General features: G+C 53.5%; 2 protein-coding genes, 2 long non-coding RNA genes and 1 pseudogene across 8 annotated transcripts; 1 reads left to right on the top strand and 4 right to left on the bottom strand.

Moving 5' to 3' along the window:
• Positions 1-798: 798 nt before the first annotated feature.
• LOC144381310 (uncharacterized) lies at positions 799-8,487 on the bottom strand. The gene is made up of 3 exons (XR_013446222.1): positions 7,944-8,487; positions 5,996-6,095; positions 799-2,009 (listed from the first exon to the last, which is right to left on the bottom strand). It is a non-coding gene; the product is annotated as an uncharacterized LOC144381310 (long non-coding RNA).
• Positions 8,488-8,630: 143 nt separating this feature from the next.
• Positions 8,631-61,765, top strand: PCGF3 (polycomb group ring finger 3). Of its 5 annotated transcripts, none has more exons than XM_036094311.2 (12): positions 8,631-8,853; positions 25,352-25,392; positions 25,722-25,874; positions 26,504-26,603; positions 30,249-30,366; positions 31,528-31,624; positions 34,889-34,944; positions 43,855-43,965; positions 44,848-44,936; positions 50,307-50,444; positions 57,322-57,402; positions 57,770-61,765. In XM_036094311.2, the coding sequence occupies exons 5-12, from the start codon at positions 30,258-30,260 to the stop codon at positions 57,815-57,817; spliced, it is 729 nt and encodes a 242-aa protein (XP_035950204.1). In that variant the 5' UTR covers positions 8,631-8,853; positions 25,352-25,392; positions 25,722-25,874; positions 26,504-26,603; positions 30,249-30,257; the 3' UTR covers positions 57,818-61,765. The 5 variants fall into 5 exon arrangements, with proteins under 5 accessions (XP_035950204.1, XP_035950205.1, XP_035950203.1 ...); XM_036094312.2 differs by having other exon boundaries at positions 26,507-26,603; XM_036094310.2 differs by lacking the exon at positions 26,504-26,603 and having other exon boundaries at positions 8,632-8,853.
• Positions 27,255-27,348, bottom strand: LOC118537033 (U6 spliceosomal RNA; annotated as a pseudogene).
• A 608-nt stretch (positions 61,766-62,373) lies between the features above and the next one.
• LOC144381311 (uncharacterized) lies at positions 62,374-75,057 on the bottom strand. Its single transcript, XR_013446223.1, has 3 exons — positions 69,637-75,057; positions 69,200-69,382; positions 62,374-62,729 (listed from the first exon to the last, which is right to left on the bottom strand). It is a non-coding gene; the product is annotated as an uncharacterized LOC144381311 (long non-coding RNA).
• A 4,025-nt stretch (positions 75,058-79,082) lies between these two features.
• On the bottom strand, positions 79,083-115,953 carry CPLX1 (complexin 1). Its single transcript, XM_036094318.2, has 4 exons — positions 115,835-115,953; positions 114,344-114,449; positions 87,940-88,115; positions 79,083-81,010 (listed from the first exon to the last, which is right to left on the bottom strand). Exons 2-4 carry the CDS (start codon positions 114,372-114,374, stop codon positions 80,813-80,815), a joined length of 405 nt encoding a protein of 134 aa, XP_035950211.1. The 5' UTR covers positions 114,375-114,449; positions 115,835-115,953; the 3' UTR covers positions 79,083-80,812.
• Positions 115,954-127,344: the final 11,391 nt, after the last annotated feature.

The raw sequence follows: 127,344 nt of genomic DNA on the forward strand, positions 1-127,344 counted from the left end.
ACTCTGAGGCATTTATCCCAGAAAACTAAAAACATATTTTCAACAAAAATCTATACCCAAATGTGTACAACAGCCTGATTTGTGATACCCCAAAACTGAAAACAACCTATTTGCCTTTTAGTGAGCAAATGGTTAAGCCAACCACAGTGCATCCACACCATGGAATGGGGCTCAGTGGGAATGGACTGTTCATACACGAAGCAGTTGGGGGAATCACAGGGTAATCATGCTGAGTGGGGGCAGTCTCTCATTGGCTGGGCTGTTGCTGGGGGAGAAGGAAACTTTCCTCCTCTGGGATAAAGTAGTAACTACAGGGGCACTGACTTACTTTTGCGGTCCCTCTGTTCTTTTGGGGTCTGCAATTCAGAGCTTCACCTGTGGAACCTCCCTATTCCATTTTAGTGAGGTTTCCCTTTATTAATATTCACAAGTTCCATTTGTTTGTATTTTTGAAAAGATACAATTTTAGAAGTGGAGAGCAGATTAGTGGTTTGAAGAGGGAGCGGAAGGGAGATGGGATCCTCCTGGTGATGGAAATACTCTGTCTTGACTGTGGCAGTGGGTACAGGACTCTACGTATGACACAGCCATGTGACGTCAGTGCAAGCAAAACTGGAGAAATCTAAGATCATGATTCATCAATGTTGGTATCATGGCTGTGATATCATACAGTTGTGTTTTGAAGATGTCATCTTTGGGGGAAACTGGGCAAAGCGTACAAGGAATCTCTGTATTATATCTTACAACTGCATTTGAATCTATAATTATCTCAAAACTCACACAACATGGAAAGCACACTCATTTGGAAACAACTTTTTCCACTCTCACATTTTATTTAAATTTGGGCAAGTATCTTCAACATAAGCATCTAAGCTGTTCAAGTTTTGAATCGAGATACAACACCATCCACAAAGGGTCATTCTGCACCCAGATTCCAACTGCACACTGTTGGGACCACCACATCTTGAAGAAACCCTTCAGTGATCTCCACCTGTGTCTTCCTTCAACAACGATCTTTATGGGGTGCCTGCGTGGCTCAGTTGGTTGAGTGGCTGCCTTCGGCTCAGGTCGTGATCCCAAGGTCCTGGGATCGAGTCCCGCATCGGGCTCCCTGCTCAGCGGGGAGCCTGCTTCTCCCTCTCCCACCCCTCCTGCTTGTGTTCCCTCTCCCTCTGTGTCTCTCTCTGTCAAATAAATAAATAAAATCTTTAAAAAAAAAATGATCTTTAAAGGTTTAAAATAACACCTGACACACAATTATGACTAAACCTTTGTTCCAATTCTTTATCTCCTTTTTCCTTAACCAAACACAGACTCCCATCAGCATCCCAAACTAGCATTAATCAAGGCTTTTTCAGGCCACCCTGTCTTCCCTAAACAGTATCTTGTTCAAAATTAAGCAACTGAGCGCAGTCCCTTTGCCAAGGATGGAGCAAAGCCAACACCTTCTTCGCTGAGGGTATTGGGGAAAAAATCTCACCTTAGATGATGAGATGGCCACAGCCCATTCTGTTTGTGTGGCTTTTACTTGGCTTTTATCTGCTCCTCTCAAGAGAATGTCAGCTATTTGAGGGCAGGAGCCAGTCTGTCCACACCCAAATCCCTGGAACAGGCTGGGGCCAGCACACAGCTGCGGAGGAAGAGACAAGTGTGCAGGGTGGGCGACCTCTCTGCCTTGCCCCTGGCCTGTCCAGCAGGTTCCCCACAGTGCGGCCCACTCCCCCAACCCTGCCCTACAGTGTGCATCTTGGACAGGAGCCTCTGAGCCTTCTGATTGCAGACGCACACCCTCCCTTCCCAGCACCCACATCTTTACTCGTGTCCACCTCCATTCTGCTTTCCCCAAGTTCATGGCTGCTGAAAACCCACATGCACCGATGCTGCACCACAGCAGGGGGCTGAGTAAGCAAATCAGAATCTGGATTCTCAGGCTGTCTCAAAAAGGACGGTGTGACTTCATTCTTATCCATACAGGAGGCCAATCAGGGAATCCGCACTGGTATGTGAACCTGTTTAGTTAAAGGAAGAAAGTCTCTGGTCACTGTGGTCTGTGCTTCAGTTGGTCCCCACCAGAGAGAAGCCCTTGGGGTTGCCTCCTCCTAATCTGTTCTTCTGTCTCTCCCGTAGTCTAGGAAGCCAGCCCCGGAGGCTCATTACATATCAAAGTCAGGACGAGTATCTGCAACCCCAGCTGGCTAGCCCGTTTCACGGAGGACTCTGGGGTCCAATCTTTTTCTTGTTGCTCAGACCTGTTCAGCCTGCTAAAAAAGAGGAAGGATCTGAGTTCTCACGTTTCTGTATGCACATGTGAGGTGGGCAGCCTTCTGTATGTGCATGGTGTAAAGTAGTATCTAGTATGTATATGAGAGAGAGAGAGAGGTGGGTATCTAGTGTTGCTGTGCATGGCCTGATGTTTACCTGCTTTGTGTGTGTGTGTCGAATACGAGATGGTATCTAGTGTGTGTTCATGATGTGTTATGTAAGACTGTATGGTTTTTGGTATGTGTGGTGCAAGATGGGTCTCTGTCTTTTGTGTATGTGTAGTGGGGTGAAACGGGAAAACAGGCAGCTAATACTTTGGTGGGTAGTGTGCAAAGTGTGTCTACTTTGTGTGTGTGGTGTAAAACAAGTGTGTGTTACATCAGAAGCTGTGCTGGGTCTGAGATTTTGCTCTACTTGTAAGCTCACAAGCCGCCCACAGGTCCCATATATGTGTGTGCAGGAACCATGGGACCCAGGTCCGAGGTGAAGAGCGCCCGCCCCTCGCAGCTACGGCAATGCCTTGTGTCGGTCCCTCACCTCTCGTTTCCATGGGCAGGCAGGTGGCGTGCACACGCCAGGGGGTGCGCTTCCGAAGAAGAACCCCGAAATAGGAAACTCTTATCTCATACAGGACTGCTGTGAACCTCCCCATCCTGCCTTCCAGAGACAGAAACCTTCTCTTTATGCTGGAATGTGAGCAAATCTCCTCCGGGAAGGGGAAGGGTTGGGCATTTTTCCTGACTTTCCCGGAATGTCTCTGAGACAAACATTCTTAACTAGGCTGTAAATTATTTTGCTCTGAGGACCTGGACCAGGCAGGAACAGAAACCTGAGAAATTCATGGAGAACCCCCTCCCAACAGGATCTACTTTTTTAAAAATACCTCCACAGGGGCCACAAGATCAAGTCCACGTTGGGCTCCCTGTGCACGGTATCTGCCCCTCCCCCATGCACGCGCGCGCTCTCTCGCGCTCTCTCTCTCTCTCTCAAATCAATCAGTCTATCTTAAAAACAAAAAACACCTTGACAGGTATCTAACTTTTTGTTTGTGGATATGGCATGGTGAATCTTTTAGCACGGCGTTCTGAGGTGGAAAGTGGTGTGTGTGTGTGTGAGAGCGAGAGAGAGAGAGACATGAGTGTCTAATTTGTGTAAAATATGAGATGTCTCACTTTTCTCCGTATGGTTGAAATTAGTATCTAATCTTTCTGTGTACCGTGTGGCTGACATCTCGTGTGTGGTATGAGACACTTAACAAGTTTTTCTGGTGTCCATTTGTTTGTGTAGAGAGACGTGTATTTACGTGTGCGCGCGTTGAGGTGATGCCACCCAGCTGAGGCTGTTTTGCTGTGTTTACCCTGTCTGTGTTATGACACAGATGTCCTGCACTACCACCAGCCTGCTGCAATCCACAAGGGTCCTCACACAGGCAAGCCCACAGAACACACGATGATCCGCATTTACGGGGTGAGTGGCAGCACTCCACACACCCTGCTCTCCACCCCGCTTATCCTTTTTTTTTTTAAGATTTTATTTATTTATTTGAGACAGAGAGAGTGAGAGAGCACGAGTGGGGCGGAGGGAGAAGCAGACTCCCCACTAAAGCAGGAAGCCTGACCCGGGGCTCCATCCCAGGACCCTGAGATCATGACCCCAGTGGAAGGCAGATGCCTCACCGACATGGCCACCCCGCACCCTGCACGTCGTAGCAGTACCTCCTGGCGCGCACCCCTGGCGGTGGCCCCGTGATGGCACGCACGGGCATCTGCCCGTCCTGCCGCAGCTACCAGGACCCACAGTGTGCAGACTCACACGTGATGCCTTGCGGACTGGCTCCAGTTTTTCCTGTTACAAATTATGCTTCAATTGGGCGCCTGGGTGGCTCAGTTGGTTAAGCGACTGCCTTTGGCTCGGGTCATGGTCCCGGAGTCCTGGGATCGAGTCCCACGTCGGGCTCCCGGCTCAGCAGGGAGCCTGCTTCTCCCTCTGACCCTCTCCCCTCTCATGCTGTTTCTCTCTCTCTCTCAAATAAATAAATAAATAAAATCTTTAAAAAAAAAAAAACAAATTATGCTTCAATTAGCAGCCTTGTCCGTGCTTTTTTTTTTTTTTTTTTTGGCATTTTGCCAGTGTTTTGCCAGTTTTCCCAATTTATCTTTGGGATAAATTACTACTTAGGGATAGCTGGGCCAAAGGATAAATGTCTATGTAGTTTCACTGGATGTTATCAATCTCCATTAGCAATATATGAGGGTCTTGCCAACAAGATAAGTTATCAAATGGTGAGGTTTTGTCACCAGACTGATCAGGAGAGGCCTCAGGGGATACCTGACCATAGGCCTGAGGGAGGGAAGAGCCACATGGGCAGCAAGGATGGGCCACCCAGGTCCAGGAGCGGCTCTGCCAGGCCTTGAGATGTGAGAGCCGGCATGTCCAGGAGAGCCATACAGTTGGAAGAAGTGAGTTGGGGAGAGCAACCAGGCCAGGCCAGAGTCAAGGCAGGGCTTGGCCCTGAGGCAGGACCTTGGAGACTCAGAGCAACCACTGGGCTGCTAAGCAGAGGCCTGGCACCCTCTGACTTAGGTACGGAAGGGTCAGCTCCTGGGCTGTTCTGTTCAGCGTAGACTGGGGGCAGGGCAGAGGCTGTGGTAACAGCCCAGACAGAACAGGTGGGCTCAGGCCAGGGCAGCAGCTGTGCAGTCCCAGAGCCATGGTTGGGTTAAGGCATATTTGAAGACAGAGTCCCCAGGACTTCCCCAGGAATTGGATGTGAGAAAACAGAGAAAGAGAAGAATCAGGAATGAGTCCAAATGTTTGTGCCCCCGTAACAGAAAAGATGGAGTGGCTATTGGTTGAGATGAGGAAGGTGGAAGGAAGCAGGCCACCTGTGTAGCCCCGACTTGTGTCCTGACCCTGGTGGGAATGATGTCTGCTGTCCACTGGAGGGACAAATCATGCATAAACACAGGAGCGTAGCCACATCTGGACTGGGCTTGAAACCATGGGCGGAGTGAGCACTGGCCAGGAGAGGAGCCTCAGGGAGAGGGGCGGAGGCCTGGCAGGAAGAGCCCAGGAGGAGAGAGGGTGGCAGAGGGGCCAAGAAGGTGCCAGGAATGGGGCAGAGCACGATGGAGAACGGGCTATGGGGAAAGTATTTCAGGAGAGAAGCAGCACAGGGGGTCATGGAGATGACAATGGCCACTGGACAGAGCCCCACAAAGCCTTGGGTGCCTGGACCAGAGCATTTTGTTCGAGTTGGGGCAGGGCAGAAGCCCAAGGGTTTAAGAGAGATCATGGAAAGAGAAACTGGAGAGGCCGAGTACAGACAGCTCTTTGGAGGAGTCATGCTGTGAAGACAAGCACAGAAGTACACCATCAGGAGAGAATAAGTCCTGTTCTGTGCTGTTAAGACGGGTGGCCTCACCCTGAGTTTGTAAGTGAATGGAGTGATCCAACACAGAGAATGGTCCGGGAGAGGTGAGGTGGAGCAGCTGGGTGGGTGCCAAGGACAGGCCAGTGCCCCGGGATGGCTGGGTGGCACAGGAGTGAGGAGAGCTCACCCTCCTGGGAGGAGGGAGCAGTGGGCTGGGGGGTGGGGAGGCAGTGTCCTCTCACTGCTTGTACCATGTTTCTGGTTTCTTCTTTCTTTCCTGCTCTATTGAGGTATAAACCACATATATGTAACCAGTACACTTCAGTGAGTTTTGCCCCATGTATACACCCATGAACTTACCACCGCCACACACAGCACACAGTTCCATCATCTTAGGTTTCCTTGGGGCCCTGCAATCACGCTGCTCTTAGGCTTTTGCTCTGAGTGAAGCTCCTAGAGGCTTTTGAGCAGAGGAGAAACATGGCTCGACTAATGTGTTATGGAAGTCACTACTCTGTGTTGAGAATAGATGTTGGGGGAGAGACCAGTCTGGAGGCTACGCACTAATCCAGAGGCAATCAATGACCTTGGACCAGAGCGGGGTGGGAAGCTACAGCCATATTCTGAGGGGTCTGCTGACAGCAGGTATGGGCTTGGAAGAAAGGACCCCAGTGTCTTGGCTTAGCAGGCAGGATGGAGCCCTCTCCTCTGCAATGGGGGCTGGGGTGAGTAGCAGGCTCGGGGGAAGATCAGGAGTTGATATCCTGATATCAGAGCCTGAGCTCCCTAAAGATAGCCCAGCAGAGATATGGCCAGACAGTTGGATATAGGAGCCCAGAGTTCAAGGTCAAGGTTGTTGCTGATGAGGTCCCCGGGGAGAGCAGGCAGGACAGATGTCCTGTCTGCACTCTTTGAGAGAGACTTGTGGCCATGCCTCATGCACACACTCTGGCTCTCCCCCATTTGCAGACAGACAGCTACAGTGTCAGGAGGCCATTGCATGACTTCCTGGGATCACTGCTCTGTGCCCAGGGCTGTTCCTGGCCTATTATCCCCACTTCTTTTTTTTTTTTTTTTAAGATTTTATTTATTTATTTGACAGAGAGAGAGACACAGCGAGAGAGGGAACACAAGCAGGGGGAGTGGGAGAGGGAGAAGCAGGGAGCCTGATGTGGGACTCGATCCAAGGACCCTGGGATCATGACCTGAGCTGAAGGCAGTCGCCTAACCGACTGAGCCACCCAGGCACCCTATCCCCACTTCTGACACCCAGGCCTCCACTCCAGACTGGTTCAACTTAGCTGCCATTTCCCTGGAAAATAGAAACAGCTGGATGAGACGCTGCCCAGGCCCCACTCCCTGCATCTGGGTCTTCCTCCCCCAGTGTGAAAGGCTGCCACAGCCCCCTGCCCCGGATCCAGTCCCCAGTCCTGGGTAAGGACTTGGGCTCAGGCAGCCTTCCCTCTCTCCAGTGTGCTCATCTCTCCCTGTACCCCATCAGTGCCACTGAGGCTCTGACCCAAACAGAAAACAGCCCTCTAGTCCCAGAAACCCTCCAAAGAAAAACCCCTGGAAAGGTTGTCTCTATTTACCCTCCTCCCTTGAGCCCACCACAATTTACCCTGGCAATGCAACCACACTGCACTGGACAAGGTCCCAGAAGGGTCCCACTCCCCACACCCCTCTCAGCAGCTGACAAGACATCACTCACCCCTGGGGATCCTTCTCCCCAGTCTGCTCAATCTGGGTCTTTCTTGCTGGATCCTCCTGGACTCTCTGATTTCTCCACGTGGGCAGGGGGCTCAGCCCCCCCCATCCCTCACTCCAAACACTGCAAACTCAGACTCCACTCCCAAAGCCCACAGACTCACAGAAGGGCCACAGGGAGTCTAATGGCTATTACAGCTGCACTCCTGACCCCACTCTCCTGTGCTCCATCACCATCCCCAGATTGTCAGAGGCTGTCCACTCTTCCAGTTGTTCCTCACCCATCCCTGCCTGTTCTCAGGCTGAGCCCCAGCAGTCCACACTTCCTCCCTTCCCCGGCACCACCCAGTGCAGCACCGCAGCTTCTTCCCTGCACTGTCTCCCTCGCTGCTCTGCCAGACAAACACAAGACAGCCAGAGGGAGGCTTTACCATGCCGGCACCATGCCATCAACCCTCTGCTCCGAACGCCCAGGGACCTCTCCATCTGACCTCCTCTCCTCCCTCTCCATGCCCCATGCCCCCGGGGTTCCACGCTGGCCCCTGGCAAGCATCCTTCAACACCCCCCACTTTGTACCTTGGTGCTGGCAGGACAACTTACCTGTGAACCCCACCTCCAGATATTTGCAGGGCTCCTTCCCTCTATGTTCCGACTCTGTGCCTCTGTGGCTGGCTCCCTCTGTGTCCTTTACATGCCCATCCACCCTATTGTAACTAACACTCCAGACATCCACTGCCTCCCCCACCCAGTTTATCCGGCTCCCATATGACACCAGATTTGTTTTTTCCTTTGTTATTGCCCCCCCCCCCGGCCCAGGTGTGGACCCCAGGAAGGGATGGACGTCACGGTCACTACTTACGCTCCAGGGCAGAGCCTGTGCAAGGGTGGACACACAGAGTTGCGGGGTCAGCCCTGCTGCCCACTCTCCCGCCTGGTGCACGGAGAGCGCTCTGTGCTAGGTCCCAGAAAGGACTGGATCGCAAGAACGAGACCGACTCCGCCACAAGAATGCCCCGGTCCGGGAGCCGGGCTCAGCGCCAGCTGCCTACTAGATCCTGTGTCCGGCAGGACTCTCCCCGCAACCCCGGCGCAGCACCCGCCGACCACTGCCCCTCTGCCCACTCCCCCTCCGGCCACGCCCCCGCAATCCCATGCCTCCTCTGCGGGCCCCGCCCCTGGCACCCTCCCAGCTCCAGATCCCTCGGCCAAGCCCTGCCCGAACGCGCCTGCGCCTTCTGACCACGCCCCGCCCCCGCCCTTCAGTCCCCGCCCCCTGGCCCCGCCCCCTCCCCGGCTGCGGGGTGGGAGCCGGGCCGCGCAACGCGCATGCTCCATGCGCGGCGCCCCCGACTCGGCGCTCGGCTCCGTTCGGGCATTTCCGCCTCTTTGTTTTAAACTCCGGACGGGTTTTTTTCTCCTGCTCTTGGGGGGGACCCGGAGGGAGCGGCGCCCCCCCCACTCCCGGCGCTGCCCCCGCGTGCGCCCTGCTCGCCCGCAGCCGAGACGGCAGGTCAGTGAGTCCGCGCCCCGCCTGGCCTGGCCCGCGGCGCCCGTTCCTCAGGCCGCGGCCTCGGCCGGTGTGCGGGCCCGGAAGGCTCGGAACCCCTGCCCGCGCCCCTGCGCCCCTCGTCGGCCCGGCCCGCGGAGTCCCCACACGGCTCGGCAGGCTCCGGGCGCTGGCCGGACCCACGGGGTCGGGACCCCGGAACAGGTCACGGGGAAGGGCCGGACCCCGGGACGGGTCATCGGGGAGGGACCAGGGAGGACCGGACCCCGGGACGGGCCAGCGGGGAAGGCCAGACCCTGAAACGGTTCACGGAGGAGGGCTAGACCCCAGACCCACCAGACAGGGACCAGGAAGCGCCGGACCGACCCAGAGAGAGGTCACCGAGGAGTGTCCAACCCTGGCATGGGTCATCAAGAGGGTCCAACCCCAGCACGGGTCACCAAGGAGGATTGGGACCCTGAGACTGGACAGGAGCCAGAGAGGGCTGGACTCTGAGACAGGTCACTGAGGAGGGCCGGACCCCAGGATCTGGCAGGACCCAGGGAGGGCTGGAACAACTGGGCTGGGTCACTAAGGAGGGCCAGGACACCAAGACTGGCCCCAAAGAGGGCTGGGATCCTAGAACAGTCCTGTGAGCACTTCCGAGACCCTGAGACAGTCCCTTCTGAGTGAGAGGCCACGGTGCCATGAGGAGGGTTCATCCCATGCGACAGACTCTGGGGATGATCAGGGCCCCAGGTAGGTCATTTGGGAGCATCTGGATGCTGGGGCAGGACCATGAAGAAGCTAGGCTTTCAGGGAGGGCCAGGACCCAGACAGGAGCTGGAACTTGGAGACAGGTCCCTCAGAAGGCCAGAACTCCTGAACAAGTCGATGGGAATCACCCAGACCCCAAGAGTGGACTCTAAGGAATGCTGGAACCCCAAGCCAGCCCTCCAGGGGGTTGGACCCCTGAGGCAGGATCCAGAGGGGCCTTTAATATGTCCAGTCTGCTCAACTGGATCCACCTGCTGTGAAGGCTTGGGGGCATCAGGGATCCTGGTCACCTGAGCCCCACAGTGCAAATCCCTGTGAGGCCCTTGAGCACCCTGATGTTATGAGCACCTGGGCCAGCCCTACAGACCTTCTGACCTTCAGCAGATGCCTGGCTGGGCCCTAGGGACACATGTGAGGCAGGGTTGGGACCATCCTCATGTCTCCGGGGGTTCAAGTGGAGCTCCTAGTCCACACTGGCTCCATGCCTCAAGCCAGCACTGTGCTCACTCCCCAGATCCCCTACCTTATTTTTCCAGCCCCTACTCCAGGCCTACTGTCTTTTGCCTTGGCCTTGTGGTCAGTGTTCATCACCTTCAACCACTCCTGCCCTCTTCTCTCTCCATGTGTGGGTGTGCCCTCCATCCTGAGACTGGAGGTGTTTTCAGTGTCCAGGAAGTTCCAGGAGGGTGGGGTCCAACCAGGAGTATTGGAAGCCTAGGGAAGTGTTTTGGGGGCACTGGCCTGGGGCAGGAAAGTTGGAGCAGGTGAGCATACATATCAGGTGAGTGGATCAGGCACCTTCTCCACTCCCGGAAAGGAAAATATTAAAGGACCTAGCAATTGGGGGTCTTTGCTTCTCTGAAACCTTTGAATGAGACTCATCTAGAACCCGTGTTCTCCTTTAATTTGAAAGTGCTAATGAAAAAATAGGGTGTGTTATGTGCTGCTCTTTGATTGGGAAATGGCTCCAGAGTGTGTCCAGTAAGATAATGCTGGAGGAGTTTGAGAGAATGAAAAGCCCAAGAGGGCAAGGGCCTTGTCCAGCTCAGCTCCCAGACCTGGCTGCCTGGTGTGAGGCCAGCAGGCAGCACACAACTGTTAAATGAAGAAGTGAGTACGTGAATGAATGAGTGAACAGCAGGAATACTTTTAGAAAGATCAATGTGTGTTAGGCTTGCAAACTTATCCAGAGATTGGGCAGTAGGACAAGATACAAATCTAAAACTCTGAGCTCTATGGACTCCCAGGAGAGACACTTGAACTGGTCAGTTCAGTATTTCACTTTGTGCCACAACTTCATTGCTTGGTTACTTGGGAGAAAACCCGTTTAGATTTTCAGATTGACATTTCATAGGACCAAATCTTAACCAAATGGAGTCCCCACATAGTCCAGCTTAGGAACTTTTATTTGCCAAATGTAACCACACTTGGGACCTTCTTACTCAACACTTAGTTCTGATTTTTTCTTTTTTTGTACTTTTGTTCCTTTTTTAAAACTTAATTTGTTTTGTGAAGTTTTGGAAAAGACTTGCCAAATTGGGCACTCAGGTTTGGTTAGGCTCTTTATTTTCCTATTCTTGGATTTTTAAAGGTGTGATAGTGCTGCATGGTTGCATTATTTATATATTGCTGTCCAACAAATTACCCCAAAACTTAGTGCCTTAAAACATCAGTTATTATTTTACAGTGTCTGTGGGTCAGGAATCCAGGCACTGCTTAGCTGGATCCTCGCTCAGAGTCTCACAAGGCTGCCTTCAGAGTGCTGGCTGGAGCTGTGGTCTCATCTGAAGGTTTGACTGTGTGTCTGACTGTGCTTCCAGGCCCGCTCACTCAGCCCCTGGGGCTCTTCATCGGGCGAGTCAGGGGGAGCCAGTGATAGACCACGACAGCAAGCGAGAAGGCCACAGTCTTCATGACCTAATCTTGGCAGGGACATCCCATTCCTTTTGCCATGTTCTCTTTGTTAGAACCTAGTCACTGGGCCCAGCCCTCATTCGAGAGGAAGGGTGTGTGTACTGGGAGTGGGGGTGAGGGTCACTGTGGCCATCTTAACACCTGTCGTTTATCAGGTTTCAGCTAATATAGGGCCTGTACCTGAGAAATATATTCCCTGTAAGTAAATTAGCAGAATTGTATATAGAGCAGTGTGTTAAGTATAAGGTTGCAACAATTCAGCTATCTCTTTAAATGTATAGGTTTCTCTGATGTCAACATAATGACTAAAACCGCTGGAACTTAAACGTGAGGGAAAATAAATTATAAATAGGGAAGATTCTTGGGAATTGCACTTGTAGCAAATCATAACCAACTCCCCCGCCAACCCTGCAAATTAAATTGAGTGCTGTAGAATTCTTTGGTAGCTTCAAGTTCAATGATTTCAGTGTTTCCAGAGCATCCTTTTATTCCTGCCCAAGATTTTGCTCCAGGAATTATAAACTGGCCTTTGTAAGAAGTTTTTCAGAGGTAAGATCCTGAGACGTTTTGGATATTTGACCCTTGTAAGGAAGTCATGTTCCAGGATCCTGAATGTAAGGGCCTTAGTGCTCAGGGCTTGGGGCTCCCTGGTGTGCCTAGACTCCAGTACCATGGCTCTCTGGCACTCTGGGCTGGGGCTGTAGCATGGAGCTGTAAAGCATACCCATCCGGGGGGGGACTTGTCCCAGGAGCTCTCTGTGGAAGGAAGTGTCCCCTCCTGCTGCCCAATTCTCTCTGGACCTGCCAAGGTTCCACCCTGCTAGTGTGAGGCAGGGCCCTTTGCCAGTGACTGGAATGACTTATTTGAGTTGTTAGATTTGAATTATAAAGCAAGGTTTGTTTTGGTTTATACTGTTACCCTTTATTAAATGCCAGGATTTATTATTTCATTTGAAGCTATTTGCTTAGTGGTCGGAATCGAATTTGAAATTGAAAATTAATTTTACTATTGAAGTATGTTGAGGTTTGGGGACAGTTTCTTACTACCCTTCTAATATTTGCCGTTAACAGTGCAAAAATGCTACCCAATTCATTGTGCTTCAAAAAACAGAACTATACTGTTCTATAAGTTGATAGTTTATCATTAAATTTTAAGAAGTAAGACCTCTAAAAATAATAAGACTATCTTTTCTGATCTGCCATGTTCCTCCCTACAGAACTGAATTCTCTGAAGGCCAAATGACAACAATAATGAAACACTTAACACATAATGAGAGGGTTAAGGTGTGATCCTTGCTTAGACACATTTTTCAGAATTGTCTATTAAATTAAGCAAAACACATTGATAAGAAATAAAACTCGCTAGAAAATATAGTCCTTAAAAACTGATTGTTGGGTTGATTGCTTTTTTGAAGAGAACTGCTAATATTTAGGTGAATTTGGAGAGTGGAAGTTAATTGGATTATTTTGCAAATGAATCAGTATTCTCTGGACTTTGCTGCAATAACAGCAAATTCCAGATGTTTAGCAAGAAATATGCAAACAGTAGAAAGCTGTCTGCATTCCTCTTTGAAACCCCTGCTAACTGGATTTTATGGAGGCAGAAAGTGTGGTGATGCTCAGCAGGGCCTGGCCGGTGTGGGGTGCTCAACAAAAAACTAAAAACTGATCTTTACTCACACCTGTGTAGCCCTGTCCCGGAGGTACTGTGTGTATCACCTTGTCTGGGTCTTAAAGCCACCCCAGGTCTGCCCTCTGGTCACCCCTGTGTGCCTGGGAGCAAACAGACACAGGCCACAGCTGGGACTTGAGGAGCAGAGAAGGGTCAGCCTTCCCCATTTTTATTTCAGAAAAAAACACAATGGAGAAAAACAAAGAATTCTGTACCCCCACCCCGATCTAGCAGTTATTTGCTAATTATATGCTAAAACATATTTGCTTTATCTCTTTTTTCTAAATACATATTTATTGTCATTGAATCATCTGAAAGTAGCTACAATCTACCAAGTTCCTTAAGTAATTCAAGAGCACACAAGTCACAGGATTAGGATGGTCTCCACACAACCGCAATGTCATTATCACACCTGAGAAATGGGCACTTGGTTCACATACCAGCTAATAATTTCCTGTTCATTTTCAAATCTCTCCACTTGTCTCAAGAATGTCTTCTATGGCATTTTTCCCTTAACCAGATCCAGGCAGGTTCCGGGCATGGCACTGGGGGTCATGCCCCTCCTGAACCAGACACACCTGGGTTCCTAGAGTGGCACTGGGGGTCATGTCCTTTCTGAACCAGACACACCTGCATTCCCAGAGTGGCACTGGGGGTCATGGCCCCTTAGTGTCTTTTGAGGTTTCCCCCTTGCCCTCCGCAGGGTTGACTTTTCTAGGTGACATGTCACACCTGGATTTTTCTGATTCTTCACTTATGGTGTTGTCCACCTTTGTTGTCCCTGTGTACTCTATAAACTGAAGGAATGAGAGAGAGGCAGAGTCAGGCTTGAGATTTGGGAGATCCCTTCATAGGAGCCAGTGAGGGCTTCATGTCGCGCCATCGGGGACACACGGTCAGGTTGTGGTGGTACTTGGGTCAGTCCCGCTGGCTGCACTTCTGGTGCCGCAGTTCCCAGTGTCCTCCCAGGGGACAAGTCAGTCGGGCCCTCCCTGTTCTGTTTCTGATGGGGAGGCATCCTCCGGCCATTTCATCCTTCCTCACAGGCACATGGGCAAGCCCTACTCATCAGTTTCGATGCTTTTGGCAGAAGGTTCAGTGGGTGGAAGGGTTTGAAATCGTTAATGGAAATAGGACTTTTGCTGACAAATAACATTTATTTTCCATAAAGTAAGTGCCTTTCTTACTGTAGAGACAGGAATGGCTAGAGGCATTTCGTTTTCCCCAGCCTTTCATTAAAGGCAGCCTCTTGAAAAAGATGGACATCAGAAATCACAAGAGGGGTGTCTTAGCCGCCACAACAGAATGTCGTGGATGGAGTGGTTTAAGCAGCAGGCATTTATTTCTCGCTGTCCTGGGGACTGAAGTCCAAGAACAAGGTGCTAGTTGTGGTTCGTGGTGCAGACCGGCTGCCTCCTGGCTGTGGAAGCCCTCTGCGGGCTCTTCTTGCAAGGACACTAATCTCATCTGGGCCCACCCGTACACATCTAACCCTCTCGCCCCCAGAGGCTCCATCTTTGGAGATGGGTTAGGGCTCCAACACAGGAATTTGAGTAGGCACAGTTCAGTCCAGACCAAGAGGCTGTAGCTTCTGCCCCTTGCTTATTAACCTGTTCCTTGTCTCTAGAATTGGGAGAATAGTTGCCTAATGAAAATGGTCCCAGGGCTGGTGGTCACTCTATTTTACATGCTTGGGAAACTGGCCCTTTCTTCTGCTATTAACTCCATTTCTTTAAATACCATTACATTAATTTTCTAATGCTGCATAACAACTTGCCACAAAATTAGTGGCTTAAAGGACACCGACTTACTAGTCCCAGTTCCGTGGGTTGGAAGTCTAGCACAGTGTGGCTGCTCTTCCTGCTCAGGGCCTCAGAGGCTGAAATCAGCATGCTGGGCTGAGGCTCTTGTCTGGGACTTGGGTCATCTTCTGAGCTCACTAGCCCATCTCCGGTGGTTGTTGGATTGGGGTCCTGCTTTGTTGCTGGCTGTCCGTTGGGGGTGCCCTCAGCTCCTAGAGGCCCCACAGTTCTTGTCCCAGGATGGTGGGTACTTGACAGCAAGTTGTTTTCTGCCAGGCCGGTAGGACTCACCCCTCTGACCTGCTCTTCTGCTACCAGCTGGAGAAAACTCTGCTTTGAAAGACCATGTTATTTGGCTTGCCCTGTTTTAAGGTCAGCTGATTTGAGACCGTAATTACATCCTCAGAAATGCCTTTGCAGCAGTACCTAGGCTAATAAGGTGGGAGATACGTGTATGCCAGAATCTCGTGGCCATCTCAGGATTCTGCCTGCCACAGTCCTGGCACCCCAAAATTCGTATCCTCCCAAATGCCAAATACACCTCTCCCTCTCCTGAGGTTCCCCAGGGTCTCGTCCCAGTGTAGCACCAGCTCAAAGTCCCAGACCTTGCCTGAACCACAGAGCTCTGGAGTCTCCTCCCCTGGATCATCCGCTTGGTGCAATCCACTGGGTGCTGGTCCTGGACACTTGTGAACCAAGTGAGACAGATTGCCTTCTCAGGGCACCCCCCACAGCAGGACAGGTGTAGGTTTACCAGTTGAGAATGGGGAAGTGGACATAGCAGGGAGTCACAGGCCCAACGCAGTTCTGAAACCCAGTGGGGATCCCCAGTCAGGATTCTTGATTGGGTTTTAAGCTCAGGGTGAGCCTGCTGGTTATCTGCTTTGCCCTCTGGGCTCTTGTTTCTACCCTGAGTCAGCCTTTTTCATGAAGGGGGGTGCATGTCTGTAGCTGACAGCCTCATCAGCTGGCCCCTGCTGGAAGAATCCTGGGGTCCAACAGCCCCTTTTCACGGCATGTTTTTCATCTTCTCCAGGGGTTGGATCTGGGAGTTAAAATGGGTGTGATTATGTAATGATCTATTATACGGTTGAGTTCTAATCTCACCTTCCCTTTTTCCTGACATTGTCTGACATTACTGTCTCCTGTTCCAAATTCTCAAGGATCGTGTCTGAGTCCGTGCCCTCCTTGGCCCTCTGTCCTCGTCCCCCTGTCCTGTGTGGATGCCTCGTCCTCCAGGCCAGCCTACCGCAAAGTGGTCCTATTGCGCTTCGGGGGTCCCTTGCCCCGCCGGTGGGGTGCCTGCTGCTCTGGCCCTTCCCTCCAGGTCCAAGGTCAGACGTCCCTGCGCACCGGCTCTCCTCTGGCCACTGTCTAAAGCAGCCCCTCCACCTGTTTCCTCTGCTTCGCTGCCTTCATCTACTCTCTTCACGGTGCTCATCACTCTTTGCTGATGGGTTTGTCATGTCTCGTCACCAGCTGGAACTGGAGCTCCCTGAGCACAAGGCCTGTGATAACTTGTGAGCACACTTGTTGTCTCCATAGGCATGCCTTGGACGAGTATGTGAGCACCTTCCCTGAGACGTCTGAAAACGCCATGGCTTCCATCCATACTTGGCTAATAGTTTGGCTGGTGTAGAATTCCACATTAAAGTCTCTTTTCCTCAGAACTTTGAAAGAATTGCTTCTTTTACTGGTAGGATTCACTGTTGCTGGTGAAAAGTCCGGTGCTATCTGATTCCCACTCCATTGTGAACTCCTTTCCTCCCAGAACCTGTAGGACCCTTTCTTGTACCCTCGATGTCTTCAGATTCCAGGACTTGGTTAGACATGTGCATTTTCACTCACTGTGCCAGGCACTCAGGCCTTTGTGGCCTGATGGTTCTTCCAGCTGGGGAAATACTTGAATAATTTTTTCCAAATCATGAAATATTGCCTACAAATGAGCATAGAGAAAGATAATAATGAACACCTGTGTACTCATTACCCAGCTTAAGAAATAAAATATTAAAGTATATTTGAAAGCTCCTTATCTCAGTTTTCTGTTTTTTCTAAAACACCTGTTGTTTGGATGTTGGATCTTTTCTATTTCCTATCTTTATCTACTCTTTGAGAAGATTTTCTTAACTTTATCATATAACCCTTTTAGTGAATTTTTAATACTTCCAGTCACATGGCTGGCCTTGTAGTATAGGGAGATGGGTAGTAACAAAATAAATAGGTAAATTATAAATTCAAGGGTAATATCTTAGATCTGTGGTGTGTGCGCATGAGTGTACACAGGGCATGTAATTGTCCACAAGATGGTCCCTAAAGGTGTTGCTGGGGAGATGACATTTGAGGAAAGGCTTGATGGGGGTGAGGTAGGTCCCAGGTATCCGCATGAGAGAGAATGTTCCAGCTTTAGTAGGTGCAAGGGCCACGAGGTGGGAGAACACCTAGAATGTTCTAGAACTAGCAGGGAGTCCACCACGGCCAGAGTGGAGTGAGAGAGCTGGCTTGGGGCCTCAGTGGCCACTGGAAGGCTTTGGCTTTCCCTGAGCCTTTGGAGAGATTCATGCCACGGAGCCACCTGCTCAGACTCGTGTTTTCATGGGATTCCCGGGAGCTGTGTCGGGGTGTGGTTAGCCCGGTGCGCCTGAACAGCACAGTCAAGTGGGGTAGGTGTGAGGGCCATGGCTGCCCCCATCTCTTGTACGTGGGTGGGAGGTGAGCGAGAAGCCGCAGGTGGGGTGAGCCGGTGTTGGCGGGAAATCCAGATTACACTTGGCGATGCCGGCCTTCCAAGTGGAGCACAGGTAGTTGAGGTCTGAATTTGGGGTCGGGGGTACTGAGCTGCATAAACGTGGAGGTGGGAGGCCAGTGGGACGTGACAGGAAGTGAGGGGGCTGGGCCGCAGGGACGGGTGCCTGGGAGCCTTTCAGTCTGATGAAGGTGGACGTCTCTGATGTGGGTGGGCCTCAGTGCTGCTCAGGACATGTGCCTGGGAGCCCGCCCTGGAGACTGTACCTCAGGTCACTAAGTTACACCCAGATGTATATAAACCCTTAATTTAAGAAGTAAAAATTGGGAGTAAACGCAGCAATGGACATGGGCATCAGTCTGCCATATCAGTGAGTTGTAGTCACTCATTTAGCACGTTAGGCATCCTACTGCGTGCTCCTCAGAACACCCAGGGATGCAGGGAGAATAGCTGTGGGTGGCGGCCCGTGGCGTCCCTGAGTGGGGAGGCGAGGACAAGGCCTGGGGAGGTAGCCCTTCGCAGCTTTCTGCAGGGCTGAGACTATGGTGACCTGGGGGTGGGCGTGGGGGCAGCAGGGGTGCAGCTGGGCCCATGGGCTGGGGTGGGGGTGGGGCGTCAGGTCCAAGTTAGGGGAGAAGGTGGAGCAGGGACTTCACTGTCCTTTTGAGAGTCTAAATTCAAAGCACTTTTTATGTTATCTCATTATTTTTTTAAAAAAGCTTTTGTGGCAGTTTGTAGCCACATAGAAATACATTTAAAGTTTCCCTTTTTCTCGTCATCTTGACCTGATTTCAGTGTCCCAGCAAGGAACATTCATGATATGCTTCTGTTCATCTTGAGATGGCGATGAATTCTGGGTGTTTGGCCTGCATGCGGAGCCCTGGCAGAGCCGTCCTTTCTTCCAGGCCTTGCCTGAGGACCTAGTGTGGCTGTCATAGAGTGCGCGAGCCTGACAACTACCTATTGAGCCCTGCCGTGTGCCAGGCCCCATGGGGGAGCAGGACCACACAGGGAACGGGGTCAGTGGGTGCCACGGGGAGACTAGTGAGGAGCCGGGGCTCTGGGAGGCAGGGTCATGGGGTCAGGTAGGCCGTAGAGGAGAGGTTACAGTGGAACAGACAACAAAAAGTAGGGTTCTTTCTTAAGCACCTGCCGCGTGCCGACACGGGTCCTGCGGTTGGGGGGAGAGAGAGAGGCGCATCAGATGGAGCAGCAGGTGCGGATCCAAGATCATAGCAGACTGGTTTGGGAGGACAGGGCATTGGGCATGGAGCAGAGTTCAGCAGTTTGGTGATTTTCATGTGGAAATAGGAATGGGTCTTCTCGAGTACTTGGGTGAAGACAGAAATCTCTCTGGTTGATTGGGCAGCTCAGGGGTGAGTGCTCAGTTAGACATGATGGCCAGCGGTGAGGATGCAGCCTCAGCCCTCCTGTGGGGGTTCACAGTGCCATGGGGGAGCAGGCTGGGCACCGCACCCTGAAGATGCTGACAGTGTGAGGGACGGGACAGGGGCTGGCGTTAGACCTGGGGCTGTGGTAGCCTGACCAGGGGGCTCAGGGAGCCAGCCTGCTGCCCTGAGGATGGAGGGCCAGGCTGCTGGGGAAGGGTGCACAGACAGCTCAGAGGTAGGCGAGGCGAAGGGGCACGGAGCTAGCATGGATGCGCCCTGACGTGGACAGACACTGATCATGGATGGAGCCCTGACGTGGATAGGGCTGATGGGGCTGGAGCATGGCAGGAGGGCATGGCTCATCAGGAGTCTGGATCCTTTCAAGGGTTTCATGCGGGAAGGACATGTCTGATTTGCTTTTCTACGTGTTGCTCAGACTTGTCCACGAGATTGAATTAGTGGTGAGAGTGGACATAGGGAGGCCTGTCCTGGGTGCATCTGCCATCCAGATGGGAGCCATGGTGTGTCCAGGGGATGGCCGTGGGCACAGAAGGCTGACAGAGGGCATGGTGTTCAGGGCAGAAGGAGCAGGACTGGGGTGAGGGTGGTGTCGGGAGGGAGGAGAGGAAAGCATGCCCCCCACAGGGCAGCTGGTGCTTGGACATCGCGGGGATGGGGGGGGGAGAGCAGGTTGACAGTTTCTTAAAAAGTTGTCAAGCAGCCACATGTGGTCTGCTGGTCGGCATTTACTCCAGAGCATCTGTCCACACGAAGATGTGGCCATGAGTTCCTAACAGCCCCACACGAAACAGCCCAGATATCCATCGACTGGTGAGCGGGCCAACAACATTGCAGTGGACGCTGCTCAGAACGAGAATGAGCTGTTGGTGCCCCAACATGAGTGAGCCTCAAAACAGGATGAGTGAGAGGAGCCGCAAACACAGCACCCAGAGCACGCCACCCCAGTGCAGTTACCGGGTGGATCGGGGGTCTCTGGGGAGAGGGGCCGTATCTCCACTATGGTGGTCCTTTCCCAGGCGAATGTCAAAACTGAGTTGTCTCTTTAAAATACGTGCAGTTTATGTTTTGACAAATATTTCTCAGTAAAGCTGTTTGATAAAGGTTATGGGGTATTATGATCAACTCTGTGCTGGTGATTTTGATGAAGATTTTCCTAGAAACATACCACTTAGCAAAACTAATTAAAAAGTAAGTGGAAAACTTGAAGGTTCTTGTAGGAATTGGTTAACGGGAAGAAGCACAACCCCTGGGTGTGGATTTGCGTGAGGAGGCGGGTGCAGGTTCTCCTGGGGGGTCCCCGGGCAGGCGGGCCTGAGGAGGGTCCAGGCTGGCCCTGGAACTGAGGGGAGGGAGGTTGGCTCTGGCCCTGAGGAGGGTGCTCCCAGGAGGGGCCCACTGGTGGTGGGGCTGCCCTCAAGCGCTGCGTCTCTGGGTCCAGGTGCACAGCTGCAGCGGTGACCCGGGAGCCTGACGTGCAGAGACACCGGCGTAGTGTATGCCTTATAAAAGCCCTATTGCATTGCATCATATGTGGTCTGAGGACGGCTTTCTAGTAAAAATTAGGGTATGTGTGTATGTTCAAAGTATTTGAGGATATACCCACAGAGGGAAACCCACCATTACGTTAAGGACAGCAGTTAGTTCGGGGCGACTAGGATTGTAGGGTTTTTTCCTTAGTGTTATTCTTTACTTTCCAAATCATGTTGAATAAAGGTGCATATTACTTCCACCCTGCAAAACAAACCTGGTGTATTTACCTAAAGGACAGTCACGGTGATGGAGGTGCAACGCGGTGATGGAGGGGTGGGGAAGCATCCACTGAAGGGCACTCGCGGGAGTTGGGGGGGGCGTGACCCAGACGGTGCGGTGGGTGCGCGGTGTGCGGTGCGCGGTGGGTGCGCGGTGGGTGCGCGGTGTGCGGTGCGCGGTGGGTGCGCGGTGGGTGCGCGGTGTGCGGTGCGCGGTGTGCGGTGCGCGGTGGGTGCGCGGTGGGTGCGCGGTGTGCGGTGCGCGGTGCGCACGGAGGGGCCCGGGTAGAGGCGCCGGTGAACAGCTGTTGGTGGTGGAGGCCGATTGGAGGGGTGGCCCACGGTGAGTGGACGGGGAGGCTGGGCCTCTTCACCCAGGATGACTGCCTGTGGGCCTGGGGTGGCCTGAAAGTTGTGGTGGAGAGACACGCCACCCATGCCCTTCTGGAAGGCTCGGCACCTGTGCAGAGTGCGTGATAGAACCAGCCTGCGTGAACCACGGCAGGGAGCCACGTGGAAGAGATTCAGGAGTCAGATGTGGAGGGTGACCAGGGGTCTGGGAGGTGGGTTATCTTGGTAATGTCCTTGTCACTGGGGTCTTGAGAGCAGTCTCACGGAGTTGGGGGCTAGCAGGCGCAAGGGAGAAGGTGTTCACCAGCGTGGTGGACCTATAGCAGACCCTCGTGGGGATTTTAGCTTGCATTTCCGGTTATGAAGCTGAATGTTTAAAAATATGCTTATTTGGATTTTCTCTTTTGTGAAGTGAAACTCCTCCATCCCAAAGCAGGGACTGACAGGACACAGGTGGGTCCCGCTCAAGCTTAGTTTACGGAGCAGCCTTGTGGAGCCTTGTCTGGACTGTAGTCTCAGGTGTGGGGTGTTCTCTGCTGCTGTGGCTGTTTCCACTCTTGGGTTCTTTGATTATCTGATGCACTTATTTTTAACGAAGTTGATTTTATTAGTCATTCCCTTTGTGGTTAGTGCTTTTTGATTCTGTTTTGTTATCTTTTCCTCACCTGACGTCAGGAAGATGTTCTCCCTAGTATCTTCCAAAGGTTTAAAATTGTATTTTCACATTTGGTCTTCATCCACCTGGAATTGATTATTTGGGGATGAGGGTGGGGGAGACGCCTGGTATAAAACAGGAGTTTGTTTTTGTTTTGTTTTTCTAATTTCACCACCAGGAATGATGTTTGTTGTAGTTTTTTTAAATTTTAAAATGCACTTTTAACAGAGGTACAGTCTACCCACGCTAAAGCTCACCGCAGCTTTCTGGTGTGGTTGGTGTCTTTTGGTGCATCTGTCCCACACCCCAGTCCTGACCCAGAACCCTGCCATCTCCTCAGACTTCCAGCCACCAGTCCCCGCCACTGGCCGGCCCACAGGCACCCAGATCTGCCTTTTCTAGAACTGTGTGTCCGGTGGGACATGCACTGCGAGGTCCTTGTGTCCGGCTTCTTTCCTGCAGCACAGAGTTCTGTCCTTTGTTCATTTTGGTTGCTGAGCAGTATCCGCTGAGTGGATGGACCACTTTCTGTTCCCCACCACCCGTTGACGGGCACTGTGGCTCTTTCCATTGTGGGACTATTATGTGGGACTATTATGAAGAAAGCTGCCTTGAACATTCAGGCATAAACCTTTGAGTGCATATTTGTGTTTGTGTCTTATTTATTTATTTATTTTTAGGGTGGGGGAAGGGCAGAGGCAGAGGGAGAGAGAATCTTAAGCAGGCTCCATGCCCAGCGTGGAGCCCGGCACGGGGCCCGATCTCACGACACTGAGATCATGACCTGAGCCGATATCAAGAGTCAGACACTTAACTGACGGAGCCACCCAGGCGCCCCTGTGTTTCTTTTAAACAGAGAACTTTTATTAGCTTCTAAATTTGCTAAGAGTTTTTTAAATGGATAATGAATGGATAATGAATTTTATCAAATGATTTCTGTGCATCTTTGGGAAGATCTTCTCATTTTTCTCCTTTTGTCTTTTGTCAAATTACTTTTTTCCCTCATAGTAAGCCCCCTTGTATAGTAGGGATAAAGCTAGTTTGTCAAGCATGACCCTGCTGCTCAGACACTCCTGGATCAGGTGACTCCGTGTGCTTGCAATTTTGACACTGATGGCCACCAGTGAGTTCAGTCTGTGATTTTCCTTCAGTTCTGATCTGATGTGTGTGTATGTTACCTCCATAAAATGAGTTGGGAAATACTGTCTTTTTGATTGTCTGAGTGGATTTGTTTGAGGAGGTTTGTTTGGGTTCCTTGAACACTTGGTAGAACCGCCCTTGAGATGGTAGGCCTGGGGTGTTCCTGACGACTGAGTCCACTTCCTTAATAGTTACAGAACTTCTGGGTTTTTTCTGCTTGCCTCAATTGTGGTGAGTTATTTTTCTGGGAATTTATCCATTTTTTTTAAATTTTTTATTGTTATGTTAATCACCACACATTACATCATTAGTTTTAGGTGTAGTGTTCCACGATTCATTGTTGGTGCATAACACCCAGTGCTCCATGCAGAACGTGCCCTCTTTAATACCCATCACCAGGCTAACCCATCCTCCCTCCCCCCTCCCCTCTAGAACCCTCAGTTTGTTTCTCAGAGTCCATCATCTCTCATGGTTCGTCTCCCCCTCCGATTTCCCCCCCTTCATTCTTCCCCTCCTGCAATCTTCTTCTTCTTCTTTTTTTTTTTTTCTTAACATATATTGCATTATTTGTTTCAGAGGTACAGATCTGTGATTCAACAGTCTTGTACAATTCACAGCGCGGAATTTATCAATTTCATATAAATTTTCAACTTTGTCAGCATAAAGTTCTTCATAATTCATACCAATAGCATAGTTCTATTATTGCTCGAATGTAACTTTCTCAAAGAGAGACTCATTGACCCCCTTCCCCCCCACCAGTGCCCTGACTCCCCTTCTCTGCTCCTGTTGATAGCATTTATCACCTTTTAACATACTAAGTAATTTACCCGTGTGTTGCATTTATTATTTATTGTCTGTCTTCCTCCAGTAGGATGTAGGCTCTAGGGAGCCTTTTTTTGTGTCTTTTTTGTTCACTGAGGTTTAGTGTTCTAGCCACAATACAACTTAAATAAAATTCAGTACACTGAAAGGTTCCTCATTCACAGTAGCCAGATCTCAAGGGCTCACCAGCCACCCTGTTGGGCAGAGGGGATTCCTGGAGTCCCATCAGCCCAGAGCATCCTGGCCAGCCCTGGTCTAGAACTAGGTCCCGTGTTTCCTCGTCTTGCTCCTCCTGTCAGTGCCTTAGACACACCTGGTGGTCTTCCTAACCAGCCAAGTAACTCTCTTCCTCCTTCCCTCCCTCCCTCTCTTCCTTTTTCTGTAGAAGTTAATTGAGCTTCAAAGATTAATTAATAATGCAGTGTGGAAAGCTTGAAGAGTAAAAATAACCTAAACTGGATATAACGTGAACATGATTTAAGTATTACTAGACCCACCGTTCCAAGGTTGTATTTAACCACTATTGTAAAACCACCAGGGCCCTGGTGCTTTCTCAGGTGTGTCCCTGCTTCAGAAGGGAGCAGGGACAGCACCTGCAGCCCTGCCTGTCCACCTTCCCACCTGGAGGGTGGGGAGACCTCAGGGCTTCCCACAGAGGAGGCAGAGTGTGGGCAGGCAGGAGGGAAAGGTCCATGGAGGTTCTGGAGGAGTCTCAGACTGAGCCCCCACATGGCACCGTGGCCACCAGCCTGACCACCCCGGGGCCTACAGGCTGGGGTGCAGACCACCCCCACCCCCCTGGAGCTTTGAGAGCAACCTGTTGGCTCCCTGTCACCCAGAGTGGGAGCCCAGGTCTTCCCGGAGGCCTCACAATCACCCTCTCCCCTCAGCTGTGTTCACCAGGCTCCAGTCAGTGAGGCCCCTCACACGGCCCTCCCTGGGCCCCGACCCTAGCCCTGTGCTGGTTGGTGTCTGTGCCCGTCTCCCCCCAGAACTCCGTGACCCCTGCCGTGGCCTGGAACCCAGCTTGGAGCCTGTGTGCTCACCTTACAGGATGTGAGGAGGGATGTGAGGGTGCAAAAAACACAGAAATCACAGCAATTAAATACTACTATTCCCTGTCCCTCCCCGAGGTCCCAGCCTCCCATCGGGTCACCCCTGAGATTTGCCCCCTCCTCTGGAGCTGTGATGGAGCCCCCTGCCGCCACACCTCCCATAGGGCCTCCCAGCCCAGCAGCCCTTGGGCCTTGGTGACACTGGCGCTTGCGGGCAGGTGCGGGGTGCGGAGGCTCAGGACTGCCCCCGAGATCTGTCCACGTCTCTGCGGTCGGTTCTGCTTCTTCACTAGTGTCATTAATTCCTGTTTTCCTCTTGGTTGTTTTAAACAAGTACATGGGCAGAGCCAAGGCTGCTGGTGTGGCGGGGGACATGGGCTCCGTGTGGACAGCGTGTGTGGGTGATGCCCCTGTGTTGTGTGTCTCCACAGGCCTCAAAATGTAGCAGAGGGTTCCAGGCTGCCATGTACAGGTAAATGCAGTTTGAACTTTGATTTTTCTCTTCTTTCAGTGCATGTGAATTGCTTAAATGTACCCTGGATTTTACTGAGTACACTGTCGCCACGGAAGTCGTTTCCTTGCAACTCCTTTAAAACGTAATGTCCGACAGCTCTAGGGGAGATTAGGGTACAGCCACTCCCACGTCTCCAGATTTCCTCTTAACTAATACCTGCGGTTGACCGTGTTGTATTGTTTACTACATGGGACTCACCTAAGAACTCTAGACAGCTTCATTACGGGACCGTGTGCATCCTCCGTGAATGAGCTGACGGGAAATAACAGGGGCTGTTTCTGTGCCAGAAAATGGACAGAGATCAAGGGACAGCAGGGAGGCGCAGACGTGAAGACCCGCAGGGCAGAGTGAAGCCGCAGGCGAGGACTGACAGCGTCAGAGCCGCAGCCTGAGCGCCCGATGCACAGGCAGGAGGAGGGGACCGAAGACATCTAGAAGAGGTGAGGCAGTCTCGCCCGGCCTCCAGGCCGGCCCTTCAGCAGCCTGCGTTGTCGCGTGGGGAGGGATGGACAGCTGTGAAAAGCCCACCGTTCCCGTGCACTGCTGACCTCTCCTGACGTCGTGGGGTCTGCCTCCCTGCCCCTGCGAGAGGCTCTGAGACGCACCGGGCGCGGCATCTGGGGCTCTGCTGGTAGGTGCGGCGTGCGGAGGGTACACTCTCCTCCCCTGGCTCATGCCCACTGCTGTCCAGTGTCCAGGGCTGCACAGGGGCCACCAGGCGTGGGAGGCCCAGGGGCGGGATGTCTGCATGATGGTGACAGTGGACATTTCCCCTCTTGAGTGCAGCTCCTCATAGGCCTGAGGACAGGAGGGTGGCTGGCCTTGGGGCCCAGCTTGGGCAGAGCCGGCAGTCTGGGCCAGGGGGACTCTCAGGACCACTCTTGTCTCCTGATGTGGGGGGTCAGCAGGTAGAGGGTCCCTTTCCAGGCTGTCAGGGCCATCCCCTCAGCCGGGCGCTGCGCTCAGGCGGCCTGCCCTCTCCGTCTTCCCTTGTCTCTTGCGACCTGCCTCCCTCGGGGTCACCTCCTTTGGGGTTTCCTGTAGGTGAGACTCGTGTGTGCTCTATTAGCAGGGGTCTCGAGAGGGGTGCTGTGTCCTTCGTGGCATGATTCCAGGAGGCACAGCTGTCTGTCAGCCGTCTGGTGCCCACCTGGGTGTCACCTCACTCAGTAAGTGATGTCTACACAGTGTTTCTACCTGGACGCCCCGCTCTCACTCTGTGCCCAAGAAGTGTTTGGTTGGGGGGTCTTGGAGACTTTTTGAATCTTCTCTCAACAAAGCCTCCATTGGTGGTTCCTGAGGAAACTGTCACCTTGGTCCGTGGTGGCTGGTGGCTCCTGCTTCCACAGGATCGGCTCACCTTCACGTCCCTTACTTATTTGTCTGTCTCAGTGTGGATGCGTGAACTTCTGTGTTATTCTGTTGATTGTAGTCTGATTCATTCTGTTCTCCTGATGATAGTCACTCCTTATCTTGAAGCTCCAGTTGTCCCCAGTGTGGCCAGTGGAGCCCTTGGAGCTGGGGCCAGATCCTCTGCCCCAGTTCTGTTACATTCCTAGCCCAGCCTTATGGGAGCCGTGTGCCTGCACCCATGAGCCTCATGGCGGACAGTGGTGTGTCCACACTGGGACCTAGGCCGCCAAGGAGCCATTACTCCCAGGCCCTCCCAACGGACAGAGCTGGGAAGTAGGTGTGGGAGTCCGCACTCACATGCACACACACGTCTTCATCTATTTACCCACCTGCTCACTAAGCATGAGCTCACACTGACCCTTGTCCCTTAAAGGGGCCAACGGCCCCGTCTGTGCCAGGGTGACCTGGGACTTTGTTTTGGCTTCACAAATTTGTGTGTCATCCTTGAGCTAATCTTCTCTGTATCATTCTAATTTTAGTATATGTGTGGCCAAAGCGAGCCCTGTTTTGTCTGTAGTTTGGCAACTCAGTTACTTGGTGGTTGGGAAGATATTTTGTTGCTGAGCATATTACTGTGTGGTAGGAATATTTGCATGTCCTCATGTCCTTAGTGGCTGGCATATAAACAGCTGCTCAATAGAAGGTGGAGGACGTGAGAACAGTACTCAGTTGGGGCCAGCGTGGGGCCTCACGTGAGGTTTCCGTGTCGGCAGGCCCGTTTTCTGCTCTGCTTTGCTTGGGATGACTCCAGGGTCTCCCTTCTGTCCTTTTATGTCCTGCTGCACGAGGTGCTGCTGGGCTCCCCGAAGGCCAGCCACCTGGCTGGGCCTCAGTGCACACTTGCCAAGAACAGAATGCAAACCCACGTCGGCTCAGAGCGGGTCCATCTTCACCAGATGAGGCTGGTTGGCCCACAGGAACCCCTCTGAGAATGGTCCACCAAGCCCCATTTCATCTTTACTGGATTCCTAGTAACGTCAGCGAGCCCCGACCCACAGACACGCCTGGCTGCAGGGGAGGTGGGAAGGGCCCTGTCCAGTGGGGACCACGTGTCTGCTGTGGCCTGACGTTGAAGGGAGGAGAGGTGTGGGTGAACAGCCAGAAGGGTCTGCTTTTGTCTCGCATTCCACGCAAATCCTGGAGCGGGACTGCAGTGTAGACACACGCCATTCCGTGAGCGACGCTAGCCTGGAAGGCCTGCCGATGGCCTCCACTCACTCTGATAGTTTGTTGATTCTGACAGTTCACCTCCAGACTGCTGCTCCCTCCAGGCCCTCTGCCTCCTCACCACCCACAAAGCTCCGGCCAGGCCCCCCCCGGGCTGCACTGCGCCCTGGCAGGGATAGCCAGCACTGCCCTCGGACCTCACGTGGATGCACGTGGGTCGCAAGTCCCCCAGGTGGTTTGCTTTCTTTCCCCTTTCTCTGAAACAGCATTAAGCAGCGACTGCCCTTGCCCAGTAGCCTGGGAACCATACGCACTGTGCGGCCAGCCGCCCTCAGTGACGCCCTCGACTCTGACAGGCCTGTTTCTGGTCTTTGTGCAGAATTCTGTTAGGAATGCTTACTTTGGGGACATTCAGTCTGTAAGTATTCATTGGAGCAGCATTTCGGGTTGGTTTCCTGCTACTGCTGTAACTAAGGACCGGCAGCACGAATGTGTCATCTGACAGTGCGAAGTCAGAAGTCAAGGTGCCCCCAGGGCTGGCTCCTTCTGGCTCCAGGGGAGAATCATTCTTTGTCTTTTCCAGCTTCTGGGGCACCCGCACCCTTGGCCCGTGGCCCACCTTCAAGCCAGCAGCGTCATGTCTCCCGGTCTCTCTGACTCTGACCCTCCCAACTCCCCTTTTAAGGGCCCTGTGATGACATGGGGTCTACGGGGTCATCTGGGACCGTCTCCCGTGTGAGGTGACGCACAGGTTTTGGGGTAGGACGTGGCCGTCCCCAAGAGCTGCTGTAACTCCTGGCCCAGCTCAGGAGACGCAGTAACAAAGCCAGCCTTCATAGAGCCTGTGGTCTAGGGAGAGACCGGTACAGTGGGGGCCGAGCAGGAAGGGGCGCACCCCCCACCCCCGAGACAGAGACAACATGTCAGCACTTCAGCGCACAGATGTTTGGACTTTGATGATGTCCTGTGGGATAGTGAGGGGGATCGGCAGGTGGCCTTGGGAACCCCCAGTTCTGGGACTGGGCTGTGCTGGGCCAAGAGGCTACTGAGGCCCAGGAAGGGTGAGGTCCTGGGGGGCTGGTTGGATTTCCCCTGGACAGGGCAGAGAGAAGGGGAGGAGGGTCTGGCGCCCCTGCTGGCTAAATGAAATTGCTTTCTTAGCCAGTCCTCGGTGGCAGTTTTCTATGATTTGCCATTTTAAACAATTGCAGCAAACATCTTTTGAACTTGTCCCGTTATTAAGATAAATCTCTAGAAATGGAACAGCTCCTATTCTATTCGGGTACATCTGGCTGGCAGCCCCTTTGACTGTCCGCTTCCCTGGGACTTGTCAGGACCGAACGTCGACTGGAATATCTGAGGAATGACATGTGGTGTGACCTGCGTGTGTGGATGTATCTGTGGGTTGAGCACCTTTACATGTGCTTATCAGCTGTTCCCGTGTGTCCACAATGAGGCCTCACTGGGGGACTTTGCTTCTCGTTCAGGTTGGGCCAGCGTTGCCCTCACTAGCGTCCCTCAGGGTCATTTGTCCCCTAGCTTTACAGAGGAGCCTGAAGCTCTGGCAGGGACCCCACAGCCTCCTGTCCCAGACCCAGCCCCGCCCGCCTGCTCCCGCGGCCTCTCTTCCTGCAGCTGCACGGATCTCCTGACTCACCCACCCACCTCACCAGCTGGCTTCAGCTCAGTCCTGAGCAGGAGAGGTTCGGGGGGGCCCGGAGGGGGCAGTGTCATGGGTGGTTAAGGAGAAGCGGTAGTGCATTTGCGGGGTGCCGCCCGTCGGGTGTCTGGCAGGACAGTCATGGTCCTCTGTGAGAAGACCTACAGCACTCCGTTCTACAGATGGACGTCGGGCCCCAGGGTCTTTGCAGCTTGGACCTGGCCCTGGTGGGTAGCTGAGCCCTTCTAGGGGGATGTGCTGTAGCTTGATTTATGTTGCGCCTGGACCTTTGATGGAACACACGGGAGTATTTCAGGGGCGCCTGGGTGTGCGGTCGGTTGGGCAGCCGACTCCTGGTTTCGGCTCAGGTCGTGATCTCAGGGTCGTGAGATGGAGCCCTGCATCGGGCTCCTTGCTCAGCAGGGAGTCTGCCGAAGATTTTCGCTCTCCCTCTGCCCCTCCCCCTCTTCATGCTATCTCTCTCCCTCTCTCTCTAAAAATAAGTAAATCTTAAAAAAAAAACAACACATGGGGGTATTTCAGATATTACTTAATAAGTGGTTTTTTCTTGCAGAAGCCAAAGATGTTGACCAGAAAGATTAAACTCTGGGACATAAATGCCCACATCACCTGCCGCCTATGCAGCGGATATCTCATCGACGCGACCACGGTGACCGAGTGTCTGCACACGTGTATGTGGGGAATATTCTAGAACATGGTGTCTGACAGCCGTGGGAGAAATGTGACTGAGTGTCTGCATATGTGCATGGCGGAATGTCCTAGAACGTGGCCTGTGACAGCTTCGAGCCTTGTGGTTTCTTGATCCTTGGGCTTTCTTTTTTCTTTTATTTCTTTCTCTTTTTTTTCTCACCAAAAGCTTTTAGCTCAAGCACAAAGTAAGACACAGAAGCAGGACTAAAGAAGATCTTAAATCAGAAAAATTATTTCAAATTAAAAATATTATGGGTAATTTGAGTAGCGATATCATTTAAGAAAGCTCAATACAGGAAAAATTTAGTTATTTCTGTGTAACCGCAAAACCAGTATAACTGCGTTATGACAAAATATTCATTTCTAGTGGACAGAAATGCTTATTTTTAAAATTTCCAAATGAATTCCTTAAACTTTTTAAACAGGGAAATGTGGTTTGGCTCCTCAAGGCTAATGAGCCTGTGTTTTGATGTTTAGAAGACTCAGCTTGTGCTGAACTTGGGGTGATTTAAGCCCCATCTTGAGTGAACAGGTGGCAGGTGCTGATCACCTGAAGCTAGCCGCTGGGATGGTGGCTGAGGATGCCAGGCAGGAGCCCTCTGTGGGGACAGGGTCTTTGCAATAAAAGTAATGCCTGGAATGCAGATGACTTTTGATCCTGTATATTCTGCCTTAGAAAATAAAATATTTGCCAATTTTGATGGAACTTTTATTTTAAAGATAATCATAGCTTTAAATTGTTATTCTCATTGAATTTTCTCGAATTCTGTTATACACAGAAAATCTTGTGATTTTTTTAGACAAAGATGAAAATTGTAACTGTTAGCCCCTGTGGTGAGAATATTCGGACGAGACCCTGAAGTGCATTCTAGTGATATCTCAGCTCTTGACCTCTGGGCACCTCGTCCTCACTTAGGTTCCTCGTCCCTCTTATCCCTACACCTCAGACCTGCTGAGTGAGGCGCCTGATTGAGCACTTGAGACTTCTCCATTGTTGGTGAGACCTGAGAGGCAGGTGTCCCATCAAAGCAGCCATGTGCGAGGTGGTCTGCACTGTGGCTGGAATGCATGCCGAGCCCGAGGACGTGTCGGCATCTGCATTCTGATTTCACTTTCTCACATGCATGTGCTTTTGCAAACAGTCTGTCGGAGTTGCCTGGTCAAGTATTTGGAAGAGAATAACACCTGCCCCACGTGTAGGATTGTGATCCACCAGAGTCACCCGCTACAGTACATTGGGTAAGTGCCTCCAGGCTCCCCGGTCACAGCTTCCGGCATCGTTCCATGTCAGGGACCCGCCCTGCTCTGCACACCTGGCCTCCCTGCCAGCCAAGTCAGACCAGTGAGCACTGGGGCCGTTCCCACAAGTTTTCAGGAGTATTTGCTCAAATTGAATAATTTGAGGAACCTCAGGACCAACGTGGATTTCACTGGTTTTACACTAAATGGGCTGACGTTTACTCTGAAGCCGGTGGCAGCCCTGGGTCCACCTTTCTGTTGTGGAACAAGTGGTCCTAGGCCCCTTGCATGTGGCCTGCATCTTGTTCCTTGCAGCTGGTGGCCCTGCTGGCGTCAGGGGGTCGGCTTGTGGCTTTTATGCAGAGTTTTAAATGGCTTCCAGATTTGGGGGGCTGTTCTAAAGGAAGCGAAGCACTCCCCACACCACATGGGAGCAGCAGAGGTAGGTCTGAAAATCTGTTCTGAACCACTCCTAAGGGTGTGAAGTATCTAGTGGGCACAGAAGAGTTTAAAAACATGTCCGCGCAGCGAGAAACCACTCCCAGATCAAGAGGTAGATACCGCCAGGCCCAGAAGCCCCTGCCCAACAGCCCACCGTCCCCAGACAACATAGCTTAGTCCCCTTTGTCCAGCTCACTACAAGTGGGACCAGCAGTGTGTTTGTGTGCCTTGCCCTTGACCCGGCCTGTTAGTGTGGGGTTCTGTGGCCGGCGGACATTGGGATGTCCATGGCGGGCACTCAGTGCTGCTCTGGGCATTGCCGTGCAGGTGTCTCTCTGCCGCCCCTCAGAGCAGAGTGTTGGGGTGTAGAGCTCTTGTGCCTTGCCGTGCTCTCCTGGGCTGTTGTGCAGTGCACGACCTTACCAGTGTGTCCTGTGGGTGCCCATGGACTGCATTCTTGCCACGTGGTGGCTCTGTAGGGTATCTTGTGCTCTTGCCCTGGTTATCAGTGAGCCCCGGCCTCTTCCCAAATGTTACCTGGCCATTTGGACTTCTGGGAGGTGTCTGTTCACATCTCATGTCATTTTCTATTGGGTTCTTTGTTTGTTCTGCTTTTAAGAAACGCTTTATATATTCTGGGCGCTAATTGTTGGCAGTGTGTATTCACGTGTTTCCTGTCTTGGGGGTGTAGTTTTGTAGAGCAGGGGGGCTTTCCTGATGTGAGCTATAGAAGGCAGGAGGTAGTGGGGCTTCATGCCGGTGGGAAGCTGTGGAGACTCTGGCCCTCCCTCTCAGAGTGCCACGGCCCCTCTCCTGTGCTCTGTGTTAGGCAGGGCTTTCTGGAGAGCTGAAACTCTTTAGCAGTCTGGGACCCTGCTGTTCTAAACATAGCCTAACCTGCTAACACACAGAGGGGGCCGGTAGAGCGGAGCTGGCCAGGTGCGTTGGCCAGGCCCTGCCTCTTCTCTGTGCAGTGACCATGTGGTGACCAGGGAGGGAGGCCAGGGAGGTCAAGGTGCAGAGCTAGGGGAAGATGCTCAGCCCTGAGGCCTGCTGTGGGCTCTGGGCTCCAGGGTGGCTCTCTCCCGCTAATCCTGTGCCTTACTCCTTGCCCTCTGTGCTCTGCCTGGAACTACAGTGTTTTACCCGTCATGATGCCAGCTCTGCAGCTGGCTCGGAGCCTTGTTCCTGACACAGCTTCGCCCTCCACACTTGGCCCAGCCTTCTGCTCCGATTCTGCTACACCCTGATCGTGCGGATGCCCCAGAGGAAGGGCCCTCAGCTCTGGGCTGGGGCAGAGTGGGGAGAGGGCACTTAGGACGGGGCAGCAGGGCCCCAGGCGGTGGCTCGGGCCTTCGGAGGTAGGATGATGCCGTGAGGTGCTGGCTGCAGGCGGGTGCTGAGCCTGAGCTCCTAAGGTCCGGTAGATCCGTGAGGCAGCTCTGTCCTTCCAGGCTTCATCTTCAAGACAAGGACTCTGGCCGTGTGGGCCAGGTCAAGAGAAGAGCTAAGAGAGGGTGTGTAGCCTACAGCATGGAGTGTAAACGTGAACACTGCAAAGGAGTGGCCTCTGTTTTAAGGGGCTGCCACACCAAGAGCCTGGATGTGCCGACACCAGGAAAAGTGCCTGTGCTGTTCTGTCCTGCCTCCGGGAACCCTCCCCAAGGAGAGTCCCCTGAGCCCTCCACTCTGCCCTGTGGGTCCTTGGCCAGGCAGGCAGGGCTTAGCATGTTCATGCAGAGGACCCAGGGTCGAGCTCTGCGGCAGGATTCGGTCCGGCCTGCTTTCCTTGTGGATCAGGTGAGCTTTCCACGAAGCCGGCGGGGTAGGGTCGGAGATGGGAGTCGCACGTGCTGCAGGCCACCTGGGGTTCATGGTGCTTATCCATGTGCGTGTGTCTGTCACCCATACACACACGTAATGTGAGCGTGGGGACGTGAGATGTATTTCTTGGTGTGGATCGTGGTCAGAAGGGTTGAGAAACCCTGCTTCTGGCTGCCACACCACAGGCTGAGTCGTCAGCCCAGTGTCTGGTAGAACTTCAGAGTTCTTGGAAATGGTGAGCGGTGGTCTCTGCAGGACCTGGTCCCCCACTGTTTGTGGCAGAACTGTGAGCCTGGTGAGTAGCTGCTGTGTGCCCAGTCCTGGACTAGCTCTCTCGGCTAAATGTCTGTGGGTTTTGTGGGGCGTAATTGTTTGTCAGTTAGTTACAAGTTACCTATCTGGGTTTCTTAAGGTTTTCGTTTTAATGGATGATGTTTGAAAATTAACATTGATTTGAAAACAGTTACTTAAATGTATTAATAATTTATGTTTAAAAATAGCAAACTAGAATAAGAATTATATTTCAAATACTGTGCTTATGTAACATTCTCAGAAAACCTTCATAGGTAGATCATAAAGACCACCAGAGGGCCTGATCTTAGGGCCTTTCCTCTACATTTTTCAGAACGTTAAGGAAAAGCTTCCTGTCTGGTGGAGACCCGGGGAAGCACCTGTGGAAGAGGTGGGGGAGGCGGTGTGCGGTTGCACAGGCCACTCCAGGCCACAGCTCTGGTTGGCACTGCGTTCAGCAGGCAGAGGGCACTCATCACCTAGAGGATCTTTGTGCCAGCACTACTTGAAATGTTCTTAAGCTTCCAGAACCTGAATTAAATGGTGCATTAATTCAGGTCATATATAACGTTTGCTAGCACATTTTTTTAAGTGCAAACTAGAAGCAGAATTCAAGATTTCAAATTTGTGATTGTGGAGTTTGCTCTTGTTATTGGAAAATGTGCCTGGGTTTTTGGCTAACCTTACCTGTTGTATTCTCTTTGCCAGTCATGACAGAACCATGCAGGACATTGTTTACAAACTGGTTCCAGGCCTTCAGGAAGGTGAGTGTCAGAATGTCTCTCTTGGACCGCAGAGTCTGCAGCACGGCGTCTGGGGGGGCTTTCCTCGCGGGGTCCTGGCCCTGGAGGGCGGCCCCCTCTGCGGCAGCAGCACCACCCGTCTCGTCGCTGTGCTGAACTCACGAGTACTGTGGGGCCGGCTTCGCCCACTGTCTCTGCCTCGCCGCCCCTGCGTTCGGGAGGAACGTGCTGAGCATGCAGCCTCGTGGGGGCGGCGTCCCTGATCATACCTCCGCAGACGCGCAACCAGTAGCCAGGGTGTCGATGAAGTTTAACTGTATTTAAAGTCAAATGTCATTGAGAATTAAAAAGAAATATTATATAGTATAAATATCCTGAAAGTGGAAATGGCCGTTCTTTTTAAAACTTTTCTCCAGTTCTGAGCACAGAGACCGTTGCTGTCCCTCTTTGTGGGGGTGGTGATGGGGCGATGGGGAGGGACATTGGTCTCAGGGTCTGGGGGTGGGGTGACATGGTAGTGCTTGCTGACAAAACTCAGGTGCACTTTCTTTCAAAGATAAAATATGTTAGGAGTTTCTCTGGGCTGTGTTTTCTCATTGTAATGTTTCAGAAGACGGTTATAATTTAAAATACAGCTTACTATGTTAGATCAGAAGATATTCATCTGGCTTTTCACGTAACTTAATAATGTTGTTCATCTTTTTTCACCATTCACAAGTTCATTTATATAAGAAGAATTTAAGTTTCCTGAGTAAAATGTAGATGGAGACAACCATCTTTTGATAGCCAAAAGTTTTTTAGTCCTAAGGCAAAGAATACATCCAAATAAAATGCCAGTACCTTTAGAAATTATTATAGAGTATTTTAAACACAAAAGCAGGCAGAACCACATACAGAATCCCATGTGTTTATTACCCAGAGTCCACAGTTTTCCAGCTCACAGTGAATCCTGTTTCATCCACTGCCCCCGCCCATCTTCCTGTCCCAGAAGATAAGGTTATTCTTAACACACGTAACCACAGCACCTTTATAAATCTAAGAAAATAATAGTAATCCCTTGGTATCAAATACCCAATCAGTGCCAACATTTCTAACTGCCTCGAGAACACCACGTTTTTCGAGTTTGTTTCAGTTTATTTCAATCTGGATCCAGGTCGGGTCAGCCCCAGGGCTGACTGCTTGGCCCCCTCCTGGCCTCTCCTGTCTCCAAGTCTGGACTTGCTGAGGGCACCCCGGTCCTGTGAACTGGTGGCATCTGCAGGCCTGAGTGGATTCTGGCTCTTGTTTCTGGAAAGCCCACCTCTGGTGGTTATTGCATCTGAACAGGTGCAGTCAGCCTGTCCGTCGGGTTGCCCCCGCCGCCCTGCACTAGCAGAGCGTCTGTCTGTGATTCATTAGAAACAGTAAAATCTGGCTCTCCCGGGGCCCGGCCCGGCCCGTGTACTGGGTAGAGCACGTCCGCAGAGCCGTGCATCGCTGCTGGGTTCCTGAGGCCCACTGAGCAGAACTGTGCTTGTGTCTCCTGTACGCGGCGTGCCGAGTTGGCTTTCTGGCCCCTCCAGCCACAGTCAGGTGGATGGACACGCGTGCGTGTGTTCACAGTCCCTAGGAGTCCTTGTCCTTTCTGAAGCTCAAGTGCTCCCGTTGGTGGTCCCCGACACCACCCTGGGAGTCTGGAATGGCCCTGCTTTCCGGGCAGGTGGGTTCTGGGCTCCTCTTGTTGACTTCCTGCCCCGTCCCCACAGAGTCCGGGTGCCGTCCGTGGGTGGGTTGCCCTGTGACATGGTTATAATGGAAGGACATGGTGCGAGTACGATGATCCTGCTGACCAAGCAGGTTGCTCTGCGGGGGGTGTGCCCCCATTTCCCCTTCGGGCCAGGGTCTCTTCTCACAGACCAGACGTTCAGCTTCTCCTTTTCTCAGACTCTTGGCCACGTGTGGCTCATCACAAGAACATCACAGCTTTGAAACCCTTCACAGCACAGCGGCTTTGGCGCCGGCTGTCTGCAGTTCATCGTTGTGCTGGTTGCGCCCGCGGTTGCAAACCTGACTTCTCAGGTGGAGGCCCCGTTCCGGCAAGCCGGCTTCACCTGGTGTGGGGCAGCACCTGCTGCCGTCCGGGCCCTCTGAGCGGCGCCTTCTCGGGCTCCGCTCCCGCCGCTGTCCGCATGCCAGCCGCTTCTCTCTTCCCTGTAGACGAGGCCTTCTTGGTGGAGGCTTCGCTTTTCAGTTGTCTGTTGTTTCCTTTTTAAGTAGTTTTTTAAAAATCTGCCTTTGTAGAGGCCACATTTTATAAAATTTATCGAATGACCCGCAGCTTGGTTCTCCCGCCAGCGTGGCACAGAGGTGCTCCCCAGCACGTCGGGCTCTGCCCGTCTTGACGGGGTGCGTGGGTCGTTCTGCTCCTGGCCTCCTTCCTGACGGATACTTAGGACGTTCCCATCTTTGGCTTTAGCCGAAGGGGAGGGGGTGCGCTGAACACGCTTTTGCATACTTTTGTGGGTGTGGGTGAATATATTTGGCTTTATTCTGGAAGTAGAATCTCTAGGCCAAGGGGTCTGCATTTTTATTTCTTTCTCTTGCCTCTCCGCACTGGCTGGAGTGGGAGTTGGCAAACTGCAGGCCAGATCTGGCTTGCTGCCTGTCTATAGGGCTCATGAGCCAAGAATGTTTTTTAATACTTTTAAATGGTTAGGAAAGAGTCAAAAGAATAACATTTGTGATGTGAAAGTTACATTAATTGAAATTCCATCATCTGTAAGTAGTGTTGCTGGAATACAGCGTGCTTACTCTTTCCCGTCTTGTTTGTCTTCATGTCACAACACCGAGCAGGAAAGGCGGCAGACTGGGTGGGGCGCTCTCGCCGCCGCACCACGCCGATCTCAGAAACGCAGTTGCAGCTCGACAGCTGTTCGAGAGCTGTGTGTGCCCTGGTGAGACTCTGTTGTCAGTGCATACCCGTCATGTCAAAACAAGTAAGAAGGAAAGTGTGGACTCCAGATGTTGCCCTTCGAAGCCACAGTGAAGTGTAGATGGTTTTGTTTCGGAGCTGTCCTCGTGAGTGCTCTCATCACCAGACTGAACGCACAGGACTCCCAATGCACAGGAAAGCAACCTTTGGGAAGAACTGAAAGTCTAAAATGGAATATCTCATCACAGCAGGATTTCTTCACAGAAATAAAAGATGAAGATAAGGCTGCAGTCAAAGTGAGTTTCTGATTGGTTCATGTGTTAGCAAACAAGGAAAGCTGTCTACTGATGGTAAGTTAATTAAATCTTGCTTGACCGCAGCAGTGGAGGTAATGCACCCAGAGAACGAGCTTCTCTCAGGGAGGGAGCTTCTGCAAGCAATATCAGGAGTCACTGAGAAAGCGAGGCAGGCGGTTTTGAGTGGTTTTCCTTGGCTTTGGTGTCTCCAGTCTGCTCAGCTGTTCGTTTGGTGAGCTTGGAGTGACTAGAGAAGAAATCTCTCCGAGCAGCGCGGAACAACTGCAGGCGGGAATATCTTCAAGGGGTTGAGAAACTTCTAATTCAGTACAACTGAAGTGGAATCTGCCAAGACGTGTTACAACCAGTGGTGGTAGGAATGCGTGTGGATCAGGAGGATGCTCAGTTGGACGAATGAACCATGCCTGTGAAAATGGAAGATGTCTGGAGGACGTCATGTTCATCAGCAGGCACGCTGTCGAGGTGAATCTTTCCTGTGTCACTGAGCCAGTGGGGTCCGTGGTAGACTCCGTCCGGTCTTTCATATGTTGCCGGCCTGGGCGTCGGAGTTCCTGTCCGAGGTGGGGGCTGAGTGTCCTGACTTCCCCTCCTGCATAGCCCTTAATGGCTCAGTAGTGATGAAGTGTGTGTGTGTGCAGTTTGGAGCTAAGGGCAGAGGAAATTTTCAGAATGGAAAGAAGCACCTTGAACATTGAATGACTTCAGAAGTTACCTTTTGCCAAAGACTTGATAGTGTTTGGTAATGAAGTCAGCACGACTTAGATGCAGACTCCACAACAGAGACTCCTGCTGGGGCCACGCGGCCCTACAGATGTCGTGCCGTCAGAAGTGGAAGGAGGAGGGAGATCGCTGAGCCCGTGCAGATGGCAGCAGGCTTGTTTTCTGGGCTCCAGCTACGGGCCAGGACCTCGAGCGCATCCCACATTTCAGAGTCCACTAACCGCGCTTCAGTGGGGAACCACTAACCCTCAGTGTGATGGCGTCACAGGGGCCAACAGCAGGAGGAGAGGCTCACAGAGTTCCTTGAGCACCTCCTCGCTGACGCATGAGCCACATAAAGTCCTGTGCTTGTGGCCTGATGTCAGCATTTCTGTGTAAAAAGACATGTTCAGAAATGAAAATGTGTAAAGTCTCGGTAGAGATGAACATGTGTGACCAGTTTTGATGGTAAGGAGCACTAACTTTTAACCCCAGTTAAATATCGTCCCCCCCAAAAGAGTCCATTTTTCTTGTTAGTGGCCTATAGTACAAAAAATTGTACTCAATTATAATTACTGTATTTTGAAATTTCATAACTTCTGGTTTCCGGTTCCTCATGTAAGGAGCTTGGAAGTTGCCACTCTGTCCTAACAAAAAGCTGAACAGACTGAGAAATCAGCCATTTTTCTTAGATAGTAAGAGGGGTGGACATAGGGCAAACCGCTGCCCCAAGATTGGAGAGACTGGTGTGGGGGCCCCGGCTCCCAGGGCAGAGACTCCGGAGCGGAAGCCTCCCTGGGAACTGGCACAGGGCCGAAAACCTCCACTGTGCTTGAGGAATTGCTGGAGGCTCCATGTGGACAATTCAGAGAGAAAAACCTGCAGGGAGATCCAGTATCGTGAGCTTCACCCCCAGGAGCTCGGCCACGGTCTCTCAGTGCTTCCAGCTGGGAAAGCAACTTCAGGAGCCATTCTGAAATACCTCCAATGAGGCCTGCCCCCCGGGGAAACTAGCTGAGCAAGGGGAGCCGGTCAGCTCCAGCCACCCCTTCGCACCGAGCACTGATGAAGTTCAGTGTGGAGGCCTCAGCTCCCTGAGCCTGAGACCTAATCAGAGGAGCACAGAGCCCGTCCCCTTCCCCACCCCTCACCACATCACTAAAGGCCTGGTTACAGTAATTCCTCGTCCCTGGCACATCACAGCTGGCTCACGAGAAAAAAGCTACAAGGCTCGCTAAGAGACAGAACAAGCATCGGAACCAGACATGGCAGGGATGTTGGAACCGTCGGACTGGAATTTAAAACAGTAAATATGCTAAGCGCTCTAATGGATAATGTGGACCAGAACAGGTGGGTAGTGTAAGCAGAAGGATGGAAACCCTAAGAAAGAAGCAGAAAGAAATGTTGGAGATAAAACCACAGTAGCAGAAATGAAGAAAGCCTCAGGTCGGTTGATTAGTAACAGGACTTGTGTGGGAAAGAACCTTGAGGTTGGGGATCTATCAACAGAAACTCCCAAGTCTGAAAATAAAAGAGGGTATGCACTAAAAATCAGAGTCTCCAAGGATGTGGGACAGCCGCAAGGGTGTACGGTACACGTAATGGGAACATGGGACGCAGAGGAGAGAGAGAAAGAACAGCAGAAATACGTGAGCCGATGATGACTGAGAATTTCCCCAAACTAATGTCGGACACCAGACCCCGGGCCCAGGACCCTCAGAGAACACCAGGCAGGAGCAGCGCCAGGAACACGAGACCTGTGCATATCAGTTTCAAGCTACAGAGTAATCAAAACTAAATGAGCCAGAGGGAGAAGACACCTTATTACAGAGGAGCAAAGGTAAGAATTCACCTGGCTTGTCCTCCAAAACCACGCCAGCAAAGAGACCGGAGAGTGCAGTGTTTAGTGTTGAGAGAAGAAACCACCGGCCCGGAGTTGTGTGTCCCGCAGGAGGGGAGGAGAAGTAGAGACCTTCTCGGCGAGACAGAGGTCGAGGGAACTTGTCAGTAGACCTGCTTTGCAAGACCATACAAGAAGTTCTTCAGAGAGAAGGAGGTGCTATAGGTCGGAGACTTGGACCCACATGAAGGAATGAAGAGCATCAGAGAAGGAATAGTGAAGGTAAAGTGAAAACTTTTGTTTTTCTTCATCTGACAGATGACAGTTTATTCAAAATAATAAGAGCAAGGATGCACTCTGTTATATTTCCGTAAAACACTTGCCTTCTCCCCTGTCCCAAACCTACCTACGTCATATCTCAGTTTTGCTGCTTAGCTCACACGGCCCCAGTGTCTGCTCTGTTTGCTGATGGGGTGCTTGCCAGCCCTGAGGCTGGCGCTCTGAATGGGATGTTGGGTCTAAGTGGTGCGCATGGACGTTCTCGTCTCATGCCTGATCCCGGAGGCGGGGGGGGGGGGGGGGAGCAGTCTTTCACCCCTGAGTGTGACATCGGCCGTGGGACCCTGTACGTGCCTGCGTCATTGAGGAGGAGCTGAGAGCTCCAGGGAAGGACACTGGCTCATGCCCAGTGTACCATTGCGTTTCTCACTCCCCTGGACTCTCTCAGCATCCTAGTTACACCAGGATTATAACTTGTAATTTTTACAAAAAATGAGATCATGCTACACAATCTGCCTTTTTCACGACGACGTATTGTGGTGCTTGCTCCACATCAAAAATATGACCTTGGGGCACCTGGGGGCCTCATTCGGTTGCGCGTTGGACTCTTGATTTCGGCTCAGGTCGTGATCTCGGGGTTGTGGGATCGAGCCCTGCGTCAGCCTCCACGCTCAGTGGGGAGTCTGCTTCAGATTCTTTCCCTTTCCCTCTCTCTCTGCCCCTCCCCGCACTCACACGTGCACTCTCTCTCTCTGAAATAAATCTTTAAAAAATGTGACCTGTATCTTTTTTTTTTTTTTTTAAGTAGGCTCCACACCCAGCATGGAGCCCAGTGTGGGGTTTGAACTCACAACAAGACCTGAGCTGAGATCAAGAGTCGGACACTCAACCGACTGAGCCACCCAGGCGCCCCTGATCTGTATCATGTTTAATGGCTGCACGGTATCCCAGGGTAGCAAGTAAATTAGAGTCGTCTCACATGTTGACTCTGTCAGTAGTGGGTAGTATCTTGCTTGCAGTGTTGAGAAGGGTTCTGAGGCTCTCTTGGCCTCGCCCTCTGGCTGGCCCAGCCCCCGTGCCTAAGCTGTTTCTAGCCCTCCAGTACTGTGAGTAAGGCTCCCACGACTGTGTGCACCCCTCTCTCCTTGTGCACTAGTGTGGTTATGGCTTTAGGGTAGATCACCAGCAGAATTCGGGGGCCAGCGGTTAAGTGTTTAAATAGTTTTATTTATTTTATTTTATTTTTTATTTATTTATTTTTTTATTTGCGAGAGAGAGAATGAGAGAGAGCACTAGAGGGAGGAGGGTCAGAGAGAGAAGCAGACTCCCTGCTGAGCAGGGAGCCCGATGCGGGACTCGATCCCGGGACTCCAGGATCATGACCTGAGCCGAAGGCAGTCGCTCAACCAACTGAGCCACCCAGGCGCCCCAGTGTTTAAATAGTTTTAAATAGCAAATTACCTTGCTGAAAATTTACCCCAAGTAACATCTGTATGCTGGTATCTTCCTGACATGGAGTATTGTTATTTTCAATCTTCTTTTCCTTCTGATAGGTGAAAAATTTTTATTGAGAATTAAAACAAGGTATTTGAAGCTGCCTCATTTCCACGTTAGGTGAGCATTCTCTCGCACTGACCGGTGGGACCGCAATGTCGTCCTTGGAGAACCTGGTGGGAATGGTCTCGCACCATCAAGCAGTACATTTCACACCTTTATTCTGAGCTAGCTTTTATATGATTATTGGATTTCTTTCCAAGCTGATCCCAAATTTCGCAGACCAGTCTTCTGGTTTGGCACTTGGCCGTATCTGGTCCCGGCGCCCCATCCGTCTGTAGGCCAGCAGTGCTGTCCCTTCCGTTCTGAGGGGTGGCCACTTTCTGCCTGAGCCTGTTGCCCCTGCATCCACACGCTCCTGCGGGATCGTGCATGCGAAGCGTCGGTGTAGGTCCAGGATGTGACCAAGACGTATTCCCGGCCCTGGAGCTCGGGAGCACGGGGGAAGACAAACGTGCAGGGAAGAAGTGCAACGAAGTGTTACGGGGTCAGGTACGCATGAGTATCTTTCATAGTGTGATTTGTAGGTTATTAGCTTGAGCAACTTGGGTTTAAATTTTCTTCGCTACCTGCCGCGTGGCCCTGAGCAACGACTAGTACCTCCGTTGCCCGGTGTACGCTTCGGAGTAGCGGTCAGTAGCCGCCTTGTAGGAATCGGTGTTCAGCCTGCCGCTCCTGCCGTCTCACGGCCCGGCCCCCACTCTGCGGGCAGCCAGCGGTGCCTGGCCTGCCGACCACGGGGAGCAAGCGGACTGACCTCGCTTCTGACGAGGAGACCGGAGGGCAGGGTGGTGGCCTGGCCTCTCTTCCGAGGGAACCTTCCTGGGGCGGAGGGGCTGCGCTGCTGCCTCCCCAGGATTCAGCGAGCTGTGATGGCTCGCCACAGACACCAGGGGGCACTCTGCACCCGCCGCCGGGCACCCCTGGGTGGCCGTGGGTAGCTGTGAAAGGGCACGGTGCCTCAGCCGCACTCCGGTTTCTGAGCTGTGACGTGCGCGGGTGGTGCCAGAAAGCCTGAGTCCGTCACTGAGCAGCCTGTGGCCAGTGGGTCACGTTCGCTGTGCCCCGTGCTGAGAATGGCGGTCTGGGGGGGGGCCTGCGGCTGCGGTCAGGGCTCTGTGCGTCTGCCAGTGCCGCGGGTCTCAGCCTAGTGCCGGCGCTGCCCTGCTCTGAGGTTCTGAGGGGGGCAGTCCGGATCATCTCCTCAGTAGTGGCAGCCGTCGAAACCCCCGATCCAGATCTGTTGTTTTCTTCACATGACATTTGTGAACAGAATTTTCATGTGATTCACTGCCTTCTTAAGATTAAGAGTGTATATTCATTTTTAATAGCGGAAATGAGAAAACAGAGGGAATTCTACCACAAGTTAGGCATGGAAGTGCCTGGAGATATCAAGGGGGAGACCTGTTCTGCAAAACAGCACCTAGATCCCCATCGGAACGGTGAGTGGGCTTTGTGGTGAGCCCCTTTCTCAGGACACCCTGTGCCCCCTCCACAGTTCGTAGTACAGTCTGGGAACGGACGTTCTCCGTCGCTTCTGGGGCAGAGCTGAGAAATGGGCCAGAGACAGAGGGGGCCCCGAAAGTACCTGGAGGTGGGGTGCGGTGCAGGTGGGCCTCCTGAGACTTCCCTTTAGTTTTGTCTGCCCTGCTTCAGTGTAAAATTAGTTTGTACATATTACAACAAATTACTCAAATATTTCATGCCATGGTGTTTTTCTAGTAACCACAGGGGTTCCTGAGAGGTTTCTAGACCGCCCTGTGTATTTCTAACAATGTTAGAGGAAAGGAGAGGTCCTGTCTGGCCCCTAGGAAAGGCAGGATCTGTGTGCTGCACCCCTGCGGAGGGAGAGGGAGGCATTTGGGGGCTATTTGGGAAGCCAGGGATCTTGTCTGTTGAAACCCTTACTTACAACGGGGTCTTCATTTTAAAGGTGGTGTTGGAGTGGTAAAGACTAGGAGCCCTGCAATGCCTAGTTGGTAGTTGCTATGTTAAGCGTTGAATAGTACTGGGTGCGGGAGGGGGGTGGTTTCTGTGCCCCTTTCCCCGTCCCCGTCAGCCTTTGCCGGCTGTGCCCTCCCACACACACTCGCAGACCCAAGTACAGCTGACGTCAGCTTCCTGGGACCCCCGCACTTGAAGGAACAAGGTGTTCTAACGGGTGCTCTGTAGACCAGCTCTCCCTGATTTCGTATCCTTTTGAAGGTGCAACTGTCTTATTTGAATGAATTTTTATAGCATTTTGAGTATGCTGTACAGTTAAAAAAAATAATGGTTTAACATTCTGGATTTCGTAATACAGTATCTTCTGTTTTTGCTCAAAGGTGAAACCAAAGCAGATGACAGTTCGAACAAAGAAGCAGCAGAAGAGAAGCAGGAAGAGGACAATGACTACCACAGAAGTGACGAGCAGGTAGATGATGCTTCCATACGTGCGCTGCAGTGGGCTTCAGAAAACTAACTCTCCCCTGGGGTGTTTCCTCCATTTAAAAAGAAAAGGCCGAGTAGCCAAGAAAGTAGACACGTTAAAATGTCAACACTTCTCTGTAGTTTTTCCTTCTTTACCTTTTCTTTTCAATTGCCAAAGTAATATATGCTCACTATAAAACATTTTAAATATAAAAAAATTAAAGTCTACCCTCTCCACACCACTCCCCAGGTGGGATAATTCAGTGCCAGGCATGATTCTGTGCACGTGCACTTATTACATCAAAGAAGGTACAGTCCAGTCATGTATTAAAGGACAAGAAACAATGCAACATTGAGGAATCTGTGTATATACGCCACTTAAAAAAGGAGAAGTAAACAATCACAGAGGTGCTGTAAAAGTGTTTGATCCAATCCCATACCCGTGTCTACCGAGCTTTTTCATAGAGTATCCTAACTTGAAAGCTCTCGCAGTCATCATACCAAAATTAGAATCATCATCTCATTAATAAGAGAGACAAGAAAATGCACATTAGCATGGTTCTGAAGAGTCCGGGCACACACTGAGGACACAGACCGAGAAGAGATATGTGTGTGTGTGACAGAGCAGAACGCGGTCCCTCTCGTGTCAGACCGTTGTCTGACGTAACCTGAGACCGTCAACGGGGACACTGGTAGAACGTGTCGCTCGTTAGGGAATAAGGTTAGTAATCTCAGGCGTGGGGGGGCCTTATTCACATGACTAATAAAAACTTAGAAATATTCTAACAAGAATTGTGTGAGGCTAAATGAAGCCACTGAAACCGTATGGAAGAACATAAGAGAAAAACCTGAATAATCGGGTGTTAAGTTATTTTTAAAAAGATTTATTTAAGGGCACCTGGGTGGCTCAGTCGTTAAGCGTCTGCCTTCGGCTCAGGTCATGATCCCAGGGTCCTGGGATCGAGCCCCACATCGGGCTCCCTGCTCAGTGGGAAGCCTGCTTCTCCCTCTCCCACTCCCCCTGCTTGTGTTCCCTCTCTTGCTGTGTCTCTCTCTGTCAAATAAATAAATTAAAAAGATTTATTTATTTATTTGAGAGAGAGTGTGCATGCAGGGGTGGAGGGAGGGCCAGAGGGACAGGGAGAATCTCAAGCAGACTCTGGTATCTCACAACCCACGAGATCAGGACCTGAGCTGAAACCAAGAGTCGGACACCCAACCAACTGAGCCACCAGGCGCCCTAGTAGTTATTTAGGTTTAACAAAAGGTAGTATGGGTTTCTGTGGGCTTTTTGCTTATACTGCTGGTTTATCCCATCTTCCCCTTTTGTGGAGTCTGTTTCCTCTGGAGGGGCGGGCATCCCTCTTCATTTATTTTCAGAGAGGGTGTGTGCGTCATGGACTTTGAGTCCCTCCATGTGTCCCATGCATGTCTGCATGATAACGTGGTTGGGTATCGAATTCTAAATTCGGAGTAACTTTGAAGACAAACCCTTCCTTCTCCTGTCACTCAGATGACTAGACTGAATTGTGCACTTTTCACACCAAGCATCAGCAGAAGAAAAAGAAAAACAGCTAAGAGAAGTCTGAGCCCCCAAATCCGAGTCCGCCAGCGGGCCGGAGTCCTCAGGCTCAGACGCTGACGCTCGATGCTTGTCAGTTTACTGCCCTTGAGCCGTGGCTGGGCTGCAGCCCTCGGTCTTTGTTCAGCAGAGAATTGGAGTGTCTGGTGCTATTCTGAATTTATTCCTCATGGAGCACTGTGACGTTTCGGTCAGCTGGGAGAGTTGCTCAGACACCCTGATGGCTCAGCACCCTGCCCTCCCGCTGCTCCCACTGCCCCGGGCCCTGGTCCCACCCTTGTGCAGAGCAGCTTTCTCTCTGCCCGTGGGACATGAGCGCGCCCACCCTGGACTGCTGCCAGGTGGGCCTGGAGTAAAGGGCAGATTCTGGAGCACTGCTGAGTCACTAAAGCAAACATAAGAAAATTAGCATATACACTTTTAAGAACAATTTGACCCTCCTATAAGGCCCACATTCTGCCTGCTTTTGAGCAAATGGGCTGTCCAGTGTTCCCAGAGGTGCCCTTGACCCGTGGGGTCCCTGCACGAACAGCCACAGGAGGGCTTAGTGAGAGCTTTGAACTGTCGGGCAGCGTGGCCACATCCCCACTCGCTGCTCACTTGGGGAGCTCGTGCTGAGCCCAGGACAGCTGGGCGTGGTGTCCAGGCCCCAGAGAGGAGGAGCCAGGCCAGTCTGTAGATGCCTGCCCTCCCAGGTTTGTGGGATGTGGGATGCGGCATGCGCCTGTGCGATGCTAGTGGCTGGGGGTGCAGCCTCAGCCCTGTGGGACAGTGGGGTGGGGGGGTTGGCACCATCCCGCAAACCCCAAGCACCCACCCTGTCTGGGCCCCGACCCCCTCCGAGCTGGTGAGCAGGGGGGAGGCAGGCAGCCATCTGCAAGGGAAGATGTGCAGGTCAGGGAGCTCCAGGTGTATCAGGAGGGAGGAGGGTGGGGTGGAGCAGGGCCTCGCAGCAGGGCCTGCCGAGGAGGGAGGAGGCAGTGAGTGTGGAGCCCTGCAGCGGAGCGGGTACGGCCCGCCTACGGGGCAGAAGGCTCAGCTCGGGGAGGCCAGGGCTCCCCAGATGGGAAGGCAACCAGGCAGCCTCTGTGGCTCGGGCAGTGGGGTGGCATGGGGTGGCCAGAGTTTGGCTTGGGACATGCGTGAAAGTGAGCCTATGGGACACACTGGGGACCTGGGGAGGACACAGGGCTTGGGGCTCTTACACCCCGTGAACAGAGAACTGTGTGCTAGGCTGGATTGCTGGGCTTATGTTTACATGTGTGCGTAGCCATAAACCATAGGAAACAGAACATATGTCTTTCTACAACTGACTTTTTTCAGTCACAGTTATATTTCTGAGAATCTGGGATTCTGGCATAATGTCACCACGTAGTGTTGCTGTGTGCTGTGTGCACAGGCAGGACGGCACCGTGTCATGGCTCACTGACCTTTCTGTCTGGCGTCCTAGTCACTCTGGTGCTCAGACACTTGAGGGGCTGACTGGCATGGCTCTCCGGGTCTCCTTGGGCACGTCCCCAACAGGACTCGCTGTTCCCAGACGTGATGCCTCGTCGTCGTCCTCATTCCTGTCTTCGTGTGTGTACCACTGGTGTTGAGTGTCTTTCCAAATGTTTCAGTTCTCTTGGTGCCTCCACTCTTTATCAAATTACTTATTCTGTCATGGACTTTGTGTACTGGGTAGTCTGACATTCCCTCACCGTGCACGGCCTCGAGGCTCTCCTTTCGTATTTCAGGAAATTTCCCCACCGCAAGGTCATAAGTATGTTCTCCTATGTTTTCTTGTAAAATATCTTAAAGTTTTACTTTTTACAGGGAGGTTATAAGCCACCAGCAGGTGATTTGTGTGTAGCTGGAGGGGAGGTCAAGTCTCTTCCTCCCAGGTTGACCAGTTGGCTCATCAGCATCGGCTAATAGGCCCTCCTCACCTGGCTGATTAGAATCTTACCACGTGCAGGTTTCCACCCGTGCTTGGGTCGGTTCTGTTCTGTTCCACTGCTGTTGTCTCCCTTATGCCAAAACCACACGGAACTTACCGAGTTACAATTATTTAATTATTTTACCTGTTAAGCTGTGGTTTCTGATGGGGCATAGACCCCCTTACTTTTCTTCTTCAAAATCGTCTTGACTAATCATGCCCCTTTGCTCTTCCAAATAAAAATTAGAAACCAACCTGCCACACTCCCTGAGCGATCTAGATGGAACTGGGCGTCCTGCCCCCGAGCTCACCTGCCTGCAGGGGTCCCCTCTCCTCGTCAGTTTCTGTTTCGCTTACAGACGGTTCATTTCATCTGCGCCCTTGAGTGGTGACTTCTCTGCTCACCTTCTGCCGAGCTTTGCAGGCACAGTGGCCTCATCTGGAGGACTACCTGCTGCTCCCTCCTGGTGCCTCCCCCACATCTGTGTGGTGTAGGTTTCCTTTATTTCTTTTGCTTCCTAAATTTGAGAGTTTAAGTCCTCCATCATTTTGATCCTTAGTCGTTATTTCTTAAATTTACCTTTCCCTTGTTCTCCCTTCTTCCTCCAGAATTTCTGTTACATGTGTGTTAGTCTCCTCAGTCTGTTACCCCTTTACCTTTTCTTTGTTTTGTTATTTTAATTGCCATCTTGCTGTCTGTACTTCTTTTAGGTAATTTCCTCAAGTTGATCTTTCATGAAACTGGTCTGTCTTCTGCTGAGACTAATCTGTGGTTCAGCCACCCACTGAGTTTTTACAAATTGTATTTGGTTATCTTTTATACCTCCCTGTTTTTTATTCATAGTGTATTTTGTTTTTAATTCCTTCTTTTTATCTCTAGTAATTTTAGACCTACATATTTCAGTTAATTCCTCTATTTTTTTTTTTTTTTTGGAGAGAGAGAACGTGCAGGCAGTGGGAAGGGGCAGAGGGAGAGGGAGAATCCCGAGCAGGATCCATGCTCAGCGCAGAGCCCGACACAGGGCTCAGTCTCAGGACCCTGAGATCATGACCTGAGCTGAAATCAGGAGTCGGCCACTCATCCGACGAAGCCACCCAGGCATCCCTCCTTTGTTAATTCTTTTATCAGAATTTTGTGGGGTCTGATTGTGCCATTTTTTGTGGCTGCTACTGGAGAATTATTCATTCATGAGTGCTGTGTCGAGCAGGTCCTTCCTTTTGCATCTGCCAGGCACCCCCTGGTCCAAAATCGCTTTTAGTTAGTTATGTTGAGGTTCCTTGTCACACACCGTGTTCTGTGACCCCACTGAATTGTTGGTTGTCCAAGAGGTAACTGAACTTTCAAACTTTGTGCCTTTGCTTATGGTTTTCTCCTGAGCCCAGAGTCCTTTCTTCTCTAGTGCCTTTGCCGTCCTGTTCCAAGGCCAGGCCTCCTGCTGCTTCCTTCATGAGGCCTTCCTCGGTGCATCCATGCAGAGCCGGGGGCACGGCCTCTGCGGGCTGTGTGTCCTTCCTCATCATGCCCGCAGAGCACTCATCACAGCCTGTGGGGGTGGCAGTCTGCGTCCGTTTCCCTCCGAGACAGTGCCGTGTGTACAATGAGTAAATAATTCTCAGATTTACTTTGAAGTACTATGTTGATAAGACAGGATTAACACTGTTAGATTATATTTCACAAAAGGTAAACAGAGATTTTAGGATAACGTGTATAAAATGAGTAAAGTAAAACCCTTTTCCACAGTGTTGAAGTCAAAGCAGATTCTGATCTCACCAGGTCAGCGTGTGGCATTTCCTGGAGTGAGGAGGCCTCCGAGAGAGCCTCCGAGCGCCGCGCGGCGGCCCTGCTGGCTGCCAGCCGTCCCTGTCTCTTCCAGGTGAGCATCTGCCTGGAGTGTAACAGCAGCAAACTGCGGGGCTTGAAACGCAAGTGGATCCGCTGCTCGGCCCAGGCGACCGTGCTGCACCTGAAGAAGTTCATCGCCAAAAAGCTTAACCTCTCATCTTTCAATGAGGTAATAGTTGTACCGCAAATGGAAACTGTAACAAATCGTTTCTCATTTGTGAAAGTGATGCTTCTAAAGTTCTTTGGGTTTTTTTGTTTTTACATCTTTGTTTGGAGATTTCAAATGAGAAGAAAAAAAAATCTCGGTTTGTTTTGCGTGCTCCCAGATAGCGTGATGGGACATGGTGGTGAAGAGAGTGGAGGGAGGGCTAGATGTGAGCACGGGGAGCCCCCTTAACAGGAGGGGAAGCTGGTGGGGTGGCAGGGAGGCTGAGATGTAGAACAGGCTTTCCTTGCGAAGAGAAACTCTGTTCTTTAATTTCACAAATGGATGGATGATTGGCTGGGCTGGGTATGGGGTGAAACAGGTGGGCAGGTAGATAGGTGAGATACTTTCAGGTACTTTGTGGTAAATGATGGGAATTAAATGAAAGCCAGCAGCCCTGGTATGCACACGGGGTTGGTGGATGGAAACCGGGGTGAGTATCTCGGCTCAGACGTCGCTGGGGAGCCCTCCTGAGGTGGCAGTGCTTATGCTAAGATGTTGCGATGAGGTGAATATATTTTGCATGTGGGACAGATGTGGATTTGAGGGACCAGAAGGCAGACCATAGTGGGTTAAATGGTGACCCCCACCAAAAGATGTGTCCATTTCCTAACCCCCAGAACATGTGAATATGACTTTATTAGAAAAAAGGTCTTTGTCAATGTGTCAAGAATCTTGAAATGAAGAGATCATCCTGGATCATCCAGCTGGGCCCTAAATTCAGTGACAAAGTCCTTATAAGAGGAGGGCAGACACAAATTGCCTCAGTAGATTTTAAAAGATAGATATCTTACAAAGTGTCTTCTCTGACTACAGCAGCATGAAGTTAGAAATCAATAACAAAAGGAAAACTGGAAAGTTCACAAAACTGTGGAAATTAAATAACATACTTTTTAAAAAAGATTTTATTTATTTATTTGAGAGAGAGAGAACACAAGCAGGGGGAGCAGCAGAAGGAGAGGGAGAAGCAAACTCCCCGCTGAGCAGGGAGCCTGATATGGGACTCGATCCCAGGACCCTGGAATCATGACCTGAGCCAAAGGCAGACACTTAACCCACTGAGCCACCCAGTCGCCCCTAAACAACACAGTTAAACAACTAATGGATCCAAGAGAAATTGGAAAGTACTTCGAGACAAATGAAAATACAACTTACCAAAACCTGTGGGATACAGCAAAAGCTATGCGAAGGAGGAAATTTATGCTATAAATACTTACATTAAAAACAAGAAAGATCTCATCAGCAACCTAAATTTACAACTTGAAAAACTAGAAAAAGAACAAAGCTAGCAGAAGAAGTAAATAATAAAGATTAAAGCAGAGATAAGTGGAATAGAAACCAGAAAAACGAGAGAGAAATTCAGCAGTTCTTTGAAAAGATCAACAAAATTGACGGGGGCGCCTGGGTGGCTCAGTTGGTTAAGCCTCCGACTCTTTATTTCGGCATGGGATGTGATCTCAGGGTCATGGAACCGAGCCACGGGTCGGGCTCTAAGCTCAGCTCAGTCTGCTTGTCCCTCACCCCACCCCCACCCGCGCATGTTCTCACTCTCTCTCAAATAAATAAATAAAATCTTTAAAAACCATATTTTTTAAAAAACCATAAAATTTGACAACCAAAAATTTGACCAATGGATTAAGGAAAAAGACAAATTACTAAAATCTAAAATGAAAGCAGAGGCATTGTTACTGATTCTACAGAAATAAAAAGGATTGTCATAACTTAGATAAATGGACAAATTCCTGGAAACACAGAACCTACCAAGACTACATCACAGAGACACAAAGTCTGACTAGACCTACGACTAGTAAGGAGACTGAATCAGTAATCAAAAATGTCCCAACAGAGCAAAGCCCTGGACCTGACGGCTTCACAGGTGAATTCTACCAAACATTTAAAGAAGAATTAACACCAGTCCTTCCCAAACTTTTCCCAAAAATTGAAGGGGAGAAAAACTTCCCAACTCATTCTGTGGGGCCAGCCTTACCCTGATACCAAAGTCAGACAGAGACACTGTAAGAAAAGAAAACTATAGACCAACATCCATGATGAACACGGATGCAAAAATCCTCAACGAAATACTAGCAAACAGAATTCAGCAGCATATTAAAAGGATTATATACCACAACCAAGTGGGTATTCCTGAAATGGAAGTGTGGTTCAACATACAAAAATTGATCGATATAATATGTCACACCAACAGAATGGAGAGGGAAACCACATGATCATCTCAACCTGATGTAGGTCTGCAAAGCATTTGACAAAATTCAATACCCTTTCATAATTAAAAAAAAAAACAAACTAGGAATAGAAGATACATGAAAATAAAATAAAAGCCATATATGAAAACCCACTACAAGTATCAGACTCATTGGTGAAAGACTTAAAGCATTTCCTCTAAGATCAGGAACAAGGTGGGGATGCTGCTTTCACCACTTCTATCCAACATGGTACTGGATGTTCTAGCCAGAGAATTAGGGGAGAAAAATAAATAAAACACATCCAAATTGGAAAGGAAGAATTAAAATTTATCTCTGTTTGCAGATGATATGATCTTACATGTAGAAAATCCCAAAGATGACACACACACACACGTTAGAACTAAAAAATAAATTCAGCAAGGTAGCAGGACACAAAACCAACACAAAAATCAGCTGCATTTCTGTACATTAGCAATGAATAATCGGAAATTATAAAAAAAAATTCAATTTACAATTGCATCAAAAAGAATAAAATACTTAGGAATTAACTTAACCAAGGAAGTGAAAGACTTGCACAATGAAAACTACAAAAATTGCTGAAAGGAATTAAAGAAGGCATAAGTAAATGGGAACACATGCCAAGTGGATGGATTAGAAGACTTAATGTTGCTAAATGTTAATACTACCTAAGCTGTCTATAGTCAAAGCAATCCCTATCAAAATCCCCATGATGTTTTTTGCAGAAATTTAAAAACCCATCCTAAATTTTATGAAATCTCACAGGACCCTGAGTAGCCAAAACAATCTTGAGAAAGAACAAAACTGGAGGACCCTCACTTCCTAATTTCAAACCTTTTACTATAAAGCTGCGCTAATAAAAAAAGTGTGATATTGGCATAAAGACAGACATCAAGATCAATGGAGTTGAATAGAGAGCCCAGAAATGAACCCTCATATATGTGGTCACTTGATGTTCAACAAAGGTGCCAAGGCCACTTAATGGGGAAAGAATAGTCTTTTCTTTTTTTTTTTTTTTAAGATTTTATTTATTTATTTGACAGAGAGAGACCCAGTGAGAGAGGGAACACAAGCAGGGGGAGTGGGAGAGGGAGAAGCAGGCTTCCCATGGAGCAGGGAGCCCGATGCGGGGCTCGATCCCAGGACCCCGGGATCACGACCTGAGCCGGAGGCAGACGCTTAACGACTGAGCCACCCAGGTGCCCCAAGAATAGTCTTTTCAACTGCACATCCCCATGCAAAAGATTGACATCAGATTCCTACCTCACACCATATGCAGAAATTAACTTAGATTAGATCAAAGACCTAAATGTCAGACCTAAAACAGTAAAGTTCTTAGAAGAAAACATAGGACAAAAGCTTCATGACACTGGGTTTGGCAGTGATTTCTTGGATAGGGCAGCAAAGTCACAGTCAACAAAACAAAAAAAAAAAAAATAGACAAACTGGACATTCTGAATGAAAAAATTTTGTACAGAATGTGAGAAATTATTTGCAACCATACATCTGATAAGGGATTACTATCCAGAATATATAGAGAACTTCTAAAACATAGCATAAAAGAAACCAAACAACCTGATTTAAAAATGGGCAAAGGGCTTAGACATTTCTCCAAAGAAGACACATACAGCCAATAGGCATGAAAGGATGCTCAGTGTCACTGTTGTTAGGGAAATGAATGCAAATCAAAACTACAGTGAAAACCACCTCATACCTATTAGGATGGCTACTATTAAAAACTGAGTAAATAACAAGAAAATAAAAGATGGCGAGGACGTGGGGAAACGAAACCTGTGCGGGGGCGGGGAGGGGGGCGATGGGGTGTAAAACGGTGCAGCCGCCGTGGAAAACACTGTGGAGGGTCCTCAAAACACTAAGCACAGAATGAGCCCATGGCCCAGCCATTCCACGTCTGGGTGTGTTCCACGGAGAACGGAGAGCAGGGTCTCAATGAGATGCTGGCACCCCCGTGTTCACGGCAGCATTATGCACAGCAGCTGGGACAGGGAAGCACCCCAGTGCCTGTGGACAGGTGGACAGATGGACGGATGGATGGATGGACGGACGGACAGAAGGAAAGATGGATGGACAGACGACAGGTAGATGGACAGATGGGTGGACGGACAGATGGAAGGATGGATGGACAGATAGATGATGGACAGATGGATGAATGGACAGACGGATGGATGGATAGATGGATGGACAGACGATAGACGGATGGATGGAAAGATGGATGGACAGACGACAGATGTATGGACAGATGGAAGGATGGATGGATGGATAGATGATGGACAGACGAATGGATGGATAGATGGATGGACAGACAGAAGGATGGACAGACGATAGATGGATGGACGGATAGATGGATGGACGGACAGATGGAAAGATGGACGGACAGATGGAAAGATGGATGAACGGATGGACGAATGGATGGATGGATGGATGGAAAGACAGATGGACAGATAGAAGGATGGATGGATGGATGGACGGACGGTTGGACAGATAAACAAAACAGACAACAATCCACACGATGGAGTGTTATTCGGCCTTAAACAGGGAGGAGGTGCTGCCACCGGCCACCACCTGGGTGAACCCTGAGGACACTGGGCTCAGTGACATGAGCCAGCCACAAAGGGGCAACACTGGATGGTCCCACTTCCGTGAGTCCCCAGAGGAGTCAGATCATAGAGACAGAAAGTGGATGGTGGGTGTCGGGGGGCTGGGGACGGGGAGAGATAGGGAGCTAGTGTTTCTTGGGGGCAGTTTGGGAAGATGAACAAGTTCTGGAGGTGGAGGGTGAATGAATTCACAATCAGCATTGTGAATGTGCCTGATGCCACTGAACTGCCCACTTAAAATGGTTACAATGGTACATTTTATGTGTATTTTACCACATTTAAAAAAAACAAAAACAAAAAGAAATGAACTGTTGATACACACGAAGAGAGGCAGAAGGAGGTCTGAGACGCAGAACTAGTGGAAAGCTGTGAGGACAGAAGAGGCCGGAGGGCTGGGCCTACGGGCTTTCAGGCAGGACTCTATAATCGGTTAAGTTGAGGGTGTGGTTTCAGGGCAGCTGGTGTGTTTGGTGGGGCTGCTAGGGGAGCAGGGCTCGGGGCTGTGCACTGGGTGGACGGCCTCTGGGGACAGGCTCCTGTGGCCACTGCCTGTGCATAGTGGAAGGTGAACTAAGAGGTCAGGGCCCCAAGTCAGGGTTGGGGTCCGTGGCGTGTGCTGCCATTTGGAGCCCAGGGTCAAGGTGAGGTCATCCAGAGGGTCGGCGTGGGTGAGGGTGAGGGGCCTGCCTGGGGGAGGTGGGGTTCGGTGTCAGGCAGTCTTCTTGGAGCCAGCCCCACGTGGCCCCTTGTGTGCCCCGCTGCCCAGCCCTCCTGCAGATGCAGGGGCCTCTTCCCCTTGTCCTGAGGGAGAAGTTTAAAAGACCATCTGAGTCAACATCATTTGTCATCAGGGAAACAGATTAAACAATGAGCTGCTACTCCAGAACGGCCGAAATCCAGAGCTCTGACCACCACATGCTGGTGAGGATGCGGAGCAACAGGAACTCCCGTCCACAGCTGGTGGGAGACAACTTGGCAGTTTCTTCCAAAACTAAATACAGTCTCACCGTGCGGTCCAGCAATCCTGCTCCGTGGTGTCACCCGCATTAACTGAAACCTTACGTCCACACCAAAACCTGCACACGGATGTTTATAGCAGCTTCATTCATAGTCGCCAAAACCTGGAAACAACCAAGACGTCCTTCAGTGTGTGAGTGGATAAATTAACCGTGCTGCACCCAGACAATGGACTATCACTCATGCTCACGAGAAACGAGCGCCCAAGCCGTGAAAAGACACGGAGGACCCTTAAATGCACATTACTGAGGGAAAGACGCAATAGGATTCCAGCCGTGGGACATCCCGGAAAAGGCAGAACCACAGAGACAGCACCAAGATGGGCACTTATCAGGGGTTGGGGGAGGAGGGTGAGCAGGTGGAGCACGGGGGACGTGGGGGCCGGGGAGCAACTCTGGGTGGTGCTGCGGTGGTGGGCACCTGTCCTGATTCCCGTGTCCAAACCCACAGAATGTGCACCACCAGGGGGGGCCCTGCGGCCATCTGTGGACTCTGGGTGAGGATGACGTGTCCGTGGAGGCCCGTCCACCGTAACAGATGTCCCATCCCAGTGCAGATGTGGGTAGTGGGGGGACGGGGGCGCACGGGAGATCTCTCTCTGAACCTCCCTCGCAGTGTTGCTCTCACCCTCAAACTGCTCTAAAAATAGTCTTTTTAAAAAAGAAAGGAAAAAGACCATCTGAAGAACCCATTTCCTTTTTCCACTGAGGTAAGAGGGACAAACTTGGCCAAGAGTGGACTGAGGTGGGGAGACGGTCGCCGTGGGGTGACCGCAGCCGAGGGCCCTGGGGGGGCGGGGCATGGTGGGTGTGGACCCCTCAGGCCTCAGGTGGGTTGGGGCGGGGCCTTCCGAGCACTCCCCACCCGGGCCGCCTGGAAACGGGACACGTCACCGCAGGCGACTGACGTAGCTGGCACAGCCCGGAGGTCAGGGGTGCCAAGCGCCGTGCCCTTGGCGCCCTGACTGAACCCTTCTTCTCCCGCCAGCTGGACATTTTATGCAACGAGGAAATCCTGGGCAAGGACCACACGCTCAAATTTGTGGTTGTCACGAGGTGGAGATTCAAGGTAAGACTGTGAAGGTTGGATTGTTTGATTGTCAGATCGGTTACAAATGGCAGCTACTTGTCTGCATGTTTTCAACCAAGAGCTTAGAAGGAACTGTCACGGGACTGTTGAGAAAGGCAGTCATTCTGAAATGATCAGTGCCCCAGCCACACGGGGCCCTTGGGTGAGCACTGCCCTCCTGGCCAAGGTGACCCCCCCATGCAGGACGCAGATGGCAGGACCCCGAGTGCTTGAGCGGCAGCCCGGAGAAGGGGGTGAAAGCCGAGGGGACCGGGCGGGGCAGCAGGTGTACGCAGGCCCCGGGGCACCTGGGCCCCAGGGAGGGCGGCCGTCGTGACGGGCGCCCTGCTCTGCCTTTGTCTTACAGAAGGCCCCGCTCCTGCTGCACTACAGACCCAAGATGGACCTGCTCTGAGCTCGGCCCCGGGCCGGGCCCCGCTGCCCCGCCGTGTCACCTGCGGTGTGGTGGGGACCAGATTTCTGAATAGAGAGTATTTATAACTTTTGTATGAGAGAATTCACACTCAGCAAGACACTACCAGCACCGCGGTTACAAGACGACGGGACACTTCACAGCCTCAGCGGCCGAAGGGCGCCCCTCAGACCAGATGGTAAGCAGTGGCCACGCGACCTGTGCCTGCTCTCCAGGCCTTGAAGATCTGGTCCTGTCCGTTTCGTTTATGAATTAGGGTTCACGATAAGCCTCAAAAATACTTGTACGTTTACTGAACCCTTCCTAAGTTATTGAAAAATATCTCTTCATGGTGAATGACAATATTTATGTTGCCTTTAGCTTCCTGAAGACTTAGAAGGTATATAAAGGGTTAATTTAAAAGCATTCCATTAATACTATGAGTTAGCCACAGTATTTAATTTTCCACGTTAGGAACCATGAAAAGCCGACAGCTCCCTGCCTCGCCCCCTGCCTGGCCCGTCACTCTGGGCTCCGAGGCTGCACTGGGGCCAGTGGCCCTGAGGCGAGGGAGGGGCTCCACCCCCCGCTGCTCCCCGGACACGGCCGGGGCTCCCAGGGTAGACCAGAGGTGGCTTGGCCGGCTTAATGCTGGTTTGCAGAGCCATTCATGTTCTTAAACATCACTGGTATTAAATAGGGCTCTGATGGTTCAGGGCTGCCACTTAAATTCCCTACTTAATTCTTTCCCATGTTCATCGTGCTGAAGAGAGGGGGTGGCATTGTCGGGGGGTTTTCCTGAGAAGGCACCGTGGGTCGGAGGAGGGCAGGTGCCCCGGGCGTGCAGACTGCGGTTCCCAGCACGGCCGCCCACGCCCTCCCGTGGCAGCTCTGCCCTGCGTCTGCCGCCCACGCCTGAGGCCGCTGTCAGGGGGAGGCGCACCCTCCCGGGAGCAGAGGAGTCGGCTGGTTGCATTTTCAGTTCCTTAATGACCTGAAATGCCAGTCGCAGGCAGCACACTCTTTGTTAACCCCTTTCTCCTCCCACATGTTAATATTTTTGTGGAATTAGTGAATAAACTCTGCCAGCACATAAGTATTTGTCCCTTTAAAAGAGTAACTCGGAATGTGTAAAGGCAGGAGGAGAAAGCAGCCGTTTTCCGGGGCCGTGAAAGTGTTGTCCTGGGGTTCTGTGTCCGTCCTTGTCCTCTCCATCCGCACCGTCCGTTTGTCCATGAGCTCTGGGTTCCTCCCCCTTCTCAGTCACCCCCCAGGTGGCCGCCAGCACCGGTGTCCGTGACCGCCCACCTCCTTTGTTCATGGAGTATGTCACCGTCCTGACTAGGATTTCTTCTCACACTTGCTTTGAAAGTTATGGTTGGGTTTCCTCTGCTTCCTCTTCCATATACGTAAGACCTAATCTTGGTGACAAGAAAAGCATTCAAATTAATCGAATCCAAGTGACTCTAATGTAAGGCCTTTTAGAAACCTAAAAACAAGTTCTGTTAGGAATTGGTCAACATTCACCTCTCACTGAAGCCCATTAACTCCCAGTACTGTTTGCCGTGTTCGGTTCGCTAAGCTTGCTATTCATCCAAATCATGTCTTAGAGTTACTCCACAGGTTTAATGAGTAGATGTGTATGAGTAAATATTACCTGTCTACCTCAGCATACACATTACTGCTGCCGCGCTCTGCAGCCGCTCGTGCAGTGCGGTTTTAGGTGTAGCGTTGGAACTTGGGTATTTTCCTGGGTGGTGGAGGAGGGGAGGGTTCAACAGTGTAAGCATCCAAATTCAAACAAAATCAGCTCACAGTTCAGATTAGACTGAGTATCGCTGTAATAATCTCATAATATATATTTGTAACTTTGTAGCTATCTTTGAAATCACTTGAATTTGCTATGGTGCTAAGTGGACGCGTTTCGATACACAGAGAGGTGGAGATAGTCGGAGCCTGGCTAACACCACCGGCTGGCTGCTGACCCTCCTGTGACCCCCTTTTGTAATCGTGTTAACCTGACAAAACCTCAGCAGCAGACGTACCTATTTTTCTAAGATTCCTCATGCAGACTGTCTTCACTGCAGGACGGCCCCGGGGACCCCCTGCCCCTCGGCTGACAGGAGCCCAGAGCCTGTGTCCCAGGGCAGCTTCCGTGGTCCCTTCCCCACTGGCACGCTTTCATTTCACTTCAAAAGGCTGAGTTTCATTTTTTCCAGCATGAAAGCCAGGATCAGTTTCTTTCTTAACAGACGGAGTTCCTGTGACGTGGTTTTCACGACTGTTTACGCTGGTAACACAAGTCCTGTTCAGTTACCTTCCTGCATCACCGTCACCGCGGTGGGACCTGCTACCCAGCACGCGGTCTCACTAAATGCAGTTTTCATGAAGATAGAAAATTCAGATAGAATATATAATATTGAATTTAAGATTTGGGGGGTTAAAAAAAAGAAAACTTAACTTTATAAAATTATTTATTCTATTTTAAGCCTTCTATCATATTTTCCCATCCAATTGTTTGGTTTCCGTGGTCCAGCTTTATTTACAGGCATATAAAATGAAATTGTGACATGTTTTGCAAGCTTCTTCTTTTTACTTTGAGTAGCTTTTAATTTGTACGTTTTTGTTTTATATAGATGAAGAGCATTGTTTATGCTTTTGTGCAATAGGTTCCAAGATGCATTTATTAGACATCTGTTTAAATTGTAATGTCGCATCTCTTCTGCTAAATCGAAAGGGAATGTTGGTGGAATTTCAAAATATGTACATTCAGCTATTTGGTTTTCTCTTTTCCCTGTTGTTATAAGAATGCTGTTTGGGGATGTGTGTGTGTGTGTGTGTGTGTGTGTGTGTGTGTGTGTGCGCGCGCCCTGCGCGAGAGTATTTTAGGGTGCGTGACCGGGCAGGCAGCTGTGAGGTGGTGAAGTGGTGTGTGGCCGCCCTGGGTCTCCTGTTTCAGACCCTGCGCGCTCACAGCCCTGGATGCACCACCGTGTGGACCACGCCTGGGACGGCCCTACACCCCCCCCACCGGCGGCGAGCCCTCTGGGGAGTGCAGATCTGGTGCCTCCTTGTGGTGAAGTCTTGAGAAATCCATTTCATTGTCTCCTCAGAGCACACAGGAGGGCATTTGACAGCAATTTAAAATGTGTCATTGGATTGAATGTTCTAGGAACGAGCCAGCTGATTTTCACTTTATACGTGAATATTAGATACGTTCTCAAGACGTTGGAAGTAAACAGCGCAGATAGCTAAATCAGAACAAATCCAGTTTCTCTGTTTCCTCAGGAAATCATTCACAGCCCACCACATCACGTGGGACCCTAGCCTGATAAGCCAGTGTGTTCGTTTGCCTTGGTATTTAAACAAACTGCGTAAGTTGGGGTGAGTAGATTAGAAAACCATTATTCAAACTAGCCATAATCTTCACGAAGATTCTGTCCCTGCCAGCCGCCAGCCCACCAAGGAGGCTCTGCCCGGGCAACCACCCCCCCCCCACCCCCGCCCCCACCCCCGCCTGCGTCCGTGGTTCACCACGTCCGTGAGCGCGTCTGAAGGATGGACTGAAGTTTGAGTGTCCCCTAAAATGTGTGTAGCATTAGTGTAAATGTCTATTCTGACAACTTAATTTGGTCTAAGAAAACCATTTTTCCTCAAATGACGTAGGGTCCAGGGGTGTGAGCCGCCATTAGCCTGATCGTCACACGTGTCGCGGTTTATTGAGATGACAACGCAGATACATATTTTTGACTGTTTAATTTGAAAGTTTACATTTTTTATGCTTTGTGTTGGTGTGTAATTTTTGTACTATTGGTGGCTAGTTTTTGTCTAAAATCTTTTTTGGAATATTGCTTAAATGTTTTGATTTTATGATAGTGAAGCTTGTACTCAGTGTTTTGCCAATTAATATTATATGCTTGTAATAAAAGCAAAAGAAAAACTTACCTAAAATTCTTTAAATTCTTTAAAATTTATAATCTAAAATATTTCATTTTGGGGGGTTTTTTTTAGGTTTTTTTTATATATAATGTAAAATACTTGTGAGAGCATAAGATAGTGTAATGGAAAATACCACACCCCACACACCGTTCTCTGCTTCACCCTGTCCTGTTAACTAGCCTGTCATTCTACCCCACACAGCCCTCGGATCCGCACAACTTCAGTGAATGTGGTTCAGTGTTTGGTACCAAAGGTTTGGCGGGAATATGTGTAACGTCCGCGCCACTCATCTGTTGGCTTGGAGGGAGAACTCACTTTGGTTTAGAGCTCCATGTGCCAATGAAAATACTGTTAAAAAAAGAACCTGCTAGTCCCCGTGGTGGGTGGACTGACAGTATTTTACTTCCCTGTTAGGATATTAGTCAGGGTTCTCTAGAGGGCAGAAGCGGCAAAAGATACATGCATATACCTATCTGTGTATGTTGTCATGAGCACGCTAAGGAGCACACGCGGGCTGTGTTTTCCCAAAACATCAGCTTTATTCAGTTGTAAAGCAAGATAAAAGCAGGTTTAGGATTCCAAACTCAATGACATTTCACTACACATTTTATTTGGCTTCATATACCTCACACAAACCAGAGTACATTAAAAAAAAAATGACACAACAAACAAGATACAAGGGGATAAGATGTTAACAAACCAAACGCAAAGTCAGCCTGTGAGCGAGCGGTTGGGATGAAGACTTGGTCCAGTGCAGGTCAGCTCTCTGTGCATAAAGTGCTTATTATGTCCAGGCCGGGGCGGGGGGCGGGGTGCTCTGCCCTGGTCAGAGGTTTTGGTGGCAGTCGCCTTTCTGATACAGTCAGACATGAAAGGGTCATCATCTGGAGAGTCGACACTGGCTGCAAAAGTTTGCCGGTTCACGCGAATCTTCTGTGCCTTCAGTTTTCGATGATGGTGAAGAGAGCAACTGAACCTGTATGGGTTTGCATGCGGAACATAAGGTTTTCTTTCTCTAGAAGTAGGATTGCTGGATCATATGCTGAGTGTACATTTAACTTTATGAGAAGCTGCCCTCGTTTGCATTTCTGACAGCAAGGTATCCGACACCCTTGAACTGTCAGTGTCCTCCCTGATTTTAGCCCCTTCATAGGCGTGCAGGAGGATCTCACTGTGGTTTGAGTTTGCATTTCCCTGGTGGCTGTTGATGTTGAACATCTCATTTGCATGTCTGCCATTACATCATCTACGATGCATCTTTTGCCCACTTTTTAATTGAGGGTTTTTTTTTTCTCATTTTTGAGTTTTGACAGTTCTTTATATATCCCGGATACAAGTCCTAAGTTGGATGTGTGGTTTGTAAAAATGTCTCCCAGTCTTCAGCTTGTGTTTTCATTCTCTTGACGTTGTCTTTGGCAGGGCAAACGTTTTTCATTTTGATGAGGTCCAATTTGTCAGTATTTTTCTTTCATGGATTATTTCATGGATTATGCTTTTGGTGTCATTTCTAAACTCTGCTTGATGCCCGGTCAGGAATATATTTTTCTGTTTTCTTGCAAACATTTTATACTTTTATTCCTATTTATATGTGATCCAGTTTGAGTTAGTTGGAAGCATAACAGGTGTACATCACAGTTCAGTTTTTTGCATATGATGAGTAATCATCCCATTACCATTTGTTGAAAAGACTGTCCTTTCTCCACTGGATTGCTTTTGCAAGTTTTCAAAGATCAATTGACCATATGTATTTGGGTCTATTCCTGGGCTCTATTCTGATCATTCACCTGTGTGTCTTGTCCCTTTGCCAACACCACACTGTCTTGATTGTTGTTGCTTTAGGGAAAGCATTAAAATTGGGTATTCTGATTCATCCACCTTTGTTCTTCTTTATAAAAAATTACTTGAGCTATCCTAGCTCCATTACCCTTTCATATAAATTTTAGAATCATTTTATCCGTATCTATGAAAATGTCCTACCGAGATTTTTGGAATTATGTTAATTCTATAGATCAGTTTGGGGGAGATTGATATGCCATGTTGAGTCTTCCCATTCATGTGTATGTTAAATCACTCTATTTATGTAGGTCTTTTTAAATTTTTTATCAGCATTTTATAGTTTTCAGCATATGGATCCTATACATGTTCGGTTAGATTTAGACCTAAGTCTTTTGGGCTGCCTTTTTTTTTTTTTTTTTTTTAAAGATTTTATTTATTTATTTGACAGAGAGAGAGACAGCGAGAGAGGGAACACAAGCAGGGGGAGTGGGAGAGGGAGAAGCAGGCTTCCCGCTGAGCAGGGAGCCCGACGTGGGGCTTGATCCCAGGACCCTGGGATCATGACCTGAGCCGAAGGCAGTCGCTTAACCAACTGAGCCACCCAGGCACCCTGGGCTGCCTTTTTATCTATCACTCTTTCTTCCTTCCTTCCTCCCTCCCTCCCTCCCTCCCTTCCTTTCCTAACATTTTTAAAATTTTAATTCAAATAATTATGTATAATGTATTATTGGTTTCAGAGGTAGAGGTCAGTGATTCATCAGTCTTATATAACACCCAGTGCTCATTACATCACATGCCCTCCTTAATGTCCATCACCCAGTTACCCCATCCCCCCACTCCTCTCCCCTCCAGCAACCCTCAGTTTGTTTCCTATGACTAAGAGTCTCTTATGGTTTGTCTCCCTCTCTGGTTTCGTCTTGTTTCATTTTTCCTCTCCTCCCCTATAATCCTCTGTTTTATTTCTTAAATTCTACACGTCAGTGAGATCATATGATAATTGTCTTGCTCTGACCGACTTATTTCATTTAGCATAATACCTCTAGTTCCATCCACGTCATTGCAAATGGCAAGATTTCATTTTTTTATGGCTGCATAATATTACATTTTACACACACACACACACACCCCACATCTTCTTTATCCATTCACCTGTTGATGGACATCTGGGCTCTTTCCACAGTTTGGCTATTGTGGACACTGCTGCTATAAACATTGAGGTGCAGGTGCCCCTTCAGATCACTACATTTGTATCTTTGGGGTAAATACCAGTAGTGCAGTTGCTGGGTCGTAGGGTAGCTCTATTTTCAACTTTTTGAGGAACGTCCATACTGTTCTCCAGAGTGGCTGCACCAGCTTGCATTCCCACCAACAGTGTGAGAGGGTTCCCCTTTCTCCACATCCTCACCAACATCTGTCGTTTCCTGACTTGTTAATTTTAGCCATTCTGACTGGTGTGAGGTGGTATCTCATTGTGGTTTTGATTTGTATTTCCCTGATGCCGAGTGATGTTGAGCACTTTTTCATGTGTCTGTTGGCCATTTGGATGTCTTCTTTGGAGAAATGTCTGTTCATGTCTTCTGCCCATTTCTTGATTGAATTATTTGTTCTTCGGGTGTTGAGTTTGATAAGTTCTTTAAAGATTTTGGATACTAGCCCTCTATGTGATAAAACATTTGCAAATATATTCTCCCATTCTGTCGGTTGTCTTTTGGTTTTGTCCACTGTTCCGTTTGCTGTGCAAAAGTTTTTCCACTTGATGAAGTCCCAATAGTTCATTTTTGCCTTTGTTTCCCTTGCCTTTGGAGACGTGTCTAGCAAGAGGTTGCTGCCTGTGTTCTCCTCTAGGATTTTGATGGATTCCTATCTCACATTGAGGTCTTTCTTCCATTTCGAGTTTATCTTTGTGTGTGGTGTAAGGAAATGGTCCAGTTTCATTCTTCTGCATGTGGCTGTCCAATTTTCCCAATACCATTTGTTGAAGAGACTGTCTTGTTTCCATTGGACATTCTTTCCTGCTTTGTCGGAGATTAGTTGACCATAGAGTTGAGGGTCCATTTCTGGGCTCTCTATTCTGTTCCGTTGATCTATGTGTCTGTTTTTGTGCCAGTACCATACTGTCTTGATGATGACAGCTTTGTAATAGAGCTGGAAGTCTGGAATTGTGATGCCACCAGCTTTGGTTTTCTTTCTCAACATTCCTTTGGCTATTCGGGGTCTTTCCTGGTTCCATACAAATTTTAGGATTATTTGTTCCAGCTCTGTGAAGAATGTCAGTGGTATTTTGGTAGGGATTGCATTGAATGTGTAGATTGCTCTAGGTATCATAGACGTTTTAACAATATTTTTTCTTCCAATCCATGAGCATGGAATGTTTTTCCATTTCTTTGTGTCTTCCTCAATTTCTTTCATGAGTTTTCCATAGTTTTCTGAGTACAGATCCTTTGCCTCTTTGGTTAGGTTTATTCCTAGGTATCTTATGGTTTTGGGTGCAATTGTAAGCGGGATCAACTCCTTAATTTCTCTTTGTTCTGTCTCATTGTTAGTGTATAGAAATGCAATGATTTCTGTGCATGGATTTTATATCCTGCCACTTTGCTAAATTCCTGTATGAGTTCTAGCAGTTTTGGGGTAGAGACTTTTGTGTTTTCCACATAGAGTATCATGTAATCTGTGAAGAGTGAGAGTATGATTTCCGCTTTGCCAATTTGGATGCCTTTTCTTTCTTTTTGTTGTCTTATTGCTGAGGCTAGGACTTCCAGTACTGTTTTGAACAACAGTGGTGATAGTGGACATCCCTGCCATGTTCCTGACCTTAGGAGAAAGGCTCTCAGTTTTTCCCCATTGAGAATGATATTCGCTGTGTGGTTTTCATATATGGCTTTTGTGATATTGAGGTATGTACCCTCTATCCCTACACTGTGGAGAGTTTTAATCAAGAAAGGATGCTGTACTTTGTCAAATGCTTTTTCTGCATCTATTGAGAGGATCATATGGTTCTTGTCCTTTCTTTTATTTATGTAACATATCACACTGATTGATTTGCGGGTGTTGAACCCCCCTTGGTGGGAATAAATGGGAATAAGTGGGAATAAATCCCACTTGGTTGTGGTGAATAATCATTTTAATGTACTGTTGGATCCTATTGGCTAGTATTTTGGTGAGAATTTTTGCATCCATGTTCATCAGGGATATCGGTCTGTAATTCTCTTTTGTGGTGCGGTCTTTGGTTTTGGGATCAAAGTAATGCTGGCCTCATAGAAAGAGTTTGGATGTTTTCCTTCTAATTTTTGAAACAGCTTCAGAAAAATAGATATTAATTCTTCTTTAAATGTTTGGTAGAATTCCCCTGGGAAGCCATCTGGCCCTGGGCTCTTGTTTGTTGGGAGATTTTTGATGACTGCTTCAATTTCCTTAGTGGTTATAGGTCTGTTCAAGTTTTCTATTTCTTCCTGTTTCAGCTTTGGTAGTTTATATGTCTCTAGGAATGCATCCATTTCTTCCAGATTGCCTAATTTGTTGGCATATGGTTGCTCATAATATGTTCTTATAATTGTTTATATTTCTTTGGTGTTGGTTGTGATCTCTCCTCTTTCATTCATGATTTTATTTATTTGGGTCCTTTCTCTTTTCTTTTTGATAAGTCTGGCTAGGGGTTTAACAATATTATTAATTCTTTCAAAGAACCTGCTCCTAGTTTCATTGATCTGTTCCACTGCTCTTTTGGTTTCTATTTCATTGATTTCTGCTCTGATCTTTATTATTTCTCTTCTCCTGCTGGGTTTAGGCTTTATTTGCTATTCTTTATCCAGCTCTTTTAGGTGTAAGGTTAGGTTGTATATTTGAGACCTTTCTTGTTTCTTGAGAAAGGCTTGTATTGCTATATACTTCCCTCTTAGGACCTCCTTTGCTGCATCCCAAAGATTTTGAACAGTTGTGTTTTCATTTTCATTGGTTTCCATGAATTTTTTAAATTCTTCTTTAATTTCCTGGTTGACCCATTCGTTCTTTAGCAGGATGTTCTTTAGCCTCCATGTATTTGAGTTCTTTCCAACCTTCCTCTTGTGATTGAGTTCCAGTTTCAAAGCTTTCCTTCTTTCTTTCTTTCTTGGAGGCTATTGTGTTCAATTTCTGTTTCCAACTTTGTATTGCTTGTATATAGTAATAAGATTGATTTTTGTGTGTTATCCTGTGACCTAGGTCACATTTAACATGGGATAAAATGTGTTGTCATTGTTTTAGAATAGTCTGGGATTTTCTACGTAGATAATCATGTAGTCTGTATGCCTCCCTTTCCAATCTATATTATTTTTATTTCTTTTTCTTGCCCCTTGCACTGGCTAAGACTTCCAACATTGAATAGGTGTGGTGAGAGAGGACATTTTTACCGTGTTTCTGATCTTAGGGGGAAAGCATTCAGCATTTCACCATTAAGTATTACACAATTACATAATTCTATACACTAAAACTCATAGAATGGTACACTAAAAAAAAGTCTTGGTGTATAATAATTTTTTTACAAAAAATTTTTAAAATACAACAAGTACCAGCAATGAACAATTGGAATTTGAAATAAAAGACACAATACTATGTACATTAGTACCAAAAAGAAATGAAATACATAGGTATAAATCTAACAAAATATATAGAAGATCTATATGAGGAAACTATAAAACTCTGAAGAAATAAATCAAAGAAGCTCTAAATAAATGGAGAGATATTCCATGTTCATGAATAGGAAGACTCGGGGTGCCTGGGTCACTCAGTTGGTTAAGCACCTGCCTTCGGCTCAGGTCATGACCCCTGGGTCATGGGATTGAGCCCTGCTTCAGGTTCCCTGCTCAGTGGGGAGCCTGCTTCTCCCTCTCCCTCTCCTTCTGCTGCTCCCCCCTGCTTGTTCTCTCTCTCTTTCTCTGTCAAATAAATAAATAAAATCTTTAAAAAAAATGAATAGGAAGACTCGATATTGTCAGGATGTCAGTTCTTCCCAACTAGATCTATAGATTCCATGTAATCCCAATTAAAATTCCAGCAAGTTCGCTTGTGGATATTGACAAATTGATTCTGAGGTTTATATGGAGAGGCAAAAGACCCAGAATAGCCAATACAATACTGAAGAAGAACAAAGTTGGAGGACCAACACTATCCAACTTCAAGACTCACTATAAAGTTACAGTAATCAACACAGTGCAGTGAAAGAACAGACAGATGCATCAATGGAACAGAACAGAGAGCCCAGAAATAGACCCACACAATTTTGTCAATGATCTTTGACAAAGGAGCAAAGACAATACAATGGAGAAAAGATAGTCTCTGTAACAAATGACGCTAGAACAATGGAAATCCACATGCAAAAAAATTAACCTAGACACAGACCTTACACCCTTCACAGAAATTAACCTCAAATGGATCATAGGCCTAAATGTAAAATGCAAAACTATAAACTTCCTAACAGATAACACAGAAGAAGATCTGGATGACCTTGAATTTCACAGTGACTTCTTAGGTAACAATACCAAAAACATGAAAGAAAAAATTGGTAAGTTGGACCTCGTTAAAATTCAAAACTTGTGCTCTGTGAAAGACACTGTTAAGAGAATAACACAAGCCTCAGGATGGGATAAAATATTTGCAAAAGACACATCTAGTAAAGGACTATTATCCAAAACTTACAAACACTTCAAAGTCAACAATAAGAGGGGCTCCTGGGTGGCTCAGTGAGTGAAGCGTCTGCCTTCAGCTCAGGTCATCATCTCGGGGTCCTGGGATTGAGCCCTGCATCGGGCTCCTTGCTCAGCGGGGAGGCTGCTTGTCTCCCTCTCCCTGTGCCCCTCCCTGGCTGTGCTCTCTCTCTCTCTGTAAAATAAATAAATAAAATCTTTAAAAAAAAAAAGGCAACAATAAGAAAAACAACTCAATTAAAAGGGCAAAAGACCTGAACAGACACCTCACCTAGGAAGATATACAGTTAGCAAATAGCATATGAAAACATGCTAAAAATCATGTCATTTGAGGATTGCAAATTAAAATAATCATGAAACATCTATCTGAATGACCAAAACCTGGAGTACTGACAACTTCAAGAGCTAGCATAGCCACAAGACACTCACCACTGCTGTGGGCCGGCGTGGACGTGGAGCCACGGGGACACGCACCACTGCTGTGGGCCGGCGTGGACGTGGAGCCACGGGGACACGCACCACTGCTGTGGGCCGGCGTGGACGTGGAGCCACGGGGACACGCACCACTGCTTTTGGAAAGGAAGCTGGTGTAGCCCTCTTGGAAGATGGTTAGGTGGTTTTTTACGGAACTAAACACACTCTTACCACATGATCCAGCAGTCCCGCTCCTTGGTATTTACCCAAATGAGTTAAAAACTTACATCCAGGGGCGCCTGGCTGGCTCAGTCAGTAGAGCATGCGACTCTTGATCTCAGGGTCGTGAGTTCAAGTCCCATGTTGGGCGTAAAGCTTACTTGAAAAATAAAAAGAAATAAAGTATACATCCACACAAAGTTTTCACAAATATTTATAACAGCTTTATTTGTAATTACCAAAACCTTAAAACAACAAAGGTGTTTTTCAGTAGGTGAATGGATAATAAATTTGGTCCATCCAGGCAATGGACTACTATTGAGCACTAAAAAGAAATGAGCTGTCAAGCCAGGTAAAGATATGCAGGAAACGTAGATGCACATTACCAAATGAAAGAAACCAGCTGAAAAGGCTACATATGTTCCAGTTATATGAAATTCTAAAAAAAGGCAAAACTATGGATACAGTAAAAAATCCATGCTTGGAGGGATTTGGAAGGAGGAAGAATCTGTGGATCACAGGCAGTAAAATATTCTCTATGATACCTTTATGTATTCTGTGGATCCATGTCACTGTACATTTGTCAAAACCTACAGAATGTACAACACAAAAAATTAAACCTAAACTATATAGATTTTAGTTAATAACAATACATCAATATTGGTTCACAATTGTAACAAATGTATCACACTAATGCAAGATGTTAACAATGAGGGAAACGAGGGGGATCTAAGAATTCTCTGTACTTTCCACGCAGTTTTTCTGTAAACCTACACCTGCTCAGAAGAATAAAGTCTATTAACTAAAAAAAAAAAAAAAAAAAAAAAAAAAGACAACTTTCGGGCGCCTGGGTGGCTCAGTCAGTTAAGTGTCTGCCTTTGGCTCAAGTCATGATCCTGGAGTCCCAGGATCAAGTCCCGAGTTGGGCTCCCCACTCAGTGAGGAGTCTGCTTCTCCTTCTGACCCTCCCTGCTCTCGTGCTCTCTCTCAGATAAATACATAAAAATCTTTAAGAAGGAAATTCTAAAAAAAGACAATGGACTCCTCAAAGGAAGATATACAGTGGCCAACAAGCACATGAAAAAGTACTCACCATTCATCCTCAGGGAATGCAAATTAAAGCCAAGATGAGATACCAAACCCATGAGAATAACTAAAACTTTAAAGATTGTTATAGACTGAATGTTTGTGTCCCCCCAAAGTTCATATGTTGAGATCCTAACCCCAAAGTGATGGTATGAGGAGGTGGGGCTTGGGGTGATTGCATCATGAGTGGGATTATAAGCGGGGATCCCCGAGAGCCCCCCTCCTCCGCCACTGAGGACACAGAAGACGTCACCTGTGAACCACGAAGAGGCTTTCCCCAGGCACTGAGTCGGCTGCCACCCTGACCTCAGACTTCCAGCCTCCAGAGCTGTGAGAAATAATGCTGTTTAAGCTGCAGCCTGTGCTGTTTCACTAACGCAGCTTTAATGGGCTGAGACCGCGACTAACAGCACACGTGGATGAGAATACGCTGCTCGTTCTACATATATTACTGGACAACCGCTTTAGAAAATGGTTCTGCAGCTTCTTCCGAAGTTAGGCCTACGCCTACCCGTGACCCAGCAGTGCCACCCATGGGTGTTCACCTAAGGGAAATGTCCATAAAAAGACTATATAGTAGCTTATTTTCATGACGAAACAGGATACGACCCAATGTTCATCAGCAAGAGGACAATTAAGGGGGGTACATCGGGGCGGTGCGACGCTGCTCAGCCGTACCAGCCCCCGCACACCACCTCGGCCGTTAGGGCCTTGGGGCTGGGTGCACCGCCAGGCGACAGGTGTGGGAACCGGGGGCCACAATCTCCCCACTCACCAGGGGCAGCAGGTGATCCTTTCCAATCCCATCCTGGGGACCTGCTTCCTCGGAAGCCACCCCAAAGACGGGCTGGTGTCCAAGTCCATCACTTGGAGGTGCAGGGACCCCGAGATGGGAAGTGGGGACAGGGTTCAGGGATGGAAGGCAGACAGTGAGAAATGCAGCTGTGACTTCCCAGGGCTGACCCAGCCCTCCCAGGAAGGCCCGGGTGTCCCCCCTGAACACAGTTTTGCAGGACAGTACAGCCAGGCAAAGCCACCCTGTGGATAAAGACAGACACAAGCGCACTTTGTAATCACGTTGAACACAGACCACAAACATTGTCGGAGCCACGGGAATGACCCAGCATCCCCTCTGCTGGCTGGCTGCAGTGGTGGCCGTGCTGGGCCGTCAGCGTCCACCTGGCTCCAGGCCTCCCCTCCTGGATGAGGTGTGTCCAGATGCCCAGTTACGGACAGCGTCCTGATTCCTGACCAGCACCTGACCCCAAGCGAAGGCCTCTTCCTCAAGCCCTCCCCCCAAACCGTCCAACGCAGCCCAAATCCCAGAAGTCCTTTCTCACTGAGATGCCCGTGGTTCCCATCATGTGTGTCCCCTTTCGCCACTTGTTCAGCTACAGAGTGTTTCTAGTGGATTTTGACGAGAGTATATTGACACAAAAGAGGTGGTTTCTTGAACCAGCTGCATGAGGTTCATTGCAGTGGACACAGGGTAAACGCACATCTTGGAATTGTTCCTCCTTTTTGTTCCAGGATGAAAACAGCTGGGTGGCTCCCCGCTCTGGTCCGTCCTGGGAGGGCTGCTCCCTGGGACTTCGGGCTGTGCCACCAGCAGAACCGCCTTGGGAAGAGGTGGCACCGGCAGCTGGGGGGTGAGAGCCAACGGTCTGGGTCCCAGCTTGGCGTCTGCCCCAATTGCTTAGATAACTGGATTTATTGGGACTTAGTATTGCCACCTTTTTTGTACCTTCTCTTTGCTTCCTTTCCCCCCTCCATTTCTATCCCTGGTAGATTAACCACGTTTCTCCACTTCTTTAAACTTCTACCAGTTTGTGAATTATATATGCTTATTTATATTTTATTCCTTCAGTGGTCACCCACGAGTCTTTTAACCAATTTATAATGACATACTGAAAACACAACAGTACATTTCAATGTGTTCTCTGTCCTACAGATAATTCACAAGTTTAATTTCCAAACATATGGGGGTTTCTAATTATCGTTGTTGTTGGTCTCTAGACTGATTGCCCTGAGGCCAGACTACATGTTCTGTCTTATGCCAGTCCCATGAATTATGTTGGGACGAGCTTTCTGGCCTAATCAGCAGTTAATTTTTGTAAATATTTATGTGAACTTTAAAAGAATATACATTTTTTCAGTTGAGTGCAGAGTTCTATATATGTTCAATTGGCCAAGTTAGCTAACGGCGTTGTTTAAATCCCGTGTCTTTTCCTGATTTTCAGCTGCTTCCTTACTGAAGAGATGTGTTAAGTGCTTTATCCTTGAATCAGATCTTCTTGGGTTACATGTTCTTTTCCTCAGAACTTTGAATTTTATTGAATTCATGTTCTTACTATGTTGTTTCTTGAGTTATTTTTCTGCTAGGTTGGGCTCTTGGTCCATGTTTGCACTCAATATTTACTTGTTTGCTTGTTTCTCTATAGTGTATCTATTTGGTTGCCTTGCTGGTTCTTTCCATTTTGCTTGTGCCAGGACAGCCCCATCCAGAATACATTTCCACCTTAGATATAGCATGGAGAGGTTTTACACTCTTCCCACCATTTCTGAGAATGACTTACTTTTTCTTCCGCATTGGACTGCGATGGGGCTTCTGATGACCCTGCATGCCTCTGGCCTGAGAGTTTGGTAGGGGCGGGGCAGAGTTCAGGTGGGCCAGGTCAGTCTTACCTGTGCTTGGCTGAGATGATGTCAGGCAACTGGCCAGGTTTACCCCACCCGGCAGGGCTGGGGCAGCAAGGCAGGCAGTTCGCATCATCCCCAGGAGGACAGAGCTCTGGACCCCTCCTTCTCATTAGGAATCTGCTGGCTCTTCCCTGTTTCCCTGTAACCTGCCTCCATGCAGCAGCTCCCACCTTGCCTGTGGGGAAGCAGTGAGAATATTCAGGAGGAAGCCCAGGACTGATGTCTCCCACATGGCTTTTCTGCTCTGCAGGCACGTGAGCTGGTTGGGGTTGAACCTGCACTTCCTTCTCTTCTGTGTCTTTCATTGGCTGCTAGTTTTGATGATGTTCGAATTGGATTCTGCCTTTTCCAGATTAATTTTTTAAGTAAACTTATAATTTTAGAACAGTTTTAAATTTTAAAAGAAGTTATGAAGATAGTGCAGAGGGTTCCCATATTCCTGCAACTCAATTTCGCCTATTAACATCTTTCATGAGTATGGCACATTTGAACCAACACTGATACATTTTGTTAACTAAAGTTCATTCTTTATTCAGATATCCTTAGGTTTTACTTGGTGTCCTTTTTCTGTTCCAAGATCTCATTGAGGATATCATATTTTTTAGGTGTCATGTCTCCTTAGGCTCCTCTTGGCTGTGACATTTTCTCAGACATTCCTTGTGTTTTATGGCCTTGACACTTAAGGAGTGCTGGTGCCAGTTAATTTGTAGAACATCCTTCACCTGGGGTTAGTCTGATGTTTTTCTCATGGTTAGACTGAGACCTGGGGTTAGTCTGATGGTTAGTCTCATGGTTAGACTGGGGTAATGGGTTTGGGAGAGGAAGACCACAGAGCTGAAGTGCCCTTCTCATGACATCTTATCAAGGGCACACACTATCAACATGGTGGATCACTGTGCTGTTGATCTTGATCTGGAGGTGGTGGTTTCGTCAGACTTCTCCACTATCAGCTACTGTTTTTACCCCTTTTTCATACTGTGTTCTTTGGAGGGAAGCCCCTGTGTGCAGCCCACACTCAAGAGTGAGGGTTTTCTCCCTCTCCTCGAAGGCAGTGTCTACCTGAAGTATTTGGAATCCCACATGGCAGATTTCTCTCTTCTCCCCACTGTGTTTACTCATTCACTTATGTCTGTGTGGACTAATGGATCTTTATTCTGCACTTGATTATAACCCAACACTCTTACTTTGGTGTTCAAAGTGTTCCACCTTTGATCACTGGGAGCTTGGTCAGTTGCCGCTGTTCCCTTGTGACATGCCCCATCATTGTGGGTTTGCTTCCAGGCTTATTTTGGATATTTCCTGCCCCAGTCATAGGTGAATTTCTCCTAGTTGGTGAGTTCTGATTATCTCCTTAACTTTATTTCTGCTCCATGTATGAAGAATTAACTGCAGGAGAGAGAACCCATACCGAGTGTCAGTTGTCCATCTTGGCCTGGAAGTTGCAGCCAGGCCCAGTCCTGGGTGGGTGACGGGGCGGGGAGCCAGGGGGTGTAATGGGCTGTGCCCCCCTCCCTGAGACCCATGGCCTAGTGGACATGCGTGCACAGAAGTTCTGACTGATGGACTCCTTTGAGAGAACCAGGGTTTTTGGCCAACTGGACACAGCACAAGGCCCTCCTCTCTTTACTGCTGCACCAAAGGGTTGTTCTTAAAGCAAGTCAAAGGTCAGTGCTTGGGTTGGCCTCGAAGGTTGGCTAGTACATGTTAACGTTTGCCTTTCCAAGAACTGTCTTTGCACAGGGAACTTCAGGGAAAGATGGAGTAGAAGCAGGAGATGTGACCCTGGGATTGGCCTCTCTGCCCACCAGCTCCCCAGCTCCTGGGTCTCCTGCAAGAGGGTAGTAGCCTGAGCTTCGGCTACACCCTCACCCAGTCCCTTCCCACCCTCCAGGCCTTTCCCTAGCCAGGCAAGACCCTTCTCTCTCTCCCAGCAAAGCCCTTTTTTACCCCTGTGCAACATAAATCCCAATGGACTCACTCAACTGAGGGTGCAAGAAATACTGTTTTGTTTCGTAAAAATCAACTAAACCTCAACTCTCATGCGTTGTCCTAAGGCTCAGAGCAATCACCCTGGGCACTACGGGGAACTGATGCGCAGCCCTGGGCAGGGCCCTGAGTTGGGGATTGGGGCCCCAGCAGCAGGGAGGCGCTACCAGCTTCATCCTCCAGGAAAAGCAGTGTGAACAGTGCAGGACTCTGGGTGCGGGCTGAGCCCACCCTCCTGGCTAAGGATCTTCTCTGAGCCTCAGGCTGAAGCCTGCCAGCCAGCACTGGCCATCGGAGTCTGCGCCCCTTACTCCCAGGCTCTGCCCTCAGACCGGTACGGGCCTCTGCTTGGCCAGCTAGGGCCACCTGGGCCCACCCCCACGGGCTGCAGCCCTGGCCACTGGTGTGCGCACAGAGCGGGGGCAGCAGGAAGGACCACGCCACCCCGGCTGGCTTCGGCTCCCTGGCCTGGGGCAAAGACTCTGCTGCCGCGGCCGAGAATAAGCCGCACGTGGCAGCCCGGACGTGTCCCCTGCCGGGTGCCCAGCCTCCTGGCTGCCGGTCAGCGCCCAGCGCAGAACCAGCTGCCGCCTCCCTGCAGGCGACTCACAGGACCCAGGCCGTCCGCTCCGTGCCCCAACTCGGCCTGCGGAGGGCACCGCGAAGGTTCCGGAAGAACTCGGGGAAGGAACGCGGAGCACTCAGGACCGTGGGCGGAACCGAGCCCGAGGTCTGGCCCAGGACTCGCCGAGCGCCGCGCATTGGCTTCTCCCCGGTTCTGATGGGCCGGGCTTCTGCCACGTGACCCGCTCGGAGCCAATTGTGGCGGCTCGATCTGGCACACGCTTATTGGCTCAGGCCGGCCAGGTGGGCGGGGCAGAGCCCCGAGGGGCGGCGGGCCACGCTCCGCAGGCGGGGCTTTGGCTCCCGGACCTCTCGTCGTAGCGCTCACCTCGAGTGGCCCTGGGCCGGGGTCCTGCCCTGAGGCCCTTCCATGAGGGAGTCCACGCAGACGTGTGGCCGACACTGGCCTGGCATTGAGACAGCCCGGGCGCCCCCCACCAGCCCGACTACCAGTCCACCCCCAAGCTCGGCCGCAATCCCGCCCCCAGCCCAGCCCCACCCTCCGCCCCAGTCCCTCAATCCCGCCCCCAGCCCAGCCCCATCCCCATCCCCCGCCCCAGTCCCCAATCCCGCCCCCAGCCCAGCCCCATCCCCATCCCCCGCCCCAGTCCCCAATCCCGCCCCAGCCCAGACCCACCCCCCCGCCACAGCCCCCGGTCCCGCCCCTGGGACCCTCCCAAGCCGGGCTCTCTGCTACCCACCACTCCTCCGCGACAGGACCCCTCCTTTCCCTAGACCTGAGGGGACCTGCTGAGACAGGAGTGGAAACGGTTCCAAATTGTGTGGACAGGTGGCCCGGACTCAGTGTTCACTGAGCCCCGCCGGCTGCGACTGTGGACAGCAGGACTTGTCTAGCTGCGGATTAGCAGGACTGGACAAAACGGTCCTTAATTGCCAGACCTTTAAAATTGGGACCTGACAGCCTTGACCGTTAAGTGGCTTGTGAGCAAGCAGCTCACATAGTGCAGGTGCCTGAGAGGAGAGGAAGCAGGAAATCGCTGGCGGCTGATAGGGAGCAGGAGAGAGAGGCGGTCCTCAGAGCCAGGAGCTGGCCAGACCTGCCTGCCTGCAGAGTGGGACCATGTGTCTGCAGGGTGCGACGGATCCAGGTGTACTCTGCTTTGTCAAGACTTAAACAGCCAGAAAGGAAAGAGACTCTGCTAAGAGTCAGTGTGGATCTAGAACAAGCATCTGGAGCAAGACTGTGGTCAGTGGAGTCATGGTCACTGCTCTGAAGGGCCCTGGGCATGGCTGGTCCTCTGTCTGCAGTGCTCTCCCATGGGAATCCCACAGGGCTCCCTCTTCCTCTCCTTGGGGCTTCTCTGCACCTCCTCAGAGGTGAAATATTGGTCTTCACCATCCTCTCTGCCCCCTTAATCCACTCAATTTCCTCCACAGAAGAAATCACCACTTGATTTATGTTTTTGTTTATCATCTGTCTCTTGTCACTGGAAAAATCAGTTCCAGGAGGAAGGGACCTCAGTTATCCCTGGTGCATAAAACTGAGCTTGGCACATCAGAGGGATTCAGTAAACATCAAGTGAGCAAGTATCTTTACCTGGAGTCCTCAGACACCATCACCTGAGGTCACTGAGGAAGGGCTAGTCAGAGGGAAGGTGTGCCAGGTCACCTAGCATATCCCGGTTGCTGCTCAAGACTAAGCCCAGTCCCTGCTAGGCTGGGGTGGTGGGGGGAGTGGAGACTAAACGATGGATGCCATTTTCAGTGCCCTTCTAAGAGGGGCCATCCTGGGGTGGCCTAAAGGCACGGAGTTGGCTGCAAAGACTTCTGTCAGTGTTTTGGATCCAGGGAGGGAGGATGGACAGCTGCTCCTTCTTCAGGGGGCAAAGGCACACTGGGTGGTACTCGGGGCTGGGGTCCAAACTCTCCCCAGAGGCAGGTCCTCCCATACCCCCCTTCCTGACACCGCCCAGTCCCTGAGGCAGAGGCAAAGGAGTGATGGCTCTGGAGCAGCCTTCAGGGCACAGCTCTGTGGGGAGGGCGTGCAGGGGGCAGGGGTGGGGGATGAGTGTAGCCTTTCTACTTGCCAAGACCGGGCAGGTTTTGCTGAAAGCATTTCTGGCCAGCAGTGTGAGGAAAATCACAGGTGACCCAGAGAGGCCCCCAGAACTGGAGACCACACATGTCCTTTCTGGGGATACAAGTAACCATGGCACCTTGGGGTAGGCTTTGGGTACGAGAAGGACATGGGTGGGGGCCCAGAAGGGAGAGAGCAAGGCTGCTCTCTGGGCCGGGTCAGGGTGCCCGGGGTTCCACGGGCACCTCCTCCAGCGTCAGCCCAGATGGGCAGGCTTCCCTGGTGGGGCGTGGGACCCAGAGCTCCCGCAAGGCACAGAGGCATCCCTAAGGACACGGGGAGGAGATGGCCACCACAGGACAGACTAGAGGCAGGATCCTCAGGGCTGCGAAGGAGTTTAAGGCGGTGGGGGGTTGGCCGAAAGTGTGGCCAACACAGTGGGACCTGGGCCCTCCAGGGCCTGGCCTATCTGTGGGGAGGGCAAGGCCTGTCAAGGGGTCTGTGCAGGTGGGAGACTCATAGGAGGGGGAAGGGGCGAGGAAGGAAGGGAGCCCCAAAGGGGCTCGTCTGCCTTTTGGATGATTACCCTGGGTCTGCCTTAGAGAGAACCGGGTGAATCTGGGTCAGGGCGGTGGGGAGACCCTGCAGTTGTGGACAACCAGGGACAGGGGGAGGTGCCCCCTAGCTGGCAGGACGTGGAAGTGAGTGAGACCTGTCCAACGGGGTCCGGCCCCTCCTGCCAGGACCCCAGTCTGCCCTCTGGCTGCCAAGGCGGGATCAGGACTCTGGAGAGAATGGCCACACGGTGTGAAATCACTGTGGTGTTTTATTGGCTGTGATTCCACCCAGAGACTACACACGCGACGGCCCCCGACATGCAGGAGGAGGCCCAGGCGCAAAGACAGAAGGACGGACGACATCCACAGTTTACGCTAAGCTCGGCTGCTCCGGGCGCCCCATGCGCTGGGAACGGGATGCGGGGTTTCTACGAGACAGCGCCCTGTCTGCTCAGAGCTGGCTTTTCAAAGTGTGAAAACAGGCATTTAAAAAAGACGTGGGACCAGGAGGAGTCAGAGAGGGCGCGGGACGCGCGGGGCGCACCAAGGCGGCGCGGGGGCGCCAGGACACGCTCTCACGTCTTGGAGCAGGGGGCGTGCGCGGTTCGTATTGCGGTCTATGGATATGGCTTCTCTAAAGAGCGGCGGAGGGCCACGCCCCTGGCCCGCAACACGTGGACACAATGAACTTGTGATATGGACAGAAAGGGGCCCCGGGCACCGAGGCAACGGGCTTTCCGTCACGATAAAACTCCCCAAACACGTAAGACCTCATTTACCTGAGATTCAACATATCGTGATGCAAAGGAAAACAAGGATGAAGGAGACGTAAGGGTTCGGGAGGCCCGCGGTGGTTGCCGTCAAACTCCGCCTCCGCTGAGCGCAAGGCCACCTGGCAGTCCCCAGCTCGAGGGGCCTGCTCCCTTCGGGGGAGGGCAGGGCCGGCCTTTCTGTCTCCAGACGCACAGCACTCATCTGAGGGCTCTGCGTCTCCTCCCAGATCTCCTTGAGGGTGTGCGGGTGCAGGGGGTGAGGGCAGGGGATACCCCCATCCAGAGCAGCCTCCATGGTGAGACTGGAGGTGCCAACCAGGGAGGGGAGTGGGCTGGGCCCACGGACTCAGAGGGGTACGAGTTAGAGGGATGTGTGAGAGTCTGTGTGTATTCCACCCTGGGGGGGGGGTCTGGGAAGTTTCCCCCAGGCCTATTGCTTTGTTTCCCTTAGTTTAGAAGAGAACCGGGTCCTGGTATTTCTAGGAAGCTAAGCCTTCCAGAGGAGTGGGCCGAGAAGGGAGAGTGAAGGACAGGGAGAGACAGACGGACAATGAGTGTGAGGGGTGCGGGTGGAGGTGGGCAAACTTCAGACAGGAAGATTCAGAGATCCTGCTACCCAGGGGTCACTGTGGGGATGGGGGAGGCTGCTCGCCCCTCCCAGTCCCCTCCCAGCCCGCACACCCGCCTTCCCCCCACTATGGCTGTGCTCCTGAGTTTGGGACCGGACAAGCGCCCACCAACGCAGGAATGGCGCACCGAGGGGTGGTCAAGATGCTGGCCCTTTCGGTGGCCCTGGCCTTGGGCATTGCTGGGTGGCTGTGAAGGGCGGGAGCAGTAAGGGACGTCCCAGGCTCTGGGGGAGGGTCCAACCCAGAGGAGCACGTGGGCTGGTCCCCGGGGCCTGCAGCACAGACCGCAGGGGCCCGGGGGAGGGGCAGGCGCCCCTCCCCCGTGGCGGTGGCGGTGGCGATGGCAGTGCGGGGAGAGGGGTGGGGGGGAGAGGTGCGCGCAGGCTCCCGAGGTATGAGGGGGGCATGGGGCTGATGGATCTAGGACTATGGCTTATATTGGCGTTGGGGGCTGCACTCTGCTCCCGACACCCCTTCAAGGGGCCTCCGCGGAGGGCATGTACAGGGGCGGGTAGGCGGGGGTGGCGAGGGGGGGGGGGGGCTCCGGGCTCTGGCGGGCTGCCGTCCAGCGCAGGGTCGTTACTTCTTGAACATGTCCTGCAGCGGCCCGGGCAGGTACTTGATGACGGTGTCCAGGATGCTCTCGTCTTCCTCCTCCGGCTCGTCCCCACAGCCCGGCGGGATGGCCTTCTTGGGCCTCGTCAGGCTGCCCTCCGAATTGGCCTCCATGGCGGCCTGGGCCTCGGCCTCGCGTTCCTCCTTCTTCTTGATGCCGTACTGGGGGGGAGGGGCGGGGGTCAGACCGCGAGCGGATTTCCCAGCCCAGGCCTGGCTCCGGGCGCCACACCTGGACCCTTCCTGCGCCTGCTGCAGGATGGGCCGAGAGGCCTCGAGAGGCGGTGCCCGTGGCTGTGAGGGTGTGGGGGAGCCCCTGGGCCCACCGACTGCCGCCAAGACCCCAGAAGACAAAGTCCCCACACAGGAGGGTGGCTGGAAGGGTGTGGGGGACCCCACGGAGTGTGCAGGGGCGACAGCGGAAGCCGGGGCTTGGGGGGCTGTGTTGAGTGGGGAGCAGAGGGAAGGGGGAGGTCCATCCCCACCAGCACCAAAGCTGCGCCCCCGCCCCACCCCGCCCCTCCCCCTGCCATCCTGCCTCGCCTTCCCAGGGAGCTGGCACAGCGGGCCTGGCTATGGGCTGGGAGGGGCAGGCAGGATGTCTGCCGGCCGTTGTGAAGAACCCGTTTGTCCGTGGCTGGCGGGCCCACGCAGCCCAGATCCCTGGTCGGGTGAGGTGTGGTCACACCTCAGGCCTGGACAACTCTCCCTAGATGCCGCCAGGACCCCCGCCCCTACCTGGACAGCGAGGGGAGGGTACCCAGTGGCAGTTCTAGGTGGATGTTCTGGAGCCCCACCTAGGCGTGCCCTCAGCCAACACTCCCGGGCACCCCTGAGCCCCCCATTTCCGCTTTCCCCTCTGTACTGGGTAGAATAATGTCCCCCCAAAATTCATGTCACCTGGAACCTTAGAATGCAGGCTTATTTGGAAATAAGGTCTTTGCAGATGATATTAAGGTAAGGAGATCATCCTGGTCCCTAAATCCAGTGACAGTTTCCTTGTAGAAGAAAGACAAGGACAGACAAAGCCACAGGAAAGTGGAGAAAGGCTGGCTACAAGCCAAGGACACCGAGGACTGCCAGGGGCCACACAGGAGACAAGGAAGGGTTCTCCCCTGCAGGTTTCAGAAGGAGGGCAGCCCCGCCCACATCCTGATTGTGGACTTCTGGCCTCCAGAACTGAGAGAATAAATTTCTAAGAGACGAACACATGCCCCCTCCCCCCAGGCCTACCACTGGCCCTGCAGGAACCAGCATTGAACCATCCTAGCCCTGCAGGATGGAGGAGGATGAGCCTGTGGTCACCAGGAGGCCTCCTGCCTCACACTGGACTCATGGGTTTCAGGGGCTGGTGGTCTCTGATGGGCCAAGCTCGGGACCCACTGAGGCTGGAAAGAGGGGCACCCCTTGGCCAGGTCTGAGGTTCTGGATCACACATAAGGGAATGCACAGGGGCAGAAGCATTAATAAGGGTAAACAGGGACAACTGGGGACAGCGTGTCGGTGTCAGCGATTACCCACAGACTCCAGATTTCTACTGGGGACACACAAGCACAGGATCACTGGCCTCAGGGAGGAAGTGTTTCTGCCCAGGGGGAGGACTGACCCCAATGCTCACTCATCTCTCCTTGCCAACCCCTCCCAACAAAAGTGGATTCTGCTTCTGGTGCTGGTGGGGGGGGGGGGAATGCCCCACTCTCCAAGAAGGACCTTCCCTCTCCTTCCAGATTTCGGGGGGGCTGGCTGTGTCCCACCCCCAGCCTGCTGACGATGCTGACGGAAACCTCTGCACCTCTCTGCTCCCTGAGGCTGCAGGTGGGTCAGGCATGGGGGAGTCAATGGCCACCTTCAGCAGAGGTCAGAGATGAAGAAGCCATGCTCTCTGCCCACCTGTGACCAGAGCACAGCCTGGGGCTTCCTTGGGCACTTGCCAGACACTGAGAGAGGAATGAGGTGTTCATCCGTCTTCTTCTGCAGGAGCCCTGAGCAGCCCACGGTCCCCTTGCTGGGAGGGTCTCAGTGAGGGGCCGATGGGGGCACCCAGGGAACATCCTGGGCAGCAGGCACATGGACCAGAGGGCCCGTCATACTGAGCACTGGTGTCAGGTCAGCCAAGGCACAGAGTGTGACAAGCTGGCCGGACACGGGGCGCCCCTTGCACAAGCAGCACGGGTCCTGCTCCTGGGTCACTACTCAGGGACAAACTCACGGCAGAGGGAGTGGCGCTTAGGCGTGGAAGGGGAAGGAGGGACATGTGGCTTGGAGCCCTGTGGGGTGGAACGTGGGCGGGGAGAGAGGCCAGAAACTAGGTCAGACCAGAGAGAGCCTCCCTCCAGCCCGGGGCACAGACCCCAGCAGACTCCTCCAGCCACAGATGTCTGTGCACGCGGCAGGAACACTCAAGCGCCGGGGTGCCGGTCTGCGCGCTGGACCCGGGAGGCTGTGCTGCCCAAAGCCTGCACTCACACTCACCGCGGAAGTGCCTGTGCTCAGGGAACACGCATGTTACGGCGAGAGCACGTTGTGCACAGTTGAGCAGAGTGATCTCCCCGACCAGAGAGGCAAGCTCTGAGCAACCACGGTCTGCAGTGTTGGGGCTGTCCCCTCTGGCGTCCAGAAAGGAGACCCCAGCCCCCAGCCCCATCACTCCAGTGAGACTCAAAGTCCTGCCAAGGCTGCGGCCACTGGGCTCCAGCTGAAGGTCACAATTACTCTGTTAGGGGAGGGACTCCAGAGCTGGGGTCCACACCAGAGCTTGGCTCCACTGTGATCTGGCTAAGAGCTGATTTGAGGCTCTCGAGCTCCGGAGACAAATGTCCAGCCACAGCCGGTCCAGGCACCCACTGGAGGTGCCCAGCCTCCACACTGACCACGAAGATGGCAGGGTCCCGCCCCACACCCGGCGGCTGGGAGGAACCTGGTGCTAATTAACAGTGAGGATCTGTAATATCCCAAAACAACAAATAATCGGCAATCACATGCACACTTTTACTGTCAGCACAAACCTCAGACTGAACCTTGAGTGATCAAGGGGATGTGGGGGACTGGGTGGGCTTGGATCCACCAGTATGGTGCTGGGAGGAGGGTGGTTGTGGCTCAAAGCTGAGGATCTCCAAACCTGGTGGTGGGCATGCAAACCAGAAGGTAAGCATGCAAATCAGGAAATGCATATGCAAACCAGGCAGCGCATCGGCAAATAAGCACAGGTGGGTCAATCTCACAGGTGCGCCATGATGGGGTGGGGAGAGGGAGGCTCTGCCCACCGACCCCTAAGGTGAGACATCCTACAAGCCTGCTTCTGCTTTCCTTGGATGAGGTCGCCAAGGGACCTGGGTGCCCCAGAGGACACGTGACCCTGGCCCCTATGCCCTCCATCTCATGGCCCTCCCACCCATCTGATGGATGGAAGCTGGGTCTGGTGCCTGGGGGCCAGCGAGGATAATCTGGGGGAGCCACACCTGAAGAGCAGGATTCCCACCTGTGGGGAACAAGAGGAAAGTGGGAAGGGTTACGTGGACAGGTGGAAGAGGGCTCTGCAGAGAACCCAGTGGACATGAGGGTCAGGCAGACCTCTTAGGGGCAGGACCTGGGAGCTGGGTCACTCAATGGTGCTCCAGGTGCAGCGGGGACCAGAGGCTGCCCCCACCCAAGCAGATGCCCTGCCTTCACCACCCAGGATGGCTGCTGGCAGGGGGGGTCAGCTCCGGCCCTGCACCCCACCCCATCAGTGCACAGCCTCCGCTCCTGGTCTGAGCTGCCTCCATTTCCAGGGGGCCCTGGGGCTCACAGGAGGGGGCGGGCCACATTCTGGAGGTTGGAGTGGTGGCACTGGGAAGACCTGGGCCTCCTGTGGCTCCAGCATCCAAAACATGCCAGACCCCCTCCTGAGCTGCCTCTGACCCACGAATGGAGGGACTCACCATTGTCCCCGTCTGCCCAGCACCGGCTCCACTCCCTGCCCAATGCCCGGCCAGGTGACCACTGTCTCATTTAGCTCTGCAGCCACACAGGAAAGGCCCCTGCCTGGCAGACTCAGTTTTGTGGTGTCTAGGTGGACCACCGCAGGTGTCCCTAACACACCCACACCTTCTCTGCAGCTGGACCCTCTGGGGACAGGTCCTGGCCCACTCGTCCTACCTAATCCCACAGTAGCTGAGAAAACAATCAGGCTGAGCAGGTAAGGGAACCACGGCCCAGCCTGAGGTGCTCTGACCCCTGCCCGTGTGACTGGGTTCAGTAGATGCCCCAGTGCCCACTGGGCCCACGAGAACAGAACCCAGATGTGCGCAGGAAGGGTTCCTCCAACTGGCAGGGGCGAGGCCCAGCCTCCAGGGCTGGCAGAGAAGGTGAAGGCCCCCAGCACACCCAGGGGATTCCAGGTAGGGGTGCTCACGTGGGGAGAGAGGGGGCCCTGAGGCTCTGCCATGGGGTGCAGCCCTCCACAGAGCCACCCTGGCGCTGGGGGTCTTGAGGACAGATCCATCACTCGGAGGAGCTTGGTGAGGGTCCTCATCCATGAAGCATTAGGAGCAGTGTACCCAGGGAGGGGGCACCTCCCACTTCCCCCAGGCCTCATGCTGGGACTGTTCCCCAGGTCCCCATCACTCTGTTGTGGAGCTCATGCTCATTGGAGCACCCGCTCCCTCACTCATTCACTGGCTTAGCATCCACAGGGCCAGGCTCCGTTTCAGTCAACAGGAACAGAGCCAGGCACAAAACAGCCAAAGCCCCCACCCTCCACGTGGGGGTGGACAATGAACAGCAAACAAGTGAAAAACAGGAGTGTGTTGGATAAAAGAAGGTTTGGGGAGCCAACTAAAGCAGGAGACGGGGAGGGTTGTGTGGAGGGTGGGGAGGGGAGGGAGGGGCCTCAGGGAGAGATCCAGAGAGAAGCAACCACGCAACAGCCCAGGGGCACTGGGAACGTGGACCCCGAGGAGGCCCAGTGCACAGTGGGCGTAAGTCACCACAAGCCTGGGCTGGGGCTCCGGATGAAATGGGAGTCAGCGGACGGTTTGAAGAGAGGAGGGACAGAAAGGGCTTCCATATTAAAGGCGAAATGAGTGGAGTCTGTTGAGCCCATGAACTCACACGAACGCACATGAGTCTCCGAGGGCCAGGCCCAGGCTCAGGGGCCTCCTGATGGGGGAGACTGGGGAGGCCACCCCCACTCCACGCCCCCAGGGGCCCCGAAGCCTATCCAAACACTGTGACCCGTTTGTGAGGCTCAAGGCCAGGCCCTCCCAGGATCCGCCACTGGGGTGCACATGTGGGGCAAAGCCGTGGGCAGCAGACACAGACAGACAGACAGAGAGACAGACAGACAGGCTTCAGAACACAGCTGCTCCAGCCCTCTCTCTCACCCCCTACCCTCCCCCAATCTCTCTGTCTCTGTCCCACCCTCAGCTCCCCCAAGCCATGGCCACCATCACCCGATTCCTCCCCTCTTAGAAGACATTCTGCCTGGGCATCTGTCTGTCTCTGTCTCTTGATTCTCCCCCTTCTGCCTCATCCCCCATTTCCTGATCCATACAGTGATACCCCCCGACAGCCTAAGCTGCCTGACCCAGAAGGGGCCAGTGCTGGGGCAGAAAAGGGCAGGAGGTGCTCGTGAGTGGCTCTCACAGCAAAATCAGGAGCTTTGTGAAGGTCCCCAGAAAAGGTGTCCAGTGACCAGTGGTGGGATGTTGAGGTTTGCGGTCCCCACACCCCTATCAATTTGGGGGCCCCACGTGGGCTCAGAGATGTGCAGGCACCCCACTGGGCCGTCCCACCTTGGGAGGCCTGGCCCTCAGGCTGGGTGGAGCTGGCCCCTCCCTGGGTACACTGAGGCAGAACTCAGCAGGTGGGAAGATCCTGCGGTCTAAGCTCTGCCACCCTGCAGCCTGGGCATCTCAGAGTCCAAGGCCGGGGACCACGGAGATCTCCTGAAGGGACCCAGCCCCCTACCAGCAGGTTTTATCCGCAGGGTCTGGGAACACCTCTCTCAGAACCCAGAGCCAGGGTCATCGGGGTTAGGGGCAGGAAGGAACCAAGCAAGGCAACACTCCCCCCTTCCTGAGTCTCCTACCCAGGCACCTGGACCCAGTGACCGCCAGGCCACAGGCACCCTTGGTGGAGGAGGCCCAGCCTGGCTTGGGGCCGGGGTGGCCTTGAAGACCTTGGGAGGCCATATGGTTTGGGGGATGCTGAGGGCTCATGAAACTCCCAGGTCCCCAGGGGAAGGCCCATCTCCTCACCTGGCACCCAGCCTGGCCCACCCTGGATGGAGCTGGAGCAGCTCCCCCAACACCTGCCCTCTCTCCCACCCTTCCAACCTGGCTGCTGGATGGTCCACGGAGGATGGGCCGTGGACACACCCCCGGGGGCTCGGACCCCCTGTGGCTCTGGCACCGTGCTGTGTGAGCCTCGCAGCCAGCTCAGCCTCCCTTGCCCCCTCCCAATCTGGGCCTCGGTTTCCCCATCTGTGACTGGCACAATGCTTTCACCGTCCCACTCACTGGGGAAGGGAGCCCAGATGATTCCCAGGAAGGCTGTGGCTGCCAACTCGAAGCCCACCCCCCAAGCCAGACCTCAGTCTGCAGGCCTTTTTCCCCCATCACCCTGTTGTGAACCTCAGAAGCTATCAGGACCCTCCAGGGCTGCTCGGGTGCAGTCCCCTGCCCATGATGACTCACCCCACTCAGGGTCTGCCTGAGAGCCGGGTGCCCCTGGGCAGCCCGCAGGGACAGCTCCAGCAGGAGTAGGGCGGGAGGGCTTCTCCTGCAGAAACCACCGTCTGGTCCAGAGAGCCTGGGAGACCCGATCATGAGGATGGGACCCCGGCCCACTGTGGAGAGCAGGAAAGACTCGGTGTCCCACAGGGTGAGCCCTAAAGCTGGCGAGCCAGCAGACGTGGACTCCCGGGGGTGTGCGGACCTCTCCTGTCCTGTTCCCCTCCCATCGGACCACCTCCCGGGGCTTCGGAGCGTACCATCCGAAGGTCTGCTCCGGGCTGCCAGGCGAAGGAGAGGCAGGAAGAGCCCAGTCCAGGCTGGGTGAGGTGGGGGTGCCCTGGCCAGAGCCCAGCTGTCCCCACGCCCCGTGCCCACCTTGTCTCGGATGCCCTGACGCATGGCCTCACGCTCGGCCTCCATCTTGGCGTACTTGGCCTTGCGTTCCTCCTCTTCTTGCCTCAGGGCCTCCTGGCGCTCCTCCTCCTTCTTGGCTGCATCGGGGTCCTTCTCCTCGTCACCGCCAAGCATCTTCCCCATGTCTTTTGTGGCCCCTGGGGACAGAAGGATGGTGAGTCAGGCCAGTTCCCCCCTGCTGGCCGCTGCTGCCCAGCGAGGGTCCCGGCCCGGGGCTCGGGTCTCCCTCCATCTCTGCTCCTGCCCTCCCGGCCCTACCCCCAGCCAGTTCTGGAAGCTTCTATCCATGGAGGGGAGCCTGGCCTGGTGTGTGTCAGGGGAGGGAGGAGGTCCGTCCTAGCAGGGAAGTGTGATCACATGGGCGTGCATCTGCCCATCTGTGTGTGCGGCTGCGTGCACGTGTCCGTGTGAGTCCGGGAGGGGCTGGGCATGTCTTCTCTGGGGCTCGCGTCCGACAGAAGGTGGTGGAAGGGATGGTTTGAATGCATGAACAGGTGGGCTGAGGGGCAGCCCCGGGCGAGGTGTCTGCTGAGGCTCTGTGCAGGGACTGGGGGGTAAGCCCTGGCCCAGAGCTGCTGGAGGCCGCGTGTTGGAGCACCAAGGTCCTAATTTCTCTGCTGCACCAGCCGCCACTTTTCTCATGAGCTCCTGATTCACAGGCAACAACAAACACCTCCCCGGACGCCCTCTGTGACTCGACCCACAGGACAGAGACATGTAATTACAGCTCAAGCTCAGCTGGCCCCGCGGTGAGCCCCGGCCCTTCAGTGGCTCCTGGGTGCAGAGCGGCCCCACGTCACAGGCATGGGGGGCAATCTCAGCCTGGGGCGCTCAGCCCCTTGGGGTGCCCTGCCTGGCCAGCGTCCCCGTCATCCCTGCATGCTTCCTCCGCAAGGGGCCCCCCAGCCCAGGCTCCCCTGTGCCTGCCATCCTGAGCAAGGACCAGTGACCAACCATCCCCACTCCCATCGACACCCTTCTGTCTGCTTCTGTCCTCTGACCCGTGACGAGCCCACATGAGCACTGCCAAGTCTAGCTGAGTCCACGCCTTGGGCGTAAACTGTGAGGTGGAAATGCACAAAACCCCCTCAGTTAAGTCTGTGTGGGTGGGCACGAACATCACTGCCCCTCTCCAGAAGTGCCCCCGTCCCCAGCTGCGTACTGCCCCCTTCTCTCTAAATTCAGTGACTCCGTGTTCTGATTCTCCGTTTCCCTCTCCTTGGCCCTCCTGGACTGTCATACTCAGTCTGCTCCTCAGAGGTCCGCGCAGTCCTGAGCCTGGAGAGACTCCCCCTCCGGCAGGTGTCTGTGCTGTATGCTGCTCCTGCCGGTTACTCAGGACTGACCCCCAAACCGTGTGAGCAGAGGACGTGGTTTGCAAGACCACTTGCTGTTGGTGGCAAGAGAACAACTCTTAGGGGCGCCTGGCTGGCTCAGTTGGTGAGGCGCCCGCCTTCGGCTCAGGTCATGATCTCAGGGTCCTGGGATCGAGGCCTGCATCGGGTTCCCTGCTCAGCGGGAGTCTGCTGCTCCCTTTCCCTCCACTGCTCCCCCTGCTTGTGCTCGCTCGCTCCCTCTCTCTCTTTCTCTGTCAAATAAATAAATAAATAATCTTAAAAAAAGAGAGAGAGAGAACTCTTTGGTGGAGTGCTCTGGGCTGAAAACTAGACGTTCGTCAGGCTGGGCCATGCCTACCCCCCGTGGGCCTTCCTAGCTGCTGGAAACTACCACAGGGTCTCAGAGTGTGGGGACGCCAAGGCCACCGTGTCACTGTGAGGACAGGGAGCCCCCCTGCACCGGGTATTTGGTACAGATCCAGACTAACAGAAAACTAAAACCTCAGGGTCTGTTTTCAGGCACTCCTGCAGAATTTTATAAAGCCGATTTGAAGCCAGTGATTCACGGGAAACCAGGCCATAGAGTCACTTGCACACTCTTCTGACAGTTGCCCAGATAATAAGCAGAATCTCTCTGCGCCCCGAGCTGCTCTCAGTCTGGCAGGCGTGGGGGAGACGGCAACAACCCACAATCCAGGGAGTAGCTGTAATTTTCCCGACTTCTCTGGCCTGCTGGCCACCCACAGCTTTTCTGTAAACCTCCCCCCTTGAACAGCTAATTCACACTACAGTGAGAGTGACCAACAGCTCTTCCTCCCTCCTGAGAAGGACTGGCGTATTAAAGCAGAACTGGTTGGGGGGGGCGCGTGGGTGGCTCAGTCAGTTGAGCCTCTGACTCTTGGTTTTGGCTCAGGTCATGGTCTCAGGGTTCTGGGATCGAGCGCTGCATCATCAGCCTCCGCATTCAGCACGGAGTCTGCTTGAGATTCCTCTCCCCTCCCCAGTCCTCCCCCACTCACAATCTCTCTCTCTCTTTAAAATAAACAAACGAAATCTTAAAAAAACAAAACAAAACAAAACAAAAAAGCTGAGCTGGTGAATGGTCTCACCCCCTCTCTCTCCTGGGAGGGAAAAGTGTAGGACAGCTGGGGAAGGGCGGGGGGGCACCCTTACTTGGTGGCCCCTACACGGGCTTCTTCAACTCAGCACGTGGCCTGTAGCCTAGTGCTCAAATGCATCTATTGAGCACCAGCTGTGTGCTGAGCTCTGTTACACTAGGGTGGGCCTGGGGCGGCTTGCCCAGGACCCTTCTGGCTCTGAGTTTCACGGGCTCCCCAGGATTCCTGGCATTCTTGTCCGGCCCTCAGTTGCGCTCTGGGCTGTTACCCTGGCCTGAGGCTTAGGGAAAGCCAAGGGGAACCTGGCCCATCGGACGGAGGGGCGGCTCTGGGAGGCTGCATGGCCTCTCCTAGGCCAGGGGTGAGAGCACCAGAGGTCACCCCACGGCGGTGTGGGTTAGTGCCGCACCAGCTGGCTGCAAAGCCACTCACTGTCTGAACAGGACCCACCCTCGGGGCGTCCACAGCACCGTGTGGCGAGTGCCACTGGCCCCCCGGTGTCCCCTTTGTGGCCTCCACTGCTTTGCTGAAGAACAGGCTTCTGGAAGCCCCACCTGGCTGGGAATTAACAGAAACTGCAGGAAGCTTGGTCCTGGCATGGAAACCCCACAGGCCATTTGCTGTCCTGGCATGGAAGCTGGGGAGCCTGGGCAGGTGCCTGAGGGCCCGGCCGCAGAGCTGCCAACCGCATTTCCAGGTGAGGAAACAGACACCGAGCGGTCCCACCCCAACCCCAAGGTCCAAGTCTCTGACGCAGAAGGTGGGTGGACTCCGTGGCTCGCGGTCCCACAGCCAGGGTCCCACGCTGGCTCCATGGGGCAGAAGCGCGGGGAGGGAGGCCAGAGTCTACTCCCCCTTTCCCTCACTCTTCTCTGAGCCTCATTTCCAGGTGAGAGGTGGAGAAAACAGTGCATGGGGTTGGGGGGCGCAGACCCAGCCGGTGCTTCTCAGCCTGGGCCCTACACAGAAGTTTTCTCCAAAGACCTGGGGAAGCTGGGTAGAACAGCAGGCTCTGATGTCCCCACCTCAGGAACTCTGCACTTGCTGCTGTTTTTCCAGAACTTTGTCCACTGCTCCCAACCCAGATAGGCTTTCCTGGGGCTCCTCGTGCATACTAATCACCCTGTAACAGTGGTCACTGCCGTGGCGCATTCATTTATGGTACATTATACGTAATTGAATTGATGCATGTTTAAATAATATGTAAGTTATTGTTGATTTTTAAAACTTCATTTGGAAAGTTTTAGATTCATAGAAGTCACCAGGTACAAAGGGCTCCTGCACACGCCTGCCCAGCTTCTTCTCCCACTGGCTGCCACACACTCATCAGAGCTAATATGATCATCACAGGTGCAAGACTGTGAAGCAAACTACAGACTTATCTGAATGTCACCGCTTTCCCCTTTCCTATTCCAGGATCCAATCCTACATACCATGTTACATTTAGATTAAAGTCAATTTTTAAAAAGAGAGAAGTATTTTTTACCTTGAAATAAATCTATGGGAAAATTACAAAATTTAATGGAAAACTAAAATATTTCTAAATAAATAAAGACATTGTCATGTTCATGCCTGGGAGATTCCATAATGAAGCTGTCAGTTCTCCCCAAAGTGAGTCTCAATCACACCCCCAAGAGTTAAAAAGGAAATTCTGTGAAATATGACAAGCTAAGAGTTTTGCATACAGAAAAGCTAGAAGTCCCCTAAAGGCCAGGACAGACACCGAGGAAAGAACCAGGAAGAAGGTGGCTGAGCAGACAGCTCATGTGCACTGTGGTGTGATGCAGTCTGGCTGTGGAGGGAGACAGAAATCAGGATCAGAGGGGATGGGCAGCCCCACAAACACACGGGACTTGGACACGTGACCAGTGACGGATGTGGGGCCTCAGAAGCCTGGAGAAAGAACCAGATTTCCCTAAATGGGACTGGGATAAATTTCTGGTGGGGAAGCGTGACCCAGGACTCCTCGGTGACACCACAAATTCTTGTGGATTACAGATCTGATAATGAACCCAAAATAAAAACGAGGGAAGAGAAAACAGCCCTCATCAGCCAGCTTTATGTTCCCACAGGTCGCATTACCTGAAATGATACTGTAAGTTTGTTTGCTTGTTTTTTTTTTTTTTTTTAAGATTTTATTTATTTATTTGACAGAGAGAGAGACAGCGAGAGAGGGGGAGTGGGAGAGGGAGAAGCAGGCTTCCCGCCGAGCAGGGAGCCCGATGCGGGGCTCGATCTCAGGACCCTGGAATCATGACCTGAGCCGAAGGCAGACGCTTAACGACTGAGCCACCCAGGCGCCCCTGCTTGCTTTTTCTTGTTGGTCTCTGCCAACAGAAAGTGAGCTCCACGAGAGCAGCTCATGGCCGTGCCCCCAACACCTAGAACAGTGTCTGGCATGTCTGGGTGCTCAACAAATATTTGGCAAATAACAAAGTAAAATTTTATTTATTTATTTTTAAGATTTTATTTATTTATTCGACAGAGAGAGAGAGACACAGCAAGAGAGGATACACAAGCAGGGGGAGTGGGAGAGGGAGAAGCAGGCTTCCCGCAGAGCAGGGAGCCCGATGCGGGGCTCGATCCCAGGACCCTGAGATCACAACCTGAGCGGGAGGCAGACGCTTAACGACTGAGCCACCCAGGTGCCCAACAAACTAACATTTAAAAGATATGTATCATGCACTGAGCCATAAATAAAATCTTAACAAACTCTACTGCTAATGTCATAGTCTATGATGAAATATCGAACATTTTTCTCTTGGCTCAGTAATGAGCAAAGGATGCTCCCTCTCACTGATCCCACTCACCTTTGTACTAAAGGACCTTGTTCCTGCACCAAGGCAAGAAAAGAAAGAGAGGCATGAAGGTTGACAGGGCAGAAGTAAAATTGCCCTTATTAACAAACAACGTGACTGTCTACAAAACCACTACTAGAACCAATATGTGAATTTAGCATGGTCACAAGATACAAGATTAATAAGCAACAAATGTATTTTTATATACGAACAGCAAACAATTAGAAAATGAAATTTTAAAATAATCCCATTAAAAATACTGACAAAAACATAAAATATCTATGCCTCTGTTCTTAATAGATGTGCCAGTCTGCTTCACCTAAAACCACAGAACTGCTGAGAGGAATTGAAGAAGACCAGAATGAATGGAGGGATGTACCATGTTCCAGGACACAATACTGCTGTGACATCAGTCTTCCCTGGGCTGGTCTGTTTGTTCAGTGCAACCCCAAGGAAATGCAAGCAGGCTTTTTTGAACAAATTTGCCAGCTGATTCTAAATTCATGTGGACATGGAAGAAGACCTAGAATAGATAAAACATCTTTGCAAAAGGAGACTAACTCTAGAGGACTTACATATTTGACTTCAAGACTTCCTATAATCAAGACAGTGGGGTATGGACAAAGGAGTGGACATATGGGTCAATGGAACGGAACAGAGCCCAGAAATGGACCCACCCATATATGTTCAGCTGGGTTTTTTTGACAAAGCTGCAAAGATAACTCAATGAGGAAAGGGCAGTCTTTTTACAAGCAACACTGCAACAAGCAGATATCCCCATGCAAATAAATACATGAGTAAATTTCTTCCCTTACCTCACTCCTTACACAAAGCTCAATCATAGACCTAACTGTAAAAGTTAAAATTACAAAACTTCTAGAAGAAAACATAAGAGAATAATCTCTGTGAGCTTGACTTATGCACAGATCTCTTACAGAGGTGACAAAAGGCATGAACTTAAAAGAAAATATTAATCCACTGGGCTTCATCAACATTAAAACTACACTCCCTGCGGTCTTGCCACCCCACCCCTGTGGGACAGGCAGGGCAGGGGTCTCAGCCCACCATGGGGCCCCCCTGCCCTGCATCCAGCTGCAAGGGTGGAGGGACACGGGCGGCTTCCCACCCTCCATGGGAGAGTGTCTTGGAGTTCTACTGAATTTCATAAGAAAATAAAATGAGTATTATAAAGATACCAGGTTCCCCCCCCCACCCCCCGCCTACCTCTTTTGCTGGTGACGTGGTCACATACCTAAAGAACTCATGACATCCAGGGAAAACCTACCACGACTCATCACGGAATATGGCAGAATGGCTAGACGTGATATTTATAGATATAAATTCATTGCTTTGCACCATCTAATCAATAACAGGCTGAGACACAAATGGGACAACGTTCTAGCCACAATAATTATAAAGAGAGCAAATACTTAGGAACAAGTTTAACAAGGAAATCCACAGAACCTGGAGGTAGAAAATGTCTCCTAAATGTAAGGCTTTGCAGACATTGTGGATTCCTGAAGGGCAGGCTTGACACAATGAAGATGCCAATTACCCCAAAGCTAACCCTAACCGTGTGCAGTGTGGGGGGTACTTGTAGCCGAAACACCAACAAGCCTTTCTTCTTTCTTTCTTTGGGGTTTGGACCAAATTAAGATTCATCTGGCAGTTTAACTGTCGGAGAAAACCTGACCCGAGTGCCACGGGGAAATGCCTCCTCCCCGTGAATCCCAGAAACGTCCAGAGAGTTGGGGACAGCACCAAGGTCATCAGATTGGACCCGTTTTAAAACGTGGCCATACGTGCTGTGGGGAGTGCTGGGGAGGCGCACCCTCTCTCCGTCTGGGGAAGGGCCATGGTCACAGCAGTTTGGGCAAGCAATGTGACGGTTTTCAGCACATTTAGAGCCCACGCAGACTTCGACCCCGCTGCCCCACCCGTCCACACGGTCCAGTTAAAACAAACACTCCTCCCTGCAGAACACACGCCCAGACACGATGCAGCCTGTTTGTTTCAGCTGCGGCCCCGGCAAACAGCTGGAGACAAGGTGCCGTCTCGGCCACATGGCCACACGGGCACTGGCCACGATGCACCCAGGTCAGGGCGTCCAGGTGGTCGTGAGCGCGAGGGGCCACCAGGAGCTCTGAGAGCTGGGTACAGACAAATGAATATCACAGATGCCTCATTTGGAAAGCCAGCAGAGAAAGCCCTATATGGGAACACACCCGTGTTTCATGATTATTTAAAAGACAGAAAAAGGAGGGCGCCTGGGTGGCTCAGTCGGTTAAGCGACTGCCTTCGGCTCAGGTCATGATCCTGGAGTCCCGGGATCGAGTCCCGCATCGGGCTCCCTGCTCAGCAGGGAGTCTGCTTCTCCCTCTGACCCTCCTCCCTCTCGTGCTCTCTGTCTCTCATTCTCTCTCTCGCAAATAAATAAATAAAATCTTAAAAATAAATAAATAAATAAATAAAAGACAGAAAAAGGATAGGCAGGTTACAAACCAGGTTCACACCAAACCTAAACCCTGAACAAAATAGCATGAGTCCTTTTCAAACTCAGGGCATGTTTACAAAAAGCAACCAAATATTGTTCTACACTACAAAGAGACACCACTTTACACCCATGACTACTGAAAAATAATAATAATAGTTTTAAAAAAACAGAAGGGCACCTGGGTGGCTCAGTCAGTTGAGCGTCCGACTCTTGGTTTCGACTCTGGTCGTGATCTCAGGGTGGCAAGATCGAGCCCCATGTCGGGCTCTGAGCTCAGCGGGGAGGCTGCTTCTCTCCTTCTTCCTCTGCCCCTCCCCCTGCCCGTGCTTTCTCTTGCTAAAATAAATAAATAAATCTTTAAAAAAAAAGGTAGAAAACAAACCTTGGCGAGGATGTGGGGAAACGAACCCCGTGCACCATGGGGGTGACGGGGTGTAAGATGTTGCAGCCACCATCAAAAACAGTGTGGGCGGTCCTCAAAAAATTACACTTAGAATCACCACGTGACCCAGCAAGCGTTCTCCTGGGTCCACACCCAAAAGAACTGAAGACAGCATGATTCACAATAACCGACAGGTGGAGATAACCCAGCTATCCAGTGACGGATGGATGCATGAACAGACGTGGTCCAGGCACTCGGGAACATTATTCAGCCTTTAACAGGAAGGAGATTCTGACATGGATGAACCCTGAAAATATCATGTCGAGTGCAATTTGCCAGACATGAAAGACAAATACAGTAGGAGTCCCCTTCTAGGAGATTCCCCAAGTAGGCAAAATCATAGAGACAGAAAGTGGATGGTGGGTGTTGGGGGTGGGGAGTCAGTGTTTAATGAGGACAGTTTGGGAAGATGAACAAGTTCTGGAGGTGGAGGGTGGGGACAACAGTGTGAACATGCTTCCTGCCACTGACTGGGCACTTAAAAATGGTCAAAATTGCACATTTTATTCTATGAATATTGTATGACAGTAACGAGAAGCACAAATTTAAAACGACGTACACTCTTATGTCTGAAAAAAGCCTGTCAGGCTGCAGAGATAACCTCAATGCGTTAGGACTGGGGCCACATCTCCGGCGGCCCCCAGGAGAGGGCCTGATGAACAACGAGGAACAACCCCCCTCCCAGGCCCTTGTGAATGTAAAACCTCTCTAACGATGAATGAGTTAGGGAATCGGAGTGGAACCGGGATTGCTGCCTGTCTGGGAAGCAGAGCGAGGAGGACTTGATCCTGCAAAACCTGGGGGCGGGGCGGCCAATGCTGCAAATTCCCCCGAACACTCCCATTCCTGAGGCAGCAGGAACACCCCAGCCACACCTTGGCTTCGAGCCTCCGAGAGAGAACCTAGGTGAGCAGGAGGCAGGGGTGGGCACCGCGAACGGGGGAGTCAGTGCGCTGAGGAAGACAACGGGGCGGGCTGGATTCAGGATTCGGGCAGGGCCGCCTGCTCGGGGCAAGAAGATGGAAAGCATAAAGACATCCAGAATTAGGAAAAACGTGCAGGAAATCCCTGCGGATTGTAAGGGCATTAAATGACCAAATAATACATTATATTCCAATACTTTTGAAAACGTGAACGAAGCAGCTTTTCTAAAAAATGTTGTCAAAAACGGAGAACTATGTCTAAGAATTCACAGATGGATTCTTTCAAACATTTAAGAAAGATAATTCCAATGATATTTTAAATGTTCTTGGAAAGGAGAAAAAAGAAGGAAATTCCCCAGGTTATTTTTGTGAAATCCGCATAAGAATGATGCCAAAAACTGGCAGAGAGAGCAATGGCCCAGCTTCTCCTCCAACAGTGGAAATGCTAAACCAGAGCTGGGTTTAGGGAAGGGAAGTGGGCCTTTCTTGCAGAATTCTACAGCAAAACAGAATTTCTTCTCAGTGGAGTGGGTCCATTTTAGGGAAGTAAAGTTGGTTCTATATTAGAAAAATATGATGCTCCTAATGCGGTCCGCGCCGCCCGCTAGAACAGCGCTGCTCTGAGGCCCCGCGGCTGACCTGGCGCCTGACTTTGCCTTCCTCTCTCCCGGACGGACAGACGGACGCTGCGCAGCTGGCCCTGTCCCTTCACCCTTGCGGCCAGGGGCAGGCAGGGGGCACTGACGTTCTTCGCCAGGAGGAGGCCCGGGGGCTCCTGAGACCCCTGCCCTGCCTGTCCACCGCCTCCTCCCCCAGCCCCGTCCTACCTCCAACAGGGACGGGGCTGTGGGGGGACCCGCGCATCACCACCGCAGATGGGGGCCCTCACGAGCACAACCTATTTTTAAAAACAGCTTTATGGAAGCATAATTGTAATCCCACCCCCCAAGCCCCCTCTGGCAACTGCTGACCTACTTTCTGTCCTTCCCAGATTCATGTGTGTTCCCTAGAAAGTTGTGTAAATGGAATCATAGAACAGGTAGTAACTGGGGAGGTGGGGTCTGCGTCCACCACTGAGCACAGTACTTTGGAGATCCATCCATGCTGTCATGTGCACCAATAGTTCATCCCTTCTTACCGTTGAGTAGGGCCCATCACACAGATGGACGTGATCGGCTTATCCCTTCCCCTGTTGATGGACATCTGGGCTGTTTCCAGTTTGGGTCTTCACCGAATTGCTCTGCACATGTGTGGACGTGTTCTTCCTGTTCTCTTGGGCAGAGGCCTGGCAGGGAATTGCTGAGTTGCATGGTATCTTACGGTTCACTTTCTAAGAAACTGCCACAGTTTTCCAAAGTGGTCGCACCATATTGAAGCCCCAGCAGCACTGAGCAAGGACTTGCACTTCTCTGCATCCGTGCCCACACTTCCTCTTGTTTTCAGATTCCAAACGTCCAGGTGGCCGTGAAGTGTCTTTGTATGTGCTTAGTAGCTATGTTCACATCTTACTTGGTGGAATACCTATTCAAAGCTTTTGCACACTTTCAAAAACTAACTTTTTATTTTGGATCTACAGAAAATTTTTGGAGAAAGACAGTACAGTGAGTTCCCACATACCCAGCACCAGTCTGCCCTGCTGCTAACACGTTACAATAATGTGATACATTTGTCACAGTCAAGGGGCCACGCTGATAATGGTGTTACTAACTAAGTCCGTGCCATGCTCCGACTTCCTTAGTTTTTACCTGATGTCCCTTCTGCTCCAGTGTCCAGGACACACATGACATTCAGCGGTCACGTCTCCTTAGGTCCTCTTGGCTGACAGTTTCCCAGGCTTTCCTTGTGTTTGATGACCTTGACAGCTCTGAGGACTTTCCGGGAATTTTCTGTCTCACAATTAGGATTTGTCTGATGTTTTTCTCAAGGCTGGACTGAGGTTCTGGGTTTGGGGAGGAGGACCCCGGTGCTGGAGGGCCCCTCTCCACACATCACGTCCAGGGCACCTGGGACCAGCGTGGTTCCACACCACGATGCCGACCTTGACTTCCCAACCCGGCCCTGACAAGCAAAGCAAGCGTTACTGTCCACGGCCTTGAGCTTCTGCCCGTTTCTTAATCGTGTTGCTGGTCTTCTTATCATTGAATGGCAAGGGTTCTTTATAGATTTTGGATACAAGTCCAATTTTATCTTAAAGATGTAAATTTTGGTTTTCTTTTTCCCGCATTTCATTCATTTCTGCTCTGAACTTTATTATCATCTTTCTTCTGCTCACTCCAGGTTTCCATTTGCTTTTCTCTTCCTGGTTTCTGATGTTAGAAGCTGAGGTTAATCATTTGAGACCTTTCTTTTTTTTGAATAGGGGTGTTTAGTGTGCTTCTCCCCGCTGAGCAGAGACCCCACCTGGGGCTGGATCCCAGGACCCCGGGATCATGACCTGAGCAGAAGGCAGACGCTACATGACTGAGCCACCCAGGCGCCCCTCAGTTTATAATACTTTCTAATTTCCCTTTAGATTGCTTCTCAGACCCATGAGTTATTTAGAAGTGTGCTGTTTCGTTTCCAAGTATTTGGGGGGATTTTCCAAATTTCTTGTTCCATCCCACTGCGGTCTGAGAACATACTTGGCGTGACTGAAATCTTTCACGTTCACTATGACTTGTTTTATGGCCCAGGACACGTTCTAGCTTCGTACCTGTTCTGTGTGTGTCTGAGAAGAATGTACACTCTGCCCTCACTGGGAGAATTCTCTGAAGTCAATCAGCTGAGGTCTGCAGACAGTGTTGTTAAGTCTTGAATGTGCTTACCGCTTTTCTGTCTGTTCTACCAACTACTGAATATCTCCACCTGAACTTGGGGATTTGTCTATTTGTCCTTTAAGCTCTGCATGCCTGTCTTCATGTATGTACCTTGAAGCTCATCTTTGGTGTAGAAACGGTTGACACTGTTACATCCCCCTAATCCATCAGCATCTCTGTCACCAGGAAGGGACCTTCTTCGTCCCTGGTGACAGCTTCTGCTCGGAAATCGACCTTGTACGATAATAACGTATCCACTCCAGCTTGCTTTTGATCAATATTAGCATGGCTTATCTTTTCCATCTTTTTACTTTTACCCTATTTGCACCTTTATATTTAAAGTGAGTTTCTTTTAGGTAGCATAAAGTTGGGTCTTGATTTTCTACCCAATTTGACAGTCTCTGCCTCTTAACGAGAGTGCTCCAATAGCCAGACCAGAAAAGGCTCCGGACCCCAGCGCAACTATCTGTCAGAGCGGGAAGAAGGGCTGGCCTGGGTTGTGGGGGAAAGTACCCACAGACGCAGCGCAGCTCTGGTCCTGCCGAACGGAGCCCCAGAATAAGGCAGGAAAGAATCCAAGTGTCTAAGCAACCTGACCACATCTGGAACAAAGCTCATGAATATATTTAGGAAAACAAAAATATCCAGCACCCAACAGGGTGAAACTCAGAATGTCCAGCACTCAGTGAAAAATTACCAGACATGCCAGGAAGTGGGAAGTCCAGCCCCTGACAAGGAAGCCCCCCCAAACCCTGACAAGCCGACGGTATCAGGAACACACAGTGGAAACACCCGGGACGTTGCAGAGTTCAATGGCAAGTGGCAAGCACAGAAAGCTATAGTAAATAACAGAAAATTCACCTGAAATGTGCAAATCATAAATACGGCAACTACAGGATATCCAAAAATTGCACTGAGTAAATGAAAGATGTTGAATTAAAATTAAGAGAGCGTTTTATCTATTCAACCAGCACCAGCTGACGACATCCCGTGTGGGGAGCATTATGGAGCACCGTCAGGGACGCAGATCTGTGTGACCTTCGTAGAGGGCAGGCAGGGAATGTGTGTCCGAAGAATTTCAGGTATGCACATCCTGCCACCGTCCTGTAGTCCTGTCAGCCGGGAAGGAGCGGTCTTCGGAGAGGCCACTCCTCCTGCAGCGACAGCCCCAGCCCGTCCGTCCGTCTGACAACCCGCCCCGAAGACCGGTCTCCCGCGGGGAGTTACCTCCTGCCCGGCGCCTGACCTCGTGTTTGCTGATCCGGTCCCCACACTCGAGTATAGGCTACATCAAGACAGATCCTGTCTGTGCGTCTGGCTCGTGGGGGGAAGGCGGTAAATCCTGACGGAGGGTCCGTCACAAGCGCCGGACCTGTGATGACGAGCTGGTGTTGGTTAAGTTGACAGCCGCGAACGCACACAAGCTCACATCCGGCGTCCCGACACCAGGCTAGTTCTGATCACCCTCACATCACGTGTCCTGGTGCACGCGTGTGCCCGTGCAGGTGACGGTGTACCGAGATGTGGTTAAACGTGACGGACGGACACCCTCTCTACAACTCCCTAAAATGGGAGCAAAGACATTTACAAGTGTAATCACACAAGGTCAAACAGGAGAGGAGACGAGGGAACGAGGTCTGGGGAGGAAGGAAGGCCGACGCACGGCAGAACCTGAGCTGAGACACGGATCCACCAGCAGAGCTAGGCGCACCAGGCCCTGTGGGGTCCGGGCTGGGGTACGCACGAGGGGCCCTGTGCTCCCTGCACGGGGGTCCACCACCACCCAAGCAGCAAGGGGGAATCAAGAAGTCGTCTCCCTGGGGAAGCCGAACAGGAGGCCCCACAGACTCGGGCACTGGGGGCAGAGGTGACGGTCCAGCTCAAAAGCGGCTTAAGTGGACAACTGTTTCCTGAAAGAGAGGACCCACCCAGGCCCCTGTCCACTGCCTTGCTGGCAGACCCTGTCATCCAGCCACACAGGGTCCATTTCTGGAGAAGTGACCCACACGTCCACACAAGACCTAATGATCCTGACGCCTGGGGATCCCAAACACAGAAAGCACTTCACCACGTGTGTCCCACAGGGAAGCCCAAGAAGTCCCCCACAGCACAGGAGATGCGCAGACCGGCGTCGTAGCTCACTGGGAAAGAGAAACGCACAGCCGAGGAAGGCCTCCACCATGAAGACAGCTCCCAAATCAGGGGTGGGAGGGACCCAGAGGAGAGACGGGACCGAAGACAGGGGAACTCTTTATAAGGGGATAGTTTAGAACACATAAAAGAGCTCTTGGAAGTTAAAAATACAAATGTAGAGATAAAAAATTCGGTTGAAGAGCTAGGAAATAAAATTAAGGAGACATCCCAGAGAGTAGAACAAGAGACACAGAGATGAAAGACAGGAGAGAGCATAGAAGAAAGCAGAGAACCCGCGCAGGAGAGTCCCTGGGGCAGGGAGGATGAGCCCCCAGTGGGGCGGCCACGGGGGTGACAGAGATCGGGGTCCAGGGGAGGTGAGGGACCCACGGCAGGCCCGAGAATCCCGAAACGTCAGAATGCCAGCGCTGGAGAGAAAAACCGTACAAGCCTCTCGAGGGAGAGCAGATAAAAGCAGGTCACGTAAAGAGCACTGGGAATAAGAATAGCGTCTGATGATTCAACAGCAACTTGAGAATCTGGAAGACAACAGGAAAATAACTTCACAATTTGAGGGGCAGAATTCTTTTGAATCTAAAATGCCATTCCCAGACAACCGTGCATGTAGGCACAAGACAGAGCCTTCCTGTCTCTGCGCGGTCACAGAAAGCTCCCGAGGACTCAACCAGTGTCGAGTGACAGCCTGGACAGCAACCAGGGACGAGAGCGAGCGGGAGGTGCCAGGGTCCTGGGGCAGCTGCTCCAGAGGAAACACAGCTAACAGTCCGTCTGGGACTGATAACCACACCCAAGTGTCGTAGGGAGGGCTGCTTTGCTGGTGTGAAAAGCCTGAAAGACAGTCCACAGAAAACTGGGCGAACGGAAAATGAGCCCTGTGTTAGCCTCAGGGCAGACCGGAGGCTTTATAAGGAAGACATGTATTTGCACTGCCCTGCTTGGCTCACCAGTGACACTATTTACGTGGCCATGATGGTACCAGCCTCAGCGGCTGGTACGGCCATGTGAGGAGCACAGAGCAGGAGGTCTGGCAAGAGCTCAGTGCCCCCCAGTCCCACAACGTCTGAGCTCCCCAGTCCAACAACGAGCACGTGACCGAGGAACAGACAGGGAGGCATGGGACAAGGACACCTCCCGTGGGCTGACGAGAAAAAGTTTATTTACGTTCCATATTATCCCATTCAGTCTGGATGAGATTACACCCTCCCCACGCCTCTGTCAGGAGGATGGGGGAGGCTGGAAATATCGGCAGACGGCTCCATGAACTTGGAGGGAAGTCTACGCGGATCCCGCCAGCAAAGGGGCAGGTTTCACCCCCTTCCAGGGCCAAGGGAGTGACGCTGTTCCAGGGTTTACTGCTGAACCCTACTTGAAACCAGCCACCCTGCCAGGTTAGTACCCTGTTGGCGTTAACCTGCTGACCCCCTTGAACTAGTTCTAATAATTGACAGCATAAAGGACTTTGCAGAGTCTTTTAAAATTAGCAACAGAGGGGCACCTGGGTGGCTCAATCGTTGGGCATCTGCCTTCGGCTCGTCATGATCCCGGGGTCCTGGGATCGAGCCTCGCATCGGGCTCCCTGCTCAGCAGGAAGCCTGCTTCTCCCTCTCCCACTCCCCCTGCTTGTGTTCCCTCTCTCGCTGTGTCTCTCTCTGTCAAATAAAATAAAATAAATAAATAAATAAATAAATAAAATCTTAAAAATAAAATAAAATAAAATTAGCAACAGATCAGAAGGCATCCCTCCTTGAAAAAGAATTTTTAAATAATGAGCGATTCTAACAGGTGCTTTTGAATGCAACGCCGTCTCAAATTTCCATATCACTTCTTTATATTTGTCTGTATTATTTCAATTCCCTACAATAAGCATCCACTTTCATGTTAAAAAATAAATATGTATAAATATCTCTTATAAAGTTGAATGCAAAGATCAAAATATTCTTTTTTTAAAAAAAAGATTTTTATTTATTTATTTGACAGAGAGAGAGATAGTGAGAGAGGGAACACGAGCAGGGGGAGTGGGAGAGGGAGAAGCAGGCTCCCCGCCGAGCAGGGAGCCCGATGCGGGGCTCCATCCCAGGACCCTGGGATCATGACCTAAGCCGAAGGCAGACACTTAACGACTGAGCCACCCAGGCGCCCCAAAAATATTCTTTATATATAAAGAGGACATACTGCAATCCTAGTCCCCTGGATCCACATCCCAAAGACCAAAGGTGGGCGTGGACGTAGGGAGGGCACAGGAGAGCACAGAACTCCCAGCCCACAGTGTCCTTCTGGACTGTGACAATTAGAGTTTAAATAATGTTTTAAAAGGGCATGTAGGCTCCAAAACCTGCAGAAGGTTTTTAAAAAGAAAATTAAGTCCATATATTAGGATAAAATAAGTAAAATAGCACGAAAGCATTTCACAAAGGTGCGAATGGAAACGGCAGGTCCAATCAGTTACGTTAACTGCAACGATGCAAGCGCGCTGGCTGTTCCTGGTGGCAGCAAGGCCCCCTCACTGGGCGCCCACCCCCACCACCCCTGAGAGGGGTCCGACTCTCCTCGCCATCCTGGTCAAGGAACAAACGAGCTTCCAGGGAAAAATAAAGCCTGTCACTGGCCATGGGGCCACTTCAGCTCCTACCCTCGGCGCACTGGTCAAGGTCCCGGTAACAAGCAAGGATGACAGTGGCCTTCTGCACTGTCCTCACCAGCACAGAGCCGGGCCTCTCCTGCGTGCTGGGTGCAGAGCCTGGGCCCCCCGCCCTCCAAGCCCTAGGAAGGGAGGCACCAGACACTGGGGGCCCTGCCTCCCCCTGCTGCCATGGGGCTCGGGGCCCTGGGCCTGATGGCTGGATGGCGACCTGCGGGGGCCTCCTGCTCGCCTCCCAGCAGGCCAGAGCCCTGCCTCAGCCGGGCCCCTGGAGCGGCCGCACGGAATGCACATCCCTAATTTTCTGCAAGGCCCCTCGAGCTTTTATGCACGCTCAGAAGGGCCAAAACCACCTCTTCTCTGCCCGTCCACTCCTTCTGTGGTTTTGCAAACCTTTATTAGTTGTCTGGGGATTTTCCTCCTGCCATGAACAAAGTCCCCCTCCCCTTGCCTCAGGGACCACCAGACGCCCCCGCCTGCTGGGGAGGGGGCCCAGGGCCCGGGGCTTGTGGAGCCAGGCACCAGGCGAGAGCGTCTGGTCTTGGCTTTCAGCAAACGGAGACAAGAGCGAGATGAAAACGCCTATTAGTGAGCCCACACAGAGCCAAGCCTGGGGGCAGATCGCGCGGCCGCCCGGCTCCAGGAGGGTTGTAATCGTCATGGATCCGTCCTTCCATTCAGCCACTCTGCCACTCAAGTGGCTGCCCGCTCACCAGTGTCACCGTGAGGCAGGATGCTGCAGCCATGGGCCCTGGGGTCGCTGGTCTGTGGCACTTCATCTGCTGAGAGGGACAAGGGCCAGGGACGGCCCCCCACACCTCCTGGCCCCGCGTCTCAGGGACCTCCCACAGTGTCTCCACCTTGATAGCGACCCCAAGGGCAGAGTGGGCTCAGCTGGGCAGGGCATCTACTTGGACAGACAGAAGGATAGCAGAGACAGAGGCCAACACGGGTCTCTCTCACCCCCGTGGACCAGGCACAAAGCCTGGGGTGGTAGTCCACATTTCCAGAACCTTCTTTCTGAAGGAAGGCTAAGTGCAGAATGGTCCTGGTGGGCCTGAGGAGCCTCGAGGGCCCGAGGCCAGCAGCTTGCTGAGGGTTCCCCAGGACCACCCCGCATCTTCTGTTAAAGGAGCTTCAACTTGTCCCTGATGTCTCCTCCTGCCCACAGGCACACAGCATTTGTTCTTCTTATCTCTCCCAGGAGGCCCCAGGCCTTGCTGGTCAGCTCTTAAACCTCTGGGGGCCAGAGGGTGAAGGCAGAGGCCTGGGGCCAAGATGGCCTGGGGTGGGGGCACCTGGGTGGCTCAGTCGTTGGGCGTCTGCCTTCGGCTCAGGTCACGGTCCTGGGGTCCTGGGATCGAGCCCCGCATTGGGCTCCCTGCTCCGCGGGAAGCCTGCTTCTCCCTCACCCACTCCCCCTGCTTGTGTTCCCTCTCTCGCTGTGTCTCTCTGTCAAACAAATAAAATCTTAAAAAAAAAAAAAAAAGGATGGCCTGGGGTGCATGCAGTGGACAGCACCCTGCCCTGACGAAGCCCACCATCCCTGCGCAGGAAACAAAGCTCAGCACGGGGCTCTGTCATTTCCGCCACAACGAAGCTGCCACGTCCCACAGTAGTGTTAGGAACACCATCGGGGCCAAAAGGCACAGATGTGGACGCCAACCTGCCTGTAGGCTCTCTCAGAGCTGCTCTTAGCCAACTGCCTGACCTGGTCCCAACCTCCTGAGTCCCAGTCTGCACTGCCACCCAACACCCAGCATGTAGCACTCAGTACACAGCACCCTCAGCACCCAGACCCAGCACTCGACACACAGCACTGAGCACCAGGCACCCAGCGTGCAGCACCTAGTACATAGCACCCCCAACACCCAGCATGCAGCACCCAGTACACAGCACCCTCAGCACCCAGACCCAGCACTCGACACACAGCACTGAGCACCAGGCACCCAGCATGCAGCACCTAGTACATAGTACCCCCAGCACCCAGCATGCAGCACCCTCAGCACCCAGACCCAGCACTCGACACACAGCACTGAGCACTTGGCACCCAGCGTGCAGCACCTAGTACATAGTACCCCCAACACCCAGCATGCAGCACCCAGTACACAGCACCCTCAGGACCCAGACCCAGCACTCAACACACAGCACTGAGCACCTGGCACCCAGTGTGCAGCACCTAGTACACAGTACCCCCAACACCCAGCATGCAGCACCCAGTACACAGCACCCTCAGCACCCAGACCCAGCACTCGACACACAGCACTGAGCACTTGGCACCCAGCGTACAGCACCTAGTACATAGTACCCCCAACACCTAGCATGTAGCACTCAGCACCTGGCACCCAGCATGCAGCACCCAGACCCAGCACTCGACACACAGCACTGACCACTTGGCACCCAGCATGCAGCACCCAGTACACAGCACCCTCAGCACCCAGACCCAGCACTCGACACACAGCACTGAGCACTTGGCACCCAGCATGCAGCACCTAGTACATAGTACCCCCAACACCCAGCATGCAGCACTCAGCACCAGGCACGCAGCATCCGCAGCACCCAGACCCAGCATGCAGAACCCAACACCCAGTACCCTCAGCACCCAGCACTCAGAACCACACTCAACACCCAGAACCCAGTACTCAGTACCCTCAGCACCTAGCACACAGAACCCAGCACCATCAGAACTCAGCACAGAGCATTTAGCACCTGGCACTCAATACATGGCATCCGGCCCTGTCAGCACCCAGCATGCAGCACTCGGAACCCAGCACCCCAGCCACTCTGCTGGGCCCTGAGCAGCTTGGATGCCACAGTTCACAGTCAAGCCCATGGGACTAAAGGGGACCTACCGGGTGGAACAGGGACTCTCCCCCAGCCCTGCCAGGCTGCCCCTAAGAAAAGGAAGCCAGAGCTCCTGACCGACCCCTGCAAGGGAAGAGAAACCATGTTCTCCCCTGCCTGGGAGATGAGAAAAGTGAGAGCAACCCTAGAAAAGAGAGATTTGGGGGCGCCCGGGTGGCTCAGTTCGTTAAGCATTCAGCTCTTAGTTTTGGCTCAGGTCATGATCTCATGGGTTGTGGGATCGAGTCCTGCATCAGGTTCTGCACTCAGCGGGGAGTCTGCTTCTCCCTCTCCCTCTGCTCCTCCCCCAGCTCTCTCTCAAATAAATAAAATCTTAAAAAAGAAGAAGAAAATGTTCTTAAAAAAAAAAAGAAAAAAAAGGACACCTGGGTGGCTTAGTCGGTTAAGCGTCTGCCTTCGGCTCAGGTCATGATCCTGGGGTCTCAGGATCGAGTCCCGCATCGGGCTCCCTGCTCAGTGGAAAGCCTGCTTCTCCCTCTGACCCTCCCCGCTCTCGTGCTCTCTCTCTCTCTCTTTCTCAAATAAATAAAATCTTAAAAAAAATAAAATTAAAAAAATAAAAAAAAAATCTAAAAACGAGAGATTCATACAAAGCCCAAGACCAGGCAGGTCAGGAGGAAGGACCACGCAGCACCCAGCCAAAGCCTCCACCTCCCCCTAGACAGAACCAGGGTGCTCTGGGCAGCCCCCGACCAACAACAGGAGTCTCAATGCTCCCCCCTTGCCCAGCCGGGGTGCACCCCCTGCCTGATCCATTATGACCTGGGCTTGGGTTTACCATGCCAGAGTCTCTGAAATTTGTTGGCATTAGGGTCTGCCTGGACTTGATGCTCATTCTGCTAGTTTAACGCCCCAGCAGTAAATGTGCAATGTTCCCGAGCCAACCGAGCAGTCCCTGATGTTAGTGCAAGATCACTGTGAGCCCCGCCACAGAGGAGCTATTAAAATGAATGCTTTAATCCCAACCAGAATTTCTTGCCAACCAACAAGGAAAAAAACAAATGACTTTATCGGTTGAAGTGCAATATATCCATTTTATTCCCACATTGGGGCTAAGGCTTTATAACTGATCTGTAGCTTAATCAACTAGGAGTATCGTGTCTTGAGGGAAGACCTGTCCTTCATTGTTTTAGGGAGAAAAGGCAGTTTCTCTGATGTGTCTTTCCAGCCTCCGAGAGATGTTGGATACATGGTGTCTCTCCTGAGCCCAGGGAAGTGAGCTGGTGCCCATTCTGAACGAATGTTGGTGCTTTATCACTGACTTTTTGCTGGCTGCCTGTGGAGAAGTCCAGCTCTCAAGGGTGAGCAGGGGAAGGAGGAGGTACCCGGCCCTTGGAGGGCTCATGGTCTGGGGGTCTTGCATCTGAAAATCAAGATTCCCAAGTTGATGCGAGCCCCATACTATGAGCTGCCCAATACCGCCCACCTTGTTCGGAGGGTGATGTGCCCACTTTGGCCTCACCTTCCATGACGCACAAATGGAAATCTCCAGTGGGATCCCATAAACACATGCTAACCAGAACAGGGGGCTGTCCCTTGGGCCCTCCCCTTCTGCCTGCCCTGTCCATGTGATGCTGGAGCGGCACCAACCACTCTGCCACTGTTAAGAAGCAGGCTAAGCATGAAAGCCCCGGAAGCTCATGGGGTGACAGGGCACAACAAGAGCTAAAGCTGGCTCCCAGACGGAACCACAGAGCAGCTGAGCCACCTCCTGACTCCTCTCCATGTGAGGGAAACAAACCTTGGTTCCAGCCCCTCTCTGTCTCTCTGATTTGAGTCAAAAGCATTTCCCCAGTGCAGAATTCTGGTGCTGCCCCTCCCAATCTGCCCCTTCTGCAGCCCAGCTCAGCCCGTGGCTCCACCATCCCCCCAGAGAACCTGGCTTCACCTGGTCGTGTCCCAGCTGGGCAGCCCCAGGTCCACGGGAGGCCCCCGATAAACAGAGCTCACCCCAAAACAGACAGATAGGGTAGGGGGGCCAGTGAGACCTGCCCTACCCTCGGGAGCCGGGTTAGGGACAGGATGGGGAGGCCTGGCCTCACCCTCAGTGTACAGTCCCGTGAGTGGACACTGGGGGGTCCAGACAGGACCACCTGGTATCTCAGGCTGTCTCTACAGCTCTGATCTGAGGTCCTAGAGGGCAAGGCAAGGAGAGTCTGGGAAAGAGCCACCTCTGATCTGCAAAGACCTCAGGATCCCTGATGCTACGTCCCCAAAGCAGCTACAGGTACACGCAGGACTCAGCTGGGAGTCAGAGACCCAGCAGCGGGAGAGAGGGGCTCAGGATGCTTTATAGAAGCAGGTGCCAGACAGGGAAGGAGGCCCTCTTCAACATGCCCGTGGAGGTGGAGGAAGGCACCAGCACTGAGGGAGGCGCTTCTCTGCCCAGGGCTCCCGGCTCCCAGAGGGAGACTCAGCTCCAACCCCAGCCCCACCCCATCTTGTGTGAGCAACGCGGGGGGTACTGCCCTCCCTTCTCCAGGGTCTGACCCTGGCAGTCTCGACACATCTGGGGACTGACCCCCAAGAGCCCCCAGCAGAGAGCACACAACCTACCACCCACAGGGTGCAGAGCCCCCCGACCACAGCAGCCCCCAGAGGCTCTCCCTGGGGTACATGTCCGTGAAATGCTTTTCTTCTGTCCGCGGAGGTCTGGGTGACAGTGATCCATCTTCCTCCCATACACGTGCAGTCTGGCCAGGCAGGGCTTCTGTCCCCACTCAGACAGGCTCGCCTCAGGATGGTGGCTGTCCATTCCTGCGTCCTCCCCGTGAACCCGGCACAGGCCCTGACGCTTGACTCCCCAAGAGAGGACAGCCTCCCCCCAGGATGGCCCCAGGTCAACTCGCCACAGGACACAGGACACAGTGACCACGTGTCAGTGAGCCACTGGAGTGTGCTCGGTGAGAAGACCCCCCATGGGCTTGGTCACGGTTGTCCCGTAATGTCCTCCTTCCCATCTCCTGCTGCCTTCTACACCTGGCCCCGCCCTGCAGCCCTTGGGCCTTTGCATGTGCTGTGTCCCAGGGTCATCTGCCCACCCTTGAATCCCACCTCAGATGCCCCCTCCTCCGTGAAGCCCTCCCCTGCCCCCACACCATCCCCGAGGACCTGAGCATGCTTTGGACATGGAATATGTCACACCAAGGCAGATCAACAGGACAGCCAGCCATGAACCAGTTGTTAGGGCCAAAATAGCCACGCTGCACCTGATTTAGCCTGATGAGAGTCTACACCAACCACCCAACCACATTAACCTGACAATTGCCTATGCTCTTGTCCACGGTGTGAATACAGCCCCAGGGCCGCTTGCCACTTCCTGGCCTTGGGAGAAAACTGTTTTTTCTTCAAACTGCACCCTTGAAGACTCTGAGCCCCAGATCTGTGTACAGTGGCCCAAGCACGTGGCCCCCATTCAAGGCCACCTTGTCGCGGTCTCCAAGCCACCACTCGAGCTGCTCCCACAGACTTTGCAAGTGTTCTCTTCTTCGAGGGACTGAGCATTAAATCTGGGGTCAATCTTGGGGTGGCCCAAGAACATAAAGGCCTCCACGATATTCTCTCAGTGAGAACAAATTTGTCAACAGCTGGACACTTTTCTCAACAATTTGGCCCCAGGAGAATTCTCCTCAGCCAGCCCTGTGTGCCCATGGCACCCACAGCTCCCTGGCCTCGGCAGCAGAACAGTGTCCAGGGGGACACGTCTGACTTTGAAGGAACCAAAGGTGCCCCCTAGTCATCCCAGAAAGAATTCAGGCCCTAAGAGCAGACGCCCCCATGGGCTCCACCCGGTCCCTCCCAGGCTGCATCTCAAGAGAGAGACTGCCACCATGCAAAGCCCTCCCATGCCCAGGGGCCCAGGGACTGGAATGTGTGGGCAGATCCTGCCATCGCAAGGAAAGGAGCCCCGGGAGCCATTTGTCCCCTCCTTTGTGGTCCATGGCTGCCTACGTGCTCTCCGGGGCTCTGGGCGTCTGTGAGCCCACCAGTCAGTGCCGGTGGCCTTGCTGGGGCGTGAGTCCCACTGCTCCCCCGCAGCGGCGCTGACAGTCCCACTCCCACCTGCCAGGACCCCTCCTGGCCTGCTGGGCCCTGTCCCCCCTCACTGCCCAGGGCAGCCCCTTGTCACCACAGCAATGCCTAGCCACCCCCCTCATCCTTCCCTTTCTTCCAGTAGCAGGTGCTCCCAGGCGGCCTCGTGGTCCCCAGAGCCCGTGGAGGAGACCGCCTTCAGCAAGGGTCACACCGCGCTGTAGGGGCAGAGCCAGAAGCCTGCTGGCCAGGCTTGGGTTCCACGGGGGTTGGGCTGCAGGGACTGGGCAGCATCAGCCATCGACAGAGGCTTATAGGAAAGGCCTGGGGTCGCCGAACTGCATCTGAGCTCCTTCTGGACTGGCAGCCTGAATTTCGGGCTGCCACTCAGTTCATCACACCCTGAGCCCCAGAGTGGACCAGACATGCGCTTCGGGGTGGCGGGGTGGGGGACTGTGGACACCCTGTTGGTCTACCTGACATGGGACTCTCCAAGCTGTCACCTTGAAGCTTCTGTCCCCAGCAAAGGCCTTCCATGAGACACATGGTCAGGACAACACAGCAGCCCAGTGAGCTGGCCACAACTTAACTAGGCTACATCGAGTCCTGTCCCCAGTAGGGCCGAGCGAGGCCTGCCCCCATGGGGCTCCCTCCAGGCCCTGTGTCTTTCCTCCCTCCTGCTGCACAGGTACATGGTCTCTGTGTTTTTAGCCCTGACTCTATTTCTCAGTTTGTGTCAGATACATCTGTCTCTCTGTCTCTGTGTCTGTCTCAGTGTCTCTCTCCGCCATGCACCCTGCACTTCTGTCTCTTGTCCCGTTTCCTTGGGTTCCTCAATCTTGGTCTCAGGGCCCCCTGTCTTTTTCCCCTGGCTGTTCTGTTCTGATCCTCCATCCCCCACCGATTCCCAGACAGCCGGTGCCCCAGTGCCCCTCTCCCTCTGGCCTGCCCCTCCCCACGTCTGTCTTGTGTGTCCGGGGCACCCTCTCTCCAACCCACACCTGCTCCCTGTTTCTCGGGTCCATCCCTCTGGGTCTGGGTCTGGATTTGGGTCTGTCTCTGTCCCTCTGTCTGTATGTACTCATCCTAAGAGGCCAAAATGATGCCCATCCAGGGGGAGAGAAAGCACAGGAAAAAAACACAAGGTCTCGCCCTGGAGGTCAGATGCAGCCCCCAACCTCAGCAGTGGGGGGATGACAAGTAGTGGGGGGCAGCACCTGGTGGGCGCACCCTGTGGGTGGCTGCTGAGAGGGTGCTCCAAGGCCCACCCCCGTGCAGCCCACCCCGTTGCTGCCGCAGGAGAAACTTTGGGCTGACATGGAACAAAGGGGATCCAGGCTGGCAATTACCCAGCTAATTTCAGCCATGTAGACAGCCAAATCAGATATTTCAGGTTTCTTACAAACCCACCTCAGGGCCTGAATTAGCCACCTAATTAATTATCTGTACCAGCCTGGGACCGGCTGGGTGGGAACATGGATTGCTCCCGGTGCCAGGATGCTTGTCCCTGAATCATGTCCTGGTGACGTAATCATTATAATTAGACCCAACCTGCAGCCTATCCTTGACCACAGAATCCCAGGAACAGTGGCCCCAGGCCAGGCCCAAATGTCTTTTCATTCGTGGTGGCAGAAATGCAGCCATTCTGCAAAAGACAAGCCCACCCACAGGGCCCCTGTCCTGTGTTTGGTGGCACTGGCCCCGCCATCCTGCCCCCTCCATTACCAGCACAACAGCCCCCATCCGCTCCCCAGCTCTAGCAACAAGGTCCCGATTCCTCCTGCCTCTGCAGCAGCACCATGAGGATGGCCTTGTCACGCATCACCTGACTCATGCCAGGCTGTGCACGGTACCAGGTCAGGGTGTGGCCCATGGAGGCCACCAGAGGGAAACATCCCGAATGGCAGAGTCAGGAGCTGGCCACAGGCTCCCATCCCAGGGAGCTCCGGGGAGCTGGTGTTGCAACCAGGGGAGCTGGGGCACACAGGATGGGCCCCTTGGGCCTTGGCTGACCAGACGGCTCTACCAGGACGCACCTATCCCAGTGTGGACTTCAGCCCATTGCCCTGCCCACCTCCTAGGCCAGCGTCTCTGGCCTCAGTGATGACCCCCTCTGGACGAAATAGGCACAAGATTTCCTTCAGATTAGAAGGGCGGCCCCCTCCCCGACACACACACAGCTGCCCTGCCTGTCTTGGCGTCTTCCCTTGTCCCTGTGCTCAGCCAGCCCTAGCTCCCTGTGCACGCTGCTGCCCCCACCCTGGATGAAACCCACGGGGTCCTTGCTGGACACCACAGATCCAGCCCCGGTCCCCACCCCTACTCCACCTGCTGCAGCTTCCCATGGCTCTGCTCACCAACAGCAGAACCCCCATGGGGCCCACCAGACGCTGCCAGTTAGGATTGGCCCTTGGTGCCCCTGAAACCCACCCCCCACTAGCCTCCCAAAAGCGAGGGTGCTGCTGCTTCACCCTGGACCCCAGCCTCAGCACTGTCTGGTGGGCTCTGCCCTGACCACGCACACCAGTGTACACCCTCCCCCACTCCCCGTGCTGCCAAGGCCATTTGGGAGGCGCTGGCTTTGGTTCCTACGCCCCTTCTCCCTGGCTCTGTCCTGAGGGAGGGAGCGGGCAGGTGTGTTTCCGAGGACATGCAGTGAAGGCATCTGTGAAGTCTGAGGGTGACCACGTGCTGAACGTGCCCCCGTGTGTCTGCATGCCATTGTGGGGATGAGGCCAGCCTTGTGCCCCCACACCCCCAACTTCCTACCTCCCAGGGCCTGTTTCATCACGAACTCCATGACGATGGCTTTGATTCCTCAGCGGCTCCTCCAAGGGTCCGAACACACATCCAAGTGTGGTGGGGAGTTCTCTGCCTGGGGGAGAGGAAGTGGTCACAGGTCACCCTGGCTAGGCCTGGGGGAGGGCTTTTTGCTCATCCCTACCTGACGACCCCTGAGCATGGGTCTGTGGTCTGGAGAGAGCATCCTTTGTCTATTCCCCCACCCCTATGGCTGGACCCCGACACTGACAGGGACACCTGAGAGGGTCTGGGAGGGTCTCAGTGGAGGAGGGTTTCCACCCCACACCCTGACCAGGGCAGGTAGATTCCAAGACCCCAGCTGGACCTGCAAAGTGGCCTCACGTGGCCCCTGGTTTTCTGAATCCATCTTATGGTGGCTACTGCAGCGACGGGGGCGGGAGAGCACAGCTCAGAAGGAGCCAGGCTGTGTGAAGCTGGGGCAGACCCAAGGGGTGTGTGAAGGTGACTGGTCCTTCTTCCTCCTTGGTGGACCCTGGGCCACAAGGGGGTGGGGGAATCCATTTAAGAGACAGGAAGGGCTATGGTGGGGTGAGGCCAGAGTGGATGCCCCTTCAGAGAGGTCTCTTTGGCTTCTGACAGAGGAGTCTCAGGGGCAGGTAGACCAGGCTCCACCCAGGGGAAATTCGAGGGCCCACTGCCACCCACCCGCAGCAGAGATCCAGGAGAGACTGCAGGGAACCCAGCCTTCAGGGAAATGGAAATGGGAGGTCAGACGCCCCCCCCCCACCTGCGTCTGCACGGGTGGGGCGCTCCAGGGTCCAGGTCAGCTGAACTCTGGTGCGGAGGGGCTGCCTGTAGGATAAGCAGCTGCAAGTCCCCTCCCTCCCCACTTGTGGGGTCTCTCCTGGCAGGGAAGCCCAGGGCTCTGGAGATCCAGTGTTTTACGGTGTTTTCCTCTGCAGACGAAGGAGACCCGCGTTTGTGCGGCCTGGGGAGGGCTGGCTGGGTGGGAGTGCCCCCGCCTCCCCCCAAAACGCTGGCGCGCAGGGGCGCCCTTGCCGCAAAGCAGATTCTCTTCCAAACTTCTCCCCTGGCTCCTGAGGGGGTGGGGAACTCAGGGCCCAGCCACAGAGAGGCTCGGGGTGCTGCTGGAGCTCCCCCAGGCTTCCCATTGCCTCCCCGCGCGGGCCGGGGCTCCCGCTGCCGCCGCACCCCTTGGCTTTGCGGGCGGGCGAGTTGCCCGGCTCTGCTGAGCGGCCCTCAGGCGGGAGCGCGCCAGGAGAGAGAAAGAGACACAGGACATGGGAGGGGAAGGGGAGACGCGCAAAGCAGGAGCAAGAAGGAGGGAGGGCGCGGGCCGGGACCGCGGGGCCCGCTTCAGCACCGTGCGGGCGGACAGCGCCCGCCCCGGCCGAGCGCGCGCCCAGCCGGGGCCGGGAAGGGGCAGGCTGGGCAGGGGGCGGCCTGGAGTGGGGTGCGCGCGGGAGCGTGGGTTACCTTCCCGGGGCCGGGGTGCGGGCGGGCAGGCGCCTGGGCAGTCAGTGGCGGAGCGCGCTCGGGCTGGCCCGGTCCATGTGGCGCCCCGGGAACTGCGGCGGCGGCTGAAGGGCACGGCGAGGAGGGCGCGTCACATGGAGGCGCACCCCGCCCCCCGCCCGCGTCCGAGCGTGACGACGAGGGCGGGGCCGCAGCGGCGAGGCGGGCGCCCGCGGGGGGCGGGGGGCGGGGGCGGGGGCGGGAGCGACGGAGCCGCGCCCCCCTCTCCACTCCCAAACCCTGCCCCCTCGCCCGATTCGGTGGGATCCAGGAGCCGGCGCCTGCGACCCTCGCCCGCCCAGCAGCTTAGAATCTCAGATACTGCCCCCACCCCACCACCACCACGCGACCTTCTCGGTGTGGACCCGGGCGGGGGTCCCCGGCCCTCTTCGCAGACAGGGTCCCGCAACCCCACGCCCCCGCCCGTGCGGGGCACCTCGTGAGCGCAGGTGGGACCCATACGTGCGCAACCCTCAGTGGCAAAAGCTCTCTCTTTTCCGGCCGGAGGGGAGAGGCCTGGGGGTTGGGGGCCGCGGCTCCCCTCCCCATTCCACTTCACCGGGGCGCGCAGGGGAAGGGGTTCCTGTCGCCTCAGCCACAGGGAACCGGACCCGGACCAGTGCCCCTGCGCGCTGCCCGCGACCCCGACCCCGCCGCTCTCGGGCCCCTCGGAATCCCAGGGCGGGAGAAGGGAGCCCCCAGACTCTGAAAACCCACCCACTCCCTGGGGGAGAGAGAACCGCAGACCGGCCCGGACCTATTTTTCAGTGTGATAGCGTCTGAGAGAGGGAGGAGGCCACCCCAAGTTTCATTTCAGTGGGACGGAGGCGGGAGACCCCCGCCCCCTCGGACGGCCAGCGCGGCTGCCGCGGGGGAGGAGACGCGCGCCGAGTGCGGCTGGCGCCGGCGGCTCAGAGCGGGCGGCCCTTCGCGGGGCAGGGACGCGTGAAGGTCACTGCAGACAAGGGCCGCTCCGCCCCGACTGGCCCCGCAGCCCCGCCCTCCGCCGCGGCCGCCCCCTCCCCCGGGCCTCCAGGATTTCCCCGGCGGCAGAAGCCGCACTGCGGGGAGAGCCGGGTCGCCGCAAGGTCGGAGGCTAAGCCTCCAGTCCCGCCGCCCCTCCCGGGGGTCGGGAGACCCCACCCTGCAGCCGGGGCACGCGAGTATTGTGAGCGGTACTATGGGGAGGGGCTGCGGCTCGGCCGCAGTCCGGGTCTCAAAGAGCAGCGGGGCTGAAATGTTGCTCGGGCTTCTGGCCCAGGGCTGACCTCCTGGTTGGTGGGCAGACAACCCTGGTGGCCGCTGCATTAACTTGTCACCGACCCCTCCCGACTGAGTCAGGACTTGCAGGACCTGGGGTGGAAGAGGCGAGCCCGGAGCTGCTTCTGCCCCTCACCCCACCCCGAGGAGACCACGCCCCCTGCTCCTCTCCGCCCCTCCCCTCAGCTGCCCCCAGAGGCTCAGACTCCGCTCTGGAAGACTTGCAGGCCCAGCCCGTTGGGCGCTTCGGCTCCCAGCTCCTACCCCTCGCTGACCATCTCCAGGCCCTACTGTGCCTGGCAGTGGCCTGGTAGGGGCCCAAGGGGAGGGTACGGAGGAAGCCAGCCCTCCTCCCTGGGCGTGCGGGTCAGTCTCCACTCAGCGGCCGCTCTGGTTAGCGAGGTTCCTAGGGACCCTGGAGGAGGCCCGCGTCCCAAGACCTACAGCTCAGGACACGCAATGATGCAGCCTCTCCGGATCCCAGGGCCCCGGGATCTGGCCTCAACATTCTCACTTTGTCCTGCTGACAGGTCCTGTCACTCAGATCTGGGCCAGGAGGTGAAAGGGGAGGGGGTGCTGCCCGAAGGGGGAGCCTGGGGACAGGACATAAGACTCAAGCCAGGGCTGCAGGGAGCCCCTGGAGCTGGCCTGCCCAGACTGCCCCCCCCAGGAATATGAGGAGCACACATCTCATCTCTCCCCTAACCCTTCTCTAGAGCTGGCTTATAGCTCTGGGCCTTAAGCAGGTCTGGAGACGGGCATTCTGTGGTCAGCTGTTCCCAGGTGTGTGAGGGTCCTGAGGGTCTGCCTTGAGCCCCAGCTCAGGATCTGCCCAGGCTGGGCCTTTCCAGTGTCCTCAGAACCTGAGTGTGGATGCTGGAGGGAGAGGTCTGGTCCAGGAAAGAGAGAAGTCACTTCCCACTGGACCTCTTCCCTCCAGCCCTGCCACCAGATGGACCTGGAGGATGAGCCTCAGCTGATCTCCTGTGTCAACCCACGGAGGACCCCAGAGGTGACCTCAGCAGAGTCCACAGCAGGCCCTACAACTAATGACCCCAGGTACCCTCATGAGCCACCTGAGGGAGACACCCCGTTGACCTTAGGGCAGCCAGGTTGGGCAGGGTCCTGCCGTGTCCTGTCAGGGCAGCGCAGGCTCATGGAACAGAGGAGTACAGAGGTCCTCACGTCAGACCACGGATGCTGTCTGGCCCTCCCAGTGCCTCCCTGTCCCTCTCTCTGTCATTCCCCTCCTACACTCACCACACCCACACGGTGACCCTCCTCAGTTCTCACAGGTGCCCAGGCCCTGAGCTGGGGGTGTGTGGCCCAACCAGGACTCAGGCTCTCCCAGGGGAAAGAGACAGTCCGGGGTCAGAGTGACTGGTGCCCCGCTCCGGGAGAGGGAGGCTGGGCAGGTGTGGAGCCCGAGAAGGGCCAGCTCTGGGCAAGTGGTGAGGACGTGAGGTGAGCCGGCTGCGAACTGCCCCCCTGCCCGGTCTGCTCCCGTGTATTGGTGGCCCCGTGAGTGCCCAGCAGAGGACCTGGGTATTGGTGAACCGTCCCCAGACCTGCAGCCAGCCAGACAGGCAGGAGCTTAGCAGGAAACTTCCAAATAGCGAGGAGTGAGCTCAGAAGGCACCTGGATGTGGGCGCAGTCCAGGGTGGTGTCAGGGCACAGAGGCGGTGGTCCTGGGTGGGGGGTGGATTCCAGGGAGCCAGCATGATGGGAAGGGTATCCCACCAAGAGGTCAGCGTTTGGGACATGCGTGTTTGGACACAGCCAAGGCCTGGCGGTGGGACCCTGGCCAGCCGGCAGCAGGGGTATACAGCTCCCAGCCCAGCCCTCTGCATGCTCTTGCAATGCATGACCCTCCAGATTGGCCCCTCAAAGCCAGAACCCCTGATCCAAAGCAAGGTTTGCCAAAGACCATAGGATGCTGGGTTTGGACCCCCTGCCATCCAGAGTCCCCTTTGTAGCCTCCACGGAGTCACTCCAGATGGCAGAAGAGAGGAGCCAGCCACCCTGCCCCAGCCCTCCCCGGAAGCCCCTCCCAGGGACCCCTTTGCTCCCTCCAGGGAGGCCTGGCACCTGCCAGTCCCATCTGTCCCTTGGAGGGCCGGCCGTGGCTCCCGCACCCCAGGGCACCATCCTGCTCCAGCCCGGAGAGGGCCCTGGAAGCACCTTCAGGGGTTGTTGGTGTTGCTCTTCAGTTTCGGGGTGGGGTCTGGCAGGGGGCTGCAGGCCCCTCAGGAGGGGCTGGGAGGGACTTTCGGCACACATGGGCTTGCCCAGAAACTTCAAACGCAAACTTAATAATTTAACACTGAATGATTCAGTCCCCAACGCTGGCGCCGTGCGCACTGCTGGTTTCCTGCTGGATTTCATTGCTGCCTGGAAGGTATAACACGGGAAACGCAGAAGCGAAGTGAGACCAGGGTTGTCTGTCATCAGAGCTGGGGCTAGACCTGTGGCTCTGAGTGCAGGGGCCTGTGTGCCTGCCTGATGCCGTGACCCCTGCGCCCGCCACCGTGGGCAAGAAACGCCTCTGGGGCCCAGCTGGCCACGGGGTCAGCATCTGGGAGTGAAGCTGGAGGCGCCACCCAGCCCGGGGTCCCATCCTGGGTGCTGGGACACACTAGGCCTGGTCAGGGTCTTGTGACGAAATGCACTTTCTTCCCAACCGTCTGGTTCCACAGAGGCCCTGCCCCCATCCCCAACAGACAAGGGGTCCCCTAGGTCCCCACCAGAACCCCATGGACCCACTTTCCTGAGGAGCTGGCCGAGGAGCTGGGCTCAGAGCACAGTGATGGATCCTGCCCTATCGGCCTCAGACCCCAGACCCCGGGCGCTGTCTGCCTTCCCTCGCAGGGCCTCTCCCTCAGCCCAAGGTCACCTCACTCCCCAGCTCCATGCTCATCTCGCCGTTGACCAGCGCCTTCCTCTTCGCAGGCTCCGGTCACTGCCAACACAGCCCTGGGGTGGCGGGGGGGCGGGGGCGCGGGCAGAGCTGGTGGGGTCTCTGAGTCACCTGCAGGGTATCAGAACGGAGAGGCATGCCTTTCAGAGATGCTCAGGGAAGGGGGCAGTGCAGGGGCCGAGGGAAGGCACAGAGGGGTCGGCAGGGGCTGTGAGGCGCCTCCCGCATCCCCCCACGGGCAGCTTCCCTAGAGCAGCCCCTCTGTGCTCCAACATAGAAATACCCTGCATGGGCTTGGACGTAGAATTCAGCCTCTCTCTGGCTGCTGTGGGGCAGGGGCTGCACAGAGGCTCCAGGACGACCCTGAGTGGACATCGGCAGCCCGGGTGAGGGATGGGAGGCGTGGAGGACGCTGGGGCAGGGATGAGTTTGCTCCTGGAACTGAAGGTCTCTACCCTCTGGGAGCCCAGGCCTCCAGAGGGGTCCTCGTGCCCCTCACTGCAGCTCCAGAGCCCAGGGGGCTGGGCCTGGGCATGTCTGTGCCTGTCCCACCAGGGTCTCCTCTGCAGTCACCAGGACAGCGGGCCCCGAAACAAATGTCCAGGCTGGGTGAATGCCCTGGGGCATCTCTAAGCCTTGAGGGACATCTGGTCACGTCGACTGGTTTGGTGGTGACATCAAGCCGGGGGCTCTGGGCCCCTGACTCTCTGACCAATGGTCCCTCCCTGGAACCTGTCATATGACCCCCACCGGAGGACCTCCCTGAGCTGCAGACCAGATGTTCTTGCTCCGCAAATGGCCCCCCAAGTTCTCCTGCCCACCCCCCAAGTTCACTCTGCACCACCCCAGAGGCCTCCTCCACCCTCGAAGGAGCCACAGGACCTGCCCCAAGGACCAAGCCCAGTGGGACCCTGTAACAGAACCTTCTTCTGCACTGTACTTCCCAGCCCTGACCTGAGCCAGGCTCAGCCCCCAGACACGGGATGCCTGCCTGCACAAGCCACAGGCATGAGCCACAAATGTGGGCTGGCAGGGGCGCTGAGAGGGCCTCTGGCGTCCTCGGGGGCGGGGGGGGGGGTTGCACAGGGTCCCCTGGAGGCTTGGCGGGGCGGAGTCAGCCAGTGACCCTGATCCAGCCCGGACTCGGCCAGCCAACAACAGAACTGGCCCTTGCAGGGGCGCTCCAGGCTAGAGAAACCCCTCTTAGGAACGCAAGTGCCAGACAGAGGCCCGGCCCTGCTGGCTGAGGCTGCCCGGTGGTTGCCAGACCCAGGTCCCCTGTCCAGTGACACCCGGAGCACAGGGAGGCCCCCCCCAGGGGCCTGGGATGCCCACTGGCTCACCTGGGAAGGAGGTGCAGGGCTTGGCTGGATCCTCCTGCCTCCTGGCTCTTGACCTTCTGGCTGTGCTTGGGTCCAGGGGCTGGGAAGGTCAGGTGGCTAACTCAGTGCCTGCAGGACTGCTGGTGTAGGCCTCGCTGTGGGGCAGTTCCTTCTCAGCGGGAGCTTGAGGTCCCTGCAGTCTGGCGTGCGCCCAGCACGGGCGCCGAGCTGGAGAGAGGGGTCAGGTTCAGTGACTTCCCTCGGTGGCTTGCAATCAGCCTCCGTGGGAACACTCTCACCACCAAAAGCCCCACAACCAGGCTTTCTTCCCTTTGTCCCTCTACCCTGTCCACACCCCACTGCTTCAAGGGCTCCTGCGTGGTCTGGGGGTGGACGGGGAGGGCCTGCACCCACTCAGGAAAGTGGAGCCCTCTGGGGTCCCAGGCCTGAAGGACCCTTGGACGCACCCCCGAGGGGACGAAGGACAAGGACCGCCGCACCAGTGGCAGAGTCCAAGCCACCATCTGTTCCTCCGTCCACCCCTGGGGCCAGCCTGAGACAGGGGACCTCCTGCTCTCCCCACCCCCACCCCCATGTGCTAACTGCTGTCCTTCCCAGGTGCTACTCTGGGGTGGTTGCTGTGAGGAAGGCAAAGGCCACTGCTGGCCCAGCTTCTCCAGGAGCCGATGGCCAAGACACGGCAGAAGGTTCACCACACGGCCAAGGGATGGACACCGGGGGAGGGGGGCGGGGACCAGAGACTGGGGGGACGGAGCCCAGGGGGGATGGGGACCAGAGACCAGGGCACGGAGCCCGGGGTGGGGGACGGAGACCAGAGGCCAGGGGTTGGAGCCCGGGGGGGACGGGGACCAGAGACCGGGGGGACGGACACCAGGGGCAGGGGCGGGGACCAGAGACTGGGGGGACGGAGCCCGGGAGGGGGACGGAGCCCAGGGGGGATGGGGGCCAGAGACCGGGGGACGGAGCCCGGGGTGGGGGATGGAGACCAGAGACCGGGGGATGGAGCCTGGGGGGGACGGGGACCAGAGACCGGGGGGGGGGACAGACACCAGGGGCGGGGGCGGGGACCAGAGACTGGGGGGACGGAGCCCGGGAGGGGGACGGAGCCCAGGGGGGATGGGGACCAGAGACCGGGGGACAGAGCCCGGGGGGGGAATGGAGCCCAGGGGTGATGGGGACCAGAGACCGGGGGGACGGAGCCCGGGGGGGACGGGGACCAAAGACCGGGGGGCAGAGCCGGGGGGGGGGACAAAGCCCTGGGGGGACGGGGACCAGAGACCGGAGGGACGGAGCCCAGGGGAGACGGGGACCAGAGACCTGGGGGACGGAACCTGGGGGGGACGGAGCCTGGGGGCGACGAGGACCAGAGACCGGGGGGATGGATCCTGGGGGGACTGGGGGACGGAGACCAGAGACCAGGGTATGGAGCCTGCGTGGGGGACAGAGCCCGGGGGGGACAGGGACCAGAGACTGGGGGATGGAGCCTGAGGGATACAGAGACCAGAGACTGCGGGGATGGAGCGGGGGGGGGGGGGGGGGGGGATGGGGACCAGAGACGGGGGAGGGGACGGAGCCTGGGGGGGACCAGGACCAGAGACTGCAGGGATGGAGACCAGGGGGAGTGGAGGGGGGACAGAGACCGGGGGGGGGACAGAGCCCGAAGAGACCGAGACCAGAGACCGGAGGGACGGAGATGGGGGGGGGAGGGATGGAGACTTGGGGGGATGGAGACCTGGGGGGATGGAGACCTGGGGGGACGGGGACCTGAGACCGGGGGTGATGGAGACCAGAGGAGATGGGAACTGGTCGGGGGGGAAACAGAGACCCTAGGGGGGACGGAGACCTGGGGGCTTCATTAGCTGATGTCTAAGCCAGGCCTCAGCAGACATTTGGGCTTCAGGCTGAATGACCCAGTGTCACCCAGACCCGGGGGGGCCGCATTCCAAGCAGAATGGAAATAAGTCCCAATCCAGGGTGGGGGAGGGTCTGCGTTGTGCCCGCGGTGGGGGGGGGGGCGCACACCGCCTGTCCGGGGCCAGGGGCGCATCTGGAAGATGTGACCCCATCCTGTGGTCCAGAGAGGGAGACTGCCCACCCAACCTCACCGTGCTGGCCGTAAAACAAGGGCTTCTGTGGGAACCCGAGAGGACCCGGTGTCCCCTTCTCAGGAGGAGGACTTTAGACCTGGGGAGGGAGGCACTCCCAGGACTGCGTGCAGGAGACAGGACAATAAACACGGAAGGCATCCCACACCACAGGACCAACCAGCCCCCTTGGCCGCCCAGGGGCGGCGCTCCAGGCCAGCAGGGCAGGGGCACGGGGTGGACCGCTGCGACCCCGTGGAAGAGGCAACCAGGCCACACTGTGGACGGTGCCTTGTCCTGGCCAACGGGACGCCGGGAAGCCTTGGGGGCCGCCCCGGCCCTGGCAGGGGGCCACCCAGACCTGCCGCCCGGGACCTGGTGGCCTGGCCTGCAGCCTGCCCAGGGCCTGGCTGAGCGTCCGGAACCACCTCCCACCCCCCCACCTGTCCTGGGGGCCTGTGTCCAGGAAGATGATCCCATCCGGGCTCTGCCCCAGGTGGCCAGTGGAGGCGATCCTAGGTCAGGGCCTGGGCTGGGGCAGGTGAGCTCCACAAGCAGGACTGTCTCCAGCGGCCCCTTAGCTGCCCTGGCAGTGCCCCGTCCTGTCCGAGCTCTGCACCACCCCCAGCCCACCCCACCCTCACCCACTCGCGACACGCTGCTGCTGCGTCATGCTCCGTCAGCTGGAGCCAGTGGGCACACCTGTGTCCTCCCCCTCGAGCCAGAGTCTCCCCAGACAGCTCCTTCCATACACCTCCGCCCCCTTCTCTCCAGCTCCTGGGAAGGGGCGAGCGGTGCCTGGAAGGGCGGAGGCCGGGTGGCGGCCATGCCATCCGCCTGTTCTGACAGAGGCCTGGGCAGAGCCGGCCAGGCGCTGGGTGTGGTGGAGACACAGGTGCCAGGCTCCATGGCTCCTTCGTGACCTCTGGGGACGAGTGTGTCCTCAGCTCGCTGTGATGGGGGCTCACCCCCACCCCGTTCCCCTGGGGCAGCCATGTGGCTGCTGGTCTGGGGACCGTCTCTCAGTCCGATTTTGCTGCTTCAAAGGGCGGCGGGTAAAGACCTCGCAGACAACGGCTTGGATTTCCTGCCGGACGCCGAGGTGGCTGAACACGTGAGCTGCAGCAGGGGCGCTGGGCTGCACCCCCCGGCTCAGCCTCTAGTCGTGACAACTCACAGCAGAGCCCCTGCCCTTGAGGACAAGTATCCCCTTTGCACGGACCCATCAGCCCCCGGTCAGCACCGCCTCATGCCCCCCTGCAGCTCTGGCTCTTGGCAGGTGAGCCTGGAGCTGGGATGTGCGGCTCGCAAGGGGTGCAAAGTGGGGGATGAGGACTGAATGGAGGGCCAGACTCTGACACTGACCTCAGCCCCTGTGGGCAGCTGATGGGCGGTCATCCACTTGGCCAGCCCCCCACCCCGACCCTGTGCCGTCAACATCCCAGAGGCCCCTCACCAGCCCACACTGATTCCCCAGGCGCTGTGGCTGGAGGAGTGTCCACTAGGGTCAGACCCACCTGGACATGGGTGTGAATGCCGGCTGTGGGGTCAGGCAGAACCAGGGTTGAGGGTGCAGCTCGGGGTTGGGGGACAATGGAGCCAAGGGACCCTGCTTGCAGAGCCCCCTATGAACAAGGAGACAGGTGCCCCAGGTAGGCAGTCCAGCTGAGGCTGAAGGTGTGGAGAGGCCACCCTAGGGGAAAGAGACCAAGAGTGGGTGGTGGGGCTGTCAGAGCAGCATGGGGGGCTGGGCTGGCCACAGTTGGATGCCCCCCCAACATCTCTCTCCCCACCAGACTGGGGCCCAGGACAGCCCCCCAGCTCCAGGGCACAGCTTGCTGAGAGCTGAGGGGGGGGCTTCCTGGTAGAAGTCCTTGGGACCACGGCAGCAGGGGTGGACAATGCCTCTGTTTCTGAGACTGGTGTCTGGGCTGCACCTGAGCTGGAAAAGAGCCGGGGCATGGCCCACGCTCTGCTCTGACGGTGCCCCGAAGGCCTGCGTGTGTGAAGGGTGCAGCAGAGCCTGGGGGCTCAGCACCGGAGCCCTCCTGCCGTCCAAGGGTCACCGCAGGACGTCCAAGGTGGCGCAGGACCTTCCTGTCCTTCCTTCCCAGGCCTTTTCCGACAGGGAATGCTCACCAGCCAGGCTCTGCCAGGGGGGCTGCCTCTCTGGAAGGGCTCACACCACCCAGGTCAACTCCATCCCTGCAGGACATGACCCAGAGGCCCCCCGAGCCCCAAGGAAGGGCCTCTGTCCTGCCCTCACGTTGGTGGTCAGCAAGGTGTGCGCCCAGCTAGCGGATGGCCCACGAGCGCACTGCGCCCGGGCAAGAAGCCCGTGTCCAGACCAAAGGGCACGGGGCCGTGGAGAGGCTGAGGGCTCCTCAGCGGGGGACACAGAGCCAAACAGCCCGACTCCCCCACTGACGGAACAGATAAAGGTGTTTGTCCGCACTGTGGGCATTGTCCGCCCTAATAACACGTGTACAACGTGGACCAGCCTCCAAGACGCCCCCCGCCCCCCGCCCCCCCCCCGCACCGAGGCGCCTACCCAGAGGGCCACCAGTGAGCTGGCTCTGGACAAGTGTTCCTCCCGGAGACAGCCCTGCCTCTCCACCTCCGAGCAAACTGACCTGGGGACACCCTTGTCCCACCCTGACCAGTGCAATCAACAACCCTGGTTGAGCCAGCTACGAGCCCGCGGACGCTCTCAGCGCTTCTGCGCGGCTGGGTTGAGCTGGGCTGTGGCCACACCTCTGGCCACCTCTGGGGGTCCCCGTGGCCCCCCCACCAGCCAGGCAGAATGAAGCCTCCCGCTGCTGCAGGTGGGGGGAGGGGGTCTTCCTCCCCAAGGGGCCCCACCCAGCAGGATTTGTTTAGGAGGAGACCCTGTCCGGGCCTTCCTCACTGCCCAGGAGACGCTCCCAGCCTGAGTGCGTGGGCCACAGGGCTCGGCTGGACACCAACACCAGACCCTGTGTGCGCGTCTTTGCTCTGCCCTCCTGGTGGCCAAGACACTCTCCTTCCGGCCTGCCTGTCCCAGCAGCTTGTCACCGAGACCGGGAGGCCCGGCCCAGGCTGCTCCTGGCAGTACCCACAGCAACCTCTGGGGTCTGCCCACATCTGCTGGGGGTCCAAGCTAGCTTTAGTGATGGGACAGAGGGTCCCTCTTGGCCCAGAGTTCTCAGCCCCACAGTGCTGGGTGCGGTGCATCTCCCAGGACCCTCTGCAGGTCCGGGGACATAGGCCTGAGGCCCCAGTGGTCACCCCACAGGCTGCAGGGAATGGGGTGGGGTCCCAGAAGGTCTCTGAGGGAGACCCCAGAGTGAGTGGACTCGGCCCCATGGCAGCTGGGCCAGGAAGGGCAGGCTGAGCAGGGACCCCCTGCCACTCTAGTGCCCTGCACGGCCTGATGGATCTACCCTGGGGGGACCCGGACTAGGGCCTTTGTTTCAGGGGCCCCAGGCAGAGTGGCCAGGCAGGTGACCAGGACAGCTGAGCTGGACCCCACCCCTCAGAAAGGCCCCCAGACTCGGCCACAGGCACTGGAGGGGTGGGATGAGCGAGTATTTATTTCCCACAAATGGGTATCTGCCAGAAATGAGGCGGAAACAGAATTCAAGCCTGTTTTCTTTTCCTTTTTTTTCTTTTTAAAGATTTTATTTTTTCAAAGTAATCTCTACACCCAACGTGGGGCTCGAACTCGCAACCCTGAGATCAAGAGTCGTGTGCTCTACCGGCCAGGCGCTCCTCCAGGCCGTTTTCTGCACTGGAGCCAAGAACACGGGCCTCGCTGCCCGAGGCCACGCTGCCTGAGGGTGTGGCCAGCCTTGGAAGGGGCCCCCTTGGCAGGGAGACACGGAAGA

Source organism: Halichoerus grypus, chromosome 3 (assembly GCF_964656455.1).
Source record: "Halichoerus grypus chromosome 3, mHalGry1.hap1.1, whole genome shotgun sequence".
In the NCBI taxonomy this organism is placed as follows: Eukaryota; Metazoa; Chordata; class Mammalia; order Carnivora; family Phocidae; genus Halichoerus; species Halichoerus grypus.

Excerpts from the sequence above, each read along its gene's own strand:
- PCGF3 (XM_036094311.2), top strand. The coding sequence starts at position 30,258 with ATGTTGACCAGAAAGATTAAACTCTGGGACATAAATGCCCACATCACC. Across the intron at positions 44,937-50,306 it reads ACCACAGAAGTGACGAGCAG|GTGAGCATCTGCCTGGAGTG; the intron begins GTAGATGATGCT and ends TGTCTCTTCCAG. Across the intron at positions 57,403-57,769 it reads TCACGAGGTGGAGATTCAAG|AAGGCCCCGCTCCTGCTGCA; the intron begins GTAAGACTGTGA and ends TTTGTCTTACAG.
- CPLX1 (XM_036094318.2), bottom strand. The coding sequence starts at position 114,374 with ATGGAGTTCGTGATGAAACAGGCCCTGGGAG. Across the intron at positions 88,116-114,343 it reads GATGAAACAGGCCCTGGGAG|GGGCCACAAAAGACATGGGG; the intron begins GTAGGAAGTTGG and ends TTCTGTCCCCAG. Across the intron at positions 81,011-87,939 it reads GTCAGGGCATCCGAGACAAG|TACGGCATCAAGAAGAAGGA; the intron begins GTGGGCACGGGG and ends CCTCCCCCCCAG.